This window comes from Diadema antillarum, unplaced genomic scaffold, assembly GCF_040938485.1.
Source record: "Diadema antillarum isolate AM-2024a unplaced genomic scaffold, OU_Dant_1.0 seq00001779_RagTag, whole genome shotgun sequence".
NCBI classification, from domain to species: Eukaryota; Metazoa; Echinodermata; class Echinoidea; order Diadematoida; family Diadematidae; genus Diadema; species Diadema antillarum.
This window is the reverse complement of record NW_027272458.1, coordinates 2,257-146,435: the sequence shown is the minus strand read 5'-3', so window position 1 is coordinate 146,435 and position 144,179 is coordinate 2,257. Positions and strand designations below refer to the sequence as shown.

Below are 144,179 nucleotides of genomic sequence, written 5' to 3'. Positions count from 1 at the left end.
GCAGTATGCGCATTATGCAGGCTTAGCGCTTGCAAGCTGTTTGTTTTCACTCCAGTCAACCGGAAGTGACGTGTAGCCGACCGCAAGAATTGCACCACCGTATGGTAGATCGTGCCGCGCCAGCAGTTACACACACAAGATTAAAGGGGCATAGTCCCGGTAGTGTAGATGGCGCTGTTGATGATACTGCCGAAGATTACCGAAGTAGAGCTGTCATCAAGAGTAAAGTGCGTAGGTGTTGCTAAGTAACGTTGCCTTTGTTGTCTTCTCTGCGCATCGCGCAGTCTGTAGTAATGCCAGGGTGCGTGCATATGTGCTTGTTATTATGACATCACAAAAGAAGTTTGCTAAATCTGTCATCCCTCTCAGCCGAATCATGAGCCGAACTGTGATCGGACCACTGACTACAGTGAATCGGACTTCTTCGGACTCGGGAAAGTGGGCCAAAGCGTAAGCGCCAAAAGAAGTCGATAGCGTAGGTCTCTATAGGAAACTTGCGCCGTGCACCCGCGTACGCATTTGACTAAAACACGGGGACCATGCACCTTTAAAACATGTTGTGTGTGTACCGGCGCGGCACGCGCCGCGGCTATGTAGCCCTGTGCTGTCAGCTGCCTGCCTGTGCAAGCCTATGGATGCAAACCTACCACCACAGCGGACAGAGTGCCAATGCAATACCGTGCATGCTAGCAGCAACTGCAGACGGCGAGTGTGACACGACTACACAGTAGGCCTACATGCATCACACCCATAATGAACGGCACCCGTAGTTACGTAGACATTAATTTTGTCAAAGTGGACCGGAAAGGTGTCACTGTCAATTCAATTTTCGCCATGGCAGTCATCACAATTTAGGAGAATAGGTAAGATTTTTAGTTTCAATGTGGTTTTATCTCATTTTTAGATGACATTCGTTGGTATACTAATGATGCACAGGATAGAGTGTGTTAGTGAAGGTGCGGCGCGCTCGAGAGTATTGACAATGGTGCGACATGCACGAGGCGCAGCCGAGTCCATGTTTGCAACCGTTGTCAATACTCGAGAGTGAGCCGCACCTTCACTAACGCCACGAAATAATCCTGTGCATCATTAGTTTTATAAAATGGGTCGAAAACTAACAGCATTATTCACGTACCTTTGTGGGTCAATACCAGTCAGCTACATGTAGCACTCGCTCAAAAGTCAAGATGTCCGAAGATGTTCGTCCCAAACATTTACGCACGTCGCACTCGGAAATCCCGCACACTCACCTAGTACTGTACGTATGTATAAGAGTATACGTACGCCACGTACTGTTATGCACAAGAAAGGCCGCCGGCTGTTGTGGCAGCCCGCGGCCCGAACTAGAAGTTGTTTACAGGATTGACAGCGCGTATAGTAGCGCGTGACGCACTTGTAACAACTGATTGAGTGCGCACTGCTAGTGTAAAACATTGTGACGTACGTCAGGCCAGGGAGGTGGAAGAGAGACTCTTCTTAGTGCTTACCTGAAGAAAATAATGCACGCACACGTGACTCATTTCAGCGCTTCCAATTGGCTACATTCTTGAACCCATTTTATAATACAAAATCAAGTTAGATTCATCACTCATTTTTTTTTTCAGTCAGTGATTAATCTTTAACTTAAGTCGGTTATATCCTAATGTTAGATCTAATTTGATCGAAGCTGCTATCTTGTGTAATGTTTACCAGGTACAGTAGATCCTGGGCCCCGTTGCTAGAAACTTTGCGTTTAAACGCAACTTGCAACTGATTGTCACTGGCCAATCAAAATCATTGTTGCATGCATGTCTTCTTAAAAGGGCAGACCCTGAGCCAATCAGAATGGTTGTTTCAAAATTAGCAATTATTGCAATTGATTGCAACTTTCTTGCAACGGGGCCTAGGGCCCTAACAATAACATGTTAATAGGCCTAACACTTAACAATTAGAAATGTGGCATAGCAATGGGTAGCCCGAACAGACGCCGTGCGGAGCATGGCTGTCACGTTTTTACAGCAACTGGGACGGGCTAAGTTACTTAGCCAGTCCTGCATGGTAACGTCTATTGCCTATTAAAAGTAGAGTCTTCTAACTCCGAAACACAGCCCGAACGCCGAACGCGAAGATATAACTGTGTACAAGGACGGAGCGCCCCGGGGTGAGGCCTAGAAAATTGTGCTAGTGTCAGTGTTAGGTCTGTCTACAGCCCAGTAAACCTAACAAGTTAAGTCAAAATCTCTTCAGTATGTTTTCAGACTTGTTCTATAAGGAGTCACGTCATCTAATGCCATGTTCTGTTTATCAAATTCTAACAATGACTTTGTTTATTAACGCGGTGTCGGTCTATTGTATCTTTCAATTCATATGTCTGGGATGTGGACACACCAACAACATGCACAGAAACCAGGGAACAAGTAACTCCGGCCGGGACAACAAGGTATACTCTACATTGATCAGAGAGACAGCCCGTGACAGACCGTTGACAGCATCGGCCAGAACCGTATAGGCTTAACACTAGTCAAGAATGAGCAGGGCGGCCACAAGAATTCATCGATCAGAATAAGAGCCCGGGATAGCCCATTTACAGCATTAGCCAGAACCCTGGGCTAGTCGAGAATGAGCTGTGTGGCCAAGACAATACATCGATCAGAATGACAGCCCGTGATTCATAGCCCGTTGACAGCATCAGACAGAACCCTGGGCTAGTCAAGAATGAGCTGGGTGAATAAAAGAATACAGGGGAAACTCGGTATAACGAACACTGCTATAACGAGATATCGGTTATAACGAAGAAATTTTCCCGGTCCCAAATTTCCTTCCACACAAGTCTATGTGAAATGCTACTCTTATAGCGAGATCGGCTATAACGAAATAACTGCTATAACGAGATAAATTTTGTGACTTCCAAACAAAGAAAAACATAGTAAATCAAACCTGCTATAGCGAGGTAAAGCAAAATGCCTTCGGTAAAGCTTTACTTCGCCTGTGCTATCATCTTCCGAGATTGTAAAGCTTGATGCGCCAAAAACTGTCTTGTACACACATAATCATTTTCTTCAGTGCACTCCAGCTAGCACTGCATGTTTTACGTGTGAAGTGTGTGTGTGCACGCACACTGATACATGCAGAAAATGTGGTGGGACGGCCATACATGACATCATCATGACGTTTAGCAGGTGTGAGGCAATCTGATGCTGTGATTGGCCTTCTACTTAGGGAATTCCCCGTCTTCACACACACGCAGTCATAATGTACATACAGAATGTGTCACATACACACACAGCATTGTGCAGACCATATTCAAGCTTTCCACACAACACACACCCATACGATAACCACATACCAATCCACAGACGATCTTGATACAATCGCAAGCTATACAAATTTACAAATTCAAACATCTACAATTAATAAGAAACACATTCTTGATATTGGATTTCCTTGGCGAAAAACATCTTCTTACCCATAAAGGTGAGTAATTCCCTCACACACAATATCAAGCTATCAGTATTGATTGAAATATGATGGGTAGTCCCACATGTGCAAATTAATGTCATTATTTTATGCCTTCTTTTATGCCTACTGATATAACGAGATATCAGCTATAACGAGGAAAATGACTCGGTCCCGACCATCTCGTTATATCGAGTTTCCACTGATACATCGATCAGAATGACAATTTTAGCCCGGATAGCCCGCTGACAGCATCGACCAGAAACCTGCGCTAGCCAAGAATGAGCTGAGTCAAAGAGAAAACACTGATGCTGCCAGAGAAAACATTTGAGAAATATGTAGATAGGGTAGGTAAGTCCGTTTGCATTGACTTATAGTTTATTTCATAGCTGCTCTTTCAGAATCTGCCGTCAACCAAAAATTCATGTCTGGCGACTTTTTGTTGGTTTGTGTGATAGAGGGTCACATTATGAATTGTTATGATCCCAATACAGTATTTGCAACTTACAATGTACCAGTGATAATGTTTCACTATAATTTGCTTTTAACAGCTTTGTATCAACTGTATGGGGGGGGGGGGGTAGATGTAATGGGATCAGACCAGATGCCAATCTGAGAAGTGAAGTCATTCATAGTTTTAATCTTTAAAAGCACAAACGGAAAATGCTCTTGTAAAAGTTATACTTCTCCAGTCATTGTGTGGTCGATTTCTGCCCACTTTTAAAGTTTGCACCTAGACTGGTAAAACTTATTGCATTTATACCCACGCAGGAATTACTTATTGTGTAGAGAATTGAAGATTATGTAATTTATTTCCAAGCACTGATGCACCTCTTGTCACCAGTTTATATTGTTTTTGCAGAAATACAAAATGTACATGTACGTGGTGGTGGTGTTTAAAAGACTGTTGCCAAATTTGGTGAACAAAATTAAATGGTGAACAAAATTAAATGCTAACAACATATTGTCATAGGTTATAGGACAGCAAATTCAAACCTCAGCTTTAGACCTGCATTGTATATAGTTTACTCTATAATGAATTTATGGCTCTACTTTAAAAAAAAAGTAAACTTTTATTGATTCCCAATGTTATATATTTCAGATCATGGTTGGGGAATTTTGTTCATTCATGCTTGTGACACTGTGGGTGTGGTATCCTAGCTTTTTTCCCCTTGGGATTCTTGTAATCCTTCACATTATAAAACAATGTGTTCTTTTTTATTGTGTGTGGTTCTTTTTTTTTTTTTCGTAGGACAAGCTGTAAATTGTCAGAGGTCATTATTAACCTCAATTTATACTCTTGTATTTGCAGTTGTATAGATGTGTCTATGGTGCTTTCAAATTGCAGAACAAAAAAAGGTCACTCGTATACAAACAAAAATAAGTTAATTCAAGTACTCGATGTTATAAATGTGAAGTGAAGTGAAGTGAAGAAGTGTAAAGCTTATCCTCCCCTAAATATCATACCAGCAATATAATGTATGTTTTCTGTGACAATACCAAAGGTCCTGTTTAATGGAATTGTTTTCCTGCCCTTTGTAGTTGCTTTTAGGACAAATATGCTTTAAAAGGAAAAAAAAAACAAAAACCAACACCAAACAAACTATATGCGGAAAACGTTCCTCATACTACTTAAGTAATGTACTTGACTTCTGCATATCTGAAGACTGACACAATTACTCTATCTCATCCATGCAGGAATTATTTCATAGAGAATTAGAAATTTTGTTATGTATTTCAAAAGACTGATGCACCTCTTATTATTTCATACATGTATTCTGTACAGAGGTGTGAGATGGTGTTTCAAGAACTGCTCGGTACACAAATGACGAATATTGTGGGGAAAAATAGTGAACAAATGAAAATATTTTGTTAAGAATATTTGACAGATTATAACATGACAAATGCAAACCTCACCTTTGGATTGTAAAAGTTAAGGTGAATAAATACATTTCTGTGAATTTGTGAAAGAGCAAATTTCTATGGTTTTCATTTATTGAGTAATGTTTCATGAAAATATATTGGTGAATTTCATGTACATGTATTCATGCTTGTGAAACTGTGCGTGCATGAGTGTGATACCCTTGCTTTTTTTTTCAAGTGTCAACGATAATGTATGGCATGCTCATGTATTGCTAATTGTATGTTTTGTACGTACAACTTATGTTTGACTGATGAGTTTTGACAAATGAGTTTGTGATGCACATTTTCAATGCAGATACATACTTAAATGTCATTAAGAATGGTGCCAGTGAAGCACCTTACCAGCACTGCATGTGAAACACACCAAAAATACACAGACATCAATTCACATACCACATTCTAAGGGGAAAAAAAAGGTTCTTTTGAGCACCATTAAATGGATCTCAGCGCTGTCACAATAGCGACACCTTTTTTGAAGCCTGTGAGAACCTTTTTAAATGGTGCCTGTCAGCACCTTTTAACATTGGTGCCCATTAGAACCTTTTCCAATGAAATGGTTCTCATGAGCACCTTTTGAAAAGAGTCAAAAAGGTGCCCATCTTTAGTCAAAAAGGTGCCCATGGGCACCTTTCAAATGGTACTCACGAGCACCATTTCATCGGGAAAAAGGTTCTTATGGGCACCTTTTGCAAAAGGTGCCGACAAGCACCATTTAAAAAAGGTTCTCACGAGCACCAAAAAGGGTGTCGCTATTGTGACAGCGCTGAGAACCATTTAGTGCTCAAAAGAACCTTTTTTTCTTAGAGTGTGTATGATGGCCTTGACTCTGCCCTTGTGGTTATGGTCATTTTGACAACCGAATTGATGCGGATGCCATGCCCTTACAGCCAAACTCTTTCAAAGCCTGGTACCAAATTTGATTTTAACTGAAATTCTGATCTCATTTGGGCCAAATTTAAAAATTGGCTGATTTGCTAATGAAGGCAGTCACACTGCCACATCAGAAGGTAAGTCTCTTTAAAATCGCGAAGCAAATGCTCAATTGCCATCGAATGCCCAAGCAGTTCTCACACCAAAAATCGAGAGCAAAATTTGGGCGATCCTCCTTCACGAGGCCTTGGGTCTTGTGAGCTTCCAACTTCTACAACAAAATGTAGTGAAGGGACTTCTATACCACATAGATAAATCCTTTCTGAAATTCACAGATTATGCACGGATAATCATCCATGCAATTGACACAACGTGAATTTGAACAACTCATGTCACCATCGATGGCCTGACACTCCCGGGCTTTGCTTATCGTATGATCTGAGCATGCACCATCGAGGTATCTTGAAACCCCTTCTCAACCCTTCTCAACAACACTTGCGCAGCAAGTCGATTCCACTTGGTAGAAAGTTGTTCAGAAAGACATCTGAGAAAAATTGACAAGTGTCACATAAGCATACATCGTGGGTCATGAATGTCTCTACGCAAGCCAGCAAAAAAAAAAAGAAAAAAGATGAGCACTGTCCAAAATCGTTCAGTGCTGGAAATCTCAAGCTTTCCAAAGATGACTGGTCAAAATAATTCCCGAGCCGTGGATATTAGCCACAATATTTGGCTATGAAACCAATAATTTTATTTCAACCCCATACCAATAAATTTTTCCTCTACAAAGTGTACATTCCTACCGAGGAGGAAAAGGCAACCCATGAAGAATTGTCTCCGAAGATTCTCGCAAAGCAAGCTATTAGAGTGATTCCTCACATGGAGTATCAACTCTATTCTAGCGCTACCAACGACTGGCGGTCTAAGTCCAATCATAAATTTGAAAAACATGAACAAATTTGTAAGATACGAACACTTCAGAGTGGAACAGTTTCGCTTGATTACGGCCTTAATCTGCCCCTCCAAAGGGTGCATATTTATCGGTATCCGTTCACCTTGTTCATCAAGCATAGTCTTTCGAATGGAAATAGTATTTTTACTGCATTCCAGAATTCAGTGCCTTCCATCTGGCCTTAATTCGACCCCGCAGAATTTCCTTAAAGTTATGAAACCTGTCTTTGCCGCGGTGAGGAGTATAGTGTCATTAGAACAATCACCTATTTCGATGATATCCATATTCTTTCTCACACAAGAGAAGAGTGCCTTGACAAAGCCAATTTTATGATCAACTTGTCACCCTTAAAGAGTTTCAGTAAGGATTTCGACAAATCCAGTTTCAACCCAAAGCACGTCGAGACCTTCCTTGGTTTTCATATCAATTCCCAACAAATGATTTTCAGGTTTTTTTTTTCCTCAGAACAAGATTGACAAGGTTACTGCCCTTGGAAATACACCAATCTTGTATATGGCAACGAAACCAAATTTCGGGATTTTAATGCTTTCCACAAAGAAATCTACATTCTCGTCACTTGGGACTAGAAAAAATAAACCAACTAATGCTCTGCGTAAAGCAGGAGATGACTTCGACACGAAGTTTGGTTTCGTTATCTAGTCATGCGATACAAAACATTCTTTGGTGGTGGCTGTCTCGCAAGACAAAGAATTATTTTCCACCTCCATTAGTATGATAATTTCAAGCGATGCTTGCATCTCAGTATGGAGAGTAGTTAATTCTGAACAATGACAATTCCTTTGCTCAGAGAGTCTGGAGTGCCAAACAGAATTCCCCGCATAGCAATGTGTGTGAACCTGTTGCAAATTCAGAACGGTCTTGAAGCCCTGTGTGGCTCGTGTACAAAAAATGTGCTTATTCATAATTCGGTCTTTCTACAGCTAGTAGCATATTCTGACCCGAACGAATTCGCGGCCAACATTGGAATTGGTGTCTAGCAATGGGATATCAGCTTCACATTCAACAGATGTAGATAATTCTGAAGTTTCCTGCTTGTCTCGCAGAGACATGAACAACCAATTACTATTTTACATGTTTTTCACCACATAATGCACAAACTCTACATATAGATTAGCAACGCTCCTCATGTCAAATGGAAGCCAAGTTTTATTGCCCTGAATTTTGATGCCTTGTTTCTTACCCTATCAACGTTTTCAGTCCTCCACAAGCTTCAACTGAACAATGTGACCTGAGCAACCCTCACTGCCCCAATGGTGGCGGCAGCCATGGGTCTCATTATCGCTCGAAATGCGAATAGCCCCACCCCTATTACTCGTATCTACTCCACGGGAAAATTCTTACCCCACACCCTCACCCACCGACGAGCCTCCAGCTCAAACTGGCTAGCCGCCTGCATGGGCGCTCTCTGCTAGCGATGACAAGTGGCAGACACATCGCAGCACATTGCAAAGCTCCTTTCATCATCATGGCGAGACAATACCAATAAACAAAACAAATGAGGGTGCTTGAAGACAGTAGCAATGTCTGTATTCTGAACAACCTTGTGATCCTTTTTAACCCATCTACAGAACACATTGTCAACATTCAAAGCCTATAGCTTTTCAACAAAGCCCACTCCACGATTAACTCATAGACCTGCTCGGTCTTCCATACTACCTGAAACCGAGAGCTATGACATAGGCAAACAGCCCCTACGTCAGACTTATGAAGGGCGTATCTAACTCCGACCCTCTCAAGGCTAAATACAACAAGACTTGGGACGTTTCAATTGTTTTGAATCACTTTTTATCGTTTCAAGATACACAACCTATGAACTAAAGATTCCTTCAGTGCCTTGAGCCAAAAACAATTTTCCTAGCTCGTTTCGGCAAAACGTACACAAATGTTGAGACATCTAATTCTTCATGTTCTTATGACATTACCGGAAGATGAGGCCACGTTTGCACATTAGAGATATGAAAAGTATATCTCTAACCAGGTGATTAAAGCGCCTTCTTTTACCTCCAACCCTAAACTCTTGGTCCGATCAACTCTGCTCGAGTATATTATTAAATGCACAGAACATCTCCAACGAGCAAGTTCAGAAAGCAAACTCATAATTTCTCCGAAACATCCCAACAAATCGGTGTCGACAAGCATCTTGGAGCGGAGGCTGAAAGCCAGTCCCTCGCAGCTGCTTGTTGTATAAACACTTAAAATATAATATACTGTCAATAGCTGTACGTATAATGTGCATCCCTGTACACTGTACTGACTGCTGCATACAATTAGGTATGAATGTATTGTTGCTATGGGAACATGTACCGAGTTTGTTCTGTCTTCGAGATCAGTATGAAAGGGTACCACAGGACGTACCTCGTGTTCACATACATAAGGATTTGGGAGCACAGTCATCCCGCGTTCATCCCAGACTCTGGGTTGGTAAGACATCAAAGGATGCCAATATGAAAGGGGTGTCACATTCTCAGCTCATAGCTACAGAAGCGCCGCAACTTCTAAACTTTCGCGCATGGAGTATAAAGGTCTATAAAGTCCACAACTGATTGGACGAACGCTGGTACATTTTGAACCTTCTAACAATTGATTCCACATTAGTTCAACAATTCTCAGTTCTGCTGAGTTAAAAAGATGCATGTAAATTGTGATAGTATGTGTATACGTGTATATTAGTATCTCAATAAAGAACAATGTCCTAATACGAGTCTGATATTAAAGACACAAGACCATAAATCACGTTACGTTGTGCATTGGAAAATGGCGACACATTACTTGGCCACTCGTTTAGGAGATTCGGTCCACCAAACTGATGAATTTAAACTCTAATATCAACCCAAAATGCAGTGGACTTGCCTCTAATTATTGCCGCAATATTACTATGCCGAGATGAACTGGTTAATGTCTAATTCTTCCTTGAAATGTACATGAATTAAGGAACATGATTATGATTATGTCTTGATTGGAAAATCGGTACAAGAGGTCCATTTGATTTGTCTGTGCGCTATCATGCTTAATCCTGCTCCAGTTGAAGCACGCAAGGTATCAAAATGATATCATACTCAAAACCTATGCCTTGCACCTTATACTAGTAGGTTCTCAAGCAAACTTTGCTCGAGTTCTTCTCCTGATTGCGGCAATGTGTGTCACCATCGATAAACACTCTCTAGGCATGAGGAGTCATGACCAAAGTTTCAACCTTGTTGTGAAAACTGTCCATCATCCTTCTTGTCCTCTTGCCCTCACTCATGCCACAGCCTGACTTCTGTACGGAACTTTGAACATGCTAACCTCTGAAGACTTATACGAGTATTACGTAATAGAATTCCTAAATTATACAAGTAATAAGAAGTATAATTAGAATTCTATTAGTAATAATGAAGTATAAGTCGAAGAGGTTCCCACCCAGCATCTCATTTAATCGATACTCTTCAGTTCTGAACCCTCCCTTTCCAACACTGTACAGAAGTCAAAACTGGTGGGCCCTACTGTATGCTGATGTTCTGCTTAATTGCTTGACATGAAATGTCCATACGTATAAGAATGCTCCGTGCCTTTGGAACAGCAATGATTGTGCTTTATTTATTGCTTGTCTGTATGATGAGAAGGACCAGAGAGCTAATTCTCTGCATTGCACCCAATACTGCATGGTGTTGCTGGTCTGTCTATTTAAAGCCGTATTCTCTTTGAAAAGATGCTTACTGCTCACTGACACGGGTATTTATAGCCAAGTGGGACTGCCTGGAATGTACCGACTTTGAATTTCATTATGTGACTTCACTGCCTTAAACACCTGGGAAATGCTAACCTCTTCGACTTATACTTCATTATTACTAATAGAATTCTAATTACACTTCTTATTACTTGTATAATTTAGGAATTATTGAGCACTTTTAATGTACTATTGTTTGACGCGTATATAGTGCTGATGTACTGTGGTCGACCTTGTATAATATGAGTTGATTTATCAGCGTTCTTCTGCGGTGCGTGTAACCGACACCCAGCGACGTCCTGGAATGTTTTCTTTTCGTGGTCGATCGGAATGTTTACATTTAAAGCAAGGAGGGTGGGGAGAGAAATTCCTGCTTTCTCTTCCACCTCCCTGTGTAAAGTGAATGGCGAAAACCGGAAGATTGCACTGTTTGCACTGCTTGCACACATTGTTTTGTGTACGGTATACGGTGTGTGTAACCGATACGCAGCGACGTGCATGGCGAAACGAATATTGACTGCTGACCTTTGATCCTGCAAAATAACAACTGCTGACCTTTAACCCTAGCTGCAAAAAACAACTGCAGTTGCCTCGCAAAACTACCTCGTATATGTAATGATATAACCTGTTTTTGACAAATGCCTGCATGGTTACTGAGTATGACTGTAGTCCTACACTATGTATATGTCATGTGAGGGACAGTTGGGACAACATGTCCCGTTTGTCCCTCATAATACCATTATATATATATTGAATTCATACAAAACAAACAGACATATAACCCACCCCGAGCTTATGGCTCTTTATGTAACCTACCATAATATAATGAACCTTAACATGCAAGCCCGAAAGGAAATGTAATCATCTCTTCTATAAAAAGATATAAGAAGAAAATCGGCGAACTTGATCAATGTCCCACTTCCCCCGCTCTCCCCCTAGGCCGTTCTTTCAGTGTGGGCAATATTCATCTGGTATCTCCCTCAAGGCCAGTCAATATCATAATTATTACCTATCAACACCCCTATAGGTAAATTAGGAAAATATGTGAATATGGCTATTACACTATGATAGATCAATTTTGCCACATTTGACTACCTGTTGATCATCACCAACAAGTCGAATAATTGAAAAATTGTTCATCAATGTATATTGTAGGCATATATCATTTAACTCCAGCTTCCAAGGTACATAATCTATAGTTGTAAAAGGCAAACTTCAAACATCATCTGAACGCTTTTACACTTTATTTTTGCTTCTGTTTCAATTTGGAGAGTTGTACTGATACACTGCATGTGCAGTTATTGAACACAAATTTAGATTAGTCATTGTTTGAAGCATATAGTGCCGCTGGAAGTGGTTATCGGCGTTCTTCTGCGTGCAGTGCGTCTATAACCAGGGAGGTGTACAACACCACACCACCCTGGTGTAACCGACAAACAGCGACGTCCTTGAATGTTTTCTCTTCGTGGTCGATCGGAATGTGTACATTACGTGAATGGCGAAATACCAACGGATATTATACTGCTGACCTCCACGAAGCTTTAAAAAAAAACAAAAAAAAAACAAAAAAAAAAACTACCTCGCACAGGTACTGTACATGTAGGGAGGTGAGGACTAGTATGACTGACCATCGCTGCCATTAACGCCATCTACCGTACGTACGCTCAAACTACCGTACGTACGCTTATTGACCAATCAGCGAGCTCAGTTAAGCACGCGTACGCTACTAAGCACTCGTACGCTATCATCGTGCGTATGCTCTAAGCATACGTACGCTATTCTTTGCTTACTTACGTACTTACTGCGGATCAACAGTACATGTTAATACCGGTGGCATAGATGGCTAAAGCATTCCCTAGGTGGCTCGGAAATGGAATCACTATAGACACAATTTCTCCCATCCCACCCCACCCTCCCCCCCCCCACGTAAAAAAATCAAAACAAAAATCCCAGTTCCGCAACTGTTTGCGAAGTTGGTTCCGCAACTTGCACGCACAATCACCACCATCACACATCACAGTTTATTTCCCCTACTATCTTCGCAGCAGAATATGTATTGTTATACGAATTTAATACGTCCCTACCTTTTCCTCGGGCCGGCCATCTTTTCAAGCAATGCTTACAATGGCGGCCCTCTGCATTATCGCCTCTTAAATATTATATTGTTATTGCAGCTGCATAGACATACATACTGTAATATTATATCATTGATTTATTTTTATATCGTTGGTTATGCAAGTCAAACGACTCTGTTTCAAATATACTTTGTATGTTTCCCATGTTCATGATTATGTAATTTATGTATATATTGATTTGCAGAAAATAAAGTATCTATCAAACAAACAAGTGTGCGATCAGGGGTGCTCCCTTAATTTTTATCAATTTCATACTTGGGATCATAGGCTTTTTGTAAAATGAATTGCATTTATCATTTCATCATTTATAACATCGTACTAAAAAGTTACTAGCAAGTCCATTACCTTCATCATCATCATTTCCCTTTATAAAGACGATTTTCTGTCACTTTTATCTTATTCATTAGGTGTGGAGGGAAGTGTTTCTGATACAGTGTTTTTGGTGAAGCTACTGTCGCCCCTTTGAATACTTCGACAAAAACATTCGACAGACAACCAAAATGTTTTTGTTTGTTTTTTCATAATCCGCAAAGTATAGATTTGTGATGCAAGTGATGCTCGAGATTTCAATTTAATATATGTAATCCACAGCACTGTACAGACCCTTTGTTAGCATTATCAACATCTGATATCTATGATTATCATAGGTGACATACAGGTAGTCGTATATCAGTAAACTATACCTTGTTATTATTGTTTCTATTATCAGTATTGTTATTATCGTTATTGTAATCATCATCGTCATCATTGTTGCTTTCATTGTCATTGTTGTAATTATCATTACTATACTCTAATACCTAATTTTCTTGTCATCATAATGAAATGTTAATACTCGTTATTACGATGACCAGTTTATAGGATGTGGAGTGCAGCGCGCTTCCATCTGATGTCTAATAGATTTAAGCTGGCTCTCAGCGCAGGCAGGTGGAAAAGAGACGCTATTATTATGATGAGTAATACACCTCCTATTTTTGCCACAATGAGCATGCCCAGTGTGGGTGTGACGTACCTAGCTTTGCCACTGCACCTTTACCATTTATAAAAGATATCAAGGAAAAAGAAAAATCCGATAGACAGTTCCCTGACTAGAGAAATTGCTTTAGATAAAGAATCTCAATAAACACTGTGCAAAATAAAATTCAACATAAACATCATTCATAACGACATTGAGTGTGGTATACTGAATAGGGTTATTCATCGATGCCAAAGTCCATTGCAAAGACATTAGTTTGGCAGGATCTCTCAGTAAACAACTTTAAAAGTATAGTGTCAGTACGGGAGAGTATACTACATAGGCTGCTCCATTCTCTCGCCAACGGGGGAAATGAAAATAATGAAGTTTACCTGTCTGGTGCTGATTAAAAAAAAGGATGAAAAACCCTTTATCTTATTAAAAAAGAAGAAAAAAAAAGTGTCTTTGTCCTCTTGAAAAGAGCAAGCTTTCATGGTGTGTGTCAAAACACTGCTTCACTAACTGATACCCCGCCCAGTCCTTCTCGGGTCATCGATTTCTATTTCAAGGAGCCTAACCATGTCTTTTGACCGCATCAGTTCTTGCCTCTCTTCTGGAGGTAGACACATGAACCTCAAGGGAAGTCTCTACAACGGTTTCACGTTTTCTACAAATTCAAAAAGAATGCATGATCGCATACACCGTGTAATATAATTATAACAAACAACTCAAAATTAAAAAACAGTGTTGTTGCCAAAATTCTATAGATATTTCACAAAAAAAAAGCTTCACTTTTCTGCATGTGGCACTTTCCCCCCTTCCACTTTTTGAATCTGATCTAAAACTGCCTGTGGTGGAGTATTTTCCGCTCAATAGGCCGAGGTGCATAGCTGGTATATGAAAAAGTGCCAACCATGTGGCAACTAAATGTCACTGATTAAAGTTCATTTGCATGAGATAGATATCCAGAATTATTATACATACAAGCCACTTTTTCGATACAATCAAACCATGTATCAATGTTCCTGCAAGGGGTTTGCTTAATGACACACAATATTGTTAGCATAATACCTGTCCTATGCATTTTACATTACCCGTATCAATGGAGAAAAAGAGTACAATATTGTTTCCAATATTGTACTCTGCTGTCAATAACGCACTCAAATGTTTCTTTATACGCGTGCACAGTATCGCTTGCAATGAAAGCAAAGTGCCGTGGCATTGCGCGATGAGGTTGAAAAATGCGCGATGAGGTTGAGAAATGCCATAGGAGTACACGTAAATCGCCTGTGCTGTCTGCGGCAGTCGCTCGCTGATATGCATGTACTTATATAAAATTGGATGCACTTGAGTGGTATATCAGATATATTGCATTCATCAACATGAATATTGCACAAGTCGAAGACGAGTGCAATATTCATGTTGATGTATGCAATATATCTGATATACCACGAAAGAAATCCAATATCATTATTATTATACATACAAACCACTTTCCCCGACAACACCACATTCAATTTCCAAAAAGAAAGAAAGAAAAGAAAATGAAAAAGGGTTTCACTCATCATTGGCATTATCCAATAGACTATACTGCCTGATTCGACATGAAAGTGATCAAAACGTCCACGGCAATTCCTTCTCTGTCAAATATGCTCTAAAAACATCTAGAGCACTTTTTTTTTTGCCTTTCGTGTGTTCAACGCGTCTTTTTCTTTCAGAATGTTTTCGAATTCGTCAGAGTGTAGAGTCGCGAACCGTGGAGGCCGCCATTATTGTTTACAAAATCTAACCTTTCAACTTGTATACGGACGTACAGTTACAGTACACTAGAGTATATCAGCGAGCGACTGCCGCAGACAGCACAGACGATTTACGTGTACTCCTATAGCATTTCTCAACCTCATCGCGCAATGCCACTGCACTTTGCTTTCTTTGCAAGCGATACTGCGCATGCATATAAAGATACATTTGAGTGCGTTATTGACAGCAGAGGACAATATTGGAAACAATATTGTACTCTTTTTCTCCATTGATAAGGGTAATGTAAAAAGCATAGGACAGGTATTATGCTAACAATATTGTATGTAATTAAGCAAACCCCCAGCAGGAATATCGATACATGGTTTTATTGTATCGAAAAAGTGGCTTATATGTATAATAATTATATAATATTGGATCCACTTGAGTGGTATATCAGATATATTGCATTCATCAACGTGAATATTGCACGAGTCGAAGACGAGTGCAATATTCATGTTGATGAATGCAATGTATCTGACCACGAAAGAAATCCAGTAGTATTGTTATTATACATACAAACCACTTTCCACGACAACACCACATTCAATTTCTAAAAGAAAAAAAAAAACAGATGAAAAAAAAAGGGTTTCACTCACCATTATACTACTGTTTACAAAATCTAACTTTTCAACTTGTATACGGACGTGCATCTACGCACAGTACAGTACATTATTTACAATTCTGATGATGCATATTTGGACAAGAAAAAGTGATTCAATTAAACTTTTTGAATCATTTCCCCAAGCAAGGATCCCATAGCTGAGATGAGAAGAAATCAAAGTAGAATACTATGTAGGCCTACTATGAAGAATTTGACCTGGAAAATAACATTATGCTTTCTTTTGATAGAACTCCTGAGTTTTTGGCAGATATTTATTGATGTAACTGACATAGGTTTTCCAAGATAAAGAAAGGTTTAATCTATAGATGCATGCTACATTTCCTTTTTCTCTCCCTGGCATCAAAGATTTTCTCTTTCACAAATTATATTGCAATAAAATCTCAGATAGGTTGTTTTACTGTGCCATGCCCTTAATTTCGTTTATGTGTTGTTATTGAAGCATTTTTTTTTTGTCATGAATATATATGTACACAATATATAGTATAAAATACAGGAAAACCGTCCAGTGTTCACTTTTCATATTTTACAAATCTGCATCAGTGCTGTGTTTTGGATAGTTTGTAGATTTTTCTTCTCTGACTTAAAACCTTCACACATATTCTGGTAATCCAGAAACACAAAGTGATATCTCATTTTTCAATTTAACTTCAGTTTTGACAAATGAAAACATTGTTACAGCGTACAGTTGTATCTTTCGGCAATACAAACACTGGAAAAAAACAGCAAGTTAAGCCCTGCAAATACCTTACTAGCTGTTGATTGCCATCTATATGCTACAGAGAGTAGCTTCTGTAGCTTGTGCACTGCAAGTTTGACCACATTGCTCTCTCAGCAACTCCTTGAGGGTCTGAAGGTAGCATGCTGTTTCTGACACATTGCTGTTGGTCCCAATCTTGCCCTTACAGCATTCAGCCCAATGCTTGCATTTCCATGCAAGATATCACAGATCTTTTCATCAAACTAAATGCCTGACAAACCTGGGAAAGATGATACTATTTCAAGTCATATTCCTTAGCTGCAGGAAAGAAAGGGAAGGGTGAAAATACAAACAAACACGCAAAACAACCACGATAAGGAAACACGACACACTGCATCGTATGCCATAAACATTAAGTGTTTGGAACTAGACATATGGTTTGCAAGTACAGGTTGAAAAGAATGAACATGAAATGACAGAAAAGATGCAGAAAAAAAGGGTTTATCAAGAGAAGAATTATTGGTAAACAGAAGAATGATTGCGTGAGATGAGTTGTTCTTGAATAAATGAATAATTTTACAAACAGTTAAAAGATGTGACAGTGGGACATTTGTCTTGAAAGTAAAATAAATTTAAATGTACAAGCTGTATAATGAATTCCTATAAAGAAGGTTATTAATATAATCCACTCCTCTTTGACTTGCCAGAGTCAGTAGAGAATATTACTTGAGTTATGCAGGTATTAACAGCAACTCTTGTTACTTTTGGTCAGATCTTACATGCATAAAGAGGGAAGCATAATACTTCATTGCACATAGAATTTGAAAAGTGAAAAATAGAATTCATCTTGGTTTTGCTGTCCTCTATGATACATAGCAGTCAAGCCCCATTCTTTCTCATGAAGCTTTCTGTGAACCTCCTATGACACTCATACAAGGTAAGTTAGAGTATAACTTGCATAATATAACTGTGGAGAATGAAATAATGTAAATCGTACAGATGGATAATGGGCATAAACTTCTAAAAACACCTAGTACAGTTCGACCTCGATTATCCGGCCATGTCGGGACCGGCGCTCATTCGGATAAGCGAATTGGCCGGATATGGGAGAAACAATGTTACTGTATATAGCTGCCGTCCATGCCGCCGTCCCAGTGCACTAGCAGCTAGGCAGGTAGCGTACCCCGCAACGGTGGTGTAATCTATGCTAGCCTGCGCAAAATTTATAGATCATGACTGCTTATTACGATGATAATGTGGTGTGAATTTATGTTAGTTCTGTCGAGAATATTGTAGGTAAATTGTGTGAGTTTTGTAGAAATTTTAATTGAGTTTAAAGTCACTGTTTTTTTCTCAATTTTTGGATGAAAAAAAAAGTCCTTCACTGCGTGGACGCGTCCGGATAATAGAGATTTCCGCATAAAAGGAGGCCGGATAATCGAGGTCGAACTGTACATATAATATACTACACATTATGCTGCTTGATTTGGTATAATGTTAAATATACTAGTGACTCATTGATGAAAAATTCTCTTTTAAACCTTCAGTGTCTCTGCCATGCGTGGGATGGTGAATACACACATGATGAAAACTTGTAGCTGCTCTTGAGTTATCTTGATCTTTGGTGCACCACGGAGTCCAGGAGCACGATAACCGATGTGACCTACAAGACAGTAGTTTACAGAGGTATAATGATCTTTAAGTTGTTGAGTCTGATTAAAAAAAGAAAAGAAATTTAACGAATCTATCTTAAAAAATGAATGTGATAGTACCCCTATTATATTACCTGATTGGAAGGGAAATTGAAAGATTGCAAGCAGTATCACACCATGTGTAGTAACTAGTAAAACTACTGTAAGAACATGTAGCTGAGATACAAACTGTAATTATCGAGCATGAAATACATTAAAGACAATAAAGTCCCTAAGATGGCATCTATAAATTCATGTTGACTACTGCTGTAAATTGGTATGTTTATGTATACATAAACAAAATAACCTATTGTTGACTGATCTAAATTATATATTTTTCTAAGATATTAAGTGTTACAAAGGAATTCTAAACCTTAGCTTTGGCTTAAAAAAATGATTGGAACTATCACTGATTGTGAATTATACCCCCACCAAAAAGTGAGGGAGTGTACATTGTAAATGTAGCTCAAGCAACTATATTTTTGTATTATTTGTTTGAAAAAAAAAATGACATAAACATGGCATTGTATTGGACAACATTGACAACACATATTAATCACATGTGACAAATTACTAAACAAAATCCTCAAAAACTGACAGAGTTTACTAAGCTCAATCTGCACTCTTTGATTTTCATTCAGTAATCTGGTTTAGTGTTACATGCACCATGGCAGCACACTGTTTGACAATGGTGACAATTGGTGAAAGAAGTTTGCAATTCTGCATTCTCAGTAATAAACTGTGCCAATCATAGATTGAGGGAATTAGTTTTTTTTTTTTTTTTTTTTTTTTTACTGTGCCCTCAAGATAAAATTATTTTTTAAGGATTTAGCACAAAATAAGGAATTATTTCATCCAGATCATTTATGGCTGCCATCATTCATATTGAAGCCCATGTCTTGCTGCTGTTGGTCTTGTACACACATACCCTGGTAATTCTGGTCAAATTCTGAATTTATAATGAAATCCATAACTATTATCTCAATTTACCTTCCAGTTACAAAGCTTGTCGTCTTGTCATTCAAGTTATCTGCGGACATAGTCTCTAATACTAGAGTAGTCCCTGATTACAGCGCAGCACCTTCGAAGAAACAGTTCCGCCATGGTTGTACAGCATAAACAACATGTACTGCATAAACCTACCACAACCAGCTAGCAGTTATACAGTCCTCCGCTCCGGGAAGAGGCCGCGCCGCCAGGCCTGAGAGTCAGGAGAGATGTGCCCCTACGCTAGCGCCGCAACGCATACGGTGTAGGTGGATAGGGAAGCGCGACAGCCGCAGCTAGCTCAAGCCATGCTAGGCGTGGCAGGCCGCGACGCATGATCGATCGTCTTGGTTGTACCCGAACAAAATATTCGGCACTAAGTGTGATTTCGTTTTCAATTGAAATTTAGGTCAAATATGAAAACTTTATTTGTCATTGTAAAATCTGCTCCTTCAGTTAATACTGAAGATATTCAACATTAAAAAAAATAAATAAAACAATGCTGAACAGGCTGGGTTCAGGATCCAGTGAAAGCCGCCATACAGATTGGTTGTTTTACAAGAACGAATTTCAGACGATACTACTGAGCATACGTACGTATGTATAGAGCTTACGTATAATATAGCGTACGCGTGCTTAATACCGTACGTATGTTAGCGTGCTTAACTGAGCTCGCTGATTGGTCGATAAGCTTACGTATGTTTTTTTTTTTTTTTTTTTTTTTTTTTTTTTTTTTTTTTTTTTTTTTTTAAGCGTACGTACGATACTAGTAGTTTCAGCATACGTACGGTAGATGGCGTTAATGGCAGGGATGGCCAGCCATAGCCCTCCCTGCATCGCATGTACGAGCGTGCGTATGGCAAGCCGTTTTTACATTTAAAGTTAATTTCTGATATCACGAATTCCATTTTGTGATATCAAAAAATCAAATTTTTGATATCAAGAATTAAATTTGTGATATCAAGAATTAAATTTGTGATATCACAAATTCCCGTAAGTGTAGCACATGAACTTAATTTGTGATATCAAAATATCGAATTTGTGATATCACAAAATCCATTTTTGATATCACAAATTCAATTTGTGATATCAAAAATTCGAATTTGTGATATCTAAAATTCAATTTGAGATATCACTAAATGAATTTGTGATATCAGAAATTCGAATTTTTGATATCAAAAATAGGTTTCACGTGAAAAACCAATGGTAATTCGTGATATCACAAAATGATTTTTTGATATCACAAATTCGAATTTGTGATATCACGAAATAAATTTGTGATATCACTAATTTCAATTTGTGATATCAAGAATTCTTATTTGTGATATCACAAATGCGAATTTCTGATATCACAAATTCCATTTTGTGATATCACGAATTGAATTATTGATATCACAAAATCGAATTTGTGATATCAGTAATTCACAGGGAATTCGAGCGTTAGTTTTGCGCGGAAATTCAACTGTGAATTCGAGCGTTACTTGAGCGCAGAAATACACGGGGAATTCGAGCGTTAGTTCAGTGCAGTAAATCCCTGTGAATTCGAGCTTTAGTTTAGCGCAGTAATACAAAGTGAATTCGAGCGTTAGTTTTGCGCTGAAATTCAACTGTGAATTCGAGCGTTAGTTGAGCGCAGAAATACACAGGGAATTCGAGCGTTAGTTCAGTGCAGTAAATCCCTGTGAATTCGAGCGTTAGTTGAGCGCAGAAATACAAAGTGAATTCGAGCGTTAGTTTTGCGCTGAAATTCAACTCTGAATTCGAGCGTTAGTTGAGCGCAGAAATACACAGGGATTTCGAGCGTTAGTTCAGTGCAGTAAATCCCTGTGAATTCGAGCGTTAGTTGAGCGCAGAAATACAAAGTGAATTCGAACATTAGTTTTGCGCTGAAATTCAACTGTGAATTCGAGCGTTAGTTGAGCGCAGAAATACACAGGGATTTCGAGCGTTAGTTCAGTGCAGAAAATCGCTGTGAATTCGAGCATTAGTTTAGCGCAGAAATACAAAGTGAATTCGAGCGTTAGTTGAGCGCTGAAATACACAGGGAGTTCGAGCGTCAGTTCAGTGCAGAAAATCGCTGTGAATTCGAGCGTTAGTTTAGCGCAGAAATACAAAGGGAATTCGAGCGTTAGTTTTGCCCTGGAATTCAACTGTGAATTCGAGCGGTTTTGTTTGTTGTTGTTTTTTTTTTTGCGCAGAAATACACAGGGAATTGGAACATTACTTTTGAGCTGATATTCAGATGGAAGGTATACTACTGCTAATTTTTTTTAGAACAATGTTCAAAATACCAATAACTATTTATGAGAGATTTACACATCCATCATTCCCTAAATGATCGTCAAGGTATATTCGATGAATTATTGATACAAATCAACATGTTATCATGAATTCAATGATACTATGTTCACTTAGGGCTTACATTTAATTCATCGTTTTGGTCCTCAAATTGTCATCTATTACTGCATTATTGTTAATTATGATACATTTTTCATGTGGTAATTCCCTTTACAGTAGAATCTTCCACCAAATCGATGATAATTATGTGTGGTTGTATGTGTATGTGTGTTATAAAAGCATATACCATGTGTTTGTATTGCGTAGGACCGACCGAGGGCAATCAACCCTCTGGTCTGTGTATGTCAGCAGCGGAGAATAAGAGAGAGAGAGAGACTGTGAGTCATGCGGGGTGCGAGAGGGAGTCGTAAACTTGCCAATTTAGTGTCCACCACTGGTGTCGGCTGGTGGTCACATGAAGCAACGTGTTTCTCCTATTAAACATTTTCTCACTCCTCAAAATCAGTCCTCCAGAACAAAGGGGTGTATCCATTAAGACCAATTGTGTTGGGTGTACAGTTTGCCTGCCCCAGTATGTTTATGATTTTGTAAAATAATTCAAAGTGTAATCATATAGGCAAGTTTATTCAAGAACCAAAACCGGGGAGAACAAAACTGGAACGCACAAGCCCAAAAGTCTTCAGATCAGATCAAGAAGAGTGAAGATATCCAGATCTTATGAGGAGTTTATGCAGCAGTATGCATGGCAAACAAACAGTTAGAATTTGTAGTAAGAAAAAAGCAGTGGTACGAAGGACTTCAATTTTGTTAATCTGCGCAATGAGAAATCTCTCTTATTAACACGGAGGAGTAACAGGGGGAGGTCGGGAGAGAGTATCTTTCACATGACAGAGTAAAGAGAAACGCAAACAAAAGTTGTAAGTCAACCAGTCTCTGCCAAATCAGTGGCGAGAAATGGAGGAAAAAAAAGAATATAATAATGACTTTGAAGTAATTGACAACATATAAATAATGGCATTTTAGATATTTTGCTAAACGATTTATTTTCATCGATTCTTTTAAAACCAATTCCTAATCACTTTAAATGAAGACGAGTTGCCAAAACTCTTCATTTAGGTTTTTTTTTTTTTTTGTAACTATCGTTATATAATGAATTAGCCAAAGTTCAAGATTGGTTTTTAGCAAACAAATTAAAGCTGAATATTGACAAGACATCATGTATGATATTTAAAACAAGAAATAAAGTGGTAAAAGTTAATGATATTGATATTTGTATTGCAGGTATCAGCCTTCCCATTGTACATACAGTAAAATTTTTAGGAGTTATACTAGATGATCATCTGACATGGAAATATCATGTTGAGGATGTATGTTTTAAAGTATCTAGGGCAATTGAAGCAATAAATAGAATAAGTGCAATAGTTCCTCCTGCCGTACTCTTAAGTTTATATCATACCATGATCTTACCTCATTTCATGTATTGCAATATCATCTGGGGGAACTGTGCAAAATCTCTTTTAAACCGTATTTATATTTTACAAAAACGTGCATTAAGAATTATTACCCATTCACAGCCCCAAACCCACACAGGTCCCTTGTTCAAAAAGCTAAAATTGCTTTCTGTGTATGAAATTAATAAATGTGTTACCTGCACATTTGTATATTCCTATATTAACAATATCTTGCCACATTTTTTAGACAACTGCTTCATTGAAAACAATACTCGTGTTGTATACAGTACTCGTCAAAGTAATAAGTTATATATTCCATTTTATAAATACAATGCTTCTAGACGTACTGTAAGGTATGCTGGCCCACTTTTGTGGAATAACTTACCAGACAACATTAAGATTACCATTAGTCTTTCGTCATTTAAAAGAAAGTATAAAACAATTTCTTTTGATTTAGTAATCTCGTTTGACACACGCATGAATGACTTAGATAATATATTGCTTGCCTAATCACTTGTTTATTGTAATGTTTTGTCATCTGTATAGTCCTATGTATTCTGTAATGTTTTGTTCTGTGATAGTAATTAATAATCGTACCATTTTTAATTGTCAGGGATCAGCCTTTGAAAGGCCTTTATGGCCTATTGTTGATTCCTCCACGTGTTATACATTTATTGCATTGCATCTTGCATGATGTAAGTTGCGCTCACGTAATGCTTGTATGTCTTTTTATCTACCCTGTGGAAATAAATGAAATGAAAAAAATGAAATGAAATATACTATGTAAAGATAACACCTGAAATTCCATAGAAATATCTGCGCTAAACTAATGCTCGAATTCAAAGTGTATTTCTGCGCTCAACTAACGCTCGAATTCATTGTTGAATTTCAGCGCAAAACCAAAGCTCGAATTCCCTGTGTATTTCTGCGCTCAACTAACGCTCGAATTCACAGTTGGATTTCAGCGCAAAACTATTGCTCGAATTCCCTGTGTATTTCTGCGCTCAACTAACGCTCGAATTGACAGTTGAATTTCAGCGCAAAACTAATGCTCGAATTCCCTGTGTATTTCTGCGCTCAACTAACGCTCGAATTCACAACTGAATTTCAGCGCAAAACTAATGCTCGAATTCCCTGTGTATTTCTGCGCTCAACTAACGCTCGAATTCACAGTTGAATTTCAGCGCAAAACTAATGCTCGAATTCCTTGTGTATTTCTGCTCTCAACTAACGCTCGAATTCACAGCTGAATTTCAGCGCAAAACTAACGCTCGAATTCCGTATGTATTTCTGCGCTCAACTAACGCTCAAATTCCCGTTGGTTTTCTGCACTAAACTAAAGCTCGAATTCCCTGTGTATTTCTGCGCTCAACAAACGCTAGAATTTACGGTTGAATTTCAGCGCAAAACTAATGCTCGAAATCAAATTATTTCTTTGCGAAAGTTATGTGCTGAAATTCCATGTAAATTAATGATATCACAAATTGGAATTAGTGATATCACAAAATGTATTTCTTGATATCAAGAATGTGAATTCGTGATATCTCGAATTGAATTCGTGATATCACGAATTGAATTTGTGATATCACTAATTCGATTTCGTGATATCAAAAATTGGTTTTACGTGATAAACCAATGGGTATTTGTGATATCAAAAATTGAATTTGTGATATCAGAAATTCGAATTTTTGATATCACGAAAGGGAATTCGTGATATCAGAAAATCTTTTTAAAAAGTAATATGGCTTGCCATACGTGCGTGCGTGTACTTCGGTTCTTGTGCATGCACCTCTATTTCATTTGCATGCTGAATGTGGCTGTGGTGCACCGCGCGTGAGGTCGAGCCGAGTCTAGTCTGGGCCGTCTGCAGCAACAACAATGGCCTCTTCCAGCAGCAAGGCCTTCTCGATCTCGATGGCCAAGAAAGGCTCTCGATTTCCATCTTTGTCCGACGATGAGCTTCCCCTTTCCAGAAATGTTAGATATGAAAAACATTCGAAAAACACCCAGGATGTTATCAAGCAGGCTGTCAAAACTCTCAAGCTCTACGCTAAGGAGAGAGACACTACGTTGGCCGAGATAGAGCAGAAGGACCCAGCCGAACTGTGCGAATTCCTGCGCCGTTTCTACGCGGAAGCTCGCCGGGAAAACGGGAAGGCTTACGCTGTGAGTAGCATGCTCTCGCTCCGATATGGTTTGATGTGCCATTTTCAAAGAGTGAAATCGATCGACATCGCCAATGATAAACGTTTTCAACCAGCCAACGACATGCTCCGGGCTGTGATGCGAAGGCTAAGGGCTGAAGGAAAAGGATTAATGTCGAGACGTAAGACACCGATACATAAAGAGGACATGATCAAAATTCGGAAGTCGTCTGCTCTGGACGTTTCCAATCCCAGGGGCCTTCAGAATAAAGTCTTCGTCGATGTGTTGCTCCATCATCTCTGCGATAGTGGGCGAGAGAATTTACGCGATGTGAAAAAGAGTGACTTCCATCTCGCTGTTGACTCATCAAATCGACAGTACATATACTTCCAGAAGTGTGAAAAAGGGAATGATGGTGAGGTTAGTATTCTTTATAGTAAACTTGCAGCAGTGCAAAGCCCAAGCGCGAGGACGACCAGGATGTACGAGAACGAGCATGCAGTCGGTGGCTGCCCCGTGAAGTCCTTCTGCACCTACCTATCGCGTCTGGAACCCACGTGCCAGTACTTCTGGCAGCGGCCAAAGAAAACCTTTCAACCCGACCTTGTTCACTGGTATGTGGGCACTCCTCTTGGCAAGAACACCCTGGGATTGGTAATGGACAGAATCTCAACCGAGGCGAAATGTTCACACAAATACACGAACCACTCCCTGCAAGCGACCAGCGTCACTTTACTGGATGCCGTCGACTTCGATGACGATGGGTGGAGGCACGACAGGACTTCCTCGGCCTGCCATCGTCGGCCCAAGTCTCTCCCGTGGAGTTCCGGGGTCACTGAAGAACAAAAGCGGCAAATTGGCCGGTTTATCTCACTGGCAGCTGTGGGACACACCAATAATAGGCCTACTACAAGATCTACTACCGGCTGCATCAGAAATGCACCAAATGTGAGTGCACCCGTGGTGACACTTCACACTTTGCTGCGTTCAACATCAGCAGCAACATCACAACATCGACAGGTGAGAAAAAAGTATTCTGCGTTCTGCTCTAGATCCCTTTTTGATTCACCAGTCTAAAAACCCTTGTGAAGCTTTGTGTAGTTATAGGATTGCTACACCTACAGACTGTACAGTATTTATCAATATTGAACTTGTGTGTTCTCAGTTACATGTTCTTTTAGTGAAAAAAAAAAAAACGATACTGAGACTGAGAGCCTGCAGAAACAAATGGAAATAAAAAGCAGATAGGGCCTGTTACAATTTTGTAGATCTAATTTCTTAGAGCCTGTAAAACAATGTTATTTAAAGTAAAAGGCTGACAACAACTAGGGTCCACAACTCTCCATTCACTTTTTGATTCACGACATTGAATAACTTGGATCAGTGAATGAGTACTTTATGCCCGACCACACACTGTATAACCAAGCCCCTGTTGTGTACAGCGACAGGGCTGTGTATGCTGTATGAGCTGAAATTTTCGCGGTGGTTTTATTTTCGCGAAATTTGCGAATCGCCTTTGAAGCGCGAAAATGTGTGTGTGTACGTGTGTGTCAAATGAAAGTCAAAGAACAACAGCCATCACCACCACCACCCAGCATATTCCAAAATGCAGGGAATGAATTTAAAGAAAGAAGGGGGGATGATAATGCAGCTAGAAATTAGAATAGACTATGTGAAACTGTGTTGTAGAAAAGTGTTTCTTTTGCATCTTGCTTTTAGTTCTTTAAGATGTTTAATATGGACTAGGGGCCTACTTGACAAAAATGCATCATTTAAGTCATTGTTTCAGTACCAGTAAAGGAAGTGTGTGTTTATTCTCTGATACCACTTCTAAACCAATATCTGTTTCCATCCAATCTTAGCATTCTAATTTGCCAAGTAAAGGATGACATATTGTCCATGTATGATTTCACCTGGATATCTGTGCCTGCTTTTTAGTTACGGGCAAGTCCAAGATAAGGTCCCCTCAGAAGGCAAAATTTCATCTTTGCTCAATATTGACATGTTTGGTATCATTTTGAAGCTTATGAGTTGAAGTTTTGATTTCCATGGAGGAAAAAATTATATTACGTAAATTTATGCAAATTTCAAGGGCTTCATTTGCATAAATGTGAAACACAGCGTTACGTATGGGACATTTATAAAAATTCATATTAATTCAAAGGAAAGCAAATGATATTTGATTAATATGTGGACATAAGAAGTTCATCAAATAGTTTAACTTGGTATGAAAATTTAGGGATTATGCAAATGATTATGCAAATTAGCTCGTGTCCTATCATGAGATGTCCCATACGTAACAAATTGAGGTCATTTTTTTAGGTTTTTTCTGAAATTGCTAAGGCTATATTAATGCCCTTTTGGAAAGTTCTAATTTATTGTTTAGAGAAATTAAATACCACAGAAAAAAGAAAAAACAGTAAAAGGAATATTTTTTATAAGGCATTGAAATAATGTTACGTATGGGACAAATGCGTTACGTATGGGACATCCTCATACATAATGCATGTGAATGCATGTAGCTAGCTGGGAAGGTCTCTCAGTACACATATGGTCAATCATCCTGAAGAAAGCATCCCAACATTGTCGCTACTTTTTGAGTTGTAGACACTTTAAACAATACATGTACTTGACTGAACAATTTTCAGAAAGGGGGAAGGGGAAATGGCAAAATACACAATGAAAAAACAGCATTAAAGGGATGGTATAGTTTTTTGTGGAAATGGGGATTCAGTTTTCAACATTTAATGAGATGATTGGAAACCAATTATATGAATTACTAAAGAGCATACAATCCTAAGACTAGAGGAATTCAAAGTTTAGTGATGGAGATCCAATTTGAAATGGTTGTGATATAAATATTTAAAAAGAATATAAAGTAAAATGATTTCTTTTTTATTGCAAGTGATACACAAATTGTCCTTATTCAGGTTTCAATAATAGCCACGACAAAATTCATGGGTATACATACTGAGGCGTGACTCGAATCAATGACCTGACTGCTAGACAGACATCATATACCGGTACTATTTAATACTCGATCACTGGGGTTCCACGCAGCAGGTATTGCTTATTTATAAAAATTAATAATTCTTGTGTCAAGTTGTTTTTTATAGAAACGAAATGGCAAACTGCCCTTCATCAATGGAAGTAAACACTTTAAACTATTCCATTTTTCAGTAGTAACTGTCCTGATAAAAATAGGGCATACCCCATACTCAGGTTGGTCATGAAAATATAGAATATGATTAAATATGATTGTGATGGTAAATATTTGGGGAATATTGTTCCCTTGTCAATCTGGATCAGTATTTGAGTAGTTTCAACTGATTCCATTTCAATAATTATGCAAAAATTTGTTTATGGGTATTTTGCAAAATTATTTTGCAAAATACCCATAAATGTGTCTCTCCACACACTAAACGAATGGGGGACAAAGGGCATGCATACTCAAGTTGGTCATAAAAATATAAAAATATGATTGAATATGATTAGGATGGTGAATATTTGGGGAATATTGTTTCCTTGACAATCTGGATCAGTATCTAATTAGTTTCAACTGATTTTACTTCAATAATTATGCAAAATACCCATAAACATGGTTCTTCACACACTAAATGAATGGGGGACAAACTGTCCCATACGTAACTGTCCCATACGTAACACGTCATGTCTGTCTTTAATTAGAATCTGTAATTAGAGCTTTTTACCTAATGACACAAAACTTACCTGTGATAATCTTGAGTGTTGTGACTTTCATCACAGTGAGTTACAAGTTGTAGAATGAAATACTTTCAGAGAGTTTTGAGGTTGAAAAAAATGTTCAAAAAAACAAAATCTTTCTGGTCCCATACGTAACGGCACATATTTTCTCTTCTAGAATATAATTGTGAAGGTCATTTTTCTCCATTTTTTGCATGATTATACTTCTCCTAGATATCAATCACCATGATAAAGTTTGATATGATCAAAAGCCATTAACACTATTTTTCAGGTCATAAAAGTCTCTGAATGTCCCATACGTAACGCGCGTGTTATCTTGGACTTGCCCTTACTGGTATGTAACCCATTGAGGACGGACATTTGATTTTGCTACAATACGTATTTCCCATCTACACCTACCAGAGTATACTCGGGACTCGTCATCAACAGCTTATAAGAGACCCATAATTATTCTATAGGGAGATATATAAAATACAAATTCACATATTTGTAGCTGTCAAAGACATCCTTTCCTGTATGAACTCCACCCTTTGCTGTTGATTTTCATATGCAGGAAACATCTGGTCCTCTCCAGGATGCGTCGGGAATCAAACAGGAGTTTGATGGAGTAGGGGAGAGCAGGGGCTGTGCAGATATTCTTGACGGACAAGATGACTCGCAGCTTTACGCAGTGAAAATGGAAGACTCGGAAGATGAAATGCCGCAAGGTAAATGAAATCATTCCTTGACTCTTTATGTTGTTGTTGTTGTTCAGGTCCCCAAATTATCATCATTATTAGAAGTTTGTAGTGTAAAATTCTCTTTGGGATGAAACTTCAATGTGATTAATGAACAGTGCTGGTCGCAATGGCTTCATTATAAAGAGAGTCGCCAAGCTGTAGCACTAATTGGCTGGCATTCAACGAACAAAAACATTCTGATGATTACCTATAATAGAAACAGTTATTTCTATAAGACAGTCTTGCATATTTTATTAGTTTCCTGAGGGGTGTTTCATCAATGTTTGTCAGTGCTGACAACTTGAGTCACCATAGTAACAGACAGTGACCAGAGCATCTCAGCCAATCAAAACCAAGGATTTTGCTGAAATTGTCAGCGCTGACAAACGTTGATGAAACAGTATTGATCATTAAACCTTACTCCAACTTTCTTGTTGAAGTTTACACTTGTTCTAAATACCTTCGCACGCTTAATAGTCACCAGTACCACTGCACATAAATAAAGCGATCCTTATATGGCATCCTTCGTTTGAAGTCATATCAGGTAGTGAAGACAGCGAGGATGACAGTGCCGGTGATACCAGGGAGAACAGACTTTCATCCGTGGATGGCACTCTCTCTCAGCATGGAGGTGATGAGACGAGTTTGCCTCCAGCCAGTGGCAAGGAGCTACAGGAAACGACAACCACAGTCCCGGGGCAGCCAAAGTCTCCAGTTGGGGAGGTATCGCAACAGTAAGTAGGGTAAACGATGAGGATGAAACTACACTGTATGAACAGGGCACAACATTTAGTAGAGGTCCAGTGGCCCTGGGGCTAAAGTGCACTCCCCTTGCCCACTACAAGTAGGCCTATATGAACATGGTTTAATTTAACAAAATTCCGATTACTACAAAATGAAAATTAAGGCCGCAATACTCGGCTCTATGGTTTTGATTGTTTATTCATTCAGTTATAATGAAATTTCGATATAACGAAAGAAAACTGTCAGTCCCAAGGACTTCATTATAACATGAGTCCACTGTAGTAGTAATTGGTGGCGAGCCACCAAACTTCCAAAAAGGTTGTCTTTTTTTGTGGCCGGATTTGGCAAGTAGGTTTCCAAATTGATTGCTATGTTTTCTTTTATTTCATTCCACTGAAATTTAACAAGATTGAAGTGGTCCTACTGGGCCACCAAAGATAAAAGTTCGTGTCGAGCCCTGCTATAAAGACAAGAGCCCCGTGTTTTGTGAGGTGCTGTTAGTTGTAGTGTAGATCGGTACTGCTGTTGATCATGTGTATAATAGTCAAGCAATGTCCTGCGATGTATTATAATAGTGCGTTCACCTTTGATTTTTATGTCATCGTCTCAGACTGTTATTTTCATTCACTGTGGAGTGGTGACCGATTTGACTTTCTTATGAACCCATATGATTCGGCACGCCGTACACCGGGGTACCGTTGTAACCCGGGGTACCGCGTTGTATAGCGCCATCTCATGCCCATTATTTATAATGCGTATCCGAATTCAGATACGCCGATTCTGAATTCGGATACGGCAAAGTCGTCGCAATGAACTAGCACCATAGGTGTTTTTCGAAGTACACTTGCATGCATTAGTTGATGCATAATCACAAATAAGAAAACATTTTTGTGCATAATGATACTAAAAAATATTTTGACACATTTTTTGGTAAGCCAGGGTACAGCGCTGAAAAAAAAAAATTAATTCAACAAAATGGCGAATTTTCATTTGGTACCCCAGGGTACCAAATATTGCATCATATAATGGGGAGTCCCAATTACTACTACATGTATTTTGTTTTCTTTTGAATCCTCGTTAAAAAGATACCATTCTGTTTGCCAATCTTACTCTGTACTTGTGCAGTTAGCCGTGACATATGCCGGTATATATATATTAAATGTATATATTTCATTCATTTTTACAGAAGCCAGCGGGTAGTTTTTTTCAATTTAATGAATGCAGAAATTCTTATATTGAGATGCTTGGTGAAAGTTTGATGAAAATCTGTCACTATACTCAAAGGTTATCAATTTTCAAAAGTTTGGATAATTCCATGTGTCACCTTTTCTGTAAGGGAACTCTACACCAATTTGTGATGTCACAATATTGGAAAAGGGTACTAAAAATTGCAAAGCAATTTAGGGTGAATATACAAGAATATATACAATGTCCATATTTATTTTTTTGAGACATCAAAAGAACAATTAACTTGTCTCTTCAAAAAGGTATGAAATAGTCTATTTTATCTGGATGTATCTTAGATAAAGAGAGAATGTGTACTTTTAAATATGAAAATTTGAGTACTTGAGTATCTTTCTTTCCACCGACAGAATACTCTACACTGGTCGAGAATTCAATGACTATGAAGATTTTTGCTTTTATCATTACAGAGACATCACTTGTGAGGACTTCACGTCACATCCCAAGAACAGGGAGGACAGTGGTACAGAAAATCAGAAGTCAGAGAGCTGTGGCTTTGCAGCCCCCAATCACCAGACACCAGGGAAAGTAATCCAGCGTGATGTCCACAGCTTAAAGTTCTCACTTTCCAGTGACCACAGGGGACCCATACTGGATGCCATCAACATGATCATCAACGGTGACCCAACCAGCACTATAAATTTGGTGTTGGGGGCCGACAGTGAGGTTTTGGTGCTGTATCTGCAGACTGTCCAGATGCTCAGATCTCTCCACAAATTTCCGGAGGTCATCATGTGTGATGTCACATGCAATGTGAACCAGAATAAGATGCCACTGTACACCTTCTTTGTGGTCGATGGCAACGGGAAGAGCATTCCATGTGCCCATGTTCTGGTTGCGGATCAAAAAGAGGAAACCCTCAGACATGTCTTCAGACTACTGAAGGAGAGTGGAGGAGTCACCCTTCAAGGTGCCAAGCTCTTCCTTGTAAATGCCAACTTTGCAGAGGTAGCCGCAGTGAAGAAAATATTTCCTCAGGCCAAGGTCCACTTATGCATGTCTCAAGTGCTGCAGACCTTCAAGAATGCAACGCAGTCCTTGCCAACCTCAATCATGGACAGTGTGAGAAAGATCCTCCAGGAGATGGTATACACCAAAAGTAAAGGTGAGTATGAAGAACTTTATGAGGAGCTGGAGAGGCATGCAACAGTCGACTTCAAGAGCTACTTCGACAGTCAGTGGCATGCCTGCAGATGTATGTGGGTTCCAGCCTTCTATGATGGATCTCGGCACTTTGGAAACAGAACTGTGAAACGACTGGAAGGATTGTACCAGTCATTGGAAGCTGTGATTACCCCAAGCTCCACTATCACAGAATGTCTCAAGAGACTGATCTCCTTGCATGGTCAACTCCTCAAAGATGCATCGCAGCAAAGAGCACCAACCAATACTGCCTCCAGGCTTGTTCAAGAGAGCAAACATCCCGAAGTTGCGAAGGCAATCCTCACAGAATGCACATCGTACGCCGCAGAGAAAATGCTGAAGGAGCTCCGTCGTTCATGCGAATGCAAGGTGATTAGTGCGCCCCAGCTTTGTACATCAGAGGCCAGCGGGGAGAGGGACATAATTGCAACTGTGATAGAGGATGGAGCATCCTACATGGTGTCAAGTTGCAGTGATGGTATAGAGACCTGTTCATGCCATTTCTCATCCTCCATGGGATTACCTTGCAGACACATATTCTGCTCCAGGGATCATCTTCACGTGCCTTTGTATGGGAAAACCATGGTTCCAGACCGCTGGAAGCAGAACTACCAGTTGGACAAGGCTGTGGAGAAGAAGGGAAGCAATGCGCTCTCTGATGCTGATAAGAGCAGGGAAGAGAAGATGAACGCTGCCCTCGCAGTCGCCAAAGAGCTTGCCACAACCCTGAGTGAGACGAACCATCGGAAGTTCTGCGCCAGACTTGACCAGCTCAAGGAACTGGTTGCATTCTGGGAGGAAGACAAGGAAGTGACAATCAAGGAAGGGGTTGAGGATGAATCTTCAAAGGGAATAAATGCTTATTTAAGCAGAGAACAGGAACACCCTGACAGGCAAGAGTCCATGGATGCCACAACTCAGACTCAAAGCACAAGTCCCGGAGTGTCGCAACAGGATGAATCATCAGAGATGCTTGATGCAGAAGCAGCTACCTGTTCTGGCACCGTGAACTGTCACAAGAGAAAAGGCGAGTCGGACACACCTTGTTCAAGCAAAGCAGCGAAAGTGACTGAGCAAGTAGACAATGACACTTCATCTGTGGAGATGCTACTTAGGACAATGTCCACACACCTCCATTAATGTGTTTAAGTGTCATATTTAGATAACAAACACATTATTAGCTCACCTGAGCCAAAGGCTCAAGTGAGCTATTGCGATCGCCCTTCGTCCGGCGTCCGTCGTGCGTCGTGCGTCGTGCGTCGTGCGTCGTGCGTCGTCCGTCGTCCGTCGTCCGTCGTGCGTCGTCCGTCGTGCGTCGTGCGTAAACTTTTTACATTTTCATCTTCTTCTTGAAAACCCCATGACCGATTTTCATCAAACTTGGCAGGTAGCATCCCTAGGGGGTTAGGAACTCAATTTGTTAAAATGGGCACCATGCCCCACCCAGGGGGCCCCCAGGGGGGCCCAAACCCCCCAAAATTAAGGAATCTGTAAAAATCTTCTTCTCTAGAACCAGAAGTGATAGAGCTAAGTTAATACTATGAGTTAGTACATTGATGACTGTAGTTTCAAGTTTGTTCATGGCAGAATCAGGGGTGCCCCCCTTGGGACCCAGGGGAGGGGGGTGGGGAAGGGTTCTAATGGGGCCTAAATTGTACATTTTCATCTTCTTCTTGAGAACTCCATAACCCATTTTCACCAAACTTGGCAGGTAGCATCCCTAGGGGGTTAGGAACTCCATTTGTTAAAATGGGCACCATGACCCACCCAGGGGGCCCCCAGGGGGCCCAAACCCCCCAAAATTAAGGAATCCGCAAAAATCTTCTTCTCTAGAACCAGAAGTGATAGAGCTAGGTTAATACTATGAGTTAGCACATTGATGACTGTAGTTTCAAGTTTGTTCATGGCAGAATCAGGGGTGCCCCCCTTGGGACCGGGGGGGGGGGGGGGGGGGGGGGGGGGGGGTGAGGAGGGGTCCTAATGGGGCCTAAATTGTACATTTTTATCTTCTTCTTGAGAACCCCATGACTCATTTTCACCAAACTTGGCAGGTAGCATCCCTAGGGCGTTAGGATCTCAATTTGTTAAAATGGGCACCATGCCCCGCCCAGGGGGCCCCCAGGGGGCCCAAACCCCCCAAATGAAGGAATCTTTAAAAATCTTCTCTAGAATCAGAAGTTATAGAGCTGAGATAATACTATGAGTGAGTACATTAATGACTGTAGTTTCAAGTTTGTTCATAGGAGATCCAGGGGTGCCCCTCTTGGGGGTAGGGGGGGGGGGTGGTTGGAAGGGTCCAAATGGGGGCCTGAATTGTACATTTTCATCTTCTTCCTGAAAACCTCATGATGGATTTTTGTCAAACTTGGCAGGTAGCATCCCTAGGTGGTCAGGATCTCAATTTATCAAACTGGGCACCATGCCCCACCCAGAGGGCCCCAGGGGGCCCCAATTCCCCCAAATTAAGGAATCTTGAAAAAATTGGGCCCTTATTGTACATTTTCATCTTCCACTTGAGAATGCCTTGTCAAATTTTGGTAGAGCTGTGAATAATTTAGATTAGTGACTGCGTGAAAGGTGAACTTGCGATACTCAGGTGAGCGCTAGACCCGCGGGTCTCTTGTATTTCCTTGCCATGCATTACGTTTAACTGGGATGTTCCAGTGGCAGAAGACTGTACAGTTTTACTCTGCTCCAAAGTTCAGGTACTCTTTGGGAAGAACGAGAGAGTAATTTACAATCAGGCAAATAACCAAAGATTCTGAAACTAGTAAAACTGATACTAGCTTCCCTTATTCATGACAAGAAAATTAGAGAAGCGGGAACATCAACAGCAGCGCATAATGGGAAAGGGGAGGGTGGTTGGAGGCAACCATGTCTGACCAACACATACAGTGCTGGGCAAGCTGCAGCAAAATGCTATCAAACAAGTAGAAGTGAATTTGAGTCAATTAAAAGTTACAATGTAGTTGACTTATACAAGTATTTGTCAAGGTAGCAACGTGGCAAAATGATTGGATTTTTGTTTCACATATGCATTACACATCGTCTCCAAAGTGAGAGTTCATAAAGTTTGTTCCTTATCTATTTCCCATTCCACACTGCTGTGCTTCTAGATCGACAATCCCTACAATTGTCTTGCAAGTATCAATTTGCAAACTTATGGTATGCATGTAAAATACTATGGCATAATTGTTCAGTACTCCAGCAACTGTTTTGCTAGTCTTTGAGAGGAGCTTCCGCAGAATATCTGCAGTCACTCACATGTGATAGCTTTATGAGTGGGGTGGAGTAAAGGGGCTGTGACATTTGACAACATCTATGGAAAGCTTCCATGATCGAACTATAATATCATATGTGTAGTACTCCTTGTCTGTTGTGTGTGCATAGATGGCGTTTTATAGAGTATTGGTTTTTGTTCCTTTCCTAAAGAGGGTCAGGCATATCTTGTACCCTTCCAGCTTGTCTTCATGAAGCTCAGATGAACGTTGATGCGAGGACTGTGTTGCCGCTAGAACTGAGATGACCAGCTTTTTTTAATTATATCTCTAGCAATCTGCTCTTTCCGCCATATATTTAGTGAGTCTAAATTTTTGTGAATCGGAACTTCCCGATTATTTTGCGAGTGGTTAGATTTGTGATCGTGGAGTACTGAACTGAACGGAGAAATGTGTACGTGTACGTCATATTCATACCGGGATCAGAATCAGTACTTTTTTGTGTGTCTCTAATTTTGCGAATAGCACCTGAATCGCAAAATTTGCGTGAATACAAACCTTGCAAAATATTTGGCATACAGTATTTGTGTATGAACACAAGATTCGGTATATGGAACGTCCAGTACTTCTCTAGCGTATGGTCATATTGCAAACCCACAACTCGATGTACTTGAAATATTTTGTACTGTATTGTACTACAGTTTTCAAAGTTATTAAAAACGTTAAACGTGACATTCTGTAATATTTGATACTGTATTACTGTAAAAGTGGAAATTTTTGCAGTGTTGAAATTTTCGCTCATTCCGCGCAACTAGAAACATATGCGAAAATAAAAGCATGCAAATATTTTTGCATGCTGTATGTTCCAGTGGTTGGTGTCTTGATTCCGCGGAATTAAAAACGCGAAACTCTTTTCGTATGGCCAAGCGCGAAACTGTAAGTCATGCGAAAATATCCACTTTTACGGTATATCAAAAGTTGTTTAGCAATAAACTTTAAATTGTCAAATGATAGTTGTTTGCAAGCTTTAATGTGCATTAAATACCTCATTTCACTCAAATTGATATTTTCTGTGATTAGAGCATCTGAAGTACACTACACTGTAGTGGTATTTCTAGTGTGTGTACATTCCTATTAAACCTGCCCTGATTGTTGTAGTTCATTAGTGATTATCAACAAAAGAAAAGTACAATGTACTTAATAGATGATTGTATCCATCAGTTTTCTGAAAATGTGTGTATTCTCGTTAATAGCTAAGGGTCATTTATTCAGTAGTATCGATCCAAAATATCATTACAATCTGAAGTACATTGTAAGTGTTTAGATGTGCTTTCAAGAATACATGTGCTGTATTTAAGTATGAGAAATGCACAGTTTAATTTTTGCAATTTTATACATTGTACATGTAACTGATGAATAACATTGCATGTTGAAGTTTTACATCATGCCTATACTTGGCTGTAGTAATATTTGTTACTGTAGTGTACATTGTACACTACTTGTATCGATTTTCATCTGTTTTGATCTATCGGATTAGCTTTCTCCCATACCTGTTGAATTACATGTTGTACAGTATTATAGTTCGGGCAGTTTGAATTTTACTGCTGTTGCCCCTCAGTTACATGTACAGTGTGTCTCTAAAAAAAGTAAACCCAACTTCAACAGCAAACTTTCAGAAAACTATAAAATATTTGCCCATTATTTTTTCATGGTTAGATAGCCCAATAAGTCCTCTATCCAATGATACCACGTACGTTATGTAATTCTCATGGATGACTGAGCATAATTCAACTTAGTGAATGGGTGTGAAATCATCACTGTGGCAAGTTATTTCTTGCTATTGTCATGCATTCAGGGCATAAGAAATTAAATTTTTGTCACATGTTAGGCCTATGATTACATAACAACTTCAGCAGAGAATGTTCCTGACACATTCACGCTTCACATGCTTTCCAAACATGGTACAGTTTACAATTGAGCAGAGAGTATTCCTGGTAACTCGATACCAGGAAACAAGAAGTTTCGTGGAAGTTCAAGAGGCTTTTCGGGTGCGGTTCCCCGACAGGCAGCCTCCAACAAAAAGAGCCATCTGGTACAATGTGAGAAAGTATGCTAATCACGGAACTTGCCACAGTGATGATTTCACACCCATTCACTAAGTTGAATCATGCTCAGTCATGCATGAGAGTTACATAACCTACGTGGTATCATTGGACAGAGGACTTACTGGACTATCTAACCATGAAAAAGTGATGTGTAAATATTTTATAGTTTTTTGAAAATTTGCCGTTGAAGTTGGGTTTACTTTTTTTCGAGACACACTGTATATTACACAAGTTCTAGCTTGGACTCGAAGTACAACTGAACATTCCTCGCAACAATGAGTTTGCATTACAGTATCATTGTTAATTATTAGCTAAGAACCTTGAAAGTGCAGTAACCCTCTGTGTGCGCTCTATTAAAGTTTTCAGCCAGTGTTATGGTACCAAGCCTTCAGCGCCAGCTTTATTGGGTAAACATCAAACAGAAATAACAGCAACTCACTCCAGGAAGAAGAAGAAGAAGAAGAAAAAACAAAAACAAATAAAGGGAGATTTATTTAGAGACAAATAAGTGAAAGTTGAATGATGTATGCCATTACAACCAAAACAATAAAAGCAACCATGCTAGGAGATTCTGCAAACATTAATGGAATCGGCCATAGACACCAAATGATTTTGCCGAGGTCTGCAGTGACTGTGTAGACAGACTCAAGCCTGTGTTGGACAAAGTATGTGTGTGTTTAGGACACGATGCCTTTATATGTACATGTGTACTCGTAACCGTGAGCATAATGGTTCATACAATACTGACACTTCCGTGAGAGGGACATACAGGACTAAAGCTGAACAAAGTGTACAGTAGGACGTAGCTGACTTAATACATGTAGTATCCTCCCAGTTCTTAACTGATATTGTTTTGCGACGGTGTTAGTTTCACTTATTGTGAAATGCTTTCTGTATTTAAATGTTGATTATCTCTCGGGAGATACAGTGGAGGAGACTGTACCAAATACACAGAATACATGTATGTACTACGGTATGTGTTCTTGCAGTTATATAACATTCTATTGCCTTTCCTTGCCTTTTTAGTGTTTGTGTTATTAAAGGTACTAGCCCACATTTGCAAACCCACGAAAATCAAAACTGCATAAAACAGGTCCAATATGACTTCAAGTACAAGTTATAACAGTAACATACCTCACCTGTTGCTCTTTGTCTATACCATTCGATAAAAGAGAGAAAATCATCGTTTTAAAATCAATTTTCAAACCGGGTCAACCCAACCCAAAATCGAATTACGAGCGCGGGCTATAGCTACGTACATGTAACTTACACATGTATCGCATGCATGTAGTACGTACGTGGAGCAAAGCTACATTGTAGCGAGCGTTATACGCATGCATACGGTGCATTTTCATTCATTTTTATGAAAGTAATGGACTAATTGGAACGAAATTTTGTACAGGTATTACTGCAATCATACCCAAACTCCATGCTAACTATGAGACCAATTGCTGCAGGTTTACAAATGTGGGCTAATACCTTAAAGGGATGGATGGTGTAGTATTGGTGAAGATGAGGATTGGGCTTGTAACTTTTTTGAGATACAATGTATCAAGAAAACACTTGTGGAATACAGTGCACTCCTGTTACAAGGAACACAGTTATAATGAAATTCTGGTTACAACGAAGTAAAAATGTGGGCCACAGCTTTACCCACTCTATGTATTTGTATTGTTTATTTGTTCGGTTATAACACAATTTCGATATAACAAAAGAAAACTGCCGGTCTCACGGACTTTGTTACAATGGGAGTCCACTGTAGTACAGAGCCATACCATTCTAGGAGGAATTTAAAGTTTATAGATGAGAATTGGTTTTGGAATGAATGAGATATCCAAAAACAAGGTGAAACAAAGCAATTGTAATACAGTGTATTAAGGTGGGTCCTGCCTTTTGTTAGGATTGCTCTGTGTTGGGTATCTTGGCCATTTCAAAACCAATTTTCATCAAATAAATTTTGATTTCCTCTTTTAGAATTACATGCTCTTTCATATCTCATGGGAGGCCTCTCATTTGTCTCACTTTGAAATGTTGGAAACGTAAAGTTAGGTCTCAAACCAAAGCTATACGATCCCTTTAAAGGGGACCTCCGGATGATTTTCAGACTTTTACATGTACATTTGAACAGCTATAAATCAGTTAAACTGAGTACAGAGTTTCAGAATTTATAGTGATTGGGATAAGGAATGAGAATGTTTTCAAAATTTATAACAAATTGCAATGAACAAGTATGATGACATGCCAGCCTCACCGTAAGCATGATAAGAATGCATGAGTTGGGGCTCAAGGAAGCAGAACAAAAGGAGAAGGCATGCATAGATTTTTCACAGGTGAACTTGTTGAGCAAGTGGTATTGTAATGGAATTACACAGCTACATTTATGAAATATATGAGGCTCTGATGTCATCAACACTGTTCAGTGTAATTTGTTTAAAGGTGCATGGTCCCCGTGTTTTAGTCAAATGCATACGCGGGCGCACGGCGCAAGTTTCCTATAGAGACCTACGCTATCGACTTCTCTTTGGCGCTTACGCTTTGGCCCACTTTCCCGAGTCCGAAGAAGTCCGATTCACTGTAGTCAGTGGTCCGATCTCAGTTCGGCTCATGATTCGGCTGAGGGGGATGACAGCTTTAGCAAACTTCTTTTGTGATGTCATAATAACAAGCAAATATGCACGCACCCTGGCATTACTACAGACTGCGCGATGCGCAGAGAAGACAACAAAGGCAAGGTTACTTAGCAACACCTACGCACTTTACTCTTGATGGCAGCTCAACTTCGGTAATCTTCGTATCAATGCTAACGGTGATCGGCAGTGTCATCAACAGCGCCATCTACACTACCGGGACTATGCCCCTTTAAGATTTTCAATTTATTGGTTTCTCTGCTCAAGGACCACAATAAATTCCACGAATCTATACATGGAGCTGTTGATTTATGTACTTCATGATGTGAAATTATGAAAATCGTCCGGAATGCCCCTTTAATGATGTGTACCATCCTTTCCATGTTGCTGTGTATTACAAATATGCCTGCCTAAATACTTAAATAGTCTTGTGGCTGTTTCTCATGTTTGAAATATATTGTAATATTGAAAAGATGGTGCAGTACATTGTCAGTGAGCATTAATAAAGAAACCACTTTTTGTGTTGGAGTTGTCTTTAAAAAAAAAAGCGCTGTTGTGCATTGTGTCTTGTTTGGACAATGTGCTTTAACTGGAACATGATGACTGATAGGTCCCATGGGTCTCTTGTAAACTAATACAATATGTACATCTCTTCCTTCACAACCACACAGAACAATTAGCATTTTGTTAAACACCAACATACAATGGTTTTTGCCTGATCACATAGAAATAAAGGAACATGAGAGATTTGCATAATACACTTCATTTATTTGAATGCATCATATTGTGTGCAACGTACAACACACGTCATATATGTTATCATTTTTTTCCCCTCCTCATAATAATCCTTTTTCACAATGTTTACATTCACAATACCCTTTCCAGTTGTGGCCAGATATGAACCAAATAGAATTTTTGCTAACATTTTTTTTCTCTCTCTCTCTCCCTCTCACATATGTCTCAATTAATTTACTATGTTCTTGTAATGAAATCATGCAGTCTGCTCGACAAAATGTACAATATTTACAGAGTGATTTCTGCCCGATAAGAAAAATAATATATGATTTCATTAAATAATTACATGCATAACAGAACAGAAATACACCCAAGCACTAGATTTAGCGTCACCACACAGTCAATAAATTCTGGAATCTGCCCCGGCCTTTCACCTGTCCCAGTTAATATTGGTGAAAATTCATTAACATTCTGTTAATCGTGTTCTTTAATCCTCTTCCAAAGATTGCTATCACAAAGTAGAAAGTAATAAATACAGTACAACATAATATGAGATAAGCAGCATAGAAACAACAACAAAAAACAACAAACAAAACAAAAGAAATAAGACAGTAAAGAAGAGATGAAAGTGAATTGTGTTTATGTATCAGTGTGTGTATGGGGGTTGGTGGGCATGGCATCCTCTTCTTGTGTTAATTAAAGTACAATTCTCATTACAGTGCACTCCCGTTACAACGAAGGGGGTTATAACTAAATTCCGGTTACAACGAAGTGAAAATTCAGGCCGCAACATTATCCACTCCTATGGATTTCTGTTGTTTATCTGTAAGGTTGGAACGAAATGTCGATATTACTAAAGAAAACTGCTGGTCCCGATGACTTCGTTATAACGGGAGTCCACTGTATAACAAACTCTTGGATGAAGAAATGCGTGTTGCACAAAAAGTTACCTTGTATCAGGGTGTCAAACCAACGACATACAGTGTACAATGTACAGTGGTACAAAGAAATTTGGTGGCACTTTTAGGGCAGATGAATCCACTCTGTTATGAGAATTAATCACATCAGTGTTGTTTATAACGATTATCCACTGCACTGATTCTCATTGTATTGCTATCTTTTTGTATCAGGGATAAGAAACAAAAGAATATTAAAGGAATCGGACCCTGCAAAATTACCTTGTTATACATCACACATTTTGCTATATCATTCAACATTGTGAAAACAAGGATCCACTGTACATGTACATTGTACAAACTTTTGTACAACGAAACCTCATGATTCTAAAGAGGACCATGGGTAACAGAGAAATATCCTTTATTGTACAGGGAAACCCGAGGTTGCTTGGAGCACCAATTTCACCTCCTTTAAAGCGGTACCTCAAAAGTAAACTCACTATAACTGGGTTTCTAGGTACAGTTGTATTAAGGAAATTGTAAATTAGTGGATTGCTAAAGAACACTGATATAATAAATTCTCATTACAATATCAGTTTTCTTTGTTTTCTTTTGTTAAACCCTGATATAACAAACATTTGAGTACCAAAGTGATTTTACTTGTCCCACGTAGCTTCAAGGAAGTGCACTATATCAAATATTTGGAGACAGAAGAGACTCTTATTTCAGATAATTCATTCATATAAATGTGTCGAGTCTCTTTATACTAATTTTCCACTGTACAATATTTTCAGTGTCAACACCGTGTAAATCTGAAACCTACAACTTAGAAGTCATCCAAGCAATTTTGCATTAGAGGACACAATAATTGCAACTCTGAAAGTTTCATTCGGCGAACGATGTTCCGTGACGTAATTTACCTCTCAGACATTGCCAATATCACGGATGCAGGCAAGTGGAATGATCGAGAGAATGAGACATATGAATATACAATGTACTGTAAAACATGATATATTTGTGGCAAAAATTTTTCGCAAATTGGAGCCGACAACCTTTTTCGTGGCATGAAATTTTCGCAAATTGCCAATGGCGTAACCGCATTTAATATGGTGTAGACAAGAAATTTCGCGTGCATTTTAATTTCGTGAATATTGGCGCTCGCGAAATTTAAATGCACGCAAACATTCCTCATTTTACAGTAGTAATTTTTGTGTTGGTTTCTTTCAGTTTTACAGTACATGTATTTCTTCAATTCTTTGCCATGTGTAAAGCCAAGATAACCTGACGACCACATTCTCATCGCTCATTTGACCCTTTCCAACCACCCTGTGTGTTCATTCGTCAGTCAGGTTTAGGAACAGTAAGGTACCTTTAAAGATTGAATACATAAAACGGTACTCACGAAGTCATGTATATTTGGATTAGTGCAGGGGGGAATGCATATATGCTGAAGGTCTTCTCAAAATCGGTGATACTCAAGTAGTCTGTGCACCCTTCATAAAAAATAAAAAAAAAAATGGCATCTAGTTTCGTGACATCCTTCTACATCCATCATTAACAAGTTTTCCTCTCCCCCCCCCCCCCCCCCTTCTTTCACAGTTGGTGCTCCTATGGATTGAAAGCACTAGATTTTGCAGTACACACATAAACTTGAACAAAGCTGATAGTCATTTTTTTTTTTAACCGCACAATTAGTCCACATGAAGCCCACATCATAACTACCATCAACCCTCTACCATTCCCAGTTCATATTACTAAATACAACCTGTGAATGATACATGCATTATGAGATTGTTTGATCACTCTTACCAATCGATACAGACGAGCTAATCTTCGTAGTCTTGTATGACACATCAAGTTTTAACAGCGGCTACTCGGACTACCCAAGAGTACAGCCAACTCTCCTTGGGTGAACGGTAATGTCAGTCGTACATCACCCACATTGTGAGCTCATCATTGCATCAGAATAATATGACCAAAAAAAATTAATGTGTGGCAATCAAACCGCATGGATCGAACATTGCTTAAAGATACACTGACCTGGGACTCAAGAGGGTGCTGTTGATTGCTGCCATCTTGAAAATAAAAATCAATGATGTAAAGTTAGCTACTGCCCATCAAAGCCGATCGCAGATGTACTGTACATGCAAGTTTCTGAAACTAGCTACAGTGGAAACTCAATATAAAAAGATCTGATATAACAAACTAGTTTCTCCGGTCCCAATGAATCTACATGTATTTCCTTTGTTTTGTATTGTTGATCGATTACGGATATAACAAATATCTGATAAAGATAACAAATTGCCTTGGTACAGGGGATCTTGTTATACTGAGTTTTCACTGTGGGATCTGACTGCAGTATAAAAGTGGAACCAGTCAGGTACAATGGCCGAATCAAGAGATGAACTGAGACCAACATTATTTCAACCACTACAGACATACCGCACAAATCTGTGTTACTGGGACATTCAAAACATGGCAGATGTGTACAGCATGGGTCCATGTAACAGTGTCTCCCTGAATCCCGAGTCTATCTACCTTTATCCCAAAACTTACAGTCATCCCAAATTTGAATATATTTGGACAATATTTATGCAGAAATGATGGTACTTGTAAATCTGGATAGTCCCACACCTATTAATTTTTCCAAATTTTCAAGCATTTTAGTCAGCAAGACAAATTCTACACATTGCCAAATTCCACTTTGATGTTTTTGCAACTTTTGCTATTGTGCATAGAAATTTACATACCAGTAAACCCACCATCTTATACATGTGCATAATGTGGGAAAATGTGATAATGTGCTTCTTTGAGACCTCTTGCCACTCAGCAGAGTGTATCTCTAGTCATTCACTCTAGCCCTTATTGGGAACACACTAAGGAGTGTCAAGTGATAAAATCAATACTAGTATTGCATTCATCAACAGTACACCTACTGTCCACATCATATGGTTTATTTCTACATTAGACTAATGAAATAAGAGAAAGACTAAACTGGAACTGTCATGTTGTGACTCCTCTACTTCTACTGTACTCATACGGTAACCTTCACGTACTACAGACCATGCTTTACCAACCGAAAAGTGACGCCACAAACAAAAGAGTGTTACAATTACATCAGGTACTCGGTAATTTGCTTCATCAGTTGACAAAAAAAAGAAAGAAAGAAAGAGAAAATACAAAACCAAATCAAAGGATTAATCATGAGATCAAAGAAACATAAGCCTCTGTCATATAAGTTGGTTATTGCATTTCATTATTTCCTCATTTCTCCATGCTAAATTTGCACACTACATTGAACCACATAATTCATCTGTGTCGCCAGAGGAAGAGCAATTTAAGCTACAGCTGTAAAAGCAAACAGTGCTTCCCAGACACTAACACAGTTTGTTTATGTCTGCAATCTCATGACACACAACACTGTAAACTTGGTGTAATGAGACCTAAAGCAAAATACTTGCTTATTAAACAGAGTCCCAATATCTTCTTTGGCCCTGATTAAATCTTTACACCCCCCCCCCCCCCCCCCCACCCCCACCCATTTTGTCCACTCATATAATCACATATCAGATATAAAGAACTGTACCATCGCCTTTCCAATGATCTAACAGTTCTCGGCTAGCCATGTACATGCACTGAACACTGCAACTGGCTATCAATAGCAGGGATCTGAAATCACACACCCCTTTTATCATACACTGCCATGAAATAAACTTTACAAATATTGCCTTCATATGGAAACTGAGAACAAGGGTAAAGGAACTAATATAATACAGGATAAGTTTTAAGAAACTGGTATTGGTCCACTGCGGTGCATTCATTGAAGACCTTTTATGAATAAATGAAATGTCTTGCCACGATTCAAATCTTAGACAAAACTTTAGTTACAACTATAAAGGTATAAAAGAAAATAGAGCAAAGAAAAAAAAGAAGAAAAGAAAAAGACCAACACTAGATATTACAAATAAATGACAGAACTGAGTATATTAAAAAAAAACGAATAACAACAAAAACAAAAAAACAAAGACACCAGTACAACATGTCTCGTACTTTGCCACAGCTAAGTTTGGAATGACAGAAGCTGAAAAAAAACAAGAGACCCGCGGGTCTAGCGCTCACCTGAGTATCGCAAGTTCACCTTTCACGCAGTCACTAATCTAAATTATTTACAGCTCCACCAAAATTTGACCAGGCATTCTCAAGTAGAAGATGAAAATGTACAATAAAGGCCCAATTTTTTTAAGATTCCTTAATTTGGGGGGATTGGGGCCCCCTGGGGCCCTCTGGGTGGGGCATGGTGCCCATTTTGATAAATTGAGATCCTGACCCCCTAGGGATGCTACGTGCCAAGTTTGACAAAAATCCATCATGAGGTTTTCAGGAAGAAGATGAAAATGTACAATTCAGGCCCCCATTTGGACCCTTCCAACCACCCCCCCCCCCCCCCCCCCCCCACCCAAGAGGGGCACCCCTGGATCTCCTATGAACAAACTTGAAACTACAGTCATTAATGTACTCACTCATAGTATTATCTCAGCTCTATAACTTCTGATTCTAGAGAAGATTTATAAAGATTCCTTCATTTGGGGGGTTTGGGACCCCTGGGGGCCCCCTGGGTGGGGCATGGTGCCCATTTTAACAAATTGAGATCCTAACCCCCTAGGGATGCTACCTGCCAAGTTTGGTGAAAATGGGTCATGGGGTTCTCAAGACGACGATAAAAATGTACAATTTAGGCCCCATTAGGACCCCTCCTCACCCCCTCCCCTGGGTCCCAAGGGGGGCACCCCTGATTCTGCCATGAACAAACTTGAAACTACAGTCATCAATGTACTAACTCATAGTATTAACTAAGCACTATCACTTCTGGTTCTAGAGAAGAAGATTTTTGCAGAATCCTTAATTTTGGGGGGCTTGGGCCCCCTGAGGGCCCCCTGGGTGGGGCATGGTGCCCATTTTAACAAATTGAGTTCCTAACCCCCTAGGGATGCTACCTGCCAAGTTTGGTGAAAATGGGTCATGGGGTTCTCAAGAAGAAGATGAAAATGTACAATTTAGGCCCCATTAGAACCCTTCCCCACCCCCCCTCCCCTGGGTCCCAAGGGGGGCACCCCTGATTCTGCCATGAACAAACTTGAAACTACAGTCATCAATGTACTAACTCATAGTATTAACTTAGCTCTATCACTTCTGGTTCTAGAGAAGAAGATTTTTACAGATTCCTTAATTTTGGGGGGTTTGGGCCCCCCTGGGGGCCCCCTGGGCGGGGCATGGTGCCCATTTTAACAAATTGAGTTCCTAACCCCCTAGGGATGCTACCTGCCAAGTTTGATGAAAATCGGTCTTGGGGTTTTCAAGAAGAAGATGAAAATGTAAAAAGTTTACGCACGACGCACGACGGACGACGGACGACGGACGACGGACGACGGACGACGGACGACGGACGACGGACGACGGACGACGCACGACGCACGACGGACGCCGGACGAAGGGCGATCGCAATAGCTCACTTGAGCCTTTGGCTCAGGTGAGCTAAAAATAGTGCATATTAACTGAAATCTCCAGCAGGTTAAGATAGCTACAGGTAAGTTAGCCTCACACTAATATTAGTTCTAGATGGGTATGGTTGAAATGGATACATGGTAGTTATCAAAATATTTTCTCTTCAATGATACATTGTACTTCAAAAAAGGAAATCTGTAGTTAAAAGTGGCATGCTTAATTACAGAATACAGCAGAACATGCAACGTACATAATCTGCAAGTTTGTAACCTTGCCTCAGATTGACAATATGTGGGATTTAACAAATGATATTTGCACTTTCAAAGGAGCCCTTGCCATCGTCACTTGACTACTGTAAAAATTTTCACGGTGTTGAAATTCTCGCGCATTTCGCGCAACCAAAAACTAGCGCGAAATAAAAGCATGCAAACGTTTTTGCTTGCCATACACTGTATGTTCCAGTAGTTGCCTTCATTCCGCCGAATTAAAAACATGTGAAACCCTTCTTACCCAGCTGCGCGCGAAAACTTAATCTCGTGAAAATATCCACTTTTACAGTAACAATATTCTTAGATTTTAATTCTTCTGTCCTTGGATTGTAGAAGTGTACGCATAGGCGAAAGGAGATTTATCTAATATAGTACAATGAATGTCTTGCATATTGCAACAAATGCAGAGCAAATCAGTTTGATGGATCGCATATAAATTTACACAATTACTCGTGGTCGCATCCGCATGCAAATGAATGAGGTCATCTCACGCACGTGCGCCCAACATGCGCACTCACACTTTTGTGGTTCACTCGTGCACTTCCAGTAATGCCAATTTACGGTGCAGCACGCACGGGGAGAGCGCATTATGTGGTAATCATATCTAATTTTCCCCCTTTTTATCATGACTGAAAAATTCTCACTACACAGTAGAAGAGCATTCTCAGAGCTTACAGTTGATTTTCCTTTTCCCAAGAGATACTAAAATAACCTACAATGTGTACAAACTTGCAGTTTCCTGATATTACTCCCTCTTATTCATGTATGATCACATCAGAGCTCGGGGCTGTGCAACAGCACAGCAGTGTCGACTCATTGTTATGGAAATTAAATCATGCCCATGTCGTTGTATGCCATAGCGAGAATTGGAAAAATTTCATAAAAGTGTGAACAGTAAAAGCGTATGGCCCTTTCTTTCATTAATCAAACAGCAAAGCAATTAATTTGTTGATTAATTTATCTATTTATGTAATCATGTACTCCATACACACTATTCCTTTGTTCACTAATTTATTCAGTCTATTCCTTATCTTCAACATTCATGCATGTATATATTATATACTAGTATTTGAATTCATTCATTAATTTGATCTTCCAAGTTCCCAGTGTGTAATTCCTACTTTCCCTTCACAAAACAGGTGTTGTATAAAATAAACTCAGAGTTAGGAATTAATGATTTATGAATACAATTCATCCAGTAACAGTTTTGCTTGATACATTTCCTGTCACCCACTATTCAACTACAATTTCCACACACAGAAATTTTGTATGAGAAAGTAACAGGGTCTGCGAGGCTTCAGCAATAATGGTCCATATCAGTTCAAGAACAGTCAAGGTTTTGATAACAATATGATTGTGACAAATTCTCGGCATCAGATACAGGCTTTCAGTGGAAAAGAAAAAAAAGTTTGAAAAAAAAAAGGTTAGAAGTCTCACCAAAGTTGTATTTCACGACAGATGCCTATTAAACCCATGACAAAAATGCTGAGATAAGTTTCTTCTTTCATCATCTTGGAAATTGCTTGTTGGTGCCATCCTAACAGTACAACTGCACAGGTTTTCTTTTCCTTTTTTTTTTTTGCAGTTTTCCATGCACAAGCAGTGTGATGATAATGGATCGCAAAAACATTACATAAGAAGTTGTGAACTACGTGGCAGAATTTTAAAGTTTTTTGCACAAGAATCAGAGATGATGGCCTATGCAGCACCAGCCATCCGCAATGTTTCGCTCGTCTCTCATTAAACGAGGCGTCCACGCAGAGCTACTATTAGCTCTCCGCTTGCACCTCCTCTGTTTGGCCATCATTCGTTCCTTCGCTCTCTCCCTTGTCCGCTGGGCCGTTCGACGAATCCTCCCCCGTTCCCTTGTCCGTATTCTCCATCGTACTATCACTCTTACTATCTGTCCTCGTGTCCTGGGCACTTTCCGTTTGGTCAGCGTTGCCTGTCTCCTTTGAAGATTCCTTCTCCGGTTCCTTTTCATCGATGCACTTGACAATGAGCTGTTTGATCATCTTTGTGGCCTCCGCTGCGTCGGGGATGTAGATGCGGTCGACGCCGTAGACGGTGGTCTCGCCGGCGCTGTTGACACGCCCGTAGCGGAAGGTGATGAACTCCGAGCAGCGCTTCTTCGACGTGATCCGCACGACGTCCGCGAGAGAGCGGCGCGCCATGATGTACGAGAAGCCGCGCTTGTTGGGCGCCTCTCGCAGGATGTACAGATGTGTCGGGGTGACGAGAACGTGTCTGGAAGGGGACAAGACAAAACATCAAGGAGTTTTCAGGACCCCAACTCTCCTAAAAATGTTCACTTACATCATCTCTATTCAACAAATACGCTTCAGCCCAGGGCTGCCCACGTTTCCACATCAAAACCAAGGAGGTTCCACAGAATAAACATGGGAATACTTGTTTGGCACTTGCACTTCAGTAAAGAAACATAATTCTAAAATCAGGGAGACCGTTCAATTCTGCAGTCACAGCATAGAAAAAACAAGAGACCCGGGGGTCACGCGCTCACCTGCGTATCGCAATTTCACCTTCCATGCATTCTTGCACACTCTTACCTGAGAACATTGGAAACTTTAGGTCTGCATATGGATCCCCCCACCCCTCAACTCCGGGAAAGGGGGGGGGGGGTGCAGGCAGCCCTGGAACTGCAACGAGCACACTACACTATCTCTGTGAACTGTGTGCATGTTATTACAGTCAAACCTGTGTTAGCGGCCACCTGTCTATAGCGGCCACCTGCTTATGGTGGCCACTGAAAAAATCCCCCGCACAAAATTGCTGTATCATAGACCTTTTATATACACCGTATATACACCATATATATTTCATTTACACCGTATCTGGATCCATGTGCAATGAACTCGTAAAAACTTACAATACACTTACACATCATCAAGCAAATGTGCTTCATAAGTACTTTTTTTTTCTCTACAATATAAAAACATGAACACTTTTCATAAGCAATGATGCTTGAATACCAACAATTAAACACCATCACTAATCCCACAGATCTATGCAAACTGTGAACTGACTTTTCTGATTGAGTGCACAAACACCACAATCAATTATTCTAAAATTCATACTAATCATAACACACATTTACACAGTAAAAGCTAACACAAACACAAACACTAACACTAACACCATGACAGCCAACACCCACCCTGGGAATGTCTGCCCACTGTCCTTGACTTCCTGGCAGTCAAAAGCTTTGAGGACTTCAGGCTTCTTCATCCACGTGTCGGTGCTGACGAGCTCTCTCCTCTCCTCATCCGACGATCCTGCCCCGCCGAGACTCTCTGGTAGAACAAGGAAAAAAGACAAATTTAGTCACCAATCATGACTCCATTGTATCTATCCCTTACATAGTAAATGCACCCAAATAATGCAAAAGAAGTGTCAATGTTTACAAATGATACAGACTTGTCACTTAAGTTGCTAAACTTTCTACCAAAGAATTTTGCAATGTATTTTTGTCAACCACATCATGGTCATGCATGAGACATACAAAGCTTGTTTTCTCACTGAAAATGAAATTCATAAGCTTGATATTTGTGAACACATAGCTTGTCAGCTGGTTTCCTTCCTTTGGAATTCATGTAGGCACTAAAGTAATTTGAAAAGCAAGCTAAAACCACTGAATGGTGATTTGGCTGTTAATTTGTGGGGAATGTGAGGCCATTTTGACATGAAGTACAAAAAGTAATGGTTGGCATCTCTCTATCATATTCTTTTTTTTTTTTTGGATGTCATGTTTGTCTCACCATTGTCGTCATCCTCGTCACCGATGCTGAAGACAGACTGGACGTTGTTACTTCTGTATCTCTTGCCTGTATCAAGGCTACTCACATGCCTGCAAGACACAAAATATAATACAATGTGAAAGTTCTCCAATCATACTTTTTTTCCCCTAATATGTTTATATATTGCATACAGCATATATTTGTGAGTGTATATATTATACATATATATTTTTTTTTTTTTGAATCGGGACTTCCCAACAATTTAGCGAGTGGTTAAATTTGCAGTTGGGGAGCACAGTAATGTATGGAGAAATGTACGAGTGCATGCTCAGGATCTGAGTAAATAGTTTTTGCGCATTGTTAAATTCGTGAAAATAAAAAAAACTCGCAAAAAATATGACATATACAGTATGCCATTGTTTGAGTTTTTACAGAACTTTATACTATGGTCCTGATTCCCGGAATTAAAAACATGCAAAATTCACCTTACCAGGCCGAGTGTGAAAAATTCCTCGCGTAGAAATATTCACTTGTACAGTATGTGACATAAAGAAGAATATATCTGGGCTATTCAGCCATCTTATCGGATAGAGAATGAAAACAAACAAGGAAAAGTAGAATTTACGCGGGGCGTAATATATGTCCCCGCCGGAAGTAGCATTTTGTAGCAAAATGTACAATACAGGTCACAAATCAAGGTCAAAGGTCAAAATTCTGTGTAGAAGTTTTGAAGCCCTCACCTAGTGCCATCACATAAAGCAAACGGAATCGAAATCGGGTTAGAAATGGCGAAGGAGTAGCATTTTGTAGCAAAATGTACAAAACAGGTCAAAAATCAAGGTCAAAGGTCAAAGAAGTCAAAGGTCAAAATTCTGTGAAGAAGTTTTGAAGCCCTTACCTATTGCCATCACATAAAGCAAACAGAATCAAAATGTACAATATAGGTTGAAGGTCAAGGTCAAAGGTCACAACTGAAATTCTGTGTAGAAGTTTCAAAGCTCCCACATAGTGCTATCATATAAAGCAAACAGAATTAAAATTGGCTTATAAATGACAGAGAAGTAGCAAATTGAAGATTTTGATCACACACGGACGCACACACGGACACACGGACGGACACACGGACGGACACACACACGGACACACACACATACGGAGCCCGTTTCATAGTCCCCTGCTCGAACTCGTTCGGCGGGGACAACAATTCACTCACTTCTCATCGTTTGCACCCTCATTTTTGATGAACTCGATGACCTTGTCCTTGACTGAGGCCGATTTGGACTTGAACATGGTGGTCAGTCGTCCCATGACCGCCGCCCCCCTCTCCGTCAGCTTCTGAGGAGAATCGCCAATCTAGAATGGGAGGGGCGGAGAGATGGAGGAGGAGGAGAAGGAGGAGGAGGAGGGGTCCGAGCAACGTCGAATCGGAAGAGAGGACGAACAATGAAGTAGATACAAAAGAGCAATGGATACGACCAACATATAAAAGATGGTGAGGTCATACAGAGAATGTTGGGAAAAAAAAAGGAATTTAGATGGAAGTTGAAGAAGAACGAAGAGGATGGGAGGGGCGGAGAGGTGGAGGGAGAGAGGAGGAGGCGGGGTCCAAGCAATGTCGAATCGGAAGAGAGGATGAACAATGACATAGACATGAAGAGTGATGGATTTGAAGAGGAAATACAAGATGACAAGGTTACACAGAGAAAAAGGAACTTAGATGGAAGTAAAGTTGAAGAATGATGGAAAGAAGGAAGGGAGAAAGGGAAGAAAGATGAATAACAGAGAGAAAGAGAAAAGGGGGTAGAGAAGGAGGACATGGGGGGAAAGCAGAAATTGACGACGAACAAAGTGACGAGGACAAGAAAGCATGGGAGATTCAGAAAAAGGAGCAGAAATATGCAACGTATGGATGTACAAGAAATTGGTGCAACAGCAATTACAGTTACAGAAAAGTGTTTGTATATGTGTGTGGGTGAGAGCGGAGTGAAAGAAAGAGAGCGAAAAAAAAAAATGAAGGACAATTGAAAGATAAGGCATGCAAATTGGAGACAGAAAAGACGAACGGATGGACAACAGAAAGAGAAACGTGGAAAAGTGGGCAGAGAACAGATGTAGACTCATTATGTTCAGTGTAAAACGCCATGAAGACTTCCAAAACTTTGTATCAGTAAAGTTTTTGCACTTTGCTCTGACAACTGCACAATGGATCATTAGCAGAATGATCTAAAAAGACATTTTCAATAACTTCACGTTGGGCAAAATTTTTACGGGATATTATTTTTTGATATTCTGTTGCTTTGTATGATAATAGACAAATCAGAGTAGATCATTTAAAAGGTGGAAGGAAAAAAAAATCAGACACAGAAAGAAAGTTATGGGCTTTTACATTCTAGATAGTAAAACAAATCGGCATATCTAAGTAATGTAGTTCTAAGGCAGTTAACCATTCAGTTTGTACAGAGAAATGCACCAATTTTCATTTTTCTAAAATATTTGGGCACAGACAGAACTTCTCTGCTTATAGGAGGAGATGCAAAAGTACATTGCTCTTCATACATGCCAAGAAAAAAATCTGAAGAAAAAAATTTTCCCACAAGAAAAATTTAAATTGGTGAATTCCTGAGTACAAGTTGAATGGAGAGCTCCTCAACAACTACAATATACATCACACAGAATAGTCAATTTGTCATACAGAGATTCCAATAAAGAAGTCTCCATGAATACCACAGTTAGCTACCAGCTTTTGTCAAATCGTGGGGGGGAGAAAATCAGACAGGACCTACCCCGCTGTCGTCGGATCCTGCACTCTCTGGCTGTGAGATGATGACTGACTTGAGTATGACTGGGTCAATCATTCCTGACGTCGACTCCTTCTCGACCAGCTTCAGCAATGCTGTAAAAGAGGGAAATGGGATGTGGAATTGTTTCAGGGCTGCCAACAACTGCAGACCCGAGAAAGGGCCTAAAGCACACTCACTACAGTGCACTCCCGTTATAACAAACACGGTTATACCGAAATTAAAATTCAGGCCGCAACATTACCGGCCTTTTGTTTTTCATTGTGTATTTGTTCGGTTGTAACGAAATTTCGATATGACGAAAGAAACCTGCTGGTCTCGAGGACTTTGTTATAATGGGAGTTCACTATTTTAAAGGGAGTGTACAGTTCTGGTTGAGGTGAGGATTTAGCTTTTAATGTTTTGCGTGATATTCAGAAACTACTCTATGAGATGTCAGAGAGCATGCAATTCTAAGGGGTATCAAAAGTTTATTTGATGAAAATCGGTTTTGAAATGGCTGAGATATCCAAAAACAAGGTGAAACAAAGAGATCCTAATAAAAGGCGTGGCCTATCGCCTTTTATTATTATCACTTTTCTGGGATATCTCAGCCATTTGAAAACCAATTTTCATCAAATAAACGTTGAATCCTTCTTGAAATTACATGTTCTTTCATATTTCATAAGAGGTTTCTCATTATCTCACTTAGGAATGTTCAAAACATGAATCCCCACCTCAACCATTGCTGTACAGTCCCTTTAACTCTTTCTGTACCAGGGAATTTGAAGAGTACATGTATGTACATTGCTATGGAGTTTTCTGTTCCAATCAGAACTCAAAGCTTACATATAGTTTGTAGGGTTAATATACTTTGAAGGCATGGAATAAAACAATACAAGCAATCAAAAAAACAACAACATATTTTCGGTTTAAAAAAAAAAAGGGAAGAAGGACGGTAAAACCGTGGAATATTGATTGATATTTCACAGAGATTATTCTTCTCAGTTTATATTAGATTTCCTTTTTTTCAGGCTGAAGAAAAAAAGCACACATATTAAATATGGTAAATATATAGTTTATACTGGACAGCAGCTTTGCCTCCATAACTATACATTGCTTTACATACAAACTGACTAAAAAGTGTTCATACTAGCTGTCACTGAGCACCGTTTTATTCAATCCCCACATTCCATAGCATACAAAAACTATTCTCCTCCATGGTCATGTGTGATAGTGCATCACAAAACCAACAAAAAGTTGCATGTCCTGATTTTACGTTAGAATTCAATATAGGTGAGATGGGTCAATCTTGAGTGTTTCATATTTTCGGAAAAAGCAATAATTCTTATGATATATCATTCTGAAGTTTGAGAACACAGAGTGAATGAGAAATTTGTGTTTTTAGCATTTTTTTGAACACTTTTTTGTTGTTGTAGAAAGCAGTGATAGAGTATGTCTGAGAGATTTCTTTTCATTTCTTAAAAACCCTTTGCACACTCTTCACTTTCAACTCTAGTAGCTTTTGAAAGAAAGGAGCTACTGCTTTGAATGTTGGATTTGTAGTACTCATGTACAAAATAAGCTTATTAAAGCATGCTGAATTTCAGCTTAATCTGATAATCCCTTCATTGTTCTTGCCCTGGAGTTTCACATCCTGTGTTTTGTCCCATTCACTGCACAGAGCACAGCTTGGTGAGCTTGAATAGATCCTGTACTTCAGAGCCTCCTTTCTCAGTACACTCGATTCCAAAGTGTGGACTCTCTTCGCATTATATAGATGGGTTAATAGAATGTTATGTCTATTTGTATAGAGTTATACATCATGCTAAAGCTTAGAGTCTGCTCTATTAGAATCTGCTCTTAACTAAAAATCCATGTCTGCCAACTATTTGTTGGTTTTGAGGTGTATGGTCACATATGGTCTTAAGAGCTTGCAAGTATATCTTAACTGGCAATCAAAGACAGGGGGCACTCTGTCAAAGGAAAACGCTTGATTGATTCCTCTTCCCAAGATTACTTTAGAATTGTATTGAGAACAAACGAAAAAAAACACAAAAAACAACACCTATGTTTGAGAAGCTCTTAACAATTTAAAATGTGCAAGTGAACAGAAGAAGTAAAATGAGGGAGAAAACTGGTTAACTCACCCGAGTAGCCTCCAGATGCCATGCTCACTGATTGGATTTTTCTCTATAATTTGATCAAAAGTTGGAAAAACGCATACATGATAAATTTCACACATATAACGGTACTAATTGTAAAATGAGAATATGCGACGAGAGAAGTATTGAGTGACTCTTTAGGGGCTTTTTAGCCAATGTTCTTGGCCCCCATCTAATAAACAAAGTTGCTGTGAAAGCAACTTTTATTGCAATGACAAATGTCATTGTGACATCACAAGAATCCTGCTCCCTGATTGGCCGTTGCTGTGAGAAGTAGTCATTTTTTGTCACTGCATATCACACAGTGAAACTTTAAATGGAGATATTTTCTCTAATTAAAGGACATCACAGAAGTGTTATCTAGAAGGCGCTGTACACTGACAAGCAACCACAAATGGCTGCTTACAATCACACATCACAATCAGGGATTTTTCATGAAGCAAGCTGCAGGGAGAGACTTGCGTGTTCATCAGTGTATCGAGACAATTTTCAAAACGACTTGATACATACATCTGGGGAGGCCAAAATCATTTCTAAATTTATCAGGGAGGCTTTCATAGTCTCCTGTCAAGACTTGAAGAGATATCAAAGCTTTCAGGGAATCTCCTGAAGAATCAGCGAGACTTGGCAACTCTTACTGTGTAATTCTACTTTTTATCACTATCATTTCTGGTATGAACATGGCAAGCACAAACAAGGCAATTATAGTAATCTTTTCTTTTTCATACTGATTTGTATCCAGTAATATGAGCCAGGAGAAGATTATTCACTATTTGAGAAACTGAATGGGTGGCCACCTTACTCAACTCAAGCAAAAACGAGGCAACTGAAATCATTTGGTTTTCGTTTTGATTTGTCTAAAGTAACACGAGTATGGAGAAGATCTTTCCCCATCTGAGAAACTGAATGTGGGCCAACTCAAGGCATTGGTTTATCACATGCCATTTTCAACTTTCTGGATCTTGGCTAACGACATACGAGATCAGAACCTGCCTGCCAGTGATGTTTGCCCTCACCACTTATCTCAATAGGAGGTATTTGGATATCTCATTCGCCCATTCATGCTGTACGAATAAGTAAAGCCACTGCACTGCCATCTTAGCAGGCACACTTTATGCGGAGTTGCACACATTTTCCAGCAGAGGCTGTCACTAAGATCATGCGATGTTGTGAGCTACATACACAAGTGTATGGGTAATGTGCAGGATAAGAGGGCCGCGCGGCAGCTACAAAGTGATTGGCCGATGACATATCCATAATAATTCCTATAGAGATCAGTGCCCTCTACCAGTGACAACTGCTCTGGCGCCCTCTATCATCCTCACCTGGAGGAAGTTGGCGATGACCATGTGGAGGTATTGGTCCTCTTCCTCCCGCCCTGTCCCCATGAAGCACAGGTGTTCCCCGGCGGCCTGAGAGCCTGCTGTGAGGGCCTGCTGCTGGGCCGCCAGCAGGGCCTTGACGGCGCTGGCAAACTCGGCTGGCTGCTGAAGCATCTGCGTGCACAGGAAGGAGTAGAGGTCAAAGGTGAGTCAGCGGAAAGTCTGAAGTAAGGTTTTATTCACATGGGGGTCATTGCATATTCACATTGGGCGCATTGCATACTCACATAGGGCTGATTGCATATTCACATGGGGCTCATCGAAAATCCATAAGACTATGCAAACGTTTGTGGCCTATGTAGGCAGTTCCCATTTAAACCAAGTCCTTGGAACTGGCAGTTTTCTTTGTCATATCCAAATTTTGTTACAGCCGAACAATAAAGAATATAAAGGTATATTGGTAGGAACCTGCATTTGTCCTTCACTGTAAAGAGAATTTCGTAATAACCGTCTTTTTTTATAACGGGAGTGCAGCGTACTGAAAGATCTGATGCATTTTTGTGTAAACTTCTACAGCTTGCTGGAAGAGCGTCAGATCTCTTTCTCGTAAACTTACCAAGTTGGCGTCCAGGTGGAAAGCGGTGGCAAGGTGACTCCTGTTGTACTGGTCGGCTGGGCGGCAGTCAACCACAAAGTAGCTGATGCCGTCCCCCTGCAGTCAGCGAGATGATCAGATGGACAAAGGAAAAGGCAAAAGACACAAATTCAAGAGTTACTTCTGCATGCTCCAGCAAAATTCCTGGGTAATGTGAGGTAAAAGTTTGACACTTAAGTTGGCACTGCATGAAATTCCTAAATGACACTGAGTGAAATTTGGGTAAATTTTTAAATACGGCAGGCGGGTACAAAATCAGGCAAAAAAACAAACAAACAACCGATTCCCCTCATACAAAAACAAATAACGAAACAAAGAAATTCACCACTTTGTGAAATTCAAATTATAATCTACATCAAAACAATTACAAAATCAAATAAATACACAAAGAAATATACACACATAAACCAGGGCTCGACACCACACCTTCTTCTCTACAGGCCCATTCAGGCTACTAAACTCTTTAAATCTGAAATTTTGGAGGCCCGAAAAAGAAGTGACGTGGCCCGAAATAAAAACAAACGTAACAATCCACCTTACATCTTATACAATGTAGTTACCTAATCGGGCCACCAAATTTCAAATATGGCTATCTTATGGTGGCCTGATCAATTTTTAGTGGCCCTGGGCCACCACTAATGCTGAGCCTTGCATCTATACAAAAACTTTCTAATTTGATCATTGGTAACTTAATTGAGGTGGCAGATCTCACCGGTCCTTGAGTCACAGCCTGGAGCAACTCAGACGGATTGACGAGGAGACACAGAGAGCTGGGCGCTGCGTCCCCCTCAGCATTCCCAGCAAAGGTTCCAGCGAAGAGAGATTGGTACTCCTGTGGGGGGAAAATGCAGAATGAAGTGGAAAACTAACCATGTCCTTTTCACAGGAACATAACACATAATGCAGTGAGATGTCTACAATGGAATTCTAAAAGGTGATCTTAAAGGAACTGTTTACCACTGAGAGCAGTGATTTAAAAAAATGTTCCAGATATCACATTTCATGCATGTTCTGTAGGTCAGTTGTATCACAAAACATCATACCATATAAAGATTTAGCAATAAAGCCGTAAGTATAAGGAGATATCATTATTTTTCTCAATAAACCATAACTGTGCTTGGTTTAGTCTGGAAACGTTTCGATCATATCTACTGTTCACATTTTGTATGTTAGAAACAGAAACTATTGCATGGACAATTCCTCACAGGACAACTGATTGTTTGTCCTGGCAGTAATTAGTAGTGATTGGTGGGGGGGGGGGGGGGGGGTGAGGGGAATTAATGTTATAGATTTTACTGTTAGTTGTGTGGGGGTAGTTGTCAGCAAATGCAGCACACCAAATAGGGTGTCTTTGGTGGGAAGCATACTACTGGATAATTCTAAATTCAAATTGGCTCTAAGAAAGCAGTTTGTTTTTTTTTTTTTTTTGGGGGGGGGGTAAGTTTTGCTTGCTCATGAAGGGCAGCTGCAAGCGTTCAAGAATGTCTGCTGTTTTGGTACAAGTATTTCTGAATTGTAGTTTCCAACAGGATCAATGAATATTCTACACGTTGACTTATTACTTCAAAACTGTTGCATGTAAAATACAAATTGATTTTCCCCTTCCCCTCAGGAAAATCAATCATGTTGACAAAAAAATGCCATGACCTTTGATCTTTGACACTGAATTCATACATCCATAGGAATGAGATGGTGAAAATGAAAAGGAATGAAAACGAATGGTAGGGGGAGATCACATCCCCCCCCCCCATTGCTGGGGCGTGCAATGCAGATCACCTACTGTACAACGAGGAATGTTCGCGTGCATTTTAATTTCACGAGAGCCAAGATTCGCGAAATTAAAATGCATGCGATAGTTCTTGTTGAATACACTACTGTATATGCCATATATTTAGCGAGTCTAAATTTTTGCAAATTGAGACTTCCAGATGATTTCGCGAGTGGTTAAATTCGCAATCGTGGAGTACTGTACTGAACGGAGAAATGCATACCTGCGCATCACATTCACATTGGGATCACAGTCTATATTTTCGCATGTCTTTAATTTCACGAATAGCGGCTGACTCGTGAAATTTACGAAAATAATAATATTGCAAAATATACGGCGTATTCAGTATATGCATTGAATGTTTAGAGGCCACTCGCAAATTTTCATGCGGAGAAAAAAGGCCGCTGGCTCCAATTCGTGAAAATGTCATGCTGCGAAAATATCGTGTAGATCACCTACCCGTCGGAATGACTGGGGTGTCTTGGATGCGTAGTACTCCGCTAGGCCAAAGAAATCCTCCACGTCATCCTCCTCCAGCTGGCTGGGGAACTCAGCCAGACATTTGACCAACTCTTCTCGACCTGCCTCAGTCATTCCCATGATGTGTTCCCTGTAAAGAAAAGCAAAACAAGATAAAAACAAAATCATACCCCAAAACACATTAAGAAAGTTAACAAACAAACAAACAAACAAAACACACAATGGAGTTCAATCAACTATATCAATATTACTACCACATTCAAATTTTGTGCACACCTTTATAGCAAAGACTCTACCTAACAACCAGATACGCTTGTCTATGGTTTTGCCGACATAGCAACAACTAGTATGCAAAGTACATATTAAGTATTGATAAAATGTACTTAAAGGACAAGTTCACCTTCATAAACATAAGCATTGAGAAAATGCAACAATATTAGTAGAACACATCAATGAAAGTTTGAGGAAAATTGGACAATCGATGCAAAAGTTATGAATTTTTAAAATTTTTGTGTTGGAACCGCTGGATGAGGAGACTACTACGGCTTGTGAGTCATATGCGTACAACAGTATAAAGAAAATGTAAAAGAAAATTCAACATATTTTCACTTTTTTCGCATAATAAAACAGTACTTGACTTGCCTCTTTCTAGAGGCAGGGGGAATAATATTGCCCATAACATTTGTCGGTAACGAGTTAGGGGAATGTGTACTTTTTTCAAAAGATGAAATTTTGTGAAATTCTCTTTATATTTTCCTTATATTGTTGTACGCATGTGACATCTAAGTTATTCATACACTGCAGTAGTCTTCTCATCCAGCGGGTACTGCACAAAAACTTCAAAAATTCATAACTTTTGAACCAATTGTCCGATTTTCCTCAAACTTTCGATGATGTGTTCTACTAATATTGCTACATTCTCTCAATCCTTATGTTTATGAAGGTGAACTTGTCCTTTAAGTGCATTGTCTTCAGGGGATTTAGTACTTTTTACTGGTTCTTTAAAGAGGAAAGCTGGCCATAAATTTGATCAATAATTGAAGAGAAAATGCCCCGTAGATCCATGAATACACTGGTAATGAGGTGTAATGTATTCCACTCCTGATTTTCTAGAATTTCAGATTACTAACTCTGCCAGCTTCTCAAGCACATAAGATTGCAATCATTAACAGAGATACATAGCATCGCAAAAGATGAATGGATACCAGATTTTCGTGTACATGTTCAGGGAACGTGTGCGTGAGCATCAGCATGTTGTGTGTGTGCATGTGCATTCTGTAAACATGAAAATGACCCAATGAAATACTTAACGTTCACTTACATATATTTTTCTATTAAGTTTCATTGGTTAACTGGGCACATTGAAGAAGAAGGACAAGTTCCATGACAGTTCAAATTGTAAGTGTAATAAAGCCATTATCTTAAAAGAATATGAAGGAAATTTATACTCTTTTTCTAAATAACAGACTTGGTATAAAGACAGCATGGATTTCAGAATTTAGAGATAGTAAGGCATGGTTATAACATAAATGAAAAGGAAATATCATACTGAAAATGTTTTGATAAGTCAATGAAAACAAATTGCATCTTGAGCACTTGAAAAATGAGTCTGGATATTTCATGTCACTCCTTGGACATATTTCACATTGATTATGATTGATAGAATACAAATTGCCCCTTTCATGCACTGTCATTCTTCTCTTTTTATTTCCCCCACTTCCTAAATACTCTATGCAAACTGCTACACTTGTAGCTGTCGCATGCACAAGTATAAACTTGAAACTCTAAACACATTCATTCCTGGAAAGTCTTTCATTTAGTTTTGTTCATCGATCAATTCAATACATTATCCCAAGTTAATGCAATTCACTGTCCTTGCTATTGCACTGTATCCAATTCCAGTGTCTGTCTAAATCCAAACATATACACGACATCTGCTCACCGGCTCAACAGCCCATTACTTTGTTAGCAGATCTTCTCGTGCTCCCCGAGGAGCTAAACTGCGGCTGTACGCTGCTCCAACGCATTACTGTATACACCCAATATTTCATGAGGTTTTTATTTTCGCGAGTCAGGTGCTATTCGCAAATCTAAAGACCTGCAAAAATATCAACTCTGATCCAAATATGAATGTGACATGCACGTATATCTTTCTCCCATCAGCACTGTACTCCGCGATAGCGAATTCAACCACCTGTGAAATCGTCGGGAAGTCCCGATTCGCAAAAATTTTAACTTGCTAAATATATGGAGAATACAGTAGATTCTTGGCGTTCGTTACACAGACCCATGACCCAGTTTTCACTACATACTCATCAGCAATAGCAGTTGCTCTCTATAATCACTTCTTATCTGATAGGATGGAACCTGTACTGTATGTCCCCAAGAAATTACAATGGGACCCTCCGCAATGGTAACTGTAAAAATAGTGAATCAATCTAAATACAAATTCAAGGTATGAAACTATATCTCATTGCCCAACATCTTACAGAAAACCCCATTCGATTTGCTTCAGTGATCAAAGAGAAATTAGGATTTTTGTACAGCATGTCAGGAATCCCTTCCCTCCAGGTTTTGTCCATTGTGTTCACACATTAATATGCAGTTCCAAGAGCATTCAGGTGCTAAATTGGAAGAATCAGACTCATGACATGCTTTACAACAATGCACATTTCTCTGTGACCGCTTAACCAGACTAAATGGGGTTTTCTGCAAAATAGAGCTAGGATGTTATACTTTAAAACCCTGAAGTAGCATTTGGACAGTTTAATCATATTGGGTGTTATCAGTGCAAAAATCTGATAGTATTTTTTTTTTGACATACTGTACATGTCAGTTCTTATGTTTCAATATCTGCCTTGATACGTTTGTCTCGTTTCTCAACCTTACTAGTTATTTCTGAATGGAGTATAAATGACACACAGACCTTGTAGTTAAAATGCTATCAACATTACTGCTTAACCCTAACTAGGCCGGGCTATTTAGGTAGATGATAGAGCCGGGGGGGCCTGGGAGGCTCCAGATCTCGGCCGTCGACCACGCGATCACGACAAAAATTGGCATACACATTGCCTATGATGTAATCTATAGTACCATGAAATTAATTTTTTCAAAAATTATCATATACACTAAATTATGCTAATTTATGCATGATGATGCATGAAATCAGACAATTTGGTATAAATCACTAAATAAAGCTCAAAACAGGCACATTTTTTGTGTAAATATTCTTTTTAGTGTCCTTAGCAAATGTAGGAGAAAAAAATGGCACAATCAGAAAAAATCTCCCAAGTATCTTATTGTTTTTTGAATTTCTTACGTATTTCTTTGTTTTTTTCGACTTTATGTTTTTCATTGTTTTTTCGACGAAATTTGTCCGCGACATTGTTCCGAACAAGAAAATATCTTATTAATTGATTTTAATCAATAAAACCCCAAAATAATCAAGCTTTTATGAAATTTGCCTGTAAACACAGTTTGCATTGACATTGTACACGAATTCACGTTTTTGAGCAATTTTTGGTCTGACATGCACGCGCATATTTATGCGCAACTTTGGAACCGCGCGCCCGGGCATCGCAAATTTGGTGTCAAAAGATGTGGGAGACTCGAAAGAAAAAAGTCATGAAACGTCGCGGCGATAGCTTCTCGCGATAGCGATACATTGCGCGAAACGTCAGGGGGGGGGCCTCGGAGGCCCATCAGGCCTAGTTAGGGTTAAAAGATTTTTGTTTTACCACTACTGTCCATCAAGAAGATGGGATGCTTGATCTGTATTAACATGAAAACCGGGTGAAAAAGAAAGGCCAGGCCTGGGATTTGAACCATCCTGTCATCTCTTGCTTACCAGGCAGCGACACTACCACTAAGCTGAAGCAGTTTTGTGCCAGTGACAAGATGATGTTAGACCAAACACCCAATGCCTCACCCCTCTTTCACCCCTGTAATGCGGATGGGCTGACTTTGCTACAACACAAATTTCCCACAGACACCTGCCCGAGTATACTTGGGACCCATCCTCAACAGGTCAATTCTATTTTGGTCTTACTTGTAATTCATCAGCCTCCAAAATGACATGCTACATAAATGATTTACATTTTTTTTTTTTTGGTTTCTGTTTTGTTGGTCTATTATTGGTTTTATTCTTATGAGAGAGAAAGAGAGTGTGTGTGTACAAGTAGTTATAGAAGATTTATCTTTTTTTCTTTTTCCTGCTGTTTGCCACAAACCACAGCTCTTATGTATACCTCTGCATGCATAGAGAAAAACCTGTTCGCTGCTCCCCAACTCACTTTGCATTGACCAGGATGACGAGGCCGAGGAAGAACTGCAGGAAGGGATCAGCCTGCAGGAAGTAGAGACTCCACATGGACTGCACAATCTCCAGGCCACAGCTGCCTGCAAACACCGTGATGAACTGAGGAAGGCACGGGGGGAGAGAAAATCACTAGCATATCAGAAAACTTTCATATCACAACAAATAAAATAACAGTAATAATGATAATGATGATGATAATGATGATGGCGATGATGATGATGATGATGATGATTATAATAATAACAACAACAGCAATAATGATAATAATAATAATAATAATAATAATAATGATAATAATAATAATAATAATAATTATCATTATTATCATTATTATGAATATTATTATTATTATCATTATTAAAACAATAATCATCATCATAATCATCATCATCATTACAGTAATTATAATAATACTGTGATGAACTGGGTGCGGCACGGGGGGAGAGAAAATTACTTGCATGTCAGAAATTTTCATCAGTTGAGGAAGGATACATCACACACACAAAAAAGATAATAATGATAATGATGATGATGATGATGATGATAATGATGAAGATAGTAGTAGTAGTAATAATAATCATAATAATAATAATGATAATGATAATAATAACAATACTAATAACAATAGCAATAATGTTAATAATGTTAATAATAATAATAATAATAATAACAATAACAATAACAATAACAATAATAATAATAATAATAATAATAATAATAATAATAACAATAATGTTAATGATAATAATAATATTAATAACAATAGCAATAATGTTGATAATAATCATCATCATAGTAGTATCATCATCATCATCATAACAGTAATTGTGACCGTGCATCACAAAACGAACAAAAAGTTGCACGCACTGATTTTGTGTGAGGACTGAAAATAGGTGAAAAGGATCAATTTGTTCAATCTTGACTTTTTTATATTTTCTGAAAGAGCAAGTCTTCTTCTACATTATGCTAAAATTTGGTATCATAAAATGAACGGGAAAGTGTGTTTTTTAGCAGTTTATCTTGAACACTTCTTTAAGAATAGTGTGATAAGGTGTGTCTTTAGAGTCCCCCTTTCATATCTTAAAAAAAAAAAACCTGTACACACTCTTCACTTTTAACTCTAATAACTTTAGAAAGGATGACGCCACTGCTTTGAAAGTTGGCATTTATCATGGACAGAATGTGTTAATAGAACATGCTCAATTTCAGCTTAATCTGATAATCTCTTCATTGTGGTTAAACTGGTGGTTTTCATCCTGTTTTTTGTCTCATTCATTGCACAGGTAGCACAGCTTGGTGAAGATTAAACGCTTGAATAGACCCTGTGCTTCAGAGCCTCTTTTCTCAGTTCACACTTTTCTGGAGTGTGTGCTTTCTTTCCAATATTGAAGTCTGCTCTTTCAGAATATGCTCTTAACTAAAAATCCATGTTTGGCGACTTATTGTTTGTTTTGTGGTGCAGGTTCACAATTATAATAATGACGGCTGGTTTTTATTGTACATTTCATACTTGTTAAGAATTTCAATAAGAGCTTCAACCAACTGTCTAAGAATCCTATTACTGGCTGCAGAAGGTCAAAGAAGTGATACAAATTAGAAAGACCAATCCGACTCTGAATATGGACTCTGGATATGCATTGTCACCTATCTACAACGTGCAATCCATTGATCTTAACACATCACTAGACAGGCAGCAAAGGTGTGACAAGAAATATTCAGCTTGTGAACATCCAAAGGGGCCAAAAGCTAGCCAGCATATAAAAAGTTGGTTTAAGCTTTAATTTTGTAATTGTGACTTGTGTGTCTTTAAATGCAACAATGCAAACATAATCAAGCAAAACAGACACTCATTTAGAAAAAAAAACCAATGACTGAAATCAGAACTGATACTCAACCTACTTCAAACAGCAGACAGAAAGAAATAATTAATACAAGAACCATCCGACTGAGAAACTGATGGGAAGAGACCCAATGGGATTCCCCTGAACTCACCCATTGTTTGGTGTAGGAGTCCGGAAAGATCTTCCGCGTTTCCAGAAAGTTACACAGCTCCGGCTCGTGGTACATCAGCAGTAGTCTGAACAAGTGATAAGTCCTACTCAGCTCGTTTATTTCTCTGTAATGTCATTAAAAAAAAAAGAAAGGAAGAAGGAAAACAATGAAAAAAAAAAAACCCACAGTATTTTCTCTGTCATATTTTCTTGATGATCTCCACACTCACCATGTCTTCTGCTCATTGTGTATTACACATACAAAAATGATATACATAATCAGAATTACTCACTGGGTATTAAAAAGCACAAGCAAAATGTGGTGTTCAATAATAGACAAATACATTTAATTGTTTCCATTATTTTTACAAAAAAAATTTAGCTGTAGTCACTATTATTATGATTATCATCATATCACCAGTGTTATTATACTACTATTGTCATTATCACTATCATCATTACCTTAATCATTATTCTTAACAGGATCTTTGTTTGAAAGGGTGTGTATAGTTCTGGTCGAGGTGTAGATTTAGCTTTTAACATTTTGCAAGATATTCAGAAACCACTCTATGAGATGTAAGGGGGAATGCAGTTTTAAGGGGAATGGAAAGTTTATTTGATGAAAATCGGTTTTGAAATGGCTGAGATATCCAAAGACAAGGTGAAACAAAGAGATCCTAATAAAGTTGTGGCATGTCGCCTTTTATCATTAGCAGTTTTTTGGATATCTCAGCCATTTGAAAACCAATTTTCATCAAATAAACGTTGAATTCTTCTTAAATTTACATGCCCTTTCATATTTCATAAGAGGCCTTTCATTATCTCACTTAAGAATGTTCAAAACATGAATCCCTACCTCAACCAGTACTGTACAGTCCCTTTAACTATCACCACTATCACTACAATGGAACTCACATTTTCCCAGTCTTGTATCCTACTCAAAGCACTGGATTTAAGGAATCATTTCACTGCTGAATTAGAAGCTCATGGAAAGGAACATTAACTTACTTTTTTGCTTTTTGCATACGTAGCTAAAATTTTACACAGCTTTCGCTGCTGCCTTAAAGTTTTGTACGTGATAAGTTTTGGGTTTTTTTTTAGCATACAGTTGTATTCTTCTGTTTCCTTTCTGCTTACATGGCATACTTGTAGCTCTTAGAAGGACAATCAATCATATCGTGGTGTATGTCAAACATGGAACACCTTGAGGTGTGGAAATGTTAGTGTAAAATTTTGCAATATTTTAATTTTTTGCTAACTTTCTTTCGTTTTTACTTTTTTAAAGGAACTGTACAGTACTGGTTGAGGTGATGATTCATGTTTTGAACATTCCTAAGTGAGACAATGAGACACCTCCTATGAAATATGAAAGAGCATGTGATTTTAAGAAGGATTCAGCGTTTATTTGATGAAAATTGGTTTTCAAATGGCTGAGATATCCAAGAAAGTGATAATAATAAAAGGCGATAGGCCACGCCTTCTATTAGGATCTCTTTGTTTCACATTGTTTTTGGATATCTCAGCCATTTCAAAACCGATTTTCATCAAATAAACTTTTGACACCCCTTAGAATTGCATGCTCTTTGACAGCTCATAGAGTGGTTTCTGAATATCTCCCAAAACGTTAAAAGCTTAATCCTCACCTCAAGCAGAACTGTACACACCCTTTAATATGGCAAGTAAGATTGTGACACATATTCTTAATGAAAGACCCAGTGATGTCGGGAGTCCATGCAGTGAGACGTTGGCCCGGCCTGGATATATTCAGAAATCACCTTAACGAATAATGAACAGCTTCATACTCTGCACACACACAGCTGAATAATCTCAGCTAGAGTTGAATGTTACCAATGAGTGTATGCTTCACAGCACATATGTGACTGTGCATAACAAAACCAACAAAAGCCGCACCCCTTGATTTTACGAGGATGCAATAAAGGTGGAACAGGTCAACCGAGTCAATCTTGAGTTTTTTTCATATTTTCTGAAAGAGCTATTCTTTTTCTGCATTACTCTTTAGTTTGGAATCATAACATAAATGGGAAGGTGCGTTTCCAGCAGTTTTCTACAACCCCTTTTGGGGGAAGAGTATAGAATGATCAGGTATGCATTAGGAGCCCTTTTCATTTTTTGAAATCCTTTGCACACTCTTCACTTTCAAGTCTAATAGCTTTAGAAAGGCTAGTGCTATATGCTTGAAAGTTGGCATTAACCATGGATAGAATGTGTTAACACAACATGCTCAATTTCAGCTTAATCTGATAATCCCTTCACTGTTGTTGCTTAGGTGGTTTACATCCTGTGTTTTGTTCCTTTCATCACACAGCTAGCATGGCTTGGTGAATATTAAGTGCTTGAATAGACCCTGTATATGTCAGAGCCTCTTTTCTCAGTTCACACTTTTCCGGAGAGTGTGCTTTCTTTCCAGTATTTAGGTAGGTTAGGTGAGACCATTTGAAATGAGTTATACATCATTTTAAAGCTTAGAATCTCCTCATTCAGAATCTGCCCTTACCTAAAAATCCATGTATGGTGACTTTTTGTTGGTTTTGTGATGCAGAGTCACATATTCTATTCTAGCGGGTCTGCGCCAGTCGTAATTTTTTAATGTCCCCAAAAGGGCAGAAAATGCAAAGAGCTTTTCTTCAGGCCATCATTGTCTCCCCACATTACCGGATCTTCTTAAAAAGAAATTTCAGTCAGTCTATGACACTTTACCTTGGGACATATTTTGTCATGAGAGCATAGAAGCAATTGTATAGGAGAGCCTTGTCCATGTGCAGCGCCACCAGGGGGCCAAGGATGTCCAGCCAGCCATTGCCCGAGACGTATTTCAAACTTTTGGACTTGCAGTAGAAGGTTACGACTGACTCAAGGTCGCTCACTAGGGACAGTTTTTCCTCATCTGAATTGTCTAGTTTATCTGCAGCATGGGAGAGGGGGAGAGAAGGTAGGTATGAGAGAGAGGCGGGGGTGGGGGGGGGGGGGGTGGGTGGGAGGGGAGAACACATTGCATAGTGTAGTGATACAACTCACAATTTGTGTGTGGCGATCTTGACTAGTTGATCTTGTAACCCCAGTCCCACAGTTGCAGCATAGCTGAAATGTGTGCAGTTATCAAGTACTGAGCTGCAAGTTATACTTCCCTTTTCTGTATGAGAAAAACCACATAACTACAATACACACTCTCAAAAAGTTCTCAGTGGCCCAATCAGGCCATGATAACATAAAAGTTTTTATAGATAGAAAGTGGTGGGCCGACATCTATTTCTGGTGGCCCCATGCCACCTCTATGTCGCTTCTTGTATACAGAACAAGAAAATGAGTGAAAATAAATAGTATTCCATTGTGAAACATCACATTTATAAACAAGCTTTCATTTTATTCACAAAATGTGTGTGATTTTCCTCATTGGAAAATGGTGGGTAAAATAATCATGCGACCTTAAAGGTTAGGTATTGTTTACCATTGGGAGCAGTGATTTAAAAAATGTTCAAGTTGCCACATAATATAGGTCAGTTGTATCACAAAACATCCTCCCATAAAAAAATTGCAATAAAGCCTAAAATATAAGGAGATATCACTACTTTTCTTACTAAACTGTACACGGTTTAGTCTAGAAACAATCTGATCATAATATCTGTTCACATTTTGCACATATTTCATAAAACTTGTAACACTGATTATAATGATTACAATTTTTACATCAATTGTTTCTCCGTAACTCACAATTTAGAACTCTTTTGAAGTACTAGAGCTGGGTTTTTGTTTCATCTGCAAATGTTAAATAATGTCTTTAACTGGATTGCTCACCGATAAAATCCCTGCAATCATTCCTGAGGGTTTCTTGCTCTGGGAGGTCAAAGATGCCGTCAAATGAGGTCAGGGCGTTGGCCTTTCCAGCTACATTGAGACAGATCTGAGGCGGGGGAGTGCACGGGTAGTGAAGAAAAAAATAGAATAAAATAAATTCAAAGATGTGTGACGATACCATAGTCAGGGCTCGACACCAACGGTGGCCCTGTGACCCGGGGCCACCAAAAATGCACGTCGGGCCACCAAAATGTCAGAAATGAAGCATTTGGTGGCCTGATCGGGCCACCAAAAAAGGTTGGATGTTTGCCTTTGGGCCACCAAAAATAAAAGTTAGTGTGGAGCCCTGCCATAGTACACAAACAAGCTTACAAGAAGATACCATTTATTTAAACAAGGTGAATTTGAGGGTTAAAATTTTCCTTTACTGCACTAAGCAGGTCTCTCATTTAAAAAAAAAGAAGTGCGAGGTACCGGTTCTAAGATGGTAAAATTGGTAATACCAGCAACTTCATTAGATTAGGGGTTCCAGGCTGTAGCACAAAGGATAACATACCAAAACAAGGAATTAATCGGGTTCTGTTTCCATTGAAACGTGAAACACAACCATGTCGAGTAGTCTAGCTTCCAGGTTGAGAGATGCGTTCTCATTCATCAGTATGTGCGGTGCATGTCCTGAGAGGAGGTTACCCCCTCCCATGACCCACATGGGTCATACTGTCAGTAATGTTGTCAGTATGCTGACCCTTGCTTTTCTTACAGGAGTTTACCTGTGATGCCTTTCACAATACAGTGACACCAAGGAGAGTTCTAGGGGACACTTCAGAGTTTACCAGAATGATTTGAGTGAGAGTAAAATTTGTGAAAAGTCGCCCGGCACTTTGCGTGCTAGACCTTTCATACCAAATGATCATCTCCTGAGTTCACACAGGTGCACCTTGGTAAAATCTGCTAAGTGTGAAAGGGGAATGATTGACAATTATATGAATGTACTGGCTAGAAGTACGAGTGCAATTAATGGTTACAGTTTATACACTAACAGTGATACCTTAACTAACAGTGTAAAAGTGGACATTTTTGCACATTTAATATTTTGTTCTTGGCTGGGAAAGATTGGTTTCACTTGTTTTTAATTTGTAGCAATAAAAGCTGCAGAAAACTGCTTATCCAATAGTGGCGAGCCAAAGGAGTAAAATGGGCTTAGAAGGGGTCTGAGCTTTCGATCATAGCAGAATCTTCGTCAGAGGCAAAATGACAAACAGGCAGGGAAAGCAATCACACATAAGGACTTCACACAACAAGAACAGTCAGGGACAGGAAAGGGAGACAGGACAAAGAAAACAAAAGGAGAGGGTGGGAGGTCATGGGCAAGGAGCCCAACAGGTATAAAGGGAAGGGGATTAAAGCAGGAGGGCGGACACATAAAAGGCAGAGGAGGGTCAGTGATGATCCTTAGGACCACTGGGCAACCATTGAAGGATGAATAGGGAGGCAACATCAAACAAGATAGAGAATAGAGGGATGAAGAAAGGAAAAAAGTGAAATAGCAAAGGCAAGGGGAAAAGTGGGGGGGGGGGGGGCCCGAGCAAACAGCGAGCCCTAATGAGGTGTACCAAGAGGAGGCAACAAAATGAAAGTGAGAGTCAACTAACAAAAGCAAGTAATCAAACATATCAAAGTATATACACACAATAATTATAATAATATGTTTTTAATTTCGCAGAGTCGAGACATGTGCTACTGCAGCATACAGCAAGCAAAAATATTTGCGCACTTTCATTTTCGCAATAGTTTCTGGTTGCGCGAAATGTGCGAAAATTTCAACATCGCGGAAATTTCCACTTTTACATTACGGTACCAGGTGCATTAATGTTTACAATTGTATGAAGTAGAAAATATACACATAAAAAATAATTTCTCTATTACATCTCAGTTTCAAATGCACTGTACTATTCTTTTTTCATTCTCCTTCTATCCACATTTCCTACACAAACAATAATAAAAAATGAAAATACCCCTAATCTATCTCTTGCAGCATCTAGCTGTACTACAAAGGGTGTACAAAAGAGTTGCACAAACCTTCCATGCAGATGCTCTGTAGATATTGGGAATCTGGCGTCCTTTGCAGATATTCCTGAGCGTCCCAAAATCACAGGTTTCCACTAGTGCCTCCTCTAACTCAGAGTGCCTTGAGTTACAATGAGGGAGAAAAGGAGAAATAGATGTCAGTAAACTGATACACTGAAAAGTAATGAACACATACAATGTAAATAAAAGATTATGAGCAATCATCAGTTTTTGCGACAGGGTGCCTATTCTTTGCTTCATTTGTTTTGTTTTCTTTTTGTTGTTTTTTTGTTTTGTTTTGTTTTGTTTTGTTTTATATTGTACATTGTATAATATACATGTACACCTGTGTAGATAGACAGATTGCAAGATACATGTACAGTGGCGGATCCAGAGAGAGGCGCACCAGGCGCGCGTCCCCTCTATATTTTTTGTTGTTGTAAAAACACAAGAAATAAAAAGAAAACTAGAAAAGCACTCAGAGAGCACAGACCTTCGCCAAGCTAGCAACACATTTCCATCCTTACATGCATGCAATTTCCCAAAGTAGAAGCCTTTTGTTTATGTCATTGCCCCAGCACAGCGCGCTTTAGTGCATGTATGTAAACCTCCACTATGCGCAGCTTTAACCCCAAGTTGACCTTATATGCTAAAAGATGAAAAATCCCTCAAAAATCTATAAAAATTTCTGGATCACTATCAAAATTGAAGGAAGCCCTCCTTGTGTCAATATCAACCTTTTAGGCAAGTTTCAATTTAATCCAAAAACAACTTTTTGAGTTATTTTGCAAACAGACAAACCAACGCTTATGATCACTTAACCTCCTCCCTTATACCGGAGGCAAAAATGGGGGGGGGGGGGGGGGGGGGGGGGGGGGGGGGGGAGGGGGAAGGGGCACGTGCGCCTCCCTTTAATTTTGTCAAGGCGCCTCCCCTTTATGGAATTCCTGGATCCGCTCAAGATTGATTAATTATAAGAGAAGATATTGGCTACCATAGTAGATACTACATAGGAAGAAATATGGGAAGAGAAGTTCAATGGATCTCACTACGTCCTGCTATAAACAAGATAAACATTTTGCATCATTTCTCATAATTTCATATCATGTGAGTGTATTGAGTGTGTATGCACATGCATGTGGGAGAGATCGTGACAGAACAGAGGCGGATCGAAGCAGGGGTGCACCGCCCGGTCGCACCCCTTTAATTTGTAAAGCCTAAAGCGAAGGCCCTCTTTACGGAATTCCTGGTCCCTGGATCCACCCCTGGCAGAAGGAGCAAGGGAAAGAATTGGCAGAGCAAAGTAAGTGAATACTAAGATTTCTCTGAACTGAGATGTAGGAGGTGTATATTGGGTGGTTGTTTCTTCCTTAACCCCACACACTTCAGAATCCGAGTTGACACTTACAACGACGTGACATGGAGTAGTGTGTGTGTGTTTATGGTCGTATGTGTCATTCATATCTGACATTATGAAGACATGTCATTCATTGACATTGTACTTGCTCATTCATTGGCTTGACCACGCCTATAAATATCAGAATAAACAGCAAGTCCAGTTGTAAATAGAGTCTCCATTAAATCCCATTTTCCTTGCCGACCACTTTTAATAATGGCCGACCGGGAAACAGTAGGCCTAAGCCGAATAAATATTTTGTAGCCATCTGTAGGCTGCCGTCGCATCGCATAATTTACTTCATATCTCGTTCACCTCGATCTCGCATGCACATAACACCTTCCATTCATTCAACACACAACTTGTTCCACACGCTTCGATGAATATTACCGATACGTTCGGTGACCAAGGCAAGCAAACGAAAGGCCAAGTGAATCTGACACAAAGCATGTGAGTAAATTCAAGTCAGAAATACTGATTCATGGTGTTAAATACTTCAGAAGTAGAATATGGATCAAAATATTCCCGTCCTTCTGTCTTACCAGCTTGTATCTTCGCCCTCCGAAGCTGCCATTTTACCCGATGACGTTGCGGCCATATACCGGAAGTGTAGCACTGGGGGCGTACTGCCAAACTAGCGCAAATCTGTTTGATGCAGTGTGATACTTCGTGTGTGTTCTGTATGCATGCATATCCTCCTCACGGACGGACTGACGGGCGCATCTAATAGGGAAGAAACCAGTGCAAAAGGCAATGATCAACACACGGGTATGAGTGATCGTTTATTCAGGAAATATTTCTATGGATGTAATGGCATCACGAGGAACTGACCGTAATCTCAAACAACCAGTGAGAACCTACGTGTGCCTTGCAATACGCCCGACGTAGCCGTTGAAAGAGCAGTCTATTTTGTCAGTCTTTTCGGTAGTGGGTTTGGTTGAAATGACTGTCTCTCTTCACGCGAAGATTGTGGACGGTGATTGGAAAGCGCGTGAAACCCTGCCGGTGTAGAATCGCTGGCGAGTGCCGAGCCCTGCTGACCGTACGTGGAGTTTAGAGGCACAGCAGAGATGGCAGCGGGTAAAAGAGGCTTCATGCAGTGGGCGAAGGAGGCCATGGAAGGGCTGATGGTTCCTCCTCGCCCGGCCATGAGAGTGGAGAAAAGGACTCTAGAAAGGACATGGAAACTCATGGAGAAGGTCATGCGACTTTGTCAGTACGACCGGATGAAACTAAAGAACAGCCCACCTTTTATTTTGGACATATTGCCCGAGACTTATCACCACCTCCGCCTCATCTGGTCGAAGTATGAAGGTGATGATAAACTATCGGAGCTGGTCGAAAATGAGTACTTCAGAATATTTGTCGACAACATCAACAAAAAGGCAAAGCAGACGATACAACTTTTCAAAGACAATAAGGAGAAGATGTACGATGAGAGTTCGCCATGTAGAAGACAACTCAACCGTTTATCCCTGATTTTTAGCCATAATTTAGCGGAGTTGAAAGCTCTGTTTCCGAATGGTGTCTTTGCGGGCGACACCTACCGCATCACAAAGGCGGATGCGGCCCAGTTTTGGAGAAATAATTTCGACACGAGGTAAGTCTTAATTAAAAAACTCCTAAGCTGAAGATGAAGTAGATGTGTACAGATATTTTATTCTTGTAAATTTGAGTGGGATATTTTGGTTTGATGTTGTGCATCTGACATTTAAAAGGGTTTGTCCATGACCATGGCTGGATAACTGCACGCGAGAAAGCGGAACCAACATCAAGCAGCAGTACAGTATCAGTGCGGGCGCATCGCATGCATGCAGTACACGGGGAGCGCATTGGCTGCATGGGCAGCGCAGAGCGATATGTTTACACTGTACGACGGCGGGTGCAGCGGGCGCGTACGTACAGTACTGTACACATTGGTTGGAATGGATAGCTCTTTCATTTTTGGTTCGATAAACTGTGTACATGGAATGGATACAGTACAGCACCAACGGGACTGCCTCTCGACGAACCCGGAAATGCATGCAAGCAAATATATCGCGTTTTCTTGTGCTGTGCAGGAAAATATTCTTTAGTGTATTAAAGCATTGCTAGACACACAGTTTTTAAGGATCAGTGTGGGCAGTCCATTATCCATGACAAGGCTAAAATGTTTGTTAAAGAAATGTCTAAGTTGCTATTTAAATACCAATGATGATAATTATCTGATGCTTTGCCATTGATGTTGTCTGGTCCCTTCCTTCGAGTGTTTCCAGCACGAAATATTTCACGCATTGGAGCCGACAGCCTTTTTCGTGGCATGAAATTTTCGCATATTGCCACTGGCGTTCAACGCACATAGTGTAAACAAGAAGTTCCGCTTGCATTCTAATTTCACGATCCCAGGTTCTTTGGGAAATTGGCGAAATTAAAATGCACCTATGAATATAATAAACTGGTTTTGCGGAATGTGAATGCAAGGTAATTTTTGCAAGGCCTGTAAATTTTTGTAAAAGAAGGTACTGTCTACTAGTAAGATCTGGCCAATGACCCACTGGCCAGCCTTTTAGCTTACATGTACCTGGTACTATTACTTCAAGAAGGACCAAGTCTGGATCTGATAATAGAGACTTGAATCCTGCATTCAGAATCATCCATAGCAGATAGGTACGTTTGTATGGGTATATGTACAGTGTAGGTATTAGACAAACATCAGTACAGGAGCATCTGTAGGTAGTCGAAATCTCATGTAAACAACAGATTTGCCACCCCACCCCCTCCCACCAATGAACTGTGTGTGAAAAAAAAAAAACCAAAAAAATGACAGACCTAGTTCAAGTTTTTAGTTTGGTATAGCCATTATCAAGAGAAAGGAAAGTACAAACATTGTATCTGTGATTTTGTTCTCGGGTTATTCTGTAATATGAAGGGCAAATCTCACTTGTCTTGTACTGTCAAAATAAGAATTTTTACTGATATCGTACTGCAACTCATTCTATAAATGACATCCCATCCATCAAACAGAACTTGTTTCCTCATTTTGATTTGTGACTTTATATTTTTGCAATGTACACAGTCATGAGAGATGGGTAGTTTTCTTCTAAAGTGCTCAGGGACTTTGACATGCTCAGTGATTGTGTGCTAAAATGTGATGGGTAAGGAGTCAATTAAAAAAAAAAAAGTTGATGTGGAAAATCCCAAAACAATGCAAACAGGGACTATGGAAAATGAATTTAGGACATTTTCATTGACCAGCATTTTGAAAAGTGTCAGTAGAATCATTCAAATATAGTAAAAAAAAAAAAAAAAGATGTGGCACCCAAATTGGATGCATGCAAGGAAGAAAAAAAAAACTTTCTTATTTCACTTGGCCTTTTGATTTTAGTGATAGTAGTGGCTACGGTTTGTATAGCGCACAGGTCCACCTTTCAGTGCTTATGGTGCTTCAAAAATGAAAAGATCAAGGTTTTCATTCTACCACATGAAATACTGTTTTGTAATAAACATTAAGAAAAGTGACATAAAACAGATACAACCCCAAGCCACATAAATGTGGCTCCCTTGACCTATTGGGTTAATGGAGAATCTTGAAAAACACTTTGTGGCACATGCATAATTCTCAGTGGTAGTAAACTTGTATGGACCATTCTTTTTGCAACCTTGTACACATATATAGGAACCTAGATTGTTCAAGGCCAGTTGAAATCTGTTATGAGTACACTATACTCTTATAGTCACCATGGGAAGGGATGACCGCAGAAAGATGCATTGAAGTTGCATTGAAAAAAACAAAACAAGCAAACTGTGCATACCCTAGACAATTGATGTGAACCAAACATGCCTTGGAACAAATACAACATGACTACAGATGTACATTCATGCCATTATCATTCTGTTTTATATTTTGGATAAAAAATTTGTCTTCCATTGATTGGTTAAAAGAGCTTCACGTGATTATAGGTATTTTGAACTATTTTAGAGTGTTGGTGTGTTTGACACTCCATGAAGTACTATTTGCAAAATGACGTCACTTTTATGACGACATTTTGCAAATAGTATACTATTTGCAAAATGATGTCACAATCACCCTTCTTTACAGTCAAGTGTACCCGTCCGCGTCCGGTCCCGAATGCTAGTGTTCAGGTTTGCAGCGGCCATACGAGCGCTTGCGATACATGGGACGGGCAACTCTGGCGGTGCCACGGCTACTACGTTTTTCAATTTCCGATCTCTCGCACCAGGTGCGCACTGTTGCGTATTGCGTATTGCGTGTTGCGTATTGCAGGCGCTGCGCTGCCGCCGCAGTGTGGCTAAACCTACTGACGGTCTATAATGATTTTCACTTTTTATTCAAATTTTTGATCCAAAATATAAAACAAATATACTTTGCCTAGTTTCGAGTTTCTTGTTAAAACTATGGGCAGAGGTGACTCCAAACTAGTACTATTCACTGAGGGGCGCAGCCCCAAAGTGAATAGTACTAGTTTGGAGTCACCGAGGCCAAGTATATTTGTATATTATGTATGAAAGGAAATTTGCATGAAAGGAATGCAATAAAAGTGACAGAGGTAATTTGCAGTTAAAACAAACAAAAGTTAGGATGAAAGAACTCCCCATCCCAAAAAGATAAGGTGCACCATTTCAAAGCTACGTGATTAGATATTTTCTGGTACCGTAGCAGTTTCTTTTCAGGACGTGCTGTCTTCCATGTCATAAAACTCATATCACTCAGTATGAATTGAGGTACACAAATATGTCATTGCTATCATGTTTTCTTTATTATACGAAATTGCATAACATTTGTCATAATATGTGGCTGCTGATAATGCAGTGAATGCTTGTAGGCTAGTGACCACAGGACCAACACCTTTGAAGAGTAAAACTCCCTGAAGGATATTAGACAGTGAGGGTTACTGTAAAAGTGGAAATTTTCGCAGTGTTGAAATTTTCGCACATTTCGCGCAACCCGAAACTAGCACGAAAATTAAAAGCATGTGAATATTTTTGTTTGGCATAACTGTTCCAGCAGGTGATGACTTGATTCCGCGGAATTTAAAACACGCGAAACTCTTCCTACCCTGCCGAGCGCGAAAAATTAGTCGCGCGAAGAAATCCACTTTTACAGTATGTGCTTGCCCTATGGAGCACAACCGCCTTGGCCAAAGTACTTGAACCTCAGGTCTCAAATTAATAGTGTGTGGCCAAATTGTACGATGGACTCCCATTATAACGAAGTCCTCGGTACCATCAATTTTCTTTTGTTAGAGTTGTATATCAAAATTTCATTATATCCCAACAAATCAACAATGAAAATACATAGAGCGGATGATGTTGCAGCCTGAATTTTACTTCGTTGTAACCAGAGTCTCGTTATAATCGTGTTCGTTAGCGCACTGTATACACTGAGCCATAGAGAGCATAAGAACCTATAAAGCTGTGGAGCTCCGTTATGATAGATATGTACATTGTAGCAAGAAGTACTGTAGCATACAATGTAGCTCAGAGCCAAGCAAGGAAAAGCTATGGATGGGAATGAAGTGTTTATACAAGACTTGCCCCAAGGAGTAACATTTCTTGGATGAACAAAGAAACACAAGTATCAGCTCCGGTAACAATCTAAACAGAGTTAGTCAGTTAACATTACATTAAGAATGTTATGATTCAGATACTGTACAGGCTATAAAGTATTGAGAAAGGTTGGTGTGAGAATGACAGCCAGGTAAAAATACCTAGATGTAGTAATTGCAAAAGTGAAAGTCCTGGAGATGTAGATCTGTTAGGAGTCGGAAGAGATTTCAGAAGTAGGATGAAATCTCACAGGGATTGATGTTTGAGGCATTAACAATAACTTGGGTGAATTAATTAATACGATATAACAAAACATTGTTTTATTTTTAAATGCTTTTGTCTGGTATGAATTATTTTGTGAGAGAAATTGGCCAAGCAATGATATTTACTTTAAAGATTATTTCAGAATTGCTAGTACATTCTGTAACTCAGACAATGTGCTCAATACTCTGTTATCACAATACCCTGTTTGAATTTTACAAAAAAGAGGCTGAAATGACATTGGACACCATCAAATAAGTACATTTTTACACAAATTCACCAACAGGGGAAGCATGTTTAGTATAGTACATTATGGTATATGCCCTCCTATAACATTGATACTCACACACACAAAAAAAAAAAGTTCTGTAAGAACAAAGCACTTACACTGTAGACACAAAATGTTGTGCATGTTGAGTGTGTGCCCAAAAAACCCTGGGTCCCAACTTTTTGAACAGACCTGTATACATTGTACATGTTGGTGAAAGTTTGAGGAAAATTGGACAATCTGTTCAAAGGTTTTGAATTTTTGAAAGTTTCTCTGCAGCCATTTGCTGAATGAAAAGACTGCTACAGTGTGTGATGTCACATACAGTACTGTATCACTCATGTGTGTACAGTGACACAAAGAAAATATTTATAATTTACAGAATTCAACATCCACCTTTCTGTACTACATTGTAATGTACATGTATATTTTTATCAAAATAAGAGTGCTTGATACTGTACTGACTGTATGTACCCTGTGTACAATATGTACATGTACCTCTTTCTACAGGGTGTAAAAGCAGAATGAGAGAATGTGTGCTTTTTTGTGGAACTGTTGATGTGTTCAATGTACAATGTTTGACATCGCCAAACCTGTAGTTTACAATAGTCTTCTCATTTATGATGGCTGCACAGAAAAATGAATTTTGAATGCATTGTAATTGTTCAATTTTCCTCAAACTTTCACTGATTTGTTACATGTAGTATTGCTGCATTCTCTCAGTCCATGCACAGTGTATAGTGAGTGCACTTCTCACAATATGAGCCCAGATTGGCTCGCAGTACTCATGCTTGTATTTCACTGACTTTTAACATGTATTTCTGACATTTTCTTGTTTTAACCTTTGACTTTCAGAGGATGGTAGTATTTTCAGTATGACATTTCAACATTGTATTGATCCATGACACGATCGAGTAGGCCTACATGTGATATGTACTGTGTACATTGTATATCAGCACATCCTGTGTAAGGTTCGGATGTCACTGGATGGTTTACACACTTGTATTTAATGTGATCATGTGACTGTGAATAGTGTGATGTCATAGTCCATGTTGATCTGTTTGTTTTGATAGCTATCAATCGTCACTGTTATACACTCAGGTAATGCTACACAGTCATGTATTTGTGAAAGAAAATGAACAAAGCAATAAATTATTTTGTATGGTACATAAGCGTAAATGTCACACAAGGCTTGGTCAGGTGTGCACTTCTTCACACTCTCCCAGACAGGTAAAGATGACACTATTTTGAATACAGTATTCTCTAAAGCAAAGTTCAGTAATATACAGAATTTAATTTTAAAAAATTAGTCTAAAAAACAAACAAACAAACCGTGTTGATACTGCACTCTCTATCAAAAAACATCAACATTTCTTTATTGCACATGGCATGCAAAAAACTGAAAACTTGAGTGTTTGGAAGTTCACAATTAGATAATGTTGTATCTAGCTTGCGTGGAACCAGCAGGTTATAAAAGAATACACCGTCCTTTATCACTGGAAGCATCCTGCTCTGTTGATACATTGTTTCATTGTCTAAACCCTCTGTAAATATTTATAAGCCCATGATACATAGTGTATGTACTGTTCTGTACAATGTGTAGTGTACAAAGTGTACATCAAATCCTCAGTACATGCATACAGTATGTGTCGTAATTGTATTTGTGTGACCAGCATCAGTGTACATACGGTACCTGGGTCATTTATTCTGCCATATAAAATCTACAAAATATGTAGATCTATACAAACTGATGATAGTTTGAATGAACTACATCTGTACGTGTACACTGTATTGCACTTTTAAACTAGTATACATTGTACATTGTACCAATAATGTTTCATTATGATCGGCAAAAACATTTTATCTTTTTTGCATAACAAATATTCTTGTCGTGAGTACCAGGACTGTGTTCGTGTGTCTGCCATGTGGCATACATTGTACATGTAGCCTTTCATTTGACTGCTCAAAGAAAAAAAGATGATGTTGAAACTTAAAAACTGAAAAAGGAAAAAAAGAATATTTCATTTCTTTGTTTTCAATAATATAAGCTTAGAACTCCATGTCAACCTCCATAATTGCCTGCTTCTTATTTCCTGCCTCCCCTCCCCCCAGCCATAGAAAGATCCAGTGATATATTATATGCATTTTCGCATTTTTCAATTTATACCGCATTGTCGGAAGCAGAAATCTGGATAGGAGTACAGTGCAGTGTCATTCATACAGAGTTTGTATACAACATTACATAGTGTTATTGTCATTTATATTTGTTCTCAAAACTTTTGAAGATCATGGCAAGGAGTAGGGAGGAATTAAGAAATGATGTCACATATATGTATGTAAGTGTATACAATTACTAGTAAAAGGGATGGTACAGTATGTTTATAGTATTGGTGGAAATGAGTATTGAGCTTCTATTACTTCTTGCAAGATACCAAGAAACCACTTAATGAAAATAGTACAAAACATACCATTCTATTATTAAAGAGGAATTCAAAGTTTATTTGATGAAAATCTGTCTTGGAATGGCTGAGACATCTGAAAACAAGGTAAAACAAAACAATTGTAATCAAGGGTGGGTCCCACCTTGTATTAGGATCATTCCATTTCGGATATCTCAGCTACAAATGTATTTCAAAACTCATTCTCATCAATATAATATAATACACATTGGCTTCATCTTGGAATAGCATTCTCTTGTACATCATATTTCAGGTGGTTTCTCATTATCTTTAATAATACCAAAAGTGTAAACCTGAAGTTAGGTCTCCACCAAAACTATATTTTGTACCGCTATACGACCGCTGTACAACAATTCATTCCATCAACACACAAGCATTACATTGTACAAGTGTAAGTTACACACACACACACACACACACACAGACACATATATTTTATAAGACCATACACACAACATGCACTCGGATCGTGTAGCATAAAAATTTGTACATATTCACATCACAATGGAGTCGTATGACTCTATAATGAATCACATGGCATTAAGTGCCTATTAAATTCATACATTGTACATAGTGTATTTGCTCTCTGGTCTAAGACATGCAATCATTTTGTTTGTCTTCTAATTAAAACAAAACAAAACAACAACAACAACGACAACTAAAATACAAGTTTAGACTCAAAAAGCATTCTTTGTGTACTGTGTATTGTATGAAATGAAGTGAATGCAATGAAATGAATTGGAATGAAATGTATAATTTACCAAACAATAACATGATAAGCATTATCATCCAAAGTCAAAATAGTCAAGAGTTAAAGAATACTGTTGATAAAAGACAGAAAGTTACTGGCAATACAAGTACAATGTAGCTTGCAGGCTAGTCGAGACCAGTCCTTTCAACAGTACAAATTATATTATGTTGTCCGCATAATATTGCAATAACACAGAAGCAATGATGTACAAACAGTATTTACAGGTTTCAATGGGGATCAGTTGAACATTATTCGATAAGAGAATATTTTTGTAATGCATAATGTACTATTTTATGCATGTAAACTGCTTTCGTAGTCAATTTATCTAATTTATTTTTTTAAATTATATTTCACATTACATGTACAGTGTGTGTATTGAAGTCAAACCATAAACTGTAAGGATCAGATAAGACTGTGCCAATGTTTCTAGGACAGTTGCCTGAACTTTGATGGCAGTAGCCCAAGAAGTTAGTGCAAAGTAAAGTATGTTTTCATGATTTTTTTTTTTGGTATTTTTATCTTTTCTCTGTATAAATACAAAAAATATTGTTTGCTTGTCACTCTTGCACATACATTATATAAAAGAGGACACCTTTATGTGCTTTTGAAAAGTTGCAAGATTATCCAGCATACATACACACAGTCCGTCTTATCTGAGCTCCAATTGATCTCAATATAAGACCAAGAACAGCTCATACCAACATAGAATGGGACTGGGCTGCCTCATCATGAGCCTTTCTGTACCCTAGGTATCTTGAAACCTGTACAGGGCATCAGAATGCATTTTTTATTTATTTTTTTCTCCCATTTGCCTACATTTGTAGTTGGGCATAGACTGTACAATGGCTCTAGATACACTTTATACAGGTACAGTCAAAGTGCCAACTTTTCTATTGGCCTAGTCACTTGATGTTTCTCCAATTATGAAAATGCGACAATGTACTTTGTACCTTGTATCATCATTTTCATATTTATCCTCAGTTTGATCATGGAGCTATTATACAGTAGGTCTACAGTTTGAATATTGTTGAATGTAATAGTTTTTGTAAGCATTAAAAAAAAATATCACATTATGTTATTGAATTATTATATCATACTTGCAATTAATGTATCATCATTATTATTATTATTGTTATTGCTATTGTTATTTTGGTTATTATAAAAATATTTCCTCTAAACCTTTGATTAATAGTCATGAATTTTATTTCCTCATCGATACAAGTGCATGTACATGTACACTGTAGTAGCATTTTTTTTTTCATAAGCAGTATTGGTTTAATAGTACTTAGCGTTCATTAGTTTTCTTTGGAAGTCTTTTTTTTTTTTGCAGCAATGTGTAGAAGACAATTTATTTGCTTGATGTACACATTGTATGGACCATGATGTTTTCCAGCAGTTTCCTCAAGCCAAGGATATGGCATTCATAATGGATGATGCAATTACAATTTAAGTGCAGGTGTACAGTACACTTATTACGTTACACTTATTTTGCTTATTATTTTATATTTAATTGCTTTGTCATCGAATCCATGTGATAAGTAAATTATTCAATTTAATTAATTTACTCATCTACCATATTGGATTTTGTATAATAAGTGAAGTGTTGTCGATGATACACTCTGTAAAATGATAAATGTGGGCATATGCGTCTGCGCTTTTTTGTGTTTTCTTTGAAGCGAAATATAACAGGAAAGATATAGATAGACCTCCAATGAGTGAAAATGCTGCTGAAATTCATGAAGGCAAATAGCGTGAAAGTTTTTGACAGTGCGAAAATATACTCCTAAAGTACTGTGCTTGTCTTGAACACACTGAGCAGACCACCCATCAGTGTACAATAATACAAGTACATGTACATGTATGTAAATATACCACCGGGTAGAAAGTGCCCCATGTACGTTGTATATTAAATACACACACACTGCATTATAGAACATTCCATGAGCACTCGTGAAGCCCTGTAGTTGTACTGTAATAGACTAAAGTGTCTCTGAAGCACTCTAAAGTCTGCTCCTCGTGAGACCTGGTTCAGGAATGGTCTTGAAGCGCTCAAAATTCTGTATTAACCCATTCGATACTGAATTCTGACATCCCCATAGACTTAATTCACAGTATACCAGGTTCCTGTATGGAATGGGTTTAACCAGTCACCAATGTTTAGTGCTCCGGAAGTGGGGTACAGCTTGCACTTTGCATACTGTTTTTTTATAGCAAAAAAAAAAAGCTGCTGAAAACTGCTATGTGTGTCACATTAGAAGTTCCAGATGCGCATTCAAATACTGCCGTGACAGATATTTCCCTGTCAACGCTACTTCATATTGAACTAGAATGCACTAGGCCTATACGTGTATATTTCATATATGAGCACAATATTGTATTAAATTCACAGTATTAAAAGGACAATTTAGTGATTTAAAACTACATGTATTTTCCCCTTGGAGATGATATCCATTGCACTAAAATGCAACAAAACACAATGTAATGGCTTGTGTAGATTACTCTTGTGAATATCGGTCGACTCAATACGATTTGCCTTGCCAGAGTGAAACAAAGTTCTGCAAAATTGACAGTTTATTGATTTTAATACCAGGTAGTGTGCATTCGCCACAATCTATGTCCATCTTTTAGTACCAGGTGCATCTACAATTGTAGACTGTCAGTGTACACATCCAAACAGTGTACAATGTACATGGGCAGGGGTATTCAGTGACCTCCATCAAATGAAGTTCACCATGAAATCACAAAGAGCCCTACTTAGCCCCGCAGTTTACTTGGATTCCTCCCTTTCTCTGGTTGTAATTTTCTTCTTTTGTTTGCAATGGTTGGATGGCCATTCAGTGTATCTTTTAGGTGTACATTGCACGGTAATTCCAACGTGTCTTCAAATACTGAGGCCCCTCAGCTGAGTCTAGCTGTATTATTCTCATTACACAGAAAAAAGTGTGTGGGAAGGTCTTTCTTTTTTTCCACCGCTCCCTACACGACAGGCAATGCAGAAGTTGTCCTATCAATGTTAATATCATCTTGAGTGTGTTCTTGTGTGACACACAAACATTGCATGGCTGGGAGTGTCCACTGCTTACTTTTAGAACAAACTACTGTAACTAATAGGCTCTTTTTACACACACAATTGCCAATGACTTGAGTATGTTTTTACCTTAGAAATACAATTGTAAAGCTTCTTTCAGCCACAGTATTAAAAGAAGAATGTAAATTTGATGTAGGCCTTTTACAGTCCATTTGTTCTTCAATAAAGACTAAATTTACAGTATGCCTCGTACTCATTTTTGGATTCTTGAGTCAAACTACTGCATCGTGCCTATACAATGTAAATTTTTGCATACATCTTCATTCCCTTTTTCAGAATATGATACTGCATATCAGTTTACTTAAAAGTTGATTTTACTTTTATTGTTACAGAGTAGAATCGAAGGAGCAGGAGACGTGTATTACACACAAAATCCTGACTTAGAATGAGCTTTGGATTGGTACAACTTTCTTTTGGAAAAAAAACCCAACAACAACAGCTAAGCAAATAGTAATATTGTTTGCAGTCACATAGATGCAAATGAAAATGATGTGATGTCATTGTAATGAATGTTGCCAGAAGTCTTGCATTCACTTGCATCTTAACATTTACTGATTTTTTATTTTTTTTTGTAAAGCGGGTTTTTGTTCCACCTGCAAATGGTTAAAAATGCCTTTAACTACAAGCTGTTATTTTAGCATATAAAAGATATTTTCGCGAATGAGGAGATCACTGACATTTTGGCGGGATGTTGTTTTCGCGAATGGACACCAATGCTTAACATATTAAAGTGCACTAAAAAAGTAGCGTATGGCGACATTTTCGCTTGTTGTTAGATTCGCAGTCCAACAGTGATTCGCGAAATTCGCAAAAATTAAACCCTCTTGAAAATAACAGCTTATACAGTATAGCACTAGCAGTCATGGAAGGCATGGAAAAGAGAGTAGTACACAATCTGTGTACATGTACACTGTACATAGAATCTTTGCTGTGTAACCAAAAATCTGGAACGCACGAACATATCAACAATGTGTACAGGAGGCAAGGTTACACTATACAGGTAGCTCCACCCATCACGGTGAACTTTTTCTCTTGACAAAACCATTCAGCTGCGACAAAATTTCTATTCACAGCATTGATTTTTTTTCCCCCGTCCGTTCCTTTTTAATACTGTCTATGCATTGCTGTACTCACTGTACCAACAGGGACAATCTCTGTTCTATTCCAATGAGAACACTGTTTGTTTGCATTATCCAGAAAGCTGGCACGGGTGCACTCTGTTTTGGGTACAAGGTGTTCACATTATGGGACATGGTACAAATGTACTCGTTAGTACTTGAACTTCCCAAAAGGTTTATAGCTCTATGTACTTCGTGATCACTGTGTATATTTGAATATTGTCATGATTTTTTTTCCCAGTATAGGTTTTATGCATGGGATTGCTTGGAAGCATTGTATGCATGTACTATGATGTACAACTTTACCAATATAGGATATATTTTTTCTATTGCTTGCTGAGTGTACTGTACACCCCCATTTCAAACATGAGCCACAAAAGCAGGGCAATTTCTGAAGGGTTGTTTTTTTTTTTTTTCGTCTTCAACTTCTTCTCATTGCTGGGAAGCAGGACATTTCTTGTCAATATTGGACAAAGTAGTTTATTGCTCATATGATATGATTATTCAAGACAAATGCATGCATGCGTATGATACACAGACATGCATAGATGTACACACACACACACAAACACATGTACTGTACATAAATAGCATGTTATTTTCACGAGGTTCTAATTTTCATGAATTTTGCAAATCACAGTTGGATCGCGAATTCAACAACACGCGAAAATGTTGCCATGCATTAGGGTAACAATGCATCATGTACAACCTGTATTAGAAATAGTGTTGGTGTCAGTTCGGGAAAACAGCATCTTGCAAAAATGTCTGTGACCTCCTAATTCATGAAAGTAACTGCTTATACTTTGATAGATTATTTCTGTAAAGATAATGCACTAAAATCCAGGGTATTTTTTTATCCCACAGCCTAGTATTAATGGGCCATTTGCTTCACCTGCTCCAATTTTTTATTGAGGCAGGAATTCCACTTTTGATAGCATTCATAAGTAGTTGCTGTGTCAGGCAAGCCTAGGGCAAGCTTTTTGGTTGTTCAGACAATCCTTTGCAAGCAAAACATGCAAAGAATTGAAACTGCATTTTAATACAGAAACTGTTTATTGTAAGGATGGCCATGGGAATTTCCAGGAATTTCCGTGATTTTCCTGACGGACAGATGGGGCTGCTGCAGGTGCAGATTTACATGAAGATCATCATTCACTTGTAATTCTTGAGACATGTACGGGATGTAAAACTAGAAATGAGAAATGAGAAAAAAAAAGAACATTGTGAAAATACCCAGAAGATTCAATGTCTTTCTTAAGTACATGTACTCTGTATGTTTGATATCTGCTGCACTTGCACCAACCAGGCTTTACCACTGCAATCAGAATTAACAGGAATACTGTAGATACCAATGCCAATACACTTGTATCCTATTGCTCTTCCACAGTGCGATCAGTTCCTCGTGATGTTTGAAGGCCACACATACATGCACTTTCTCAGAATTATGTTTTTCGACAAAGGATACTTCTACAAAAAGGACTGTATTGTTGCCAAAAGGAAGAGCAGCTAGAAGGCTCTTCGTTGGCAGACTGTCAACCCTACAGTCCCGGCAGTCATGTGGGTTTGAAGTACAGTGAGAACAGCCAAGCTAACATTTTGCATTGCCATTTTAGTCCATTCTGTTAATGAGGCAAATCACCTTTTCACGTGGATCATTAATGTCAGAGGGACAATTAGTGTTACAGGGACGTTTAAGGGCAATTCCATGGGAATGTGGACATGGCACTAAAATTTCAAGTTTATCATATTGCAAAAGAATTACTCATTATGTATTACCCATATATTGAAGTTAAAGAAACTCAAAGAATTGTATCAATCGGTCAAATATTTCTCGAGAAACAGCTACAGATGTTGATGACAATTTTTCAGTCATCCAAATTGCTATTAAAATGCATGCTTAACTTAACATACATTTTTTTAATAGAACAATTCTGCTAGCACTTCAATTAATTTATTTTAAAGAAGCAAATTGGTTCTACTTCAGTCTCCCGTGAGGAAATTTTTGTGCCACCTTCAAAAAAAATTTAATCACCACATGAAAGTTAAGCCCTTGAGCCATGTAACGCGAGTTACCGAAACAAGAAATATTTTTCATCCTGAAGGAAGCAGTGGAGGTAATTTGTTGGGAATCATAATTTTCTAAATTCATCATACCCTGATACTGTACACAGGATGTTGACTTGAATAAACACTGTCATCACATTAAAAAATGTCAATGAAAAGTGTAACGCGAGTTACCATGTAACGCGTGTTACTGGCATGTAACGCGAGTTACTGACTATAAACACAAGTTTCCACCAACATAAGCAAATTGTAACACTTAATTGAGTTAGATTGTGGTAAAAACAATCAAATGCAGTGTTATACACACTATGCTGGACTGAAACAAAGGAAGGCAGCCTACTAAACTGTGATTGTATAATACTAGCATCAAGGCCACTGATCGATCACATGCCACATTGAAGAGTCTAGCCAGGCTTTCACTGCATGTGTACGTATGTACATCCAGCAGTGAATGAGAACATAAAATTTATCATCTGAATTTCTTGCATCAGTACAGAATTTTTATTACAGAATGCTATAAAGCAGCAAGTGTTGGTTCTCATCCTTATTCTGTGGTCTAGTGAAGATGACGCCTGTCTGGAGATCAGGAGGTTTTGGTTCGAATCCTGCTCGAGTACATTGTATGTATGCCCATTTTTTATCATGGCTGCTACTAAAACACTGATCAATTCAGTGCTTATTTACGCTGATGTAGGGCAATTTGTCAATCAGTTGCAATGAAAACGTCTCAATGGAAGAATTTCATGAATTTGAATAATAAAATATGCAGTACCCGCTGCATGATATAAGGATTAGAACCAACGCTTCCTGTCAGGCGGAAGTTCGGTGGTCTAGTGGAGATGATGCCTGTCTGGGGAGATCAGGAGGTTGTGGGTTCGAATTCTGTTTGAGTATGTACGCCCATGACTTTTTTATCATGGCTACTACTAAAACACTGATCAATTCAGTGCTTATTTACGTCGATGAAGGGTAATAAGCCAGTTCGTAATTTAACTCATGTATACATTGGTACAAATACATTGTAACCTTTCTTTTTTTTTTCTCAGTTGGTTCGGCACTTCACTCATTTTCAAAGTGGCATAATGCATAAGCTTGCCCGATATAACAATTTATGGAATTCGTATTAAAAAAAAGAATGAACTTGCATTTAGATCAGGGGATCAGAATACTCCCATCAGTTTATAATTTTAGCAGCCATCCATTTCATTGTTTTGTATTGAATGCAGTAACAGCTTATCTCCTTTTATATAGCAAAATACCATTCTTGCTGTCAGGTGGATGTGCTGGCAAGCATCATTTAAATAAGGATCACATGAATAATCATCGCATCACAGATGCTTATCTCAGTGAATTTAAAAACCAAAATGCCTGTTGGTACAAATGACCTTTTTCTGCTCATGCGCAAAGTGGAATTATGAACTGGTCTATTTGTCAATCAGTTGCAAAGAAATGTACTAGTTTTCACCCCTCACAAAGATAGGATTTTAATTTTTGAAAGATTGTAAGCTTTTTTGTAAACTTGTAGATAGGGTTTGATACTTTTATGTTTTGTTTTAAAAAGACTTTCAACATTTTTCATCTTTACACTCTGAAAATTACAATGTACTTTGATATACACCTAAATCATCTGGGTATATATTCAAACATATTCAAGGTCTCTATGAGGAGTGAAACTCTTACAATGTATTAGTCTTAAACGCATTCTTCTCTATCAATTGGGTTTATTAGTAAAATGTTTGTTTAACATTTATTCATTTTACTATACAAAACTAAGCATCTCTCAAAATATTCAACACAAGAGTCAGTGCCATCAGAATAGTTGAATGTCATCAATTTGTGTGACCCTGTGTTAGTGGACATAATGTAACGCGAGTTACCGTAACGCGAGTTACCGACATAAAGGCTCCCTACATTTTACCAGGTCATTGTTACTCAGCTTTGATAGTGTTAATTTATGAGTCCTAACCCACTATCAATTCACGGTAGGAAAACTTTTATCAAGATCCACTATCAATTCACGGTAGGAAAACTTTTATCAAGATTGTCTAGTATGAGGAGACTTTCCAAAAAGAGGTCTTTATAGAATTGACCATGTCCTTTTTGTGTAACGCGAGTTACCAAAGTTAAATGATTCAAGAATCCCAACATGTTTGTCCTTTATTTTTCTTTTTGGATTCATTTGGTTGGTGTATGTCTACTTTATCTAACCCATGATGAAAAAAGTAACTTGTAGATCCTACCAATTACAAAGATATTGGCACATTATCCCATAAATGTACCCATTATTTGTAACGCGAGTTACCGTGGAATTGCCCTTAAGTGGAAAATTGTGGGCGTGATTGAATGAGAGAGAGAGAAGGAGGAGGTGATGGGGGGGGGGGGGGGGGGGGACAGAGAGAGTCTTGTAAAATTGATGCCAGTTGAAAAATCTCAAACTTCCCTTCTTTTGAGGAGGAGGGTAGCATTCCAGGAATAAAGTCTGCTTCACACAACAATAAAGTTCTTCCAGGAAATGGGCGAACAACTCCGACCCCCTTGTGGTTCCCAAGATGTGACAAGTCACATTCAGCGAACCCTACTATCTGTTTTATACACACATTGAGTGCGTTTATCAACTCCTTTTTTTCGGCAGAAACGGGTTTTCCAAGCGGCTTTCAGGAACTTTTTTAGAGATGATAAACACAAAGCTGCTGATTATGATGTTGGTATTAAAGCCTTTTTGAAAGCCACAAATATATGCTTTCTGTAACAGGTTGCAACCAGAAATGTGTTTCTAGAAGCGAGATAAACCCAAAGCTGTTTTGAAACGACTTTGTACTGCACGCCGTACCTGGTATATGACCCATTCTGCTTGGGTCAAACAGTGCAATGCAGCTGCACAGTGACAAGGCTAGTTTTCGTGTTGGCAATGAGTTGATAAAAGCAACTTATTTTGGAAGGTGTTTTCAAAGGGCTTTGGAAATGACTTTTGATAATGGTTATAAGCCATTTCCAACTGAGGAAAGTTGATAAACACAGACTGTGTCTTATGAAAGGAATAAACCAGTTTACTATTGTCGTATTCACACATTCCCATTTCATGCATTTTGCTTTTTACAGTAAGGTTGTTCCTGACAACCAGAAAGGTTTGTATACGCGATGCTTGCCTGACATAGCAACAACTAATGTATTACATGACGGATTCCAATTATTGAAGTTTATATATCATGAACAGGTTGATAGAAAAGCTTCTTGTACAAGGACAGTAGGGAAAGAAACACTGCTCATAATATGATATAAATTTGACTAAAAAAAATTGTACAATATAAAATAGCATACATACTTATGATACAGGCCGGCAGTGCACGACAAAAGTTATAGTGCACGTAAAATATAACGATTGCAGACGATAACCCACTATCGATTTGATATCGGTTTTTACTCCCTCATTTTAATCATCGAGTACTTGAATCCCGCACCTTATCAACGCGATTGCGCCGCAACCGCTATATGCTTTGCTCGATATTATCGTTATTCTCAATTCTCGCAGGCTGGCTATGCCAGCAACTTATCTGTGTGGGACTAGACTTTCAGCGGTAGATTTAAACATGGAAGCTGAAATGAACAGTAGGTTCGCTACTTTTTGAGAGACTGATCTATATAAACAGTATCTTAGACAATAAGGACACAAAGGATGCCATCAAATACGCCCTACGAATTTTGGACTCCTACTGTTCTGAAAAAGGAATCAATCCGACGGATATTACTGAGCAAGTCAACCCAAGATTTGTGCCGCTTTCTCCGTACATTCTACGCGGAAATGCGCCGTGGAAATGGGCAGCGTGTGGTGTGTACAGTATACGCTAAGCGCTCTTTGATCACGCTACGCTATGAACTTTACTGCGACATTCACAACACACTCTCGGAATCCGCATGTGCAGCAATGGGGCCTGGCACGAGCCTTGTGTTTAAATCCAGTAGATCCCTAATCCTACAAAACATCATCTAGTCCTGGTCCTGGACCCACAGTGCAGTAAGTAGGGCGTCTAACGTGTTACTGTTAGTGTTACTGTTAGATCCATGGTAGACCTATTGTAGGGTCAAGTGTTAACTAGCTCTGTCGCTCGTATATAAAGTGACGTACAGTACAGTGTACGTAGATCTAGTATAAAAACGTTAGGCCAGGGCCCCTAGGGCCCTAGACCTAACCTATCGTAGGGCCTAGAAAACGTTAGATATAACCACGTAGACCCTAGACTCTATAGTTGAATTTGGATCTTCAGGATTTTGTCTACACAGGTTCAAAGAAACTGGTATTATTGCTTGTGTAGACACGTGTAACTGTTAGAAATGATCTAGGAGTACAGGACCTTGGCTTATCTTGCCTGGGTATGTATGCTATTTTATATATCACATAGTGCATGACATCTTATTGCACTATAACAAGTACCAAGCACCTCCAAATTCTGAATTTGCCCTCAGGCAATTATATTCAATTCGGCCTGCGGCCTCATTGAATATAACTGGCCTTCGGGGCAAATTCAGAATTTGTCGGTGCTTATATTGTTATAGTGCATTCAGCCTCATGCACTATATATATATTAGTAAATCAGTCCGTTGTTTATGCTGTGAGCTGTACATTGTAGATGGTATTGATGTTAAAAGGGCCTATCTCACTGGAGGAGATGTGGCCGCAACTGCTGCAACTCCTGCGACTCGAAAGACCAAAAAAAAAGAAAGAAAAAAGAATGGCTTGTGCTCTCACTGAGGAGGTGACTCCACAGCGACTTCAGAAATGTCTCCAAGTTGCACATGTACTGTACATATCATGTATACAGGTGATGACTTATTAGTCTGAAAGTAGCAGAGATGTCGCGGCAACGTCTCCAGGATGTCTTCTAAGTTGCGAAGATACAATGTACAATGTATCTCCGTGATGTTTCTGGTCGGTCATCAACAGGTCTCCACAAAGTCACAGAGACGGTGCGGAGACCTTGCAAATTTAAATTACACAGTCTCCGTGACTTGGTCGCGGCTTTAAATAGGAAATGTGGAGACTGGAAACATGTTCAATTCTCTCGCGATTCCCCAGAGACTCACTTACTTGTACATTCTGGGTGACATCATGGAGACTCAAGTTGCCGCCAGGTCGCCAGCTAGTCTTCAGTCCAATGAGATACATGTGCTCACTTTATCTTTGTCATACCAAGAAGCGACTTCTAAACGTTCTGTTTTCATTCCCTTCTTCTCGCATCACAGGACGATCGTGAGCTGGAAGAGCTTCCGGTCGGCGCTGACGGAGGTCCACCAGGTGCGCTCCTCCATGGAAACCTTCGCCCTGAAGACCACCATCGACCTGACGCGCAACGACTACATCTCCAACTTCGAGTTTGACGTCTTCACCCGCCTCTTCCAGCCGTGGTCCACGCTGCTGCGGAACTGGAACTGTCTGGCGGTCAACCACCGTGGCTACATGTCCTTTATGACCTATGACGAGGTCAAGAACCGCCTGGAACAGTACATCAATAAGCCTGGCAGGTAAGATATGAAGTCTGCATTTTAGTTACTTAAAGCTGGTTTTATTATTACTGTTAATAATAATTCACCTAAATATTAGTGATAATTAAATCAATGATGATGATAGTAATAACAGTGCTATAATGATAATGATACTACAGACAAAGATGATGAAGATGATAATCATAATGATACATGATAGTAAAGAGAATTTCACCATCATCAACATTTGTATATAAATGACATCATTAATAAAATTGTTATGTTTTGAGGTGGGGGGAGGGATGAGCTTTATAGGGTACGACATTAATTTACATCTGTGTGTTAAGCAAGAATACAAGTTAATATCATATTAAGTCATTATTTTCTTTGATATTTTGGCTGCATATTTATATTGTGCATATTGTATAAGCTGAGCTTCAGTGACTCATCTTTTTCTTTAGAAAAAGAAAACAAAAACTTTTGAAATCCTCAAAGACAGGAGAGCTGTGAATGAAGATAGCTCCATTATGTCTTATCCATGGTCACCCCCCCCCCCCGCCCCCCGCCTCCAAAAGAAAAAAAAATAAAATTGGATTTTTGCATTGATAACTTCCGATATGATTAAATAAATGCTACTTCATGATCTTGACATACAACATCTTTAATAGCTATATCATGCAGAAAACCCCATTTAATTTGGTTAAGTGGTCACAGAGAAATGTGGATCGTTATACCGCATGTCATGAGTCTGACTCTTCAAAGTTTGTAGGCACTTGGATGTTCTTGGAACTGCATAATTCATGGTGAACACAATGGACAGAACTTGGAGGGAAGGGATTCCTGACATGCTCTACAAAACTCCTCATTTCTCTTTGACCACTGAAGCAAATCGGATGGGGTTTTCTGTAAGATGTGGGTAATAAGTTATAGTTTCATACACTGAAATTGTATTTGGATTGATTCACTATTTTCAAAGTTATCATTGTGGAGGGTCCCATTGTAATTTTTTGGGGAGGCATACGGTACTGTGGTTGATGACTTGGAATTCTCCCTGTGAATGACAAGACAGTGTTAGGCATGTGCAGAAGCAATCAAAAAAACAGAGAGGCAATTCAAGAAAACACTTCCCTTTGCGATGTCAAATTTGCAGGTAGCTTTGCCCACACAGATTGCACTTGGGCTATATGTGGTATTAATAATACCAGTACCCTGATTTGCACATGAATATAATACTTTGCAGATATATTAATTGGTAGAGGTTAAAAGGTAGGGGGAGGGGGTCACTCTTGATTTAAGTCTTCCCATTGCTGCACCTGCAGAACATTGATCTTAACCCACTGAGAACCAGCTGATTTTGCTATAACATGCATGTTCCATGGACACCTGCCTGAGTATACTCAGGACTAGCCTTCAGTTGGTTAATATCAGGCTTAATAAATATCATTTATGGATAATAATGTGTCACCGTACATAGAGAGATGTTCTTGTTTTTTTTTTAATCTAATTCCGTAGTGTCATTACTTTATAATTCAAGTAACTTGATGGCCAAATGGAGGGCTTTTTATAGTAGTCACTCATTAACCTTGCTCCTTTCCACAACTAGCCAAAATAGCTGGTAGGATGGTGGTACAAAATTGTAACTTTGATATCTGGAGTAATAAAGAAGAAATTTTAAACACAAGGGGGGGGGGGGGGGGAGTCATCAGAACTTTGTATTCATTCTAGAACCATTTGTGGGTGTAAACCAGGTAAAGCTACAATGTAAGGTCACAAAGGTTTGTACGAACAATGCGTTCGTCCGAATGTCACTGTTCGTACGAATGTCACTGTTTGTGCGAATTCTGGAGTTCGTACAGCCACCTTACGAAGAGAGGGTTTCGTACGAAGTTAAAAAAAAATCTTGAACAAGACCATCGACCAGGCTACGAACTTACGAACGGCCTACGAATTGTCTATGAACGCTGGTTTCGTACGGCCTTCTTAAAGAAGATCTTACAAAATTGTCTAAAAATCGTTCGTACAGCATTCGTAGCAGTTCTTAAATGGTATTTGTGACCGAGCCATTAATAGCTGTCACTTCAAAAATTTGTACAAATATTGTCTGATGCTGAAATACTGTTTATCCATTTAATTATAAAATTGAATCATGTTACTGGAACATGTACTGATCATTAAATGTTCATTCCTACGGCAAACCCGACATCACAGTGTTACATTCACAGAAACATGTGTTTAATATAGAGGTGTATTGCCACATAAACAGTAAAGCATAAATGGGAAGAATTCTGTGTACAGCTATGGTTAGGATGTTTACATTTGCAGCTAAATATAGTGGAAAGAAAACAATGTAACTCATACATCAGAAGATCCTCGAAAACCAATGTTGGGACTGCAGATGATCTGTCTATGACGTGGCGATGTTACTCGTAAATCAAACTCTCTTGAGTTTTCTTTTCCACTTGTCACTAGTCAAATTTGACACTACGTTTTAAGGTATTCAAATTGCGCTCTCTGCAGAATTTTAATCCTGGCAAACTTTCAGATCTTTCTAAAAGTGTGTTGCCATTTTCTTGGAATTACAGACAAAAGATTGATTAAATGAATATCAGCAAGCCAGCTCTTGTGAAGGTCTTCAAGTACCATACCTAGTAAAAATACTGAATATGAATCATTGTCAACATTTCTTGGTGCCCCAACATATTTTTATCATGTCCATCTTTTGATTCTTTCCATTTTATGCAGTGTATGTAATTTACAGGTGTATTCATCTGTCTGTCTGTGTGTCTGACTGTCCCCGTAAATCCGTCTTTCTGTCCATCTCTCTTTCTCCATTTGCACTTATTCTTCATTTGCCCATTTGAATGTTCAATCTGTGTTCTGATATGAACTTCCTCTTTTTTTAAAGTTTTGTTACATCTCGTCTTTATATCTTTATCTTTTTTTTTCTGTTTGTCTTGGCTGGTCTGTATGTCAGTCTGTCAGACCCATGCCTCTGTATCTGTTTCATGAAGTTGTCAATCTGTTTGTACTCCCCTGTGTAAGAAAGTGTGTACATACATGCTATGTATGTTGCTTTTTTGTTTTGAATACTGATAGTCCTCCTGGACCTCTGAACACACCCCCCCCCCCCCCCCCCCCCCGTCACATTGTTTATATGTCATAGAATGTATTCTCTGTCTTGTTGCATCCTTGTTTTTGTGTCTGTCTGTTTGTCTGTCTGTCTGCCTCGCTTCTCCTTCTCCATTCAAAATATATCCTTTCTCTTTTATACCCCGACAGCTACATCTTCCGACTCAGCTGCACGAGGTTGGGCCAGTGGGCCATCGGCTACGTGACGCAAGAGAAAACCATTCTTCAGACCATTCCACAGAACAAGTCGCTATGTCAGGCACTCATCGATGGCAACCGGGAGGGATTGTGAGTAGCGGAGAACTGGTCCAGTCCTGGACTAGTCCAGAACTACTAGTCCAGGACTAGGACTGGGTCCCCGTTCGTTATAGCACTGCATTTATACACAGAGCTGCCAATTACAGTCTTTATGATTCTACAGGAAGCTGTCTTGAAAATTTCCTCATGCCTTTTATAATAGGACAATTATATAAAAGACTTTCTTAATTTAAGATTTTTTTTTTTGCCCATTGAGATAATACAAGTGCAAGAAGTATTATCTCCCTGACTGCTCTTCGGAATCTCCCTGAGTTTGATGGGGGGGGGGGGGGGGGGGATGTTGGTAGCTCTGCATACCGGTACATATGAGATTCCATCACTGTGAAGTGTATTTTTAAACCCCGTGTGTGCCTTGAGTGCATGTTGGCACCAAAAACCCTTATTATTGTACACACTGTCCAGAGTCAAAAGGGTTACTTTTTGTGAGTATAATGCATTTTCTTTCTTTCGAAAGAGGAGGCAGGTCAGGGTAGGATTTGAGACTTTCTGAAATGCTCCTCTGCAAAAAAAAAACAACAAACAAACCAAAAAACAACAACAACAGCAACAAAACAAAACAACATCAACAACAACAACAAACCACCAGCACCGCGTTTTGTACTCTCAAATGTGACTACGTGCAAAATACTTGTTGCTCAGTGGTTGAGATCTTGCCAGGGGAGTTTCCTCCTCCCCAAACCACAGAGACCACATTATCTACCACACATCTGCCACAAGTGACGGCCACTTGCGGCCTGAACTTGCCCCTGCAGCAGGCCAAAAAAGGGTGGTAAATCCATTTAAAATGTGAGCATAGTTTTCAACACCACCCATCTGCTTCTCTGCTGATGAGATATGTTCTCAGCTCCCTGGGGAACCCCCCTGAGGTGTCAAGTTGCCCAAGGTTAATAGCTGGGGTGTGTCGATGACAACTTTATTGCCTCTTGCTTGTTCAGTAGGGTGTGGAGTCAGCCATTAGTTGTTTTATCATATGATTACTTCTCCCTGCAGATTTTACGCTTTTACCATTTTGTATGTTGTCAAATCTTGGAGTGAATGTTGAAGACTTTCAAATGTGACCATGCACCTCAAAACGAACATAAAGTCGCACACACTAATTTTGCGTTAGGACTGAAAATAAGTGAAATGGGTCAACCTAGCCGAACTTGACTTTTCCATATTTTCTGAAAGAGCTGGTCTTCTTTTACATTATGCTAAAATTTGGTATCATAAAACAGGCAGGAAAGTGTGTTTTTTTTAGCAGTTTATCTTGAACAGTTTTGGTAGAATAGTGTGATTAGGTGTGTCTTTAGAATCCCTTTTTCATTTCTGAAAAACCTTGTCCACACTCTTCACTTTCAACTCTAATAACTTTTGAAAGGATAGTGCTACTGCTTTGAAAGTTGGCATTAATTATGGACAGAATGTGTTAATGAGACATGCTTAATTTCAGTTTAATTTGATAATCCCTTCATTGTTGTTACTCTGGTGGTTTACTTCCTGTTTTTTGTCCCATTCATCGCACAGTCACCACGGTTTGGTCAAGATTAAGCGCTTGAATAGACACTGTACTTCAGAGCCTCTTTTCTCAGTTCACGCTTTTCCTGAGTTTGTGCTTTCTTTCCAATATTTAGATAGGTTAGGAGAGTCCATTTGATTTGAGTTATACATCATTTTAAAGCTTAAAGTCTGCTCTTTGAGAATATGGTCTTAACTAAAAATTCATGTCTGGCGACTTTTTGTTTGTTTTGAGGTGCAGGGTCACAAATGAATGAAATTCAGTGAAATCAGAAGCAGATGGTGAAGCAGAAATGGTGATGAAAGTGAGAGCAAAAAAAAAACCAAACAAACCTTAATATCAAGTCATACCCACATTCCACTAAAAGAAACCCATATCTACACTGTATATTTTCTCCAATTCATACAACTGTACTACTTCTGATATCTTGGTGTGTCTAAAATAATTATAGTAGCCTTGAAAAAAAAGACTATAGAGATAAGTCTGATGTATAGATTGACGATAGAATGCAAATCTGAAATTATGATTGGGGTTGAGGAAATGACAAGGTACAATGAACACTGCTGTTATCTCGGCTAAGTTCACACTGGGCGTTTTTCCTCTCCATGTTCTTCATCTACATCCTCCTGTTGCCATAGCTACCAGTATCCCGATGGATGCGAGGACAATCCCGACCTGACGTCGGTGCTGACCAAGCCACCCGAGGAGCTCATCCATGTGACGGCGGACCAGTACGAGCTCTACTGCGAGATCGGCTCCAGCTTCCAGCTCTGCAAGATCTGTACGGAGAATGACAAGGATATCAAGCTGGAGCCCTGCGGCCACCTCCTCTGCTCCCAGTGCCTGACGGCCTGGCAGGTGGGTCCCCTAACACTAATTACTGTATACGCCGAATATTTCGCGAGGTTTTTCGTGAATTTCGCGAGTCAGGTGCTATTTGTGAAATTAAAGACATGCGAAAATATTGACTCTGATCCCGATGTGAATATGACATGTATATTTCTCCGTTCAGTACAGGACTCCACGATCGTGAATTTAACCACTTGTGAGATCGTGGGAATTCCCGATTCGCGAAAATTTGGACTAGCGAAATAATATGACGTATACAGTATTCAGACGAGGTTTTAGTACTTGAGAGTAACTCCACTCAAGAATCAGTAAATTGAAAGCCATAGTAAGCTTAAAAGGCCCTCTTAAATGAGTTTGAGTAGCCAAAAAGAAATGATAATGATAAAAGAGGTAATAAAGATAATAATGATAATCATCATCGTAATAATAATCCCAATTTGATGCAGATTTTTGGACTGAAGTAAAACAAATAAGCTCACTTTGAATCCAAACATAAAACACATTGTTTATTTTATAGAATTCCATACAGTATTTTATGCCTCCGCCATGAAGTGGTTCCGGAGGCATTATCAAAAATGTATCTACTTTTTTGTCCCTTTTGTTTGCAACACATTCCTTTTATATAGGGGAGTACTTTACAAGTATTATACCTGAAATTTGTGGTGAAACTGACTAGTTAAGTCAAATGGCTGGTCATGTGACCAACCACGAGTGAGTACATGTAATATTTACTCCATGAAAAGAGCGGAAGTTTCACATTTACACACTGCCAGAGTAACCAAGAAAAGGTCATTCTTCCGGTTTTGACTTTTTATACAACCACAAATGATAGCCCTTCTCTTTTGAATACCACTATCATGTGGTCAATTTGCATTGGCATATTTTGCCTTAGGGATGAACAGTTGAAGGAAACTTTACTTTGAAAGCAATTCAGAGTGGGAAAAGTGGAATAAACTCTAAATATGTTTGTGTAATTCGAGTATGCAGTGATATCATTGTTCCTGAAAGTTCTCGACTTACCAGGTATAATAGAATGTTCATAAAAAGGCTTTGATTATTACAACTTTGATGAAACCTTAAGTACTGCTTGGCAATTAGCATTTTAGGAAAAAGAAAGAGGAAGAGAAGTGTGAACATTTCCTTTTCATCAAAGAACTTAGAGATTAAAAAACAAAAACAAAACAAAAACTAGTTATCTAATGTTGCTGCAAAGTGAGGATTAGACAGAAACTGTTTTAGTAATCTCAGAAGTTTGATAAAACAAATGAACGTATCAGGATTTTTCTTGAGCAAAATATGTCATCATATGAACGCCATGTGCATCTTTTCCGTTTTGGGACATTTATGCTGGTGTCATGTATCTTTGTCAGACATTTGCCAACAAATTTATAAATTCACATTTATAAACAACCAGATCAAAATGAGAATTCATGCATATTATACACTGATCACTTCAGTGTTGTACAATAACTTGTGATTTTGCAAACACGCATTCAGAGAAAGCTGGCTATTGAGGAAAGACTTGGGTTACTCGTGTGCAGTAGAAAAAACAAGATATAACAGATCAGTATAGTGTTGATTAAAAACTTACACTTTCCAGTTCATTATTATTTTTTAAAGATTTCACCTGCCCACAGATTTAGAAAACTCTTTTTATACAGAGGAAATGCGATGAGCGGCTAAACTTTTAGGAAGTAAATCGAGTTTCTGTGAAAGTCTGTTTTCTAACCAAACTTACCCAGAGGTTTACAGACTTCAGTTTGCATCCAGCTGGCAAACATGAAACTGAAACCAGAATAGTGGCACTTGAGCGACAGCGAAGGGAAACTAAAGATGGATTTCTTTCAATTCTAATAGTGCAGGAGAGCATCTACTGTTCTCTGTGTCTGTCTTGTGCAGGATTTAGTCTTGTTACAGTACATGCCTATTGCGAGGGGATTACTGTATACTCCAAATATTTTGTGTCTTGTGCATGATTTAGTCTTGTTACAGTACATGCCTATTGCGAGGGGATTACTGTATACGCCAAATATTTTGTGAGGTTTTTATTTTCGCGAATTTTGAGAGTCAGCTGCTATTCGCGATATTAAAAACACGCAAAAATATTGACTCTAAATGCCGATATGAATGTGACATACGCATATACATTTCCCCGCTTAGTACAGGACTCCACGATCACGAATTTAACCACTCGCGAAATTGTCGAGAAGTCCCGATTCGCGAAAATTTAGACTGGCACAATAATGGCGTACAATTGTCTCACACATATACTGTTCTGCGTGCAGACTCAATATATGTATGTAGTGTTCAAAGCATGTGTTAATGCAGTCACCTGCGAAATGTTTTCCCTTCTTGTGAGGTTGGGGAGGTAAAGTCATTGTGTAGGACACCTTTGGATTTCCCCTTGTAGGAAGTTCGGCTGCAATATAACAAAACAGCAGGCAAACAAACCACTTTGCAGCGTTGCTGTCGGTGTATCCCATTGATATTTGTAGCTATTATTAGTTGTATTATTGTTAGCATTTGTATTGTGTTTTGGTGAGCTTTTTGTCAGGTAAATAGTTAAGTCACGTAGTTCAATTTGAGTTTGATCTAATTGTTTCTTCTTTTTTTAATTCAACAATCATAGTGGGCTATAGAATTATTCATCATGAATATAAAATCAATTACCAGCCATTTTTTTTCTCTTTTTTAACAGAAGTGAGTACAGGGTAGGCCTGCTGTGTAAGAGAACAGTGTGCAATACACAGACAATTCAAATTGATAGATTTAATCATCAGTCATTAGTAGTGGTAGTAAAGAGATAATCATTTTAGTATCAGTTCGTTAAGTTAGCCAAATAAGCAACTCATTTCAATTTGAATATACATATAATGTGCTATAGTAATGTTATATCGCACTCAAACATTAACATTATTAAATTATGATAGAGTGTGAGCAAGCTCATTTGTTTGTTTGGCATTTTCGTCACTTACACAATTTGATCGTACCTTGCAGGAACAAATTTTGTATTTTAATGTCATTATTGACTTAAATGCAACCAGTAGAGGTGGCTCAATTGTGATAAAAGTCTGACCACAATGCCAAGTTGTGTTCAGACTACCAACAGAGTGAGTGGAGTAGATTAAGATTGAAGGAAACATATAGAGAAATATAGAGAGATATAGAGCGATAGAAAGACTGAGTGAGATAATATAGAAATATATCTGGTAGCTATAGATATAAAGAATGTATTATAGACAGTTTAGATGATATCAAAGATAGATATAAGGATAGATAGAGATAGAGAGGATGAGATCAATATACTGTAAAACAGTACAATTTCGCGGCATGAAATTTTTGTAAATTGGAGCCGATGGCCTTTTTCGCAGCATGAATTTTTCATGAGTTGCCTCATAGCATTCCATGCATGTAGTGTAGACAAGAATTTTCATGTGCATTTTAATTTTGCAAATTGCGGCTCTCGCAAAATTTGCAAAATTAAGATACACGCGAACATTCCTCGTTTTACAGTACATGAGAAAGGTAGGCAAAGATTGAAGAGAACATAAGAGAGATTAAGAGAACATATAGAGAGATAAAGAGAACATATAGAAAGATAAAGAGAACATATAGAAAGATAAAGAGAACATATTGAAAGATAAAGAGACTGAGGGAGATATAAAAAAGAAAAGCATATTCGATAGCTACAGATGTGTCATGTATAGATAGAAATAGATAGAGGAAGAGACAGATGAGATGAATATATACATGACATAGACAGATGGAGATGAAAGAAAACATGTAAAGAGATATATAGACAGAGGGAGATAAAGAGAAACATAAACAATACTTAAAATAGTACATATACACAGACAGAAAGTGTATATGTGTATGAGAGAGAGAGAAAGAGAGAATAAAAAGAACTGTTAAAAACATGATGTGTATTGATCTGTTTGTTATAGATAGACACTATCTTGTGCCATTGTGTACAGTTGGATGGCAGTTTAAAGCAGTCTAGCGTAGACAGTTGAGCAGTGAAGTAAATCTATACAGAAATTTTTTGCGTGGGAACTTGCCATCAATGCATGAGCCAGCAGAGATAGGGGGGGGGGGGAGGGAGGGAAGGAGGTTGCAGTGGAGTGTGCGTTGCCTTAAAAATACAGAGCCATTTACTTCCTTGTCGCAGTAGGAGTGGAGGGCTGTGGTTTCGCCTGTGTACATTGAGACCTCTGCAACACTCAAGACAGACAGACAGACAGATAGACGGACACAAAGACAAATTAGGAGACACTTAGAAATCAGAGTCACTCTGAAGTGTTTCCCTTTCGTTTCGAGAGCAACCGGAAAAATGAACTTTGATACACATTTTATTATCATTTTTTTAAGCTTTTTAAAATTTTTTCTTGTGTGTGGTTGTGATATTGATTATAGTTGATTTGTAAAAGAAGCACAATTCTGTAAGTGCATACTGTCAGTTTGGATTTGTGTGTGTGAGTGTGTGTGTGTGTGTGTGTGTGACATCTTTTGTGCTGTATTGCTTGATGTTTATACAGGATGTATTTTGCATTCTATCAATATGTACTGAATCATTGTTAATACCTGTTTTGTGTATATATCTTACCCACTTGAATTTTGACCTGTGTCAGACTGCTATAATATAAATACCATGTTAAGGTTGATACTTTTGTACCTTTCTAGCACAGACTTTAATATGCTAATAATGGCATTTTTCAACATGCTACTACACATTGTGATGATATTCATGCTCATTGAATGTCATCACAAGATATTACTTTAAAGTGTTTTTTCTTTCTCTCTCAAAATTGCCAAGTGGAGAAATGAGAGATTTTTTATCAATGAAAATAAAAGCTGAAAGAGTTCAAATCTCCAGGTGTCATTCATTAAAGGGGATGGCTAGTGACTGATCAGTGGGAATCAGTGGGAATGCTGGAGGATGATTGTTCCAATCCTTGTGGGATTCATTTAAGAGTACATTATATATCTATTGTTGTGTGAAAATTATTTGCTTTAGAATGGTCACATATTCAAGTAATGTGCAGTTTAATGTTTCCAGGTTAGCGTGCCTGGTCAGTGACGGGGCATTAATCTGCACATTCCTTGAATATGAGACCGTTCTGAAGCAAATAATTTTCACACAACAGTAGATATATAATGTACTCTTAAATGAATCCCACAAGGATTGGAACAATCATCCCTCAGCATTCCCACTGATTCCCACTGATCGGTTACTAGCCATCCCCTTTAAAAAGAAAAATCTTAAATACGAGAAACTTGGAATGTGCATATATTGTATTAAAGTCAAGATCATAACCTGCAATTTTCACAATATTATGCACACTTAATCCATTGCATCCCTTATTTTGCCCATGAATGTCCTAAATAGGGAGATTTGTGGATCATACAGGTTAAAGGTTATTTTACAGCTATTTGTCAAACTTCAGTACTGCACGTCGATGATGCATTATGCTTTCAGTGCTTACAGCATTTGTTTATTAACGCTTCCATCCTCCTTCTTCTTCTTCTTCTTCTTCTTTTTTTCTCCATCACAGATGCGAATGAATTCCAACAGGGTGAGTATGTTTTCATATGATGTTCAGAGAAATCGTAAGGGCACAAGTTTCTGACTCAATGTTATGAAGAGTTGTATCGCAAAATGATTAATTCCATTCTTGTCATGATCAAGTTGAGCCATTTGCTATTAAAACTGCAAACAAAACAAAACAAAGAAGATAATGATGAAATATGGGATATTTTTAATCCTAACTTTACCAAAAAATGTTCCTTTGTATGCAACAAGTGGAGAATTAATGGAAAGATTGTATTTTGCTCTGTCTGATGAGGGACTAACTGTAGAATTTTTTAAATGACGCATGAAACTCCTCAAACAATCCACTTCAGTTTAAAGGCAATTGGCAGTTTAATTGTTAGTTTGATTTGAAACTTGTATGTAGAATGGCATGGCATAGGTCAACCTGTGTAATCATAGTGAGATGTCTTGTATTTGATATGTTCAGTAACGTAATACCTTAGAGCTGCAGATGATATAACCTCATATTGCTCACAGGAAGACATCATGTGAGCTCACAGTAACAAAGAAAGTTTCAGGTCAGAAGAGGTTGAATCAAGCTTGTAGTATGGGTAATTCATGAACAAATGCAATTTATGTATGCTTTGTTAGAAGTACATTGTACTATGTAATTGTAGCCACATTTATATGTCGTACCATTAAGGTGTGATAGTACTTTATTACATGTACTTTATATATGGAGCCTCATTAGCTCAGTGGATAAAACCATAGACACTTTGTCCTAAGGTCCGTGGTTCAAATCCACGGGTGGTAGCAGTAGTTGTGCCCTTTAGGCAAGTCACTTTCTCATCTGTGTCATTCTCGTCATCTTCCTAATTTGCCCAGTCTTTTGAAGAGGACATGCGGTCATCTGTCCTGTGGTGCATGCTCATATTAAAGCATTTAAAGGTGCATAGTTCTGGTAGTGTAGAGGGCGCTGTTGATGATACTGCCGATCACCGTTAGCATTGATACGAATATTACTGAAGTTGAGCTGTCATCAAGAGTAAAGTGCGTACTGTAGGTGTTGCTAAGTAACGTTGCCTTCGTTGTCTTCTCTGCGCATCGCGCAGTCTGTAGTAATGCCAGGGTGCGTGCATGTGTGCTTGTTATTATGACATCACAAAAGAAGTTTGCTAAAGCTGTCATCCCCCTCAGCCGAATCATGAGCCGAACTGTGATCCAACCACTGACTACAGTGAATCGGACTTCTTTGGACTCGGGGAAGTGGGCCACAGCGTAAGCGCTAAAGAGGAGTCGATAGCGTAGGTCTCTATAGGAAACTTGTGCCGTGCGCCCACGTACGCATATACAAGACTAAAACACCGGGACCATGCACCTTTAATTACTTCCTTCATGGCCTTGCCAAATAAATCCAATATACACACACGAAGAAAATCCAAACACACGTACATCATCCTCGGGAAGTGTTTGAGCTGTCATTCCAGTTTTTCGCTCTTTGCACAGTGTTACAGGGCATATCACAGGGATGGCAGTTTTCAGGCAGAAGCCTGAATTCAGGTCCTGACAGTTTCAAAGTTCAGGTTTTATTTGTGTACAAAGGAGCTTCATGTGGATGTATTGCATGCCCTCTCTTTCATTACCTCCGCCAAGGAAGGACGTTATGTTTTCGTTACCGTTGGTTTGTTTGTTCGTTTGTCCGTGTGCAAAATAACTCTAAAAGTAGTTAACGGATTGGGATGAAACTTGCAGGAAAGGTTGAGAATGACATAAGTAACAAACGATTAACTTTTGGTAGTGATCCGAGAACTTTGGGGGAATTTATGAAGGATTTTTGATATTTTGGCAGGTAATGTCAATGAACTTGGGAGTTCAGGCTGCGCGTATTTGAGGTTTGCATGCGCGCACTAAAGTGCGTGCTCTAGTTTCTACTAGGGCGAGGCGCGCCGTGCAGCTGAGGGTTTATGACGTAACAATGGCTTCTATATTGGGAAATTGGGCGACTTTCAGCACACAATGCTATAAGTACGTATGGGTGGAAATCACTGATTATCTCTATGGAAGAACAAGATCAATGGTGGAAATGAGCTGCATACTTGGCGGAGGTCTGCGCTCTCAGAGTGCTTTTCTAGTTCTAACTAATATCCCTGATATCAAAGTTTATATGATTGATGCATATATAAAGAACAAACGAACAAACCAGAGCAAACATCAGATGTCCTATATAAATGTTCATGACCATTCTTGTGCTTAGCTGCTTCATGGTGTTGCAGATTATTAAAAGTTGAGCACTTTATACTGAAACCAGGACTGAAATTTGAGCTGTTCTCGTCTTGGTCTCGCCGACCAAGAAGCGAGCTAAACAGTTGGGTTCCTTCAGTTTGTATACCGGGTATACGGCACATCCATATAACAACAACAGGAATGCCAACCCATAATGGTGGAATAAGATCTCCTATTCCCTGTATACACATAGCTTATTGGCAATTGATAATCTTAGAACTTCAAAAATATAATACTACATGATATGCATTGCAAAAACAAGGCAAAACAAAACAAAAACAACAAGAGCCTGATTTTTGTCTTACTTTGTTGAAATACAGTTACACTTTATTAAAACTTTTTCAGTCATGAGACATTGAAAACTTGTGATGCCATTATGCCTCTTGATATTCAAATAGCTCACTTCAAACCAAAGAGTGAAGATGCCTTCAAATCAAAAGGAATAAATTAAGGCATCAATGCTTTTCAAATTAGTAAATTGGCCGTGATTCACTAAATTTTAACCTGAACATATCTGTCTTTAACCCATTGAAGATTGCCTGATTTTGCTACAACTGGCATTTTTCATAGACACTTGCCCGACTGTACTCCGGACTTGCTCTCAATGTGTTTAATAGTACATTGACATTATATACAAGTATATGACTGCCATAAGAATAGAGAACACAGGTTCTTTATTCTTTGGTGTCAACACAACAAACTCCAGTCTCTCAATGACCGCCCACATGAAAGCAACTCTCATCCACGAACCAAATAAAAGTGACAATGGGGACAGACACATTACACAGCAAAACAAAACAGAAAGTTGATTTGCAAGTTTCCCTCCAAGACGCCGCGTGCCAATTTGATTGTTATCCCGCTGAAGACGAGTCCCGAGTATACTCGGGCAGGTGTCTGTGGGAAATTGCGTATTGTAGCAATATCAGCCCATCCTCAACGGGTTAATTTTCTTTTTCATCCAAGGTTTTACAGCCGCAGAGTTTTGATTGATATCAAACCTCTCAGAACTTATTCTTTATGTAATCGTATTCCTCATCCAAGTGAGGGCTGGGTCTGTTAGTATGTGATGGATGTTGTTTGATGTGTGCATACATCTCTTTGTATATGCATTCATGCAGCGGCAAGCGATGAATATACAGGAGTCCATTCAAGCCATATTTACTGAGCTATCCTAGTCCTCATTCTCCTCCTCTTCTCTTTTCCAGTCCCCACTTCCCTATCCTAGGACATACATAAAGCATGTAATATATTGCCCAATGTATGTAGTACATGTATAAATATGACATACACATAAAGACACACACACACACACACATATATTTCTGATCCCTTATTTTAAGAGCTCATTTTGATGTTCAACCATTAAACACACACATATATACATGCACACTGTATACATTTAGGTACAGTAGGCCATGTATGTATATTCCAAGGTTCACATTAAACTGCTATGCCATGGCACATTTCGTATACACATGTCCATAGCCTTCAGCTGCCCTAGTAAACCTTAAGTTCCTGTTTGCAGTTCAACCTATGGTTGAACGTAAACTATACCTGCACCTGAGTTGTCTCTAGAACAAGTTTTTGGGCAGATTTGACCAAAGTATGTTTGGTACCAATAACAGTGAGTGTTAAAATCTCCATGACAATTATAGCAATGGACAATTACTGGTTACATCATAGTTGTAAAACAAGCATTTTTTTAAATGTTGTTTTATACTCTGTTTCAAGCAACTTTTTTAGTGCAACTTTTTTTCTTCTGCTCACCACATACACATTGTCTCGTCTCAATAATCACACCATCTTGTAGGATGCTGATGGACAGGGCTGTCCGTTTTGTCGCTGCGAGATCCGAGGGACGGAGCCCATCATCATTGACCCGTACCACCCGGACCGGACCAAGTCTGTCAAGTCCCGCAAGCAGCTCATGCCCTCCGAGACCGACAACGATAAGGAGGATGACAAGACAGATGGGGAGGATGACCTTGAGGTAAAGCTCCTTTCGGCAGGATCGTTTCCTTCTTCGCAGCTTTTGTAACTTGTCAGCCAATGCGAGTTCTTGGGTACCAGGTTTCACTCAAAAGCCTGAAGTCAGTCCCTGGCAGTGTCAATGTCAGGCGATTTCAATTTCATGTACAAACCAGTCTCTTGTATTGTAGGTGATTTTCAGGTCCTCTCTTCCATTCTAACTGGTATCCCTGTGGATGTACTGATTTTCTCTTTCCGTGCACCTCAAAAGTTTGATGTCCAACAGAATTTTAATCCAGAGTCACAATGATATTGAGCAATGTAACAAGATATGATTCTGTCAGTATGCAACAGCAATGACTTGCTTTGCAGAATGGGTACAAGCATCTATTTTTAATCCTCAATTCACAATACATGCCAACCAGAGGGGGTGTTTCATAAAGCTGTTCTTTAATATAAGAACGACTTAAGAACAACTGGTGATCAGTTCTCGTGCTTAATTATGGAAATTCTGATAATTATAGCACATCAGAACTGATCACCAGTCGTTCTTAAGTTGTTCGTAACTTTAAGAACAGCTTTATGAAACACCCCCCAGTTCTTCTACTGCTCCACTGCTTCTTCTGCTGGTGTTCCCTCACTGACTGGCACAAGTTTCCTGAAGCTGTGTGTTAACGCAAAGGAATCCTCCGTCATTGAGGTTCCAAGATGGTGTTTGCGTAGGACAAGCATTTTGATATAACCGACTAAATTTCATTTGACTGTAATATTATAAGGGGCTCCAAGCTGGCCTAGTCAGTATTGCATCTGTCCTTGCAATCAAATGGCCCAGGTTGGAGTCCCCAGGTGTGAGTTTAGCCAAGCAATGTTGTAAAGTGATCAGGCTGTCCCCCTTGTTATTGGGCCAAGGACTCTGTCTTTCGGACACGTCATGCAACGAATGTCCTGTGTGTGAGAGTCACCACCTATGTTGGTAAAGACCCCATCCACTCAACTTCTGGTATTAAAAAGCAGGATAGAAGTCGGTTAATGAGCCCCACCTGCCTCAACCCTCTATGCAAAATGAACTAAATTAGGGGCAAATTATGAGAACTCCCCGTGATTAACTGCACAATGACAGGTGACTGGGGATGGTTGGCTAACAGTATCAATCAGGTGTGCAGAGACTATGCAAGACAGAAGAAGTACTCTATACACTGAATATTTCGCGAGGTTTCTATTTTCGCGAATTTTGCAAGTCAGGTGCTATTTGCGAAATTAAAGACACACACAAAAAAAGGACTCTGATCTCCATATTAGTGTGACGTATTGGTATGCACATTTATTTTCTCAGTTCAGTTCAGTACTCCAAGATCGCGAATTTAACCACTCGTGAAATCTTGGAGAAGTCCCGATTCGTGAAAGTTTAGACTCGCGATGAAATATATGGCATATGCAGTATTTCTGAGCGACTGCCATGTTTTTGTCGGGAATGTGTTGACGGTCATATCGTCGCTTGGGTGACAAGACATTGTATTTAACCCGTTCTATTCAAGAAATAGACTTTCTACATTAGTCTAAAAAATTAGACTGATTTTGCTAAAAACAGGTGCTCAAAAAATGGGAAAAACAGTCTACAAATGATCAAAATTTTAAATGTTAATCTGAAATTGTGGTGCAAGGTTTGGCATAAACAAAATGGAATTAACAAACCTGTCCTTCATTCTTTTCAGAATTGCATCAGTCATAGCTGAATATGTCAATGTTGGTCTTCTGCCAAACCTGCTGAGCTGGCAAGGTTCGGCTTTTGACGAACCTGCCGAGCTGGCAAGGTTCGGCTTTTGACGAACCTGCCGAGCTGCCCAGGTTCGGCTTTTGACGAACCTGTCGAGCTGGCAAGGTTCGGCTTTTGACGAACCTGCCGAGCTGTCCAGGTTCAGCTTTTGACGAACCTGCCAAGCTGGCAAGGTTCGGCTTTTGACGAACCTGCCGAGCTGTCCAGGTTCGGCTTTTGACGAACCTGCCCAGCTGGCAAGGTTCGGCTTTTGACGAACCTGCCGAGCTGGCAAGGTTTGGCTTTTGACGAACCTGCCGGGCTGTGCCCAGCTGCCCAGGTTCGGCTTTTGACGAACCTGCCGGGCTGCCAAGGTTCGGCTTTTGACGAACCTGCCGGGCTGCCAAGGTTCGGCTTTTGACGAACCTGCCGAGTTGGCAAGATTCGGCTTTTGACAAACCTGCCCAGCTGCCCAGGTACGGCTCTTGACGAACCTGGCGAGCTGCCAAGGTTCGGCTCTTGACGAACCTACCGAGCTGCCAAGGTTTGGCTCTTGACGAAAGTGCCCAGCTGCCCAAGTTCGGCTATTGACGAACCTGCCCAGCTGCCCAGGTTCGGCTTTTGACGAACCTGCCGGGCTGCCAAGGTTCGGCTTTTGACGAACCTGCTGGGCTGCCAAGGTTCGGCTTTTGACGAACCTGCCGAGCTGCCCAAGTTCGGCTTTTGACGAACCTGCCGAGGTGGCAAGGTTCGGCTTTTGACGAACCTGCCGAGGTGGCAAGGTTCGGCTTTTGACGAACCTGCCAAGCTGGCAAGGTTTGGCTTTTGACGAACCTGCCAAGCTGGCAAGATTCAGCTTTTGACGAACCTGCCAGGCTGCCCATGTTCGGCTTTTGACGAACTTGCCCAGCTGCCCAGGTTCGGCTTTTGACGAACCTGCTGGGCTGCCAAGGTTCGGCTTTTGACGAACCTACCGAGCTTCAAAGGTTCGGCTTTTGACAAACCTGCCGAGCTGCCAAGGTTCGGCTTTTGACGAACCTGCCGAGCTGCCAAGGTTCGGCTTTTGACGAACCTGCCAATCTGTACAGGTTCGGCTTTTGACGAACCTGCCGAGCTGCCAAGGTTCGGCTTTTGACGAACCTGCCAATCTGTACAGGTTCGGCTTTTGACGAACCTGCCGAGCGGGGGGGGGAGGGGGGGCCAGGCCCCCCCTCCAGACCTCGGCCGTTGACTGCATGATCGCGACGAAAATTCGCACACACGTTGCCTATGATGTAATCTAAAGTACCATGAAGTTAAATTTTTTAAAAATTATCATTTATGCTTAATTTGGTATAAATCACTAAACAAAGCTCAAAATGGGCACATTTTTTGTGTAAATATTCTTTTTTTTAATAGTGTCCTGAGCAAATATAAGAGAAAAAAATTGTGCCATCGGAAAAAATTTCTTAAGTATTTTATTGTTTTTTGAATTTCTTATCTATTTCTTTGTTATTTCGACTTTATGTTTGTCATTGTTTTTTCGATGAAACTTGTTCGCGACATTGTTCCGAACAAGAAATTATGTTATTAACTGATTTTAATCAGTAAAACCCCAAAATAATCATGCTTTTAAGAAATTTGCGTGTAAGCACAGTTTGCATTGAAATTGTACACGAATTCACGTTTTTGAGCAATTTTTGGTCTGACATGCACGTACATATTTATGCGCAACTTTGGAATCGCGCACCCGGGCATCGCAAATTTGGTGTCAAAAGATGCGGGAGACTTGAAAGAAAAAAGTCATGAAACGTTGCGGCGTTATCTCTTGGCGTTAGCGATACATCGCGCGAAACGTCGAGGGGGGAGCCTCGGAGGCCCCCCCCCCCCCCCACCCCGGCGTAGTTAGGGTTAATGATCCTGTCAGGCTCCAAATTTTTCATCTGTTGCAATGTCCCTTTGCGAAGATCACAAAAATAGGGATTAGAAACAGTTAGTTGCAGTGAATAATAGGCAGAAATACATCTTAAATGCAGTTCAGTTTAATCAGTTTCCAGCGAAATGCTTTTTCATTGTTGAAATGCAAAAACATGCACTTCTATCATGCCACATTGAAAGGTTCATTCTTGTGTTGTTTTGATTATCCAGTACGCTGATAACCACAAGAAGCTACATGGTTCATGCATACCAATTTGGGGACCAAACTGCAGTGAAAACGTGATATTCAAACATGAAAATGAAACAATTTTTATTCACTAGCTTAATTGTGACATTTTCAATTGCCAGAGTCACAAAATATGCTGCAGAAAAAAGGAGAATATTCCACAAAGGGTAAGATAAAAATTTGAGGAACATTAATTGCTCATTTGACTAAACAATGTTTTCATTATTAACTCTTTATGTGCCACGTTCGCACGTACGACTCAGTCGACGGCGTGCCAACTTCGCATATTCTGCTCAACACACAAAGCCGCCAAAACCGATCGATAAATCACTAGTCCCGCGGTACAATGAAAGCGTTTCTAGCGCTTTTGATCCTCTCACATACGGCTTGCATTCTATGTGGTGATTGACTGTCAAGCAGTGTTCCCAACTATAGATTTGTGTGTACATTCTAAGTTTCTGTCACGGTTTCATGAGCAAAAGTCATGCCTTCACAGTAATGTAGCAAACTGGTCATTCAAAAGAAAATTGAAAATAGATTTGTCATACAATTTATATCGAAGCAAAGTTTGGTATTCCTCTAAACTTTGCTCACTATCATGTCAAAGCTCAACAGCTGAAATTTGTAGAAGTTACACAAATTGGAAAAACAGAATTCTTTCTCAAAGCATGTCTACCTTCGTGTCCCAGAATAACGTGGCATACAGAGGGTTTCCACCATGGCACATAAAGAGTTAATATTCAGCTTCAGGAATGATATGCTCCAGCACTATAACATATGAAACATATGAAACATATGAAAAACACATACGGTATGCAAGCTGAATAGTTCAGTAGAGTACAGTTCAAAGTATTTCAACAATAAGCATAGCATATTTGCAGTATCGTCTCTTTCTGGAGCTCAAAAAGACTGAGCACATCGGTACTCAATCCTGTGAATGGCATTTTGAATCAGTACAGTGTATTTCGAAACACTGATTCTACATAGCAAATTGAGCATAAACACAGCCCATGTAAAAGTAATACAAGATCATAAAGTAGTATGCCATATTGAATCACAGAGAGTTAAGCTGCATTATACCTGTTTGATGGAGAAGATGACTGATGATTCTTGATGTATGGTATCCTCCACTTGTGGTATAGGAACATGTGCACTACACTAACCTCCTTTTCTCCTTGTGCAAGATAATATGAGTCAGGGTGGGCAATTCGTATAAGGCTTTGGTTGGCTAGTCCATGCAATGAGGTTATACCTTTATACCTCTATAAAACAGGCCCTTGCCAATAAGCTACACTTAGCAGGCAATCCTAATAAATTATCTCCTTATCAGAGACAATGAAAACTCTCTTGTGCGCCTCCAAGATCAGATTGTTGATATAGCCAGGGAGGGGGAAGAGATACAAACTGTACAATGTATAGCCCTAATGCACTGCTGGTTTGGGGAAGTACCAAGCCCTATGGTTTGTTTCTCACAGAAGTGCTTTGTGGTCTGCCAATTAACCACAGTCAGCAAACAATGTTTGGGCAGTCTGTGGTTGAAAGTCAAAGCTCCTTGGCATTCCTCTCAGCCTTCATTGAGAAAGTGAACTGATGCTCCATCCATACCAGCTGTGTACTCTGGTTAGATAGCACATTCGTCAGCTGCAGATGTTCCTCTGGACAACTATGATTCTAATTTTCTTACAATGGAGACGAATGATGGAAATATCAATGAACTTGATATCTCAGCTCAGTATTGATGATGATGGAGATGGTGCTAACATTTTGTCCTCAAAATTATCAACAAGAGCAAATACCAATGGAGCTTCTGACATGATGGATTTATCTCACCTGAGCTTTGATGAGCTCATATTAGACATGATGCTGAAAGATCAACTCCTACAGAGGAGTTTGCATGCCACATTAAGATGAAATTCGCTTGCCTCATGGAATATGCACCAAGACAGACATAACAGTCAGTATCTTCGTGGCAAGGCAGAAATACTGGATCCTACTCTTGGCCGAGCTGAATTCTACAAATCATCGTCAAAGTTCTTCTGGCAAGTAAGAGTGAAAAAGGTAAGTTTTATGCAAACATACTTGCCAATCATGGGGAGTTTTTGCACCAACAGAGAAGGCTCAACATGTTTATTTTTCAACAAGTGTTAATGAATTATTTGGGAATACATGATACATAGAAAACCTATCCATATTCTTTATAGTGTCACAATTAAAAATGCAGATATATCTCATTACCTCGTATTAGCTAATCGCAGCTCTATAAAATCATTGAAAATGTAATGTTCAATTGGATTCTTTCTTATTTTCAGATATGGTGCTATATGAATTAATGACATCACAATTGATGATTCAGGCATCCACACAATTGTGACTGTTGTGAGGCATTTCGGTTGTATATTCTAAGTGACACTTGAAAATATAATAAAATAAATTGAGAGTGCTTCAGAAAGTTTTTGTAGACCTGTGAAGTCATTTTATTTTGTCTTTCAAACATATAATTTTCAATTTCTTAATCAAGGGGTACATTTGGAAACATCTACAGTGTACATGTAGCTGTCATTCAATTACTGGTGGGATTTGAATGTGTGTTCTGGTTAATTTAACCTATGCACACTTGCTTTTTAATATCCCTATATTCTAATGCATGTAATTTTGTGCACTGCAGTACTTTGATGGGGAGTGGTGATTTGATCATGCATAAAAAATTTCAGATTTAGAGTTTGGTGTAATTGATATTCTAACTTCATCAGTTTTCATTTCATGCAGACTTGAGATTTCTTCAAAATGCCAGAAATGTATTGTCCTGGAGAAGACACTAGACAAGGAAATGAACCAGACCAAAAAGGAAAGAGCTTGAGAATGCAATGATGATGCACAATGAAAGCCAAATGTAAGTGAATTTCAGGAAACTATTATACATTTCATCTGTGTACCAGTAAATGGTAACTCGGTCTACTGCTTGATGGTAAAACTGTCACATAATCACAATCCCTCAAGGTCTATGTCCATCATCTTCCATCATCATGGTGTTTACATCTTTTTATACCATGCCATGTTATTTCCCAAATATAATATGAAATTTATATTGATGTGCAACATCATATTTCATGAATTTTTTTCCTTTCCACAAAGAATTAACTTGCAGTTTGGGTTTCCCTTTTTGTAGCACAGTCTGCATAGTGTGTACCAAAAGGGGTGTGAAAGCATTTGTGGGACAAATTCAAATAATCCAAAATGCAGAAAAATAATGTTAGTACCGCAAAAATATCAATGCATTCAAAATCTGAAGAACAGTGTTTTGTTTAGAGTAAAACGTCTGAAATCAGATAAAAGAACAAGTCCATTTTCATGTGACAAGTGGAGTATGTGAGAAAATAGAGCGCTATCAGAAGAGCACATTGACAGTTTGAGGAAAATCAATAATAGTTTTGAGGAAAATCATACAATCTGTTCAATTTGTTAGCAATTTTTAAAAATTTCTGTACAGTCACTACCTGATGAAAATTACTACAGTCTGTGATGTCACATATGTAAAGAGAAAACATTTCTATTAAGAGAATTCCACAAAATTTCATTTTGAGAAGAAAGTACAAAGGATTCCCTTAACTGGTACTGATGTATGTTTAGAGTAATATTATTCCCCGGCCTTCTGAATGAGACAAGTCAATTGTTCTTGTCATATACATAATGCTGCAAAGTGAAAAATACAATTGTATGTTGATTTTTCTTTATATTTTCTTTATTTTGTTGTACACATACGTGACATCACAAGATGTTTTAGTCTTCTTATCCTGCCATGGAAGCATTGAAACTTCACAAACTCATAACTTTTGAACAGATACAGTAGTCAGACTTTCATCAAACGTGCATTGATGTATTGTACTTATAATATTGCTACTTTCTCTCAATTCACATGCATTTTAAAGGGATCGTATAGTTTTGGTTGAGACCTAATTTCAGGGTCTAACATGTTTTGGTGAGATAATAAGAAACCTCTTATGAAATATGAAAGAGCATGTAATTCCATGAGGAATTCAACATTTATTTGATGAAAATTGGTTTTGAAATGGCTGAGATATCCATAACAGAGCAATTCTAATTAAGTTAATTAAATTACATCTATGCATTGAAACTTGTGTATTTTTCCCCCACTCCTCACTCCCTTCCTACAATATCCTTAGAGCACCATGGTCATAAGCTCTGTTTCATGGGGGCTCATATTCATTTGCTTTATGTCATTCATTACAAATTGTACTTTGACTATGTCTGATTTTCAATAAGAAAAATTGAAATGGAATTAAATTGATATGGTCATGAGATTTTATCAATGAACTCTCTGCTCTGCTGTAGTGGTTGTCAACACAATGGAATGTGCTGGTCAGTAGCCTGAAACAAAGGGGCACGTAGAAGTGGGTAGAACAGGTCAGTGGGGACTGAGTGCTTTCCAAATAAACCAGTGGGTCATAGGGTAGTGCAAGGACATTAAGTGTAGGAGGGAAGTGAGGAGTGGGGAGAAGTACACAATTTGGGGTCTAACATCTTCCTGCAAATGATTGTCTTTGACTTTAGAATAACTAAGTATCTCAGAATGATAAGGGGAAAAAGTAGATGAAATGGCAGTTACAGAGAAAAGATACTGAGCTGATGTGATGAATATACCTACTGGCTGGTTATCTACTGGGGATAAGACAGTGGTCAAGGCCAATCACCTTTCTGTGTTTTATGTGGTCTTTGTAGCAGAACAAGGAGGTAATATATCTCTTTGAGTTGAAGAAGCCTTCAATCATCTTTAATAGTTTATCTACCTCCTAACCTTCTAAGAAGCAGTTTGTGCAATTAAAGGATGCAGTGCTTTGTGTCAGTGGGTGATTGCATATATACAAGTACATTCAAAGTATGCACTTGGTGTCTAGGATTAGGGTTTAACCCTAATCCCACTGGGTTATTTGAGGGACGAACTTTTTTGGCCTCCCCCCCCCCCCCCCCTTCAGATCTCGGTTGTGGATTGCGCGATCCTCGCGAAAATTTGCACTAAGGTAGAGGCCAATAATCTAAAAGATTGTATAGTTAGATTTTTCAAAATTTAATTTATGTATTTTATATTAACTTAATGCTTATTTAAGCAAAAATATTTTTTTGCCTATAAATCCAAAAGTAAAGCTCCAAAACTTCTAATTTTTGGTAAACATATTTTTTCATTATCCTCAACAATAATATTGAAGAAAAAATGCAGCTTCGTAATTTTTCTTATGTATTTTATTGTTCATAGAATTTCTTATGTATTTCTTTGTTTTTTACTTTTTGTTTTAGTTGTTTTTTGTCGTCAAAATTTGTCGCAGAAACTTTTTAAAGCATAATCAAGCTTTAATGAATCATTATCAGCCACTGAAAGTAAAAATATCTATTTTTATATATAATGAATTAATTGCAAAAACACAATTTACATTGGATTTGTACATAAAATCACGTTTTTGAGCAATTTTTGGGTCGACAAATTTTTTTCAAAAGGGGCATGGCTTCAAAACGATATGGCCGGGAGTGACAAATTTGGTCTCAAAAGTTGCGCGATATTTGAAAGAAAAAAGTCATAAAATGTCGCGGCGAGAGCATCGCGCGTTGCAAAATAAAACACCAAATGCGAATTCAAACACCATATCAGCCAGCTCCTTTACTTTTAACGGCACAATTTGTCAATTTGTAATCCTAAAGTAAAAAGCTCCCTAACCTGTATCGTGGGGGAGCAAACTCCTGCCTTGTGGCCCTTCCTCACCCCTCCTACTGCAGTTCCACCTTGGTAGGAGAATTCACTCAGAGCCATGCAGTAAGAAACGCTGGCATCTTTGCATGCAGTTGATATTCAGTGTATTGGCAGACCATACAGTGTGGGGGGGGGGGGGCGGGGGGGGGATATCATGAAAGTATGATTGTGGCCAGGGAGCCAGTGAGTTCACAGCCCTGTGGTGGTTGTTGTTTGTTTGCTTGCCTCCCTGTGCCACATTCCATTGACCACCAGTGAAGGGCATGAGAGCATTTTCCACCTCCCTGATCAGTGTGTACATAAACAAGATTGAGCAGGTAACTCCAACCACTGCATTTTCTGGGAAGCTAGTGGCCAGAAGAGTTGGTATCACACCAGATAGGCAGCTTGCAGCTTGTGTCTTTGATCCTAACAGACAAGTCAACCTTTAATACATGTGGATTGAGTGATTGCAACAATATTAGTAGAACACATTATACAAAAAAGTGAAAGTTTGGGGAAAATCCAACACTCCGTTCAAAATCACTGCTGGATGAGAAGACTACTATAGTGTATAATGTCATATGTGTAGAATGATACTATAAGCAAAATGAATAGAGAATTTCACAAAACTTTACTTTTTGAATAAAGTGCACATTTCTTTGACTTGTCACCGATATAAGGGTAATATTATTCCCCCTGCCTTCTGAAAGAGAAAAGTGAAGTGTTCTTTTGTTATGCAAGAAAAGTAAAAATATGTTGAATTTTCTTTATACTTTCTTTAAATTATATCGTACACATGTGACATCACAAGCTAAAGTAGTCTTTTCATCCAGCTATGACTAAGCTGTAACTTCAAAAATTGATAACTTTTGAATGGATTGTTAGACTTTTCTCAAACTCTCATTGAACTGTTCAATTTGTGTGTGTGTGTGTGTGTGTGTGTGTGTTTTCTTAGGTTAAATTTATGCTGATATAAGCTCATTTTAGCGGGTTTTTTTTTTCTTTTCGTCCTGAAACAGCTGTTCATGTATCATGTTTGTGTGTAAATGTACTTGTATACATGTATATATTTGTGTAACTGTCAATTTTGGTGTGATGGACCGGGTCCACTGTATTTCTTTCCTTGTACTTACCTGCCTGTGGGCAGGTAGTATCCTAGGAATATTCATCACATGCTTTAATTTGCAATTGAAATAAAGTATGTTATATATATATATACTATATATTGCTGCATTCACTCAACCCACATGTCTATGAAGGTGATCCGAACTTGTTCTTTAACAGGTTGGGGCTTTTATATTTCTCAGTGTATATTGGACTGCTTAGCCAGTTGTTGATAACAGGACACTGAACTTGACTATCAGCTAGCTAGAGCTGGACGAGTCATTGTTCTTTATAAACAATGTTATTGATAAAGGTCCGAATGTGATATATTTCAACCATTTGAATGTTCATACAGCTAAACATGGATTGTGACTGCATGACACACATTTAGGATGGAAAGACACCCATTCATGCTGATAAAAGTGGGCCGACAACACTACTGTAAATAAAATCTGCAAGCTGATCACCCAACAGATATATGATGATAAGGATTAAATGCCCTAAAAAACAGTACTCAGCAGTCACATCTATGTAAAATACATGCAGCTACAAGAAGCATTTTGAGAAAGTCTGTCACCAGCCTTGTCAACAAACTCTAGACTTTTGCTTCATACAAACTTTTGAAACGAAGTTCATTTCTTGATATTCATGACATGCATGATTGTTATAAGTGTCAAACAACTTTATTATGATAATTAGTTAACCAAATTTGCTGACATATACATGGTATATCAAGAATTAGTTCACAAATTGAGAAAATGTTTCTTGCATGAAAAACAAAATGAATATTTTCCCTTCTATGTGTCTTCTTTTTTTTTACAGGGTATCAATGATACAGAACTCCTCAAGACACATGTGACTGGTGTTATCCTTCATGAGCAACAAAAGAATTTGACTTTTAGATATTGGACAACACAGCTATGATTCAATTCTTACCATCAATATCCTGCTGAAAGTATTCCTAGGTGTTAAAGGTAAGTTTTTCATTTGCATCAAAGCAAAAAGTAGGCATTATTAAAGTAATTACTGCTATTCCGCATGATGCATACTGGTCTTAAAAGAGGTCTTGCACTCGGACAGTTCCATTCTTTGTAGTTTTTAGTAGTAATCACATTCAGCAAGTACTTTCAACTATTTTAAAAAATAAGTCTATGTTGAAAGGAAATGCATTTAATCCCTGTCTCCATACGATGGCTGATTGCCTACATCACAATGTATAGATTCCTTTTAACAACAGATAACCAATTACTGTCATGGTTATAATATCTGGCAATAAACACAAAGCAATTTCAAAATATTATAATACTGTTCAATTTTGGAAGGAATAATAATAAGTCAGCTCATTTGACATCCCTTTGTCATATGCAAACCTTTATGTATGTGCACTTCCTGCCTCCCATTCAAAAAATGTGATGCAATTCTATTCTGTTGAGATCAAAGGAACCAAAATTGTTGTCGAGCAAAATTTAGGCAGACAATTACAATATTGATACTGAAAAATATGTGTATTGTTTCTTCCAAAATGTAACAATGTTAAATTCAATAAGGCAATAAGAAAGAGCAATGGACTGGTGTGTGAAAATGAAATATCCCAATTCATTGTTATACAGTATAAAGTAAAAAGATATATACAGTTGTAGGTACATTGAAACTTACACAACATTTAAAGAAAAAAAAATGTAGTAGAAGACTTGACGGGTCTTTAAATGTACTTTGAAGGGTAACGTTTACAGATAGGCCCTGATCATCATGTAGTAATCACACTGCAGTTTAGAGATAGAAAATGATACATGACCGAGTACAATGTACATTGATAAAGATTCCAGAAAGAAGGTAAAATTTGAAGAGGCCTCATATGAGCAACAAAGAAGATAACTCAAGAGAGGAGAAAGATAAAGGTGTTGAAGTATGTGAAAATCTATCTTTACATCCTCGAAAATGAGAGTACAGATTTATTATGAAAATTTGTCTGAATAGTTCATACAATGTACATGCTAGGGATGACAGGAATGGTTCATCCTCAATTATTTGAAAATATACTTGGCATTTTATACTATTATCGCTACAATTTGTAGCTCAAGTACCCTATCGACAATACAATCGGATGAAATAAGTGCTATACTACATGACTGTAATAATGAGCCTTTTACAATCCAGTGTGAGGTCAGACAGTTCACACTACTGGTGTGCTTCCTATGCGATCACAGCACGTATACTCCCCATATAATAGTCAAGAGGCATTTAATCCTAATTCTGCATAAACTTGGCCCTCTAAAGAGGTGTGGACAATGTAGGCAGTTTAAGAAGTACATGTGTGGTCACCAAACAGGAGATTTGAAAAGTCAAACAAAGCTTAAGAAAACAAACACCTCTGTGCTGCAGCTAAACAGGAAACACCTTACTATCTGTGTGTTATACTGTCCCAAGAGTTTGTGTTTAAGTTTTTAAATTTTTGTTTCTTCCTTATAGGGTCATGTCACCAGACAGAAGTAACAACAGCACTAAGACTTCAACAGCACTCTGCAGGATTCAGAATGGCATTCATCTCCGTGAAATTCAACATAAATAGGCATATGGATACATACAATTACAATTAGTAATGTACTCCTGTGTGCACTGGATGAGAATGCTTCTGCTATTGCCATAGATGAATGTGCTTACAGCTAGCAGCAGCAGTACCACTGCTCCTCAGGAACATTAGTAGAAATGGCTCAATGTGATGTGGACATCATTTGTGTCAAATGATCATGGAAGCTATACATGAAGTATGGACAAAAAGTGCTAACAGACTTAAGTTAACAGTGTGGGATTCAAATTTCCTTGGCTTGTAAATAAACTGTTTGTCACATAATATGTTTTGGAAGCTAGATACTCTGTAAGTAGAATAACATCAGCTCAGGGCTTGCCTAAATTACTGCACTCAGCCCCATATTTTCATATGTGTATAATTACATTTTACTGGCCTGCCAAGCTGTACCAGGGAGAGAAGTATCCTTAAATTGTATATTCTTCTGCCCCCCCTTTTTTTTTGGGGGGGGGGGGGGGGGGGTTGAAATGGTGCTCTAAATACATTTGAACTAGATGTATGTATTCAATAATATTTGTTTTGTTTTTGTTTTTGTTTGTTTGTTTATTTATTTTTTTTTTTTGGGGGGGGGGCAGCCCAAAATTAATATCGCATTGTTTTGTGTGTTCTTTGTTATTGTTTGTGTTTTTGTTTGTGTGTGTGTGTGTGACTGTGTGTGTGTGTGTGTTTGTGTGTAACAGGTGTCTAAGATGGTTTAGCCTGAAATTTTGGTGGCCAAAAAAGGAAATGAGTACTGGCCCAAAATAAGACCAACAAAACAATCTATTTTCTATGATAGTTGCTTGCTTTGGGGACAACAGATAACTTTTTTCTTTTAAATTGATGGTCCACAATTAATCAACCTAAAACCAGGCTAATGGGCCACAGTTAATTTTTGACCCTGCATACTGCATATGGACCTGCAAGCAAGAGTTAATTATCCTAACTTGGTTAAAAACTTTTGAGTACCTTTTTCTATTTCAGTGTTGAGTAATGTTATCCACAGAGAATAACTTCACCACTTTCTGAGGCCACTTTAAACAAACTAAAAAAAAATACAGTTCAACACTCTTCTTTTCTTAACAATCATGGATTCAATTTTCTCAGTACTCCTTTTGCACTGGAAATCAATTGAAGTGTGCCTATCGCTTGACACGGTAAATTTGAAAAGTCTATTTATTTAGTGTATGTTGCTCCACATATTAGAAGCTTCAGTTACACTGCATGCTTAATGCAGCCATGTAGACTGCATCTGTGTGTGAAAGAGAATATTATGAGCCCTTATGTCTCCATCAATAACATTTTTTTCAACAATTAATTAAGACCATTTCTGAAAGACATCGAAATATAGAGCAAGTAGTTGGCCTATTTCTTGCTGAATTGAGTAGTCTTTTATACAATTGATCATACAAATTGATTCATACAAATGAAGTGAGTATAGTATATGTATCACAGGCATGGCTGTTCTCTGATTTGAAAACTATTAAATTACATGCAATTTCATATTTTTTTCTATATTGGTATAGGATTCCTTTCAAACAATTATAAGTGTAGCATATCCCACGTTAATATGTCTGAACACCTATTACTATTTTTATGCAAACTATACATTACAATTCTTCGCAAAAATTTTTGTTTCATTTTCTTTGCTGACGACGCCTCTCACACAAAGCTGGGAAGGTTCAGCAAAATCCAAACCTGTGCATCTAGGCAAGTTTGTCAAAAGCCAAACCTGAGCAGCTCAGCACATTCATCAAAAGCCAAACCCGGGGCAGCTGGGCAGGTTCATCAAAAGACGAACCATGGAAGCTTGGCAGGTTCGTCAAAAGCCAAACCTGAGCAGCTCGGCAGTTCGTCAAAAGCCGAACCTGGGCAGCTCGGCAGGTTCGTCAAAAGCCGAACCTTGGGAGCTCGGCAGGTTCGTCAAAAGCCGAACCCCGGCAGCTCGGCAGGTTCGTCAAAAGCTGTGCAACTCGGCAGGTTCGTCAAAAGCCGAACCTGTGCAGCCGCTGGCAGGTTCGTCAAAAGCCGAACCATGGCAGCTCGGCAGGTTCGTCAAAAGCCGAACCTTGCCAGCTCAGCAGGTTCGTCAAAAGCCAAACCTGTGCAGCTCGGCAGGTTCGTCAAAAGCCGAACCTTGGCAGCTCGGCAGGTGCGTCAAAAGCCAAACCTTGCCAGCTCTGCAGGTTCGTCAAAAGCCGAACCTTGCCAGCTCGGCAGGTTCGTCAAAAGCCGAACCTTGCCAGCTCAGCAGGTTCGTCAAAAGCCGAACCTGTACAGATTGGCAGGTTCGTCAAAAGCCGAACCTTGGCAGCTCGGCAGGTTCGTCAAAAGCCGAACCTTAGCAGCTCGGCAGGTTTGTCAAAAGCCGAATCCTGGCAGCTCGGCAGGTTCATCAAAAGCCGAACCTTGCCAGCTCGGCAGGTTCGTCAAAAGCCGAACCTGTACAGATTGGCAGGTTCGTCAAAAGCCGAACCTTGGCAGCTCGGCAGGTTCGTCAAAAGCCGAACCTTGGCAGCTCGGCAGGTTCGTCAAAAGCCGAACCTGGGCAGCTCGGCAGGTTCGTCAAAAGCCGAACCCTGGCAGCTCGGCAGGTTTATCAAAAGTCGAACCTGGGCAGCTCGGCAGGTTCATCAAAAGCCGAACCCTGGCAGCTCGGCAGGTTTGTCAATAGCCGAACCTTAGCAGCTGGGCAGGTTCGTCAAAAGCCGAACCTTGGCAGCTCGGCAGGTTCGTCAAAAGCCGAACCCTGGCAGCTCGGCAGGTTCGTCAAAAGCCGAACCTGGGCAGCTCGGCAGGTTTGTCAAAAGCCGAACCCTGGCAGCTCGGCAGGTTCGTCAAAAGCCGAACCTTGCCAGCTCGGCAGGTTCGTCAAAAGCCGAACCTGTACAGATTGGCAGGTTCGTCAAAAGCCGAACCTTGGCAGCTCGGCAGGTTCGTCAAAAGCCGAACCTTGGCAGCTCGGCAGGTTCGTCAAAAGCCGAACCTGGGCAGCTCGGCAGGTTCGTCTAAAGCCGAACCCTGGCAGCTCGGCAGGTTTGTCAAAAGCCGAACCTGGGCAGCTCGGCAGGTTCGTCAAAAGCCAAACCCTGGCAGCTCGGCAGGTTCGTCAAAAGCCGAACCTTAGCAGCTTGGCAGGTTCGTCTAGAGCCGAACCTTGCCAGTTTGGCAGGTTTGTCAAAAGCCGAACCTGTGCAGCTCGGCAGGTTCGTCAAAAGCCGAACCTTAGCAGCTCGACAGGTTCGTCAAAAGCCGAACCTGGCCAGCTTGGCAGGTTCGTCAAAAACCGAACCTTGACAGCTCAGCAGGTTTGGCAGAAGACCAACATTGACATATCCAGCTATGACTGATGCAATTCTGAAAGAAATCAAGGATAGATTTGTTAATTCCATTTTGTTTATGCCGAACCTTGCACCACAATTTCAGATTAAGATTTAAAATTTCGATCATTTGTAGACTGATTTTCCCATTTTTTGAGCACCTATTTTTAGCAAAATCAGTCTAATTTTTTAGACTAATGTAGAAAGTCTATTTCTGAAATAGAACGGGTTATTTGCAATTTTGGTAAAAATGACTTTTTTGGATTAATGGTCAAATAATGGGTTAAGTGATGTCCTGTCCAAATCCCAAATGTCTCACTCCAAAAATGAAGCCACCACGGCATGTCAAAGGAAAGGCTATCCCATTTGCCACAGTGCTTTGGCCGCCATGTTTTTTGGCTCTCCTGAACATTTGACATGTTGTAGATACGAGGTCTTGTCGCCCCAGTGATGATATATTCCTTTCCACTCTTCTTCCTACATTGTAGTTACAATGTAACATAAATTCTTATGGGAGTGTTTAGACAATAATGTGTCCTCACCCGTTCTGTGGTATCACAGGTCCCCTCAATTCCACCCTACAACCCCGGTGATCCTGTCTATGCCACACCCAAGAAGGGCGGGGTCGGTGGGGCTGTGCCTGGTCTTCCGCCCCGCCCCTCCCCCTTCTCCTCACCCGGGCACTCGCCAAACAGCTCGCCGCGGTCCTCCGTGCACCACCACCCACATCAGAGCAACGGCAACGACCCGACCTCCCCCACTCCCGTTCTTCCTCCCCGTCGTTACCTTGACGACGGCAATGCGGAGAATGGTCCGGAAGAGGAGATGTCATCATACGAGAATACAGGTATTCAAATCATTGATTCTATTGTCAAGTTGTTTCTTATTCTAGCTGAGTGGCAAATTCGCCTTCATTGATGTAAATGAATACCGATTATTCAGTCACAGCTATTACTCATATACGCTGAATAATTTGTGTTCATATACTTCAATGAAGGGAAATTAGACAATCAGTTTGCATTGCAGGTGTGGTATTCTGATCTTGAAGCAACATTGTAAACAATGAAACATCTGTCTAGTACTCTACAGGGTTTCTTGAAGAAATTTTGGACGTTCATTTGTGAGATTTGCCAATGCACACAGTGTTCACGTTTTGGTGTTCTTGTTGTCTTTGCTGTATATTTCGAGCTAAAGTGACATCAACTCTTTTTGTGCCTCGCACTTAAACTTGCCAAGCTTCGGCATTTTTCATCAGTATTCACTATAAGTCTATCCTAACCTGACGTAGTTCCAAGGTTAGCAAGCCTACTCAGGTGTAGCAATGTGTCTCAGTCTAACAGGAAGACCATGGTGACACAACAGGGATTAGGGGGATTAGGTAATCTCTGTTATTTGAAAATTAGTTTCCAGATATCTGTGCCAATCTGCAAAGAAACCACTCCAGCTTACGTGCCAGTTGGGGAGCAAAGCACAGTATTTAAAGGACAAGTCCACCTTCATGGACATGTGGCAGTGATATTAGTAGAACACATCAGTGAGAGTTTGAGGAAAATTGGACAACCCGTTCAAAAGTTGTGATTTTTTTGAAGTTTCTGCTCAGTCACTGCTGGATGAGAAGATTACTACAGCTACAGATTACTACAATGTGTACAACGATATAAAGAAAACAAAGAAAATTCAATGTATTTTCACTTTTCTTGCATAATAAAAGAACACATGACTTGCCTCTTTCAGAAGGCAGGGGGAATAATTTTACCCTTTAAATACGTCAGTGACGAGTTGAGGAAATGTGCACTTTTTTTCAAAAACTGAAAATATGTGATTTTCTCTTTATATTTTCCTGATATTGTTGTACGCATGTGACATCATACACTCTAGTAGTCTTCTCATCCAGCAGTGACCACGCAGACACTTGAAAAATTCATAACTTGTGAACAGATTGTCCGATTTCCCCCAAACTTTCACTGATGTGTTCTAATAATATTGCTGCATTCACTCATTCCACATGTCTATGAAGATGAACTTGTCCTTTAAAGTTTAATGGCAAAATCTTAAAACAACATGAATGGAGCTTGCAATACAAGCTCCACCCACTGTACACACTTCTTCAGTTCTAAAGTTTACTTGGTATAATAATGAAATTAACTGAAACCTAAGGTACTGAAGTCTTATTGCGTACACGTGGCCTATATTTCGGGTATGTAATACAGGGTTGTATCTTACAAAGTAGGACTTGTAAGACCATTATGTGTGACTGAATTTGTGATCAGTAACCACTGTGGCGGGCCCAGCAAAATTGACATCTAGGTCACCTAATTGTGGCATATATTTGTATAGATGTGTATATATTTTTATTGTGCTTGTGTATGTGTGTGGGTGTATGGTTAGACCTTGCCCTTCGTTGTGCGAATCTATACAAGCATCTGAAGTGTTTCCAAATGTACAGAAAGGAATCGCTTTCCCTCAGTTTCCGGAAATGTATACTAGTCTTTTACGATCCTAGAAAACATGAATAATGGATGAATGAGAGAAATATGTTCCAGATGGAAACATAAAGAAAGTGGTGTTTCGTCTATGGTACTTCACAAGCATAAATGCTGCTATTCAGGCGACCAGGGTGCTGTTCTCCTTGCATTCAAAATAATGCGCTATTGGGATCAGGATCGGACCCATATTTTGACATTTTCACAGTGAGAAAAGAAATACCTGTTGGTAATGCATAATTTCGCAAGATTTGGGTCACGATATAAACTGCAGTGTGTACTTTGTGTGCTTTTTTTACATGAAGATGCAAATTTGTGCAGTAAGAACGGTGACCACAGAAAATTTCGAAATGTACATCCCTGAATGCACCGCACATGTTGTTCCTTGCAATTTGTACCAGCTATGGCGTGCTGCAGAATATTTATGACCCTGCACCACAAAACCAACAAAAAGTTGTCCGACATCGATTTTTAGTTAAGGCCAGATTCTGAAAGAGCAGACTCCAAGCTTTAAAATGATATATAACTCGATCCAAATTGACTCTCCTAACCTCTCTAAATATTGGAAAGAAAGTACACACTCTAGATAAGTGTGAACTGAGAAAAGAGGCTCTGAAGAACAGGGTCTATTCAAGCATTTAATCTTTACCAAGCTGTGCTGGCTGCGCAATGAATGGAACAAATGAACAGGATGAGCACCACCAGAGCAACAACAATGAAGGGATCATCAGATTAAGCTGAAATTGTGCATGCTTTATTAACACATTCTGTTGATGATCACTGCCAACTTTTAAAGCAGTAGCGTCATCCCTTCTAAAGTTATTGGAGTTGAAAGTGATGAGCATGGACAATGTTTATAAGAAATGAAAAGAGGACTCTTTGAGAAACACCTAATCACACCATTCTACCAAAAAGTGTTCCAGAAAAACTGTTAAAAGCCCAATTTCCTTTTCGTTTGATGATCCCAAACTTTAGTATAATATAGAAGAAGATGCGATCTTTCAGAAATTTGTGAAAAAGTCAAGATTGGCTAGGTTGACCTATTTCACCTATTTTCATCTCTCACTCAAAATCAGTGCGTGCGACTCTTTATTTGTTTTGTGATGCACGGTCACATTTAATTGGCCTTGTAAAGTCGACTAGTAAGCATGCCATTCATAACATGAGGTCAGCTCTTCACTGATAATGGCAACTCAAAAATTTTAGATTTTTTTTTTCCCTTTTTAATGTCAGTGAGAACGATGAATCAAAAAGATGTGACCCTATTCATGATTCAGATTGTAATGTTTTTTTTTTCAATGAGAACAACACTATCGTAGATGTGTAGTTAAAGCTATACGTATGACAGCATAAAGGTGCTCACAAACTCTTGAAGTTCTTAGTGTCATAATGGCTGTCGTGTTTAAGCCACCTATTCATTGCTCTTATTTTGCTGTGTTCACATAGCAATGTCTGTCTGCGGGATATGTTATACTTTTGGATATAGTGTAGGTTCATCTTTCTTTCTTTTTTTCCCAAACAGAACATTGTGGTAGAGAAACAAGATGAAAAGTAACAGCTTCCTTTTCCCAAATCCATTCTTCAGTTTTAGTAAATTCCTTATAATCAGCCATGTTGAAGGGAAAGGTTGCCGTATTGCACAAACTTTTGACCGTGCCTGTGGTATGAACTAATCCTTCAAAAGTGGCGTTTATATTGCAATTAGACGTGGTGAATGGAATAATCCTTTATATATTCAGCAAGATTTTGATGCCAATTGTTTGTCATGCACTGGATGTGAATACCAACTTTTTCTACTTTCTGTTATCCTGTCCTTGTCTCATATAAAAGGTTTATTGCTACATTGAATTCATTCATCTTAGATTTAAGAGAGAAACAGAAAACAGAAACTTAAAAAGAAATAGAAAAGAAATGACATTACCCTTGAGTGAGAAATACTTATTTCCAGAGCTCTGCCAGGTCTCTTTGATTCTGCAGGAGGTGCTAAGAAAACTGACATCTCTTTCTAATAGTATCAAAATAACAAGAATAGAAAAAGGCATCCATGAAATTGGAATTATTTTCTGTTGTGAAATGCAGTTGTTTAAAAAAGACATTTTTTGCGACTGATCTATGGAATCTCTCCCAATTTTGATGTGTGAAAGGTGACGGCTCTCTGCTTCCTATAATGATATACCTTCCATTCATAAAATATGTTTTTCTTGGTTATTTTTTTTTTCTCACTTTTTGTACCAGCCAACGTGTACCCATCTTCTTGCTGTCCCAAAGTATCAAATTTTCCTATTGAAAGTCAAATAATGAAATTTGATACTTCACCTTTTTCTCCTTCTTTTCTTTTTGTTTTGTTTGTGTTTCTTCCTTTCCTGGTTATGTAGAGGAGCGCTTACAATTACTATGAAAATGTTTTATCACCTTGCTGAAACTGTAGAACTTTCAGGTCTGTTCTCACTCAGCCATTCCTTGTCTTCATCCATAACCTTTCCTCCCCAAAGTTCCAACACTTTCCCTCTCTCCTTTAATACATTAATGTTCTGACTTTACACCAGAGTGCAGTGTTATACTTCCTTATCACTTCACACATCATCCTTTATGTGTACATGTCCACTGAAACAGTTTCACCTTTCTACTACCGAAAGACTTATCCTAAGTATTTGCTGACTTTCAAAACAAGTGCCTATACTTGCCATTTCCACCACTGAGTTGGCATACTCTCAAGTGTTCTGGCTTTTACATTTAATGAAGAAGAAGATTATGAAACGTTCTAAAAACATGTCCGAAACCTTCGTTGAAAAGTGTTGTTGAAGTCCAAAGGGTGGGCTTAGAGTTAAGGTTCCTGCTTTATCAATATCTAAAGATATTTAGTATGTTCATGATGTCTACAGGTGTAAATTTCTCCAATTCGTCTGCCTCTACAAATGATATTTCTTAAAGATCGCAACTGCTGATCTGTAAATTAACAAACATGTCAGAAAAAAGAAACCAGTGGGACTCCAATACCACAGCTCCGAAATTTCGACATTGTTATGTTAAATAGTTCAAGGCAGACGAGGCATATAATTAAAATGAAAGCAAGATCTTATTCAGAGGGGTGAAGGTTCAGGTGTGAATTTCAGGGGGAGGCAAATTGAGGGAGACAACTTGAAGACATTCACATCTGAACCTTCACCCTTCTGAATAATATCTTGCTTTCATTCGTGATGAGTGTTGGCTCTTCAGGTCATTTAATCACAAAAGTAGGTTTTGATGTGCAGCATCTGTATTTTTTTTAAGGCAGTTTTTTACTGACTAAGACTAAAAGATGCCAAAAGCATCTCTGAAGAAGAAAATTAGACCAATATTTAAGAAAAATATTGATAAATGCTTTTCTTCTGAGAGCAGATAATAAAAGGTGTTTTTAGCATCACAGAACATTACCTTTGAAGGAAATAGATTGTGCATACACAGGAATTTTCAAACGTGTTATGCATGTAATGTGCATACTCAGCCTTTTAAACAATTGCTGGTACATCTCCTCTCTTCCAGTCATTATTGTACAGTATAAAATTGGTAGAGACAAAATGTGTAAATGTTAATGAAGAAGACATCCCTGCCTACAATTAAGTAGTGATTGAGTTCAGGTTTCTCTTGTCAAGCTTTTTTTCCCCCCTCTTTTCTCCTTTTGGTCATTCTTCAAACCGCTGTCAGTATATTTAGACGCACATCTATGTTTAATGTCTTCCTGACAGTTGCCATAAATCAGCCGGGCTTTATTGACCATGGTGCTTTAGGCCACTCTTCTGGTCCCGGGCCACACCCACTCCCGACCAGTGTCCAGTCGGGGCCGGCCACTGCTCCGGCTACCCCCCAGGTAGCCACATCCAACCTCCTGTATGACCAGCTCGCCGATGCAGAGTCCATGGCGAAACTACGCGAGGAGGCAGCGAGGGCGCCACACAAGCCAGGCAATCCTTTCCGCCGCTCCGTCAGCGATAGCACCAACCCCGGCACGTCGTTCTTTGCGGACTCCGACAGCACGGATGCACAAGGCATGGCACTCGGATCAGATAACATACAATTGTTTTTCAGCCCAAGCGGGCCGGCAGTTCTCCCCGAAGACTATGTGGCATCGTCCACACCTGTCTATGAGAACCAGCGCCCTCTCTTGCCACCCCCGTTATCATCATCAACATCTACGTCATCTTCCGGACAAGCCCCCAATTTTTCATCCTCTAGCCTCATCCTTTCTCCTCAGCTTAAGCAAGCCTTGCCCCCTGTAACCACACTCTCGGGCCAGCCCTTCTGTACGGGTAGTCACGTGACCAGCAAGCACCAGGGCAAAGGTCACGGCCTGCCCCCGCTGCACATGTACCCCAGCCAGGGCTACGGCCCGGCCGGCGCGTCCATGTGTAGGCAGCCAGACAGCACCTATCAAAACGTCCATCTGCTGTCGCAGCAAGCTGGTTCACACGGTATCTATCTCTCCGTCTCTCCTCAAGAAGCATGCCCACTGCCCAAAACTGCAACGTATGCACCCAAAGTGCATGTGCTGTCAATTCGTACTCCCAGTGGATGTTACACATAAAGCATGTGGTCCATTGGTCACTCACCCATAGACATTTCATGCGGTCAAATTCAAATTTTATTCATATATCACTCAATTTCTATTTTTCTCAAAATTTATGTTTGTACTGAACTTATGATTTTTGCATCCAGTTTTGACCTTAAAATGTTTTGATGTCCCTCATCATTTGATGGCTTTCTGATTTATGATTTTGCATCAACGTGTTGCAAAACTTTTTGTTTCTATGACCCTTGACCTGTGATTTGATTTGACATAGCCCGTTATGGAGAGTTTTTCGATTAAGCATTTTGTTTTCAGCTTTGCCCATTTTGCTACTGCTTGCTTCTTTCCCAATCATATCCCTGTTGCTTTGTTCTCAAAACAACTTCATGTATCATGATACTAACCACTGACAGCTCACAGTATATTTTGATTGGGAGTATACCTTTGTTTATTATGTTACCATGACAATGAGAGTTGTATATCCTCTCTGGTTCTTCTTTGGTTGACAGATCTTTTTTTTTTGGGGGGGGGGGGGAGGGGAGAGTGATTTGTACAGTGTATTTTCCATGGTAGAAATTCAAACCATGAAAGGTTATCTCTCTTCACTTCTTTCTCCACCTTTCTCCTTCCTAGATTTCTTTTCTGATGTCTTCTCCAAGTCTTGCTCAATTCTTCCGCCTCCCCTATCCATCTACAGATATTACATCTCCATTCTTCACACCCATCTTCCACTCCCTTCACATCCATCTTCCCCTCCCTTCACACCCATCATCCCTTCTCTTCACACCCATCTTCCCCTCCCTTCACACCCATCTCCCCCTCCCTTCACATCCATCTTGCCCTCCCTTCACACTCATCTTCCCCTCTCTTCACACTCATCTTCCCCTCCTTTCACATCCATTCTCCCCTCCCTTCACACCCATCTTCCCCTCCCTTCACACTCATCTTCCCCTCCCTTCACACCCATCTTCCCCTCCCTTCACATCCATCTTGCCCTCCCTTCACACTCATCTTCCACTCCCTTCACATCCATCTTTCCCTCCCTTCACACCCATCATCCCTTCTCTTCACACTCATCTTACCTCCCTTCACACCCATCTTCCCTTCCCTTTACACTCATCTTGCCCTCCCTCCACACTTATCTTCCCCTCTCTTCACACTCATCTTCCCCTCCTTTCACATCCATTTTCCCCTCCCTTCACACCCATCTTCCCCTCCCTTCACACCCATCGTCCCTTCTCTTCACATCCATCTTCCCCTCCCTTCACTCCCATCTTCCCCTCCTTTCACATCCATCTTGCCCTCCCTTCACATCCATCTTCCCCTATCTTCACACCCATCTTCCCCTCCCTTCACACCCATTTCCCCCCTCCCTTCACATCCATCATCCCCTCCCTTCACATCCATCGCCCCCTCCCTTCACATCCATCTTCCCCTCCCTTCACACCCATCATCCCTTCTCTTCACACTCATCTTTCCTCCCTTCACACTCATCTTTCCTCCCTTCACACCCATCTTCCCTTCCCTTTACACTCATCTTGCCCTCCCTCCACACTTATCTTCCCCTCTCTTCACACTCATCTTCCCCTCCTTTCACACTCATCTTCCCCTCCTTTCACACTAATCTTCCCCTCCCTTCACACCCATCTTCCCCTCCCTTTACACTCATCTTTCCCTCCTTTCATACTCATCTTTCCCTCCTTTCACACTCATCTTCCCCTCTCTTCACACTCATCTTCCCCTCCCTTCACTCCCATCTTCCCCTCCTTTCACATCCATCTTGCCCTCCCTTCACATCCATCTTCCCCTCTCTTCACACCCATCTTCCCCTCCCTTCACACCCATTTCCCCCCTCCCTTCACATCCAACTTCCCCTCCCTTCACACCCATCATCCCTTCTCTTCACACTCATCTTTCCTCCCTTCACACCCATCTTCCCTTCCCTTTCACTTATCTTGCCCTCCCTCCACACTTATCTTCCCCTCCCTTCACAATCATCTTCTCCCCTCTTCACACTCATCCTCCCCTCACTCTCTCTCTCTCTCTCTCTCTCTCAACCTATGTCAGTACCTTCGAACTCTGAATTCTTCCAATCTCATCAAACTTCATTGCCAACACAAAAGATCTTTATTGTCATCATTATTTATTTTTCTGCTTAAGAATGAAAAGTTTGTTATATTTTCCCCCCACTCATTTTCTATTTATTAACATTATTATTTTCTGTTATAAATTACTCTCCCGAACATCAGAAGATTCATTTACATGCGATTGTTTGTGAAATTTCCCTTGTTCTGTATCCATTTTAACAACATGTTATGTTCAGTGGAAAACAAAAAAATGTTCTGTCCAGACTTTGTTCTTAAGCATTTCAGCTGTTGGTTCTTGTCTTTTATTTCCTCCTTATCCTGCTGTTAATGTGCATGTAATTAATTGTCATTCCTTAATGCTTATGATTTCAGCTCTGGCAACTTATGAAGTCATGTGGCATATAAAGTAACTTCATGCTAACCATTGCTTTTCCCCCCTATATATTAACAGAATTGATTTGTATCTCTTTCTCTCCTCTTGATTATTTTTATTTCCTTTGCTTTTTATGGCTTTGAATTGTTTTCATGTGATGTAATGTTGTCAGCAGTAACTAGCTGACTGTTGTACCAGCATGCTTGCCTGTTCCCATATTAATCCATGTCCATTTTTAATTCATTTAGTCTAACAAAGAGGCACATTGTACGATGCTTTTTATTTTTTATAGGCCTATCCTTTTTTTCTCTTTTTCATGTTTTTTTTTTGCGCATTCCACATACATATTTAAGGTGTATTTAGAAGTTATCATCATCTCTTTCCAAACTACTTTGTGGGGAATTACAAGTGTATATAAAAAAAAATGCAGACAGCACCATCATTCATTTGCTGTAAATAAATGTTTTTTTCGTATATTCTTTACGTGGGGGAGATGGGTCTATTCCTACGAGCTGGCATACCATTGTCCAAATTGCCTGCATAATTTTGGTTTCGTGCCAAACCTGTGATGCCGTCCTCCACAAAACTCTTTTTCTATCGCCGTTTATTGCACCTCAACTGGGCTAAATGGGAGTTTCCAGGAAATATCAAATATTCCTGGTAGGTGGTGTCAATCAGAAGTGAAATCGCCATCTCTTTGATAACATCTGTGTGGAGTGGGACTATACTCCCAAAGGAGACACCATTTCGGTTTTGTTATTTTCAGTTGTCCCACCCGCACTGAGAACGCGCTTGAAATGTGACTTTGTTCAAGAGGCATATTTCACATGCGTAGGCCAACAAACTTTTCCATACTAGTCTAGATTTGACTTGGGCAGGGTTGAGTATTTACACCAAAATGTGGGATTGATTATCAGTTATATTCTATCCCTCCTGCCCCCCTTGTAGATGCTGGCATAACACTCCTAGCCTATCACAATATTACATTTGCCCATTTATTTGATTTCAAGCATTTCAACACAGTTTTGATTTGAAGCAAAACTTCACTCAGGGATCAAGTTGATGCCAACAAATAGAAAGATATTGTGCACACGAGCAGAAGAGTAACAGCCTGATTTTAAAGTAGGGGAGGAAATTTACAAAAGTCATAAAGCAATTTCAGTATTAAACCACAATCGATTGTCTCCCAAAATGTTCATGCATTATTTAGTAGCTCATTGGATCACATATCCCTGAATGTGAGCACAAGGATAAATTTTCCCCTGCGCTGTTATGTAGTTGAAAGTCAACCTTGTACATTGTACATTGATCAAAGATTTATTTTGGCATGTCATATGCTACTCCACCTTTATTCTTGTTTTGCTCTCTTAATTTGTTTCAGTTTTAAAGTTGTTAAAGGAGTTTGCATGTCATGCCGTGCATGTGATATTAATGTGGAATGTTGCCAGTTAATTTCTTTGTCTGAGACAATAACCGCTAGCATCTATCAAGTGGTATAAATTAGTACATAAGTACAGTTTGTTATTTAGCATGGTGGAATGGTGTTGATCCAGTTTCACGCCAAAAAAACAGATTTTTGACTCCCGTTGTGCCCTGTGTAGTGTGTCAATGGACAGCTTGTTAGAGCATTATTTTTAAGTACAATTTTCACTTTATGTTCAAGTTGGCATTAGTAATAAAGTCAATGCCTTCTCTCTATCAAACTATATGTCTTGAAAACATGCGGGCTATGCTCAGTTTGGGTATAGTGACGTCCAATATCTCTCTCTCTCTCTCTCTCTCTTTGTTAATTGTATTGATAATGTAGTGCTCAGTAATTGACAGGTGACCCATTCAGAATATTGGATAGGAAGATTGGACGGGGAAAGTAGTGGAAAAATTACTACAAAAATTGGTTGCCTAGGTGATAATCAGGGTATTTAAGTCAACACATGCCACCATGCATTTGTATTGCAAAGGTCCTATAAATTTATATAAATCTATATTTATTGAAAATCAGAGAGGGAGAGGAAGAGCTGAAGAATAATATTAAAAAATTGATTATGCTTCTCTTTGCATTATGTTGTCTGCAGTATTTATTAAGTATATAAATTCACTGGCTGCTTTTAGTTTGTTTTTATTTTTAGCACAAAAGAGTACAAAGCAAAACAGAAACAAAGATAGTAAAGTGATAAAGAAAGAAATAGGAACGCATAAAAGGAATCCACCTGATGCTTAATAGAATATTATGGACTGTTTTGGAGTTACCTTCCATTTTAATGTCATTCTTTTTTCTCTCATTTCCCCTCCATGTCATCCTCCTCCTCCTCCTCCTCCTCCATCATCAGATGATTCCGACAGGGAGTACGCCGTTCCTCCCGCGAGGGGGCAGGGCCTGGGCGCCGTGCCTCCCCCACCACCGCCGCACCACGCTTCGCATCAGCAGACCAGATCTGGCACAGGTTTGGCAAGAAAATTTGATACACATACACCTGTAGATATGCCGTGTATATTTACACATGTAGATATACAGTGTACAGTGTATACATACACCTGTAGATATACCGTGTACATACACCTGTAGATATAGTGTATACATACACCTGTAGATATACCGTGTACATACACCTGTAGATATAGTGTATGCATACACCTGTAGATATACTGTGTACATACACCTGTAGGTATACCATGTATACATTCACCTGTAGATATACAATGTGTACATACACCTGTAGATATACAGTGTACATACACCTGTAGATATACAGTGTATACATACACCTGTACATATATTCACTTTTTCTTACCAATGCTAAGTATACATTGTCTCTGTTCATTTATACATTATGTATTTATTGCACAGTGATGCTAAAAAAAAAATTACTTTTTTTGCTTCTGTATTTTGTCCAAAATGCTGAAGCTTTCATGGAAAATAATGTGGTGTTTTTTTTTATAATTTTATTACAATGTATATGTGTATGGCAAAAGGAGTAGAAATACTGATTTCCACCAAAAATATGCTTTTTCAGCCATCAGAATACTGCAGTGCAGTCTGAAGGTTGGCACCACTTATTGTATTAAAAAAAAAAAAAAAAACCTTATGATTTGCATTGCTTACAAATTCATGTATTCACCTATGATTTCTACAAGGTTTGCTTTGTATTTGTGTTACCTTTGTATTGGAAATAAAAGCATATATAAATGACATTGTGATTTTTCAAAAATACATACGCATACTGTCTGCGATGATAATCCCTCACAACTTTATTCCAATATTTTTCAACCTCACTGTATCATATGAACAGCAGTGTCAAATTAAAGCATTTTATAGATTTATTAGCATGGCGATATTTGTTCTAAAGAAAACTCTTGGAAGTTCCCAGCACAATTCTTCAAACTCGCCACGTCAACATCACCATACAGACTACATGGCTGTGTTCGGCACTTTGCTAAAGTACAGCCACCACAGTTTTAAATGGTGCTATTCACGATCTGGCATATTGAAGTCGGCACCAGTGTAGAGCTTTCAAAGGCGATATAAACCATGGAAGTGAGACAAAGGTATGCGATGAGTAATGTGCTCCTTTGTGCTACACAGTTTAGTTTTTGTCACAGTAATGCTCATTGCATTGTGTCGAAGTAGCTACAATTGTATGCTGCCCTACTTTGGCAAAAGGAAGCAAGTGACATACCAATCGAATTTGAGTTATAGAATGTTTTCACAATTCACATAATGAGCTCTTCTTCCAGGCGAAATTTCATGCAGAAACACTCATCCTACTAAGAGATATGTTAGATAAGACATCATGATAGTTCGTTGACGTCAGTGTAAATGACAGACACATTTTGTTCTTTTACGAGAAATGTCACTTTTGTCACTTGCTTCCTTTTGCCAAAGTAGGGCAGCATGGGCTTTTTTCCTCTCAACCGACTTTCACTCCTATTCGATCTCGAACCACTTTCACTTTCAGTGCGCGAACCTCCAGAAGAGTACAACCTCCCGCCCACGCCTCCTGTTACTCAGCAGCAGAATCCACTCTTCCCGAGGGGTGTCAACTACAATGCCAGTGCAGCGTCAAACAGTCCCACCCCTCCACCCTTGAACAGAACATCCCCACAGGTGAGTGGGCTCTGCCCGTTCCATTGGTGCTATCCCAGTGGGTAGGTTTTGTGTTGTGTGTGCCATGTGTGTTTTGTATTATATATGAACTGAGATAGCACCCCCTCAATATAGAATGGAATGGTCTCTTACATGAAGCACGCTCAGAGAGACAGGTCACGTGACCCTATTTGTTCAGTCTCAGGTTCTTTTACCGACTATGACTAGAAATACCACGGTGCTAATAGTTGTGTGTTTAGTGATATTTGTATGTACATGTACATATCTACAATGTATGTATATTTATATTTGAATTACATAATAATGTATACATTTTATATTTTTTGTTGTAGTTGTCATCATTCTAATGAGGAATGTGAAAAAGTGAGTTATTTGTATTTCTGCATTGAAAGACACAGTTTAAAGTAATGTAGATTTTGCTTTATATGTTAACTCCACGTACAACAGTAATTTACAAAAGGAATCATTTCAATGTGTACATGACACATTACATCTCTGTACTGATATAATAGCTTGGCTTGATATCCCCCCCCCCACCCTCTATCTACCCCTCTTTCCCTCCCCCCCCCCCTTCTCTAGATTAAAACTTTATGACAGAATGTGACATTACAGTTACTTAGTAGAAGGTTGTCAAGAAAATGGAATTGTTCAATCCTTATTTTAGTTTTTCTTATTTTGACGAAAGGACTAAGTTTCTTGAATTATTCTTGAGAAATTTTAAGCAAATGAAGAGTTTTGTCGCAAAATGAGCTAAATCCATTTAGGAAATTTTTAATCATAACTTCTAGAATATCCCTTGTTATGTTACAAGTGAGGTATTACTGGGAAGGTTTAAAGGGATGGTACAGTATTGGTGGAGATGAGAATTGGGCTTTTAACTTTTTGCGAGATACCAAGAAAACGCTTATGATATAGTACAGAGCATACCATTTTAAGAGGAATACAAAGTTTATTTGATGAAAATCGGGTTTGGAATGACTGAAACATCCAAAAACAAAGTAAAACAAAGCAACCGTAATAAAGTGTGGGTCCCACACTTTATTAGAAGCGCTCTTTTTTGGATATCTCAGCCATTTCAAAACCAATTTTCATCAAATAAACATTGAATTCCTCATAGAATTACATGCTCTTTTATATTTCATAAGAGGTTTCTCATTATCTCACAAAAACAAAAAAATGCTAGAAACCTGAAATTAGGTCTCAACCAAAACTATACAATCCCTTTAATTTTGCTCTATCTGATGATGGACTTACTGTGAAATGTTTAAAAATGGCGCTTAGACCATTTTGCAAATAAAACTCTTCAAATATGCATGTGTCTCCATGCCTGTAAGTAGAATGAGGTCTCATTCTCAGAAGTACTTAAATAATCCAGTTCTGTGGTATACCAAATATATTATGTTGACATACTTGCACTATCATGACATCAGACATTGTTGTAGAGTTCCCATGGAGGAGGGGGGATGGGAGGAGGAGAAATGTGAAATTTGCCATAATTTTAATGATCTGTTACTGTGGAATTTTGTTTTTTTTTCTCCAAGTTTCGCCAAGTGTTTTTTTATTGGAATAATTGATTTGTTGATTGACAAATTGCCCTACATCGACGTAAATAAGCACTGAATTGATCAGTGTTTTAGTAGTAGCCATGATAAAAAATCATGGGCGTACATACTCGAGCAGGATTCGAACCTACGACCTCCTGATCACCGGACAGGCGTCATCTCCACTAAACCACCGAGCTTTCGCCCGAAAGCAAGTGTTGGTTCTAAGCCTTATACAATCATGTAGTGGGTACTGCTTTGCTATTCGAATTCATGAAATTCTTCCGTCGAGATGTTTTCAATGCAACTGATTGACAAATTGCCCTATTTATTTACATCGATATAGGGCAATTTGTCAATCAGTTGCATTGAAAACATCTCGACGGAAGAATTTCATGAATTTGAATAATTGATTTGTTGTCGCTGTTCTCATTGGCGAAATACAATGTACCATTATAGTAATAGATACCAACTTGGTACTCTTTTCATTGAAGAAAAATGGTAAAGTACACCTCTTGAGGTACACGGTTGTATGTATCTAAGCAATGCATACGGTACACATGTTTCCCCCATTAGGAGAGGACAGAAAATGTGTTGGGTCACATGAGAAGTACACTTCAGTGCTGTGAGTGGTATTTTGTGGCACGATTCACTCCCAAATCTTGCAGGGGTACATACATTGTATTTTGTGCAGACTTTG

At 39.1% G+C, this 144,179-nt stretch overlaps 3 protein-coding genes across 4 annotated transcripts; 2 read left to right on the top strand and 1 right to left on the bottom strand.

The window, feature by feature from the left end:
- Positions 1-25,418: 25,418 nt before the first annotated feature.
- Positions 25,419-34,396, top strand: LOC139712249 (uncharacterized). The gene is made up of 4 exons (XM_071624089.1): positions 25,419-26,705; positions 29,962-30,115; positions 30,663-30,861; positions 32,524-34,396. The coding sequence occupies exons 1-4, from the start codon at positions 25,419-25,421 to the stop codon at positions 34,394-34,396; spliced, it is 3,513 nt and encodes a 1,170-aa protein (XP_071480190.1).
- Positions 34,397-49,367: 14,971 nt separating this feature from the next.
- On the bottom strand, positions 49,368-75,697 carry LOC139712265 (TBC1 domain family member 23-like). The gene is made up of 16 exons (XM_071624105.1): positions 75,658-75,697; positions 73,732-73,840; positions 71,653-71,758; positions 70,558-70,762; positions 67,841-67,964; positions 65,823-65,947; positions 61,510-61,660; positions 59,995-60,114; positions 59,244-59,339; positions 58,631-58,801; positions 57,291-57,333; positions 55,147-55,256; positions 53,577-53,716; positions 52,385-52,473; positions 51,784-51,919; positions 49,368-50,855 (listed from the first exon to the last, which is right to left on the bottom strand). Exons 1-16 carry the CDS (start codon positions 75,687-75,689, stop codon positions 50,378-50,380), a joined length of 2,235 nt encoding a protein of 744 aa, XP_071480206.1. The 5' UTR covers positions 75,690-75,697; the 3' UTR covers positions 49,368-50,377.
- Positions 75,571-142,028, top strand: LOC139712264 (E3 ubiquitin-protein ligase CBL-B-like). Of its 2 annotated transcripts, XM_071624103.1 has the most exons (10): positions 75,571-76,715; positions 95,910-96,188; positions 99,429-99,566; positions 101,733-101,952; positions 107,496-107,516; positions 111,567-111,746; positions 128,912-129,197; positions 134,559-135,281; positions 140,164-140,277; positions 141,790-142,028. In XM_071624103.1, exons 1-10 carry the CDS (start codon positions 76,186-76,188, stop codon positions 141,981-141,983), a joined length of 2,685 nt encoding a protein of 894 aa, XP_071480204.1. In that variant the 5' UTR covers positions 75,571-76,185; the 3' UTR covers positions 141,984-142,028. The 2 variants fall into 2 exon arrangements, with proteins under 2 accessions (XP_071480204.1, XP_071480205.1); XM_071624104.1 differs by lacking the exon at positions 134,559-135,281.
- The last annotated feature ends 2,151 nt before the right edge of the window (positions 142,029-144,179 follow it).

Excerpts from the sequence above, each read along its gene's own strand:
- LOC139712249 (XM_071624089.1), top strand. The coding sequence starts at position 25,419 with ATGGCCTCTTCCAGCAGCAAGGCCTTCTCGATCTCGATGGCCAAGAAA. Across the intron at positions 26,706-29,961 it reads CAACATCACAACATCGACAG|GAAACATCTGGTCCTCTCCA; the intron begins GTGAGAAAAAAG and ends TTTCATATGCAG. Across the intron at positions 30,862-32,523 it reads GTTGGGGAGGTATCGCAACA|AGACATCACTTGTGAGGACT; the intron begins GTAAGTAGGGTA and ends TTATCATTACAG.
- LOC139712265 (XM_071624105.1), bottom strand. The coding sequence starts at position 75,689 with ATGGCAGCTTCGGAGGGCGAAGATACAAGCTG. Across the intron at positions 52,474-53,576 it reads GAGGGTGCAAACGATGAGAA|GCATGTGAGTAGCCTTGATA; the intron begins GTGAGTGAATTG and ends TGTGTCTTGCAG. Across the intron at positions 50,856-51,783 it reads AGTGGGCAGACATTCCCAGG|ACACGTTCTCGTCACCCCGA; the intron begins GTGGGTGTTGGC and ends GTCCCCTTCCAG.
- LOC139712264 (XM_071624103.1), top strand. The coding sequence starts at position 76,186 with ATGGCAGCGGGTAAAAGAGGCTTCATGCAGTGGGCGAAGGAGGCCATG. Across the intron at positions 96,189-99,428 it reads TACATCAATAAGCCTGGCAG|CTACATCTTCCGACTCAGCT; the intron begins GTAAGATATGAA and ends ATACCCCGACAG. Across the intron at positions 99,567-101,732 it reads GATGGCAACCGGGAGGGATT|CTACCAGTATCCCGATGGAT; the intron begins GTGAGTAGCGGA and ends CTGTTGCCATAG.